Below are 144,179 nucleotides of genomic sequence, written 5' to 3'. Positions count from 1 at the left end.
GGACCACAAGCTCATCAGAAAGTGCTTTTACCCAGAGAGACATCTTGCCAGTCTTAAACATTTTTCTTAATACTGAAATCTTGCTTGTCTTTTGGGAGTCTGATATTTTGATATATGACAAGTAGACAAAATCTACTTGGAAAAGTATCAGTAAAAATCCTGGGTTCTTTTTATACCGTGATACTTTGAGCATAATATCATTGTAAAGATTTCTGAGTGTTTGATGATGATAGAATATATCCTGTGTGATCTCTCAGAGAGAGGCAGAAAGTGGGTTAAGGGGGAGGGGATGGAGAGGGAGTGGAGGGAGGGAAGGAGGGAGAGGGAGAGAGACAAAGGACATGAAGGTCTGTACACAAATTCTTCTACATTTTCCTTGTGACTTTTTCTTTTGTGGTCTACATTCAGTTTTACTCTTGTGCACTGAGTCTTGTGAGCCTTTCAGGCGACTCATTAGATGTAAGGGTGATTGTGGAGACCTTTGCCAGCGACACTTTTTGTAAGCATGTCACAACAATTCCATGAATACTATAAATGGCATTGTGTGTTTAATATGCTTCATTACAGAATTATTGAGTGACTTGCATTTGGCACATGTACTGAAGAGATAAATAAAATGCTTCTTTACAATGTGTGTTTCCATAACTCAGGAGCAAACATTTTATATGATATGAAACTCTGGAAAGAAAGCAGAAAGGCAGCAAATGCACAACGTAGAAACAATGATGCACTTTTAAATCAAATGAAGCACAACTGTCATTGTTCCATCAGCCTTGGGGCACAATTATCCTTTGTTCTGAGAACTGTGAGAACTAATCTAAGAAGCCATGCAAAGATCTGCTGTGAACATGAAAAATAACTGTGGAAGAATAAAATGGAAAGAAATAGAGATGGGTCATGATATTAATGAATGCCATCTTTCAAAACTGAAAAAAAAAAACAACCCATGACCTGTATCACAATATTGATGTGCTTTTTCAGCTTTTCTTTTAACTGCTAAGCAGCCATTGAATGTTTTGGGGGTTAAAAAGGAAGGGAAAAAACTTCACATGTGTGTTTTGAATTTTAATTGAAAGCAAAAGAAGAAAGCAGAGTATTCACAGAGACCATCACATTCGAAACATCTGCTCTTACCATGAGATCAAATTAAAAAACAAGTCCAGTAAACAATGTCCCAAAGAGATACTGTAACATAATAAAAAGTGGTAGAAAGCAATAATCCCCTGAACATCTTCTTTGTAACATCCATTTAAACAATGTGGCTTGCTTGTGAAAGCATATGCTGCAATGTTAGGACAGTTAAACACATTTCATGTTACTTCCCAGTGTTTCCAGAAAATCATTTAAGAGAGAGTAATAATTTTTGAGAGAGATGGAGAGAGAGAGAGAGAGAGAGAGAGAGAGAGAGAGAGAGTTAATCTCTTGAGACTACAGTTTCTGTTACCTTTCTCCAAGATAGTTGTGACATATATGCATCCTTGGTGTATGTTCTTCCCCTAGTTTTTAACCGTCACATCAACTTTTTTCCTTTGTAAACTAAGGAATTTCTTAACTGAATAGAATTTAGAAGACTGGAAATGAGGTTTGAATAAAAATGGTAATAATATAGGATTGGAAGAAGAAAAAATATGAATGATGAATAGTTTGAGAAATACAGGTTTTTATCCTAAGTATAAAAGTGATTGTCATCATATCCCTATGAATATGATCTGTCATGAAAATAGAAATGATTTGGAGACTGGTCACATTGACACACCCCCTTTAATCACAGCAGTAGGGAGTCAGAGGCAGGAGAATCTCTGTGACTCCAAAGTCAACCTGAATTACATTGTGAGTCTCAGGAAACCCAGGGCTACATACTGAGACCATGCTTCACAGAAAGCTAGTTTTGATATGGCTTTGATATTGTTGTTGTTGTTTTAGATTAGGAGCATTGTGTAATGGTCTCAGACTAGTCCAAATATCATGATATGGCAATATTTCAATATTCAGTTCTTTTTTATTGAGCTGTGTTAAATTTTGGTTCAGCAGTTAGCTATCAAATTGAAGAACATTTATAGAAAGAATGTGTTGAACTCTTCTTATTTTTCCTTCTTAGTGTCACCTCAATTTCAAATTCTTTTTTACTTTTCAGAACTATGTGCTGTGGGTCTTTAGAGCAGAATGGGTTTTATGTTAGAGTTCTAGCTACACGGTGTACAGCTCCCTTCAGTATACCATTAAGCTGCAAAACTAATCCTTGCGCTCTATGCTTCTTTTTGTCTTTTTTTGTTTTCATTATTTAGCTGTTTTTATTTATTCTTCTATGGCTCTAAGTCACAATTTTGGATTACTTACCCACTTTTGAATTCTTTTCTTTGTTGGAAATTAACAAGTTATACAAATTCTATACATCAACTAAATTTCCATATTACAGCTTTAAGTGAACTTTGTAAATAAATCTAAAGGATTCTATGTATTTTTTATGGGATGTTGTAATAAAACAATTTAAACAATCTAACCAATAAAGATGAACCTACCAAAGATCCTCTTTAAGTAAGTAGTGAACATAAAGCAGTTTATTTTATTTCTTTGCAAAGTTGGGTGTCAGCCTACAATGGGACAGTGAAAAATCTCAATAATCATGAACACTGTCTTTTCCACTTCTGTCCTTTCCATGTTATCAGAGTAACCATGTGGGTATGTTCTTATCTTTCTTTCTATTGATTATGAAAATCTCTGTGTGAGTATACTCTATCTATGTGTTGGCTAGTCTTATGTCAACTTCATACACAAACTAGAGATATACAAATTTCCTCCCCAACTTGCATTTTGGTCATGGTGTTTTATTGCAGCATTTGTAACCCTAACTAAGACAGAAGTTGGTACCAGTGTAGTGGGATTTTGCTGTGATAGATCTCACCATATTATTTGGAAGGATTATGGAAGGACTTTGGAACTTTTGGCTGGAGAAGCCATTGAGTGGGAGAAATCAGTGGGATGTTCTGTGGGAGGATGAGGCCGAACTTGTGAAATTTCAGAGGAAAGTTTAAAGACTCTATCAGACTGTTTGCTATTTTCATTTAAGATTTTGTCATTCTGACTGAGCAGACCTTGGGTGGCAGCTCTGCCTCCAACATCCAAGAACCCAGAGGAAGCAGGGATCCCAGGCTCTCGAACTCAGGCAGTATCTTAGGTAAGCAGACAGCAGGGCCCGCCCTAAACAGGGAGTAACTGGGAACCAAAAGGACCCAGGAAGTCACTCCCGGCATGGAACACTGGTTCCTTCCTGTCTGGGCCAGAGCACTGAGCAGATCTTGGGTAGCAGCTCTGCCCCCAACATCCAAGAACCCAGAGGAAGGAGGGATCCCAGGCACTCGAACTCAGGCAGTGTCCTAGGTAAGCGGACAGCAGGGCCCGCCCTAAACAGGGAGTAACTGGGAACCAATAGGACCCAGGAAGTTACTCCTGGCCGGGAACACTGGTTCCTTCCGATCTGGGCCAGAGCACTAAGCAGATCTTGTGTGGCAGCTCTGTCCCCAACCTCCAAGAACCCAGAGGAAGCAGGGATCCCAGGTGCTCTAACTTGGACAGTGTCTTAGAAACTAGTTCTCAGATCTGAGGCCTAGATCAGACCTCTGCCAGGTCTACTGTTGTGTGGACCCCGGATTCCACCTGAGACATACTGGAAGGTCCACTCAATCCAGATCCACAGAGGAACAAATGAACTCAGAGCTTCAGAGAACATATCCTGAGATATTCTAGAGGAGACACTGCACCCAGAACAGCAGACACCTAGCTGGACTACTACCTTGGAGGCATCATATCCTGAGGCATCCTAGAGGTACCACTATAATCAGTGCAGCTGGAAAAGATCACAGAGACATCTGGACCCCTAGGAGATCAGACACAAGCTAGATAACTGGAAAGGCAGGCTTCAGTCAGAGACAGCAAGTACAGGCAGCACTAGAGTTAACCAGATGGCAAAAGGCAAGAGCAAGAACCTAAGTAACAGAAACCAAAGTTACATGGCATCATCAGAACCCAGCTCCCCCATCAGAGCAAGCCCTGAACACCCCATCACACCAGAAAAGCAGGAATCAGAATTAAAATCACTTCTCATGATGATGATAGAGGGCTTTAAGAAAGACATAAATAACACTCTCAAAGAACTTAAGGAGAGCACTGGTAGACAGATAGAAACCCTTAAAGAGGAAACACAAAAATCCCTTAAGGAATTGCAAGAAAATGCAACCAAACGGGAAAAGGAGTTAAACAGAACCATGCAGGATCTAAAAATGGAAGTAGAAACAATAAAGAAATCACAAAGGGACAATACCCTGGAGATAGAAAACCTAAAAAAAAAGATCAGGAGTCATAGACACAAGTATCACCAACAGAATACAAGAGATGGAAGAGAGAATCTCATGTGCAGAAGATACCATGGAAAACATTGACACAACTGTCAAAGAAAATGCAAAATACAAAAAGCTACTAACCCAAAATATACAAGAAATCCAAGACACAATGAGAAGGCCAAACCTAAGGATAATAGGTATAGATGAGGGGGAAGACTCCCAACTAAAAGGACCAGTAAATATCCTCAACAAAATTATAGAGGAAAACTTCCCTAACCTAAAGAAAGAGATGTCCATAAATATACAAGAAGCTTACAGAACTCCAAATAGTTTAGACCAGAAAAGAAATACTTCCCGCCATATAATAGTCAAAACATCAAATATACAAAACAAAGAAAAAATACTAAAAGCAGTAAGGGAAAAAGGCAAAGTAACATATAAAGGCAGACCTATAAGAATTACACCAGACTTCTCACCAGAGACCATAAAAGCCAGAAGATCCTGGACCGATATCATACAGACCCTAAGAGAACACAAATGCCAGCCCAGACTACTATACCCAGCAAAACTGTCAATCATTATTGATGGAGAAACCAAAATATTCCATGACAAATCCAAATTTACACAGTATCTCAACACAAATCCAGCACTTCAAAGAATAATTGGAAAACTCCAACACAAGGAGGGAAACTACAACCTAGAAAAAGCAAGAAAGTAATCTTCCAAAAACCCCAAAAGAAGATAGTTACACAAACATATCTCCACGGATGTTAGTCCAAAAGCTTGGATTAGCGAAGACTCAACCCACAGACCACATGAAGCTCATGAAGAAGGAAGACCAAGAGGGGATGCCTCAGTTCTACTTAGAACGAGAAATAAAAATGCTCAAGGGAGCAAATAGGGAAACAAAACATGGAACAGAAACTGAAGGAGGGGCCATCAGGAGACCTTTCCACCTGGGTATTCACCCCATGTACAGCCACCTAATCTAAACACTGTTGTGGATGGCTGGAAGTGCATAATGTGAGGAACATGATATATCTGTCTCCTTAGAGGTCAGCCAAAGACTAAAACACTCAGAGGACAATGTTCACAATTAACCACTGATATGATCAGGGGTTTCCCAATGGAGAACTTAGTGAGAGGACTGAAGGAGCAGAAAGGGTTATTGACCCCAGGTGGAAAGCAACAATACCAAACAACCAGAGCCCCCCCCCAGGGTCTAAACCACCAGCCTGGGAACACATAGGGAGGGACCCAAGACTCCAGAGGTATATGTAGGGGAGGATGGCCCCCGTCGGACATAGGTGGGAGAGGAGTTTCTTGGTCCCATAAAAAAAAAATGAATGAAAAATGAATGAATGAACACACAGTGGGAGGGGGGATGTGAGGGCGGGGAGGGGATAGTGAGGGGGTAGGTGCGGTCACTGCCTCATAGAAACATGAGGAGGGGGATGGGATAGGTTTCTGGGTGGTGGGAGGAAGTAGGCTAAGGGGATAAAATCTGAAACGTAAATACTACAACCAATTTTAAGAAGCGGGGGAAAAAAAAAGTCTTCAGAACCAACATCTTTAAAAAAAATGTCAGGCCCCTGGGGGTGGGAAAATTTTTTTTCTTGATACTAAAACTTGTTCTGAGAATTGTATATTGCAGAATACACAGCCTTGGTGTATCTACTCATCAAGCATACTGAGCAGACCTGCCCAAACCTCTGATGTCCTGGAATTCCATCTGGATTCAGTGAAGACACAGCATCAGAGGCTTATCAACTTACTCTCCCACCACCCACCCATCTTCTAAAATCTCAACGCCCTTAATCAGCTTGAAGAAGTTAAAGAAGAGTCAGCACCCCTATTCCCTGAGCTTGGGGACTAATGTGGTTAATAATGGTCTGTCTTTCTAGGGACAAGTAGTGGTTTTGTTGGAACAGGGGGGATTAGCTAGGACTTAATGCATAGCCATAACCTACTGGTAGAAATCTGTATAATTATTATCAAGATGAAGTTATAAATTCTTAAATGGTACAAAATTTACTTTGATCTCAAATTTAAGGTTTTCATTGGTACGAGCTCCTTATTAATATAAAAGTGAGATGAATATTGATACGCTCATGGGCATTGTGCCTGTATAACACCTTTAGGAATACAGGGCCTAGACCCAGCCCTTTTTTAACTTTTTTAACTTATTTGGGACGGTTAACCTATGAGTTAAGGGACTATAGCAAATTCATATTTTTGAGTTTATTGTTAGGGTGCTTTCCATATTTTACTTAGAAATAGCTGAGAGGAGTTAACAGAAAACAGTCCAGGTTACCTTACATGGATAGTTGGTTTTCAAAACATCAGAAGTCCATAGAACTGATGCTACAAATATTTATATATTCATGTTCATATTGATTAGAGACCTGTCTGTTCCTGACAGCTTCCTGTCGTGGATTCTAAGAAGAAATTGAGCATCCTTGGAGTTACTCCAGTTGTGTGGTAACAGCCACTAGGCAAGAATTGCCTCTCTCCATCTACAGACAAATTACTGTCCAGAAAAGGACACACATGCAGAATAGTCGACTGATTATATCTGCCTAGACAGAGTAATCAGTCCTTAATAATCCTGCATCACCAAGGTCTGTCAGATGATTCTGGGCCAGAAGGCTGAAGATTTGATGCTCCAACGTTCGGTAGTATAGGGGCTTTTCAGGTGTTCAGAGGTCTCTATAAATTGGCTAAGTTTTAGAAGCTATGCTTTGTGCTTCCCACAATTATAGTTAACTCAGTCATTCTGGATTTCTGACGGGGTTGAAAACTTATAGCTATTTACCGTAAGAGAAAAGATTTGAGTGGATGGTAGTCAGCTGACATTCATCCTAAAGCCAGGTTCAGAACTAAATGTTTTAGTTAGGATAGATGACAGAGGTGCTGGTTAGTCAACAAAATGATGGACTGGGTATTAAGACTATCTTGTACCTCACTGGTACAAATTGGCATAATTATGCTCTAATTGTATTTTGAGAGAAAAGTTTTATTTTAACAGGAAGGGTGATGTGTAGGAGGAGCTAAGGTAGGAGGAGTACTGAGAGGAAGAAAAGGAGTAAGAAGAGGAGGAGAAGAAGGATAGGAGAAGCTAGGTGATGAAAGAGAGAAAGAGGGGGGAGACAGGGAGGCAGATATTCATGTATCTCCACCAGTCAAAGATAGTTGTTATATCTAGGTCGGTCAGTGGGTTACACCTCTGATTGAACAATTCCAAACTTATAACGCTTATGATTAACATTATTTTAAAAAAAATGTATAAATGCAAAAAGGAAAAGGGGGCATGGGATAGGGGTTTTCTAAGGGGGGGGAATGGGGAAAGGGGATGGCATCTGAAGTGTAAATAAAATATCTAATAAAAAAAAAGAAAAAAAAGATAAAAAAAAAAAAACAATTCTCAATCACATACAAAGAGGCAGGCCTCAGCTACAAACAACATTCCTATGAACAAAAATACATAATCAGCAGGCGTTGAAAAAAAAAAGATTTTGTCGTTCTGGATAGCTGAAGCTGAAGAATCAGCTGTGATTAACAAGTTAGCAGAACTACTAGAGTGAAACCTTTGTTTTGCTGGGATACTTAATGCTGGCCATCTGCAGCTGAGAAATTATTGGTGAGTATGAAGAGACCAGAATCATTGACATGAAGTCTGGGTAGTGTTTCCCGAGAATCAGTACATAGAAGCTATGTTCCTGACATGGCCAAGATGGTACTTTGTGCTGGCAGATGAACTTGGTAGGTTAAGAGTCACCTATGTGCTGCTGGTTTTAAAGATGTGAAAGGGTCATGGAGAACAGCTGAGGCTTGGGCACTATGAGAAGCAAGAGAGGCTATCAATGAAGGTTCTGCCTCAGTAGCAGTTGAAGTCCCAAGACTGAAGGGATCATGCAGAGAAGTTGAGGCTTGGCACCATAAAGAAGCCTATTGATAAAAGTGCAGCCCAGTTGTAGCACAAAACTCTAGAAGTTTGGAAATTCTAGTACTATAGAAATATCACTAAGAACAGCAGCAGCAGTGGAGTGAAGTCAGCCAGTGCCTAGAAAACAAGTTGTGTATCCTTCAGAGGACAGAGCTGGACAAGTGACTCAAGCTCCTTGGAGGAGCCCAGAAGAACATGACTGAATCCAAGATAATTGAACATTGAGTTATTTACACTGCTGTAGTTTAGTTTTGCTTGGTTCAGATTGTGACTGTGCCCTGGCTCTTCCCTCTAAAAGAAAATATTTAATTTACTTTGATTACTACAGGAGCCCACATATGGAAAACTTTGAATTCTTAAATGATTTTGTATTTTTAGAGAGATTGGATATTCTAAAAGAGTGAAATTTTAACATGCTTGAATTTGTAAAGACTATGGGACTTTTAAAACTATGTTTTTAAAGTGAGATTTAGGTGATGAATGAGGAAAGAATTTCATGGGTTAATAACCCCTTTTTAAAAAGTTTCTCTCTCTCTCTCTCTCTCTCTCTCTCTCTCTCTCTCTCTCTCTCTCTCTGTGTGTGTGTGTGTGTGTGTGTGTGTGTGTGTGTGTGTAGTGGACAAGAGGTCAGTTCTGCTGACTAGCCTTATTTCAACTTAATGCACAAACTAGAAGTGTCAGAAAGGAGGAAAACTTAATCGAGAAAATACCTCCATAAAGTCCAGTTGTAAAGCATTTTCTTAATTAATGATTAATAGAGGAGGGGTATCCCATTGTGGGTGGTATCATCCTGGGTTCTATAAGAAAGCAGGCTGAGCAAGCAATAGGAAGCAAGCCAGTATGCAGTATTCCCCTATGGGCTCTGCATCAGCTTTTGCCTCCAGATTTCTGGCCTGTTTGAGTTCCTGTCCTGACATCATGAAGTGGTGAACAGCAATATGGAAGTGTAAGCCAAATAAACTTTTTTCTTTCAAACTTGATTTTTGGTCTTGGTGTTTGGTGGCTGCAATAGTAACCCCAACTAAGACAATGTCTTACAAACAGTTTATTGGAAAACTTATCAGATTCATGACACTGTATGCAAGTGTGGCTGCTAGTAATTTTCCAGTCTAACTTTAAGATTGAGTAGAGTTACTGGGGTAAACACACATAGCCAAATTAGCAGACATTAACATGAGTTAAGCTGTTTTTATTCATTTGTAGCCTGAAAAGGCTCAAAGAACCTTTGAAAATGAGCCATTAAATATTTCTAATAATTACCTTTTAAAATAAAGTATGCTTTTCTATTTAGGAATGACAATAAAGAAAAATGTACAACTAGGCCCAATTTTATGGTTGAGTCAGAAGCTGAATAAAAAATTATTACAAAGCCTCAAGAACTTGCATAGAATTATCAATGAATTTATAGGAGAGTATGAATGAGACAAAGAAAGAAACCAAACAGGAAAGGTAAGAACAAAGCATAGCAAGAGGGAAAGTAGATGACAGAGGTGTTTTGTAAAATTTTATATAATTTTTTTAAAGAAGTGGAGCATATGTGGTACAAGGTCCAAAATTCAATTTGAACATCTATATACTGTCAAACCTATAAAGTTACCTGTTTAATTTCTCATTTGGGTGTTCTCTGTTTAAAATATCAACTTCATGGGGACTGGAGAGATGGCCCAGCAGTTTAAAAAACTTGTTGCTCTACTCTTTCAGATGTCTCACATGGTGGTTCTCAATCATCCATAACTATAGTTCCAGAAGATCCAATGAATTGTTCTGGCCTCCTTGGATACCTGGCATGCACATTGTGCACATACATAAGTGCAGACAGAACACTGTTACACGTAAAATAAATAAATCTAAAATTATTTTAAATAGCAACTTTATGGTAAAGATGCTTAGCAGATATGAATAAATTAAAGATTATGATAAAATGTAAATGTAATCTCAAGGATTATTATAGAAAGAATGTAAAATATACAAAACTCTAAAAACAAAACAGTAAATCAGCAAACAGCCCAATCAATAAATGAACTAAGGAACTGAACAGATTGAATAAGAAATGTAAATATCCAATAAATACTTATAAAAATGTTCAACATCTTTAACTGTTGTTGAAATGTAAATTAACCTATTTTGAAATTTCATTTCAGTTTTGTCAAAATGGTTATCATTAAGAAAATAAATCATAAGTTGGAAAGAGAGTGTATATGATCCTAATACATTGTACAGATTTCTGAAATTTAAAAAATAAATTAATTTAAAATGCAAGGGCCTTGGAAGATGGATCAGCTGTTGGGAGCACGGGCTGCTCTTCCAGATGACGCGTGTTCAATTCCCAGCAAATACATGGCAGCTCACAACTGTCTACAGCTCCAGTTCTAGGGAATCCGACACCCTCACATATGCAGGCAAAATACCAATTCACATATTGTTCTTTTAAAAAATGAAGTTTAAAATACATTGTATAACATTCTCAAAGAATTAATAAAATATTTTTAAAAAGAAAATAAATGACAAAAAAAAAGTGTTGGTGAGTGTGTCAGTGTTGGTGGGAGTACAAACTGAGGAAGACACTATGGAAATACATGTAGTGGTTTCTCAAAAATCCAAAAGTAGAACTCGCATATGACCCATCCATACCACTCTTAGACAAATATCCAAAGGATTATTTATCTGACCACAGCATTTTTAAATTATTACTATTCACAGCAGTGAAAGAAATACTGTTTTATCAGGTTTATTACAATTCACAGTAGTGAGGAATCAGTCTTGATGTCTGTCCATCATTAAATGAATGGGTAATGAAATTATGGTACATTTGATTTTTAAAATGTATTTCTACCGCTTTGTTTTCTTTTGACTTTTTAAAATTATCTTTAATCATTTTAACAGTCCAGTCTTTATCCCCCTCCTGGTCTGCTTTCCGACTGTTCCCCATCTCCAATAGAATGTCCCCACCCCCTCACCCCAACAGGCCTCCCCACTCCCTGGTGCCTCAAGTTTCTCAAGAGTTAGGTGCCTCTTCCCTCACTGAGGCCAGACCTGGCAGTCCTCTGCTGTATATGTGTCCAGGACTTCATATCAGCTGGTGTATGCTGCCTGGTTAGTGGCTCAGTGTCTGAGAGATGTCTGGAGTCTAGGTTAGTTGTGACTACTGGTCTTTCTATGGGGTCACCCTCCTCCTCAGCTAAATGTTTTTTTAAAAGGAAGAAAGGAAAATGATTACATTTTAAATATAAAATGAAGTCACAAACAGCAAAGGTAATTAAGACAATTTTTGTATACAATGATTTTATTATTCAGTAAGTATCCACATTAATATACTTTCTTCATATGTCTTTTAAATTATTTTTTTCAAATTTTAACTTTTGAAAAAATTAATTAATGTATTTTTTACTTATTTACTTTACACCCCACTCACAGCCACATCCTGATCCTCCTCCCACCATCCTTCCCCCCCACATTCCTCCCCTTCTCCTCTGAGCAAGTGGACCCCCAGTATCCTCCACCCTGGCATATCAAATTTCTGTGAGGCTAGGAGCATCCTCTCCCACTGAGGCCAGACAAGGCATCCCAGATAGAAGAACATATCTATGTACAGGGAACAGCTTTTGGGATATTTCTTGCTCCAGTTGTTCAGGACCCATATGAAGACCAAGCTACACACCTTCTCCATATGTGCAGGGAGGCCTAGGTACAGCCCATGTAAGTTCTTTGGTTGGTGGTTCAATCTCTGTGAGTCCCAAGGTTCCAGGCTAATAGAGCAATAGGGACAACAATCCACCAATAAAACTTTTGACCCAAAATTTATTCTGTCTACAAGAAATGCAGGAACGGGGATGGAGCAGAGACTGAAAGAATGAACAACCAATAACCAGGCCAATTTGAGACCCATCTCATGTGCAAGCACCAATTTGTGACACTATTAATGATACTCTGTTATGAAGCGGAAACTTCTAGTTTCTTTGGAAAGTAAGTTTTGTCAAATGACATTTAGCTGGGGCACACAGGTGAAAGGATGTTTTGCTATAGCAGTCATGTGAAAGGACTGTGGTGTTTAGAAAACAGACAGTAGGAGCTAGAGCATTGGTTTGCCTTGCTCTGCTTCCCTAGTCTTCACTTATGGCATACATGTAATGTTATGACTTACATTGTATTGCTTAGCTTCACTTGTGACTTCATAGAGATAGACTTGACAACGAACTTTTTCTGAGGCTCCTGAAGATTCTTGCCACTGCTCTTGCTGATTCTTGTGTGTTGTCTGCTGAATGGACTGGACAATACCTGCTGATTTGTGTTTGGTGTTTGCTAGTGGACTGGACTGAGAACAACAAAGATTGGAATTGCCTCAGAGAACTATTTCTAAGCTGGTCCACTTTCACCATATCCTAATAATCTTTCTTTTCTACTATCCCTAGTGGATGGTGGCCAAGGGGGTAAAGTTGAAACCTTATTAAAGGTAGCCATGAAAAATATATGCTACACTATTATGCTTGCAGACAGGAGCATGTTGTCCTCTGAGAGGCTCCACCCAGCAGCTGACTCAAACAGATGCAGACACCCACAGTCAAACAGTGAATGGAGCTTGGGGATGCTTGTGGAATAATAGGAGGTAGGATTGTGCAGGTGGTGGTGGCACACGCCATTAATCCCAGCACTTGGGAGGCAGAGGCAGGCGGATTTCTGAGTTCGAGGCCAGCCTGGTCTACAGAGTGAGTTCCAGGACAGCCAAGGCTAACAGAGAAACCCTGTCTCGAAAAACCAAAAAAAAAAAAAAAAAAAAAAAAAAAAAAAAAAAGGTAGGATTGCAAGGAACTATACAGGAAGAGCAAGAGAGTCAACTAACCTAAAAACTTTTATTTTTATTAAAATTTTTCATATATTATACTTTCATCATATTTTTACCTTCCCTCAGCTCCCCTCAGAGCCTCTCTACCTCTCTAATCACTCAACTTTATGTTATTTCTTTCTCTTTCTCACTTTTAGAAATATTTCTTTAGTTTGTGTGTCTGAGTGTTTTGCTTGCATGTATGTATGTGCACCATATGCATACCTGATAGCCACTGAGGTCAGAAGAGAATGTTGGATCCCCTGCAATTTGGAGTTACAGACAGTTGCGAGCTGCCACATGAGTGCTGGGAACTGAACCTGGGTCCTGCACTAAGACATCTCTCCAGCCCTTATTTCATGGATCTTTAAGAGAAATAAAACAAAGTAATAAGTCATTATAAAAGGACAACAAAAGCCTGTTTATGAAAAAAAGAGTGTTCTTTTGTTTAATTCACAAGATAACTTTGGGGAAAACTGATAGGAAAGAGAAGGAATGACAATGAGGACCGTAGGGAATGGTATTCTAGTAGGAAGGAGACAACACAATTTGATTTTTGTCTGTGTTCTGGAGCATGTTCCCAGGTGTACAATAACAACAGAAGGCAATCAATTAGTTAGCACAAATTAGTTTTTAGTATTAATTAATTTAACAATTACTGTTAAATAAACACTGATGAAAGGAATTAGTTCTTACACAGGTGTCTTAGTGTTTTTATTGTTGTGATAAATACCATGACCAAAAGCAATTTGGGGAGGGGGGAGGTATATTTCTGCTTACAGCTTACAGTCTAGCATGAAAGGACATCAGGGTAGGAACTGAAGGCAGGAACCTGGCAGTAGGAACTGAAGCAGAGGTCATGGAAGGAAAATGCTTACTGGCTTGCTCTTCATTGCTAGCTTAGATCACTTTCTTATACCATCTGAGACTACCTGCCCAGGGATGGTACCAGACTACAGTGGGCTAGGCACACCCACATCAGTCATTAAATGAGAAAATGCAGTACAGACTTGCCTAAAGTCCAATCTTATGAAAAGATTTTCTCAATTGTGGTTACCTCTTCTCAGATAACTCTAGCTTGTGTTATGTGGATAAAATACTAATCAGAAAAACTATCTTGATTCCTGCTCTGGCTTCTCTCAATGATGGAATTGAAAATGAAATAAAAACTTTCCAACTTAAATTACTTTTTGACATAGTATTTGTCACAGCAACAATAACAAAAAATGAAACCTAATACAGATTTTGACAAAATATTTGGCACTGTAGGTTGTAGAACATTTTCAGTGTTTTTCAGTGTTAAACAATATTTTGATCTTGTCATTGTTAATGCTGAGAATACTGCTTCATACAATATACAGTGCCGAATGAGAGACAAGGGGAGTTTGTTTAGGGCCATCTCAGAAATTATTAGAAATTATGTCCTAATCTCAAGCCAAAACTCATTTCATTTAAAAAAAAATAAAACTCAAGCAAGCATCTCATATACCAATTTTAAAAATCACAGATGTATTAAATACTTTTGTAGTAAGGAATCATAGTATATATGTATTAAAAGTTTATTTTTCTATAACTAAACTATTGTTCTATCACATCTTTTGTCCCTGCAGAGGAGATCAGCCATGTCTTACATCCTATTTATTATTTTTCCTGAGCTGCAAAACCTCTGACATATAACAGCTCCAAGATACGTTGGGACAGTAGGGTTGTCTTCCTGATAATAACCCTAATGTCCATAAAAGAAATTTTCTTTGTTCTATATATTGTTTTTTGATCTGATGTCTGGAATTATTAGAGGCTACTTCTGGAATCATGAATAGATTCTTATCGTATCTAATATCAGTAAACCCCTATAAAATAGATGAATTTAAATGTAACAAAACTTATCTCTTAAAGGAATTGTAGAAAAATTACTAACTTTTTCATTTGAATAGTGAAATACAGCAACTTTAAATAGTTGGGCAGTAATATTCAAGCCTACAGCTGACCTTTCCAGTTAAGTGTTTTGTTCTAAGAATGATTATCTTGGTTCCCAGGCCTATTTATTTCATTTGTACATGTGTACAGAGATTGAACATAGGTCTTTGAGTAGCTAAGCAGGCTACCATTGAGCTATCTCCAAAGTTTCTCATGCATTTCTTAGATAAAGACTGTAAAACAATAGAGCAGTTTGCATGCAACCTGCAACATTTTGTCTAATTTTGTCTCTGCTCTTCTCTATCAATGTACTATTCACATTACAGCCAAAGTCCTTTCAAATTGAGATTGCCTTCAGTAGCAGTCCTTGTACCAAACAACATTTCAATGCTAGTATCTTACCTTACAGAGTTATATTGAAATGCATGATGCTATAACTATCTCAACAGCCATTGTATTGCCCTATGTCATTCAGATAAACTTAGTACAAGAAGTGAATAGTTGCTACCTGCTGACAAAATAAACAGATTTCTTTGAGATGTCTGTTAACTGTTAACTGTTAATGGTTAAATGATACAGATTTTAGATTTAAGGAATTAATCTTTCTCAATTTTTATAAAATATTTGTTTATTTATTTATGTGGTGGTGGTAATGGTGACAGCATTGGTGGTGGCAGTAGTGGTGGTAGTGGTGGCTGTAGTGGTGGCAGCAGCATGTGAATATTGGAGGACAACTTTCAGGAGTTAGTGCTCACCTTCCACCATATTGAGATAGAGACCCTCTTGTTTCCAGTGCTACTTGCTTATTCCATGTTAGCTTGTTCCAGTGTTTCTTAGCAATTCTCCTGTCTCTACCTCCATTCTTGAAGTGGGAGTACTGGGATGATATAAAAGCACATTTTATGTGGATTTCAGAGACTGAAATCAGGTTGTTATGCTTGCATGGCTAGCATCTTTACCCACTGAACCATCTTCCTGGTCCTTTAATAGTTTGTAATAGAAATATGTAATTATTTGGGGACAAAATTTCCACATACTTTAGTTTGGGTTTTATTGTTGTGAAGAAACACTATGACCAAGGCAACTCTTGTAAAGGCAAACATTTAATTGGGATTGGCGTATAGGTTCAGAGGTTCAGTTCATTATTATCATTGTAGGATGCATGGCAGTTTCCAGGCAGACATGAAGCTAGAGAAGGATCTGAGAGTTCTACATCTCGATCCAAAAGAAGCCAAGAGGAGACCACCTGAGGCAGCTAGGAGGGGAATCTCTTCTGCACTGGATGGGGCTTGAGCACTAGGAGACCTCAAATCCTGCCTACATAGTAACTTACTTCCTCCAACAATGCTAGGGCCACATCTCTTAATAGTGCCACTTCTCATGGGCCAAGTATATTCAAACCACCACACCCCATTTTAGGAGAATCACATAGGTGTAGTCTATTTTTGACCAAAATGGAAGAGTAATTAGGAAGAAAGTAATGATCATTAAAGTATTTTATGGTTTGGGTCTGTTGAGCATCATAGATATTAATGAAATGACTTGACTGGTCTTCACCCTGTTGAAATAGATGTAAGAGAATAAACTTGGATTGTGATATAACTAACAATTCATTTGACCAGAAGACACTGAATGGGCAATAAATTATCTAGCCAAGTACAGGGAAAATAGGAAAATTTTCCTTTATTTTTTCTGTTCTGTAAACTGGATAATTGACTAAAGGAATTTGAGATTCAAACAAATGTCTGACTAAGAATCATAGCTTTTAGCATTAAAAAGTAAATCCATGGTTTAGAGGTAAGAGTTCATAGTGATGAATCTGATGACCTGAATTTTCAAGTTGGATTCAACATACTTTCAAGTAGGAAAAATGAAGAGTTTTAATCTCTTATGAATGAGTGAGCTGAGACCTTACCAGGTTCTAATCTAAAACCATGGATGTACTCTAGAACCTTGAATATTTTCCAACCTTTGATTCACTATTTACAAATCAAAGATAATTAAAGAACCAAACTACTATGAGCATAAGTTATTATTACATAGAATAATTATATAGTTTATGTTTTAAAAGAATATTTAGTAATAATATATGTTGTAATATACTAATAAATGTTTACATAGATAAAAGTTATAGGACTTAATCCAGGATAAATATGTTCAAAATGGATAAGATGAAATTCATTTTTTAACTTATAGGGGAGAAGATTAAATAGATGGGTGTGAAGAAATGTGTGTCATAATTGGCAGAAGTAGCTAATAAAATGGAATTTGCTTTTTTAAAGTTACCTTTTACATTTTCTCTACCTCTGAAGAAATGCTGGTATCTCTGCTGATATTAAGAGATATTTGAAAGTAGGTGTGTAGCAGTCAGGGAGGAGAAACTGGAGGTAGCCACTAGAAAGTCCCATATGCCAGGGACCCAAGAGGCTCCCAGGATTCAACAGGGATGAGATTAGCTGAAATTCCCAATAAAGGGGAGAGAGAACCTGTAGAGACCATATTCAGAGTTTAAGCAGGCCCCCAGTTGAGGGATGGGGCCACCCACCCAGCTCAAAAATATTAATCCAGACTTCCTCCTGTCAAAAGGAAATACAGGGACAAAATGTGGAACAGAAACTGAAGGAAAGGCCATACAGAGACTGCCCCACCTGGGGATCCATCCCATCTGCAGACACCAAACTCAGTCACTATAGCTGATGCCAAGAAGTGCTTACTGAAAGGAGCTGGGTATAGCTGTCACTTGAGAGGCTCTAACAGTGCTGGAACAATACAGATGTTTGGATGTACACAGCCAAACATTGGACTAAATGTAGGGACCCCAATGAAGAAGTTAGGGCAAGGATTGTAGGAGCTGAAGGGGTTTGCAACCCCTTCTTATGAAGAACTACAATATCAAACAACCAGAGCCCCCAAAGCTCTCAGGGACTAAACCACCAACCAAGGAGTACAAAGGGGGTATCCTTGGCTCTAGCTGGATATATAGCAGAGGATTGCCTTATCTGCCATCACTGGGAGTGGAGTCCCTTTGTCCTATGGAGGTTTGATGACCCAAGGTAGAGGAATGATAGGGCACTGAAGCAGGAGTCCATGGGTGGGTGGGGGATCACCCTCATAGAGGCAGGAGAAGGGGATAGGGGCTTGTGGAGGTGAAACTTGGAAGTGGGATAACATTTGAAATGTAAATAAATAAAATAACCAATAAAAAGACAGAACTCCAATGGCTCAGGCTCTAAGATCAAGAATTGGTAAATGGGACCTCATGAAACTGGAAAGTTTCTGTACAGCAAACAACATAGTCAATCAAACAGATTGGCAACCTACAGATTGGGGGAAAAATCTTCACTAACCCCACATCCAATAGATAGCTAATATCCAAAATATATAAATAACTCAAGAAGCTAACCACCAAAAAACCAAACAACCCAATCAAAAAATGGGGTATAGAACTAAACAGAATTCACAACAGAGGAATCTCAAATAGCTGAGAAGCAGTTAAAGAAATGCTCAACATCCTTAGTCATCAGGGAAATGCAAATCAAAACAACTCTGAGATTCCACCTCACACCAGTCAGAATGACTAAGATCAAAAACTCAAGTGATAGCAAATGCTGGAGAGGATGTGGAGAAAGAGAAACACTCCTCCATTGCTGGTAGGATTGTAAGCTGGTACAACCACTCTGAAAGTCAATCTGGAGGTTCCTTAGAAAATTGTAAATAGATCTACCTGAAGACCCAGCTATATCACTCTTGGGCATATACCCCGAAGATGTGCCACCATGCCACAGGGGCACACGTTCCATTATGTTCATAGTGGCCTTATTTGTTATAGCCAAAAGCTGGAAACAACCCAGATGTCCCACAACAGAAAAATGTTTATAAAATATGTGGTTCATTTACACAATGAAATACTATTCAGCTAATAAGTACAAGAACATCTTTGTAGGGCACTGAGCTGAGAGACAACCAGGTGTCTGGTCAAACGAGCTTCTGAATCCCGAAGACACTTTAGGGACCGTAGGCCGTTCAGCTCTGTTCCCAGCCCCCTGGCTCTCTCAGCTTCCGCTCTTCACAGCCCCTACCACAGAGAGGTTGAGAGGACTACAACCATTGGGTCACATAGGAATGGTGCCCCAGGCTCTCCTCACATGCATATGAGGCATCCCCCAAAACCTCAGACTAAGCCAATGAGGTTACCTGCTGCTAAAACCTTCACCCACCCCAAACTGTATATATTGAGCTTAATTGAGAAGTAAAGCGTACACAAGAACCATCCTGTTGTTCGAGAACTTGGACCCGCCACCGCCTTTCCCTACTACCTGGCTGGCACTTAGCAAAGAGCTGTAATGCTTCAGAGCCTGCCGGGCTCCTCCACTACCTAGCCGGCGCTTCCCGGCTTAACAAAGAGCTGTAACACCTGGCAACCCGGAGCCTGCCTGGAATGACAGGCTCCTTATCCGCCTAGCCTGAGCCTGGATCGGGTCAGCTTGGAGAAACAGGGGCAACATCCGGGAGAGACTGGTCAGCGACAGGGCGCCAGAGGCAGCAGCAGGGGCAGGCAGTCTCCCCTCCCTGCTCGCGCCCTGCCTGCCCCCAGCCGGGAGACTGTCATGGGACACCCTCCAGAACCAGGGTCCAACACATCTTGAGTGAGGACATCATGAGTTTTGCAGGCAAATGGATGGAACTAGAAAATATCATCCTGATTGAGGTAACTCATACCCAAAAGTACATGCATGGTATATACTCACTAACAAGTGTATATTAGCCAAAAAAGTACAGAATACCTAGGATACAATCCACAGAACTCAAGAAGATTAACAAGCAGAAGAGTCCAAGTGAAGATACCTCAATGCCGCTTAGGAAGGAGAAGAAAGCAATCATGGCGGGGGGGGGCAGAGGAACGGAGGGACCTGGATGGGAGAGGGGACAGGAAGGAGAAAAGACAAACATGATCAGGTATTGGGTGGGGGGACAAAAGTGAAGTCCTGGGGGCCAGCAGAAAGAATGGAAACAGACAACCTCAGGAGGTAGGAGGTAGGAGAACCCTCTAGAATGTACCAGAGAACTGGGAGGTAAGAGAAGCTCAGGACTCAAAGGGAGGAACCTTAGTTGAAATGCCCTACAGTGAGAAGAGGGAACTCATAGAGTCCATCTCCAGTAGAAAGACAGGGCATTAAGTGGAGGGATGGGGTTGCCATCCCACAGTCAAAAACACTAACCCAGAATTGTTCCTCTCTAAAAGAACTTCAGGACCAAAAAAAGGAGAAGAAACTGAGGGAAAAGAGGTCCAGTGACTGGCCCAACCTGGGATCCATCTCAAGGGGAGGCTCCAAGGCCTGACATTATTAATGATGCTATCGCGTGCTTACAGACAAGAGCCTAGCATGGCTGCTCTCTTAGAGGCCCAACAAACAGCTGAAAGAGTCAGATGCAGATACTTATACCCAACCAATGGACAGAGGCTGGTGACCCCTGTGATTGGATTAGGGAAAAGCTGGAAGAAGCTGAGGAGGAGGGTGACCCCATAGAAAGACCAGTAGTCACAACTAACCTAGACTCCAGACATCTCTCAGACACTGAGCCACTAACCAGGCAGCATACACCAGCTGATATGAAGTCCTGGACACATATACAGCAGAGAACTGCCAGGTCTGGCCTCAGTGATGGAAGAGGCACCTAACCCTTAAGAAACTTGAGGCCCCCGGGAGTGGGGAGGCCTGTTGGTGTAAGGGGGTGGGGACATCATCTTGGAGATAGTGGAGGAGGTTTGAGATTCGGAACAGCCAGAGGGCGGACCATGAGGAAGATAATGAATGGACTGAAGATAAAGATTAAAACATAATTTGAAGTAGACAGATGGCCCAGTGTTAAGAGCCCTGACTGATCTTCCAAAGGACCCAGGTTGAATTCTCAGCACCACATGACAGAGCACAACTGTCTAACTCCAGTTCCAAGGGCTGTGACATCCTCACACACAGGATACAAGTAGGCAGTATGCCAATGTGGATAAAATAAAACCAAATAAGTCATAGAAAAAATAATTTAAAAAAAAGAAATGCTGGTATCCAAGGACATATCCCTTCATAGGCCATTAAAACTCTGGCAATAAAAGTTATTTTTCTGTATAAAAGTGTAGTGTCTGTTAATACTTGTTTCATAGTATCCTTCCTGTCTAATCATAAATTAAATAGCTAGCATTGGAAAAACGATTACATGTAGAATTATAGATTATATATGTTTTAATTATTTTAGCTTTATAGTAGTACTAGTAGTACTGTATTAATCTTGTTTACTCTTATTCAGAAAATGAAAAGTATTTAATTACCAAGAAGATGATACAAATTCAATGAGATTAGGGTTTAGAGAATATGCCAGTGTGGCTGCTTCTGGAAGCAGAAACTGAGACAGTCAGGATTTAAGAGTGAGGTGAAATTGAAGACTGTGGAGCAGCAACATCTTTAAAGGTAAGTGGGGGAGAAGTATTGAGCAGAGAAAGCCAGAAGTCTGAGGTGTTGATTTGGCACTGAAAGGAAAGTTGGAAAAGAACTGGGCTTTCATGCTGGAATATGGAATTTAGATTAATCTAAATCTGTTTTCCCTGGCCATAATCACTTAAAATGACCCCAGAATAAAATCATATTCTCTCTTTAAGAGAAGATTTATCTGTTTTTAATTTTTATGTAGATACACATTTTGCCTGTGTGTATGTCTGTGTAGCATTTGCATGCCTGGTGCCCTCAATGATCAGAAGAAGGTCTTGGACCTCTGGGACTGGAGTTATAGGTGGTTGTGAGCCACTATATGGGTTCTAGGAATCAAACCGAGACCCTCTGCAAGAGCATCCAGTGTTCCCAACTGCTGAGCTATTTTCCTAGTCCCCATTTTTTCTTCATGTAAAATCTGAAGAGTATACCTGAAAGTGTGTTAGATTTCCAATCATATCTTCCATACATTTGAGAACACAATCTTCCTCTTTTTATTTTATTTTTTTATCTTCCTCTTTTTAAATGCCTATATAATTTAAAGTTTTTATACTTTATGGCTTTTATATATTTTCTTGTAGCGGCATATTTTTCCTGCACGGTGAGAGGAGCTAAGGTGGGAGGAGTAAGGAGAGGAAGAGGAGAAGGAAGAGGAGGAGCTAGGGGAGAGAGCACTAGAGAGAAAGGAACATGGAAGTGGATGTGTGCGTGTCTCTAGCAGTCAAAGGTAGTTGGTATATCTAAGTTGGGTATTGGGTTACACCTCTGATTGTGTGAGCATCTTGTTATTCAGCATTACCAAACATATAAAGCCTTTGGATAATCTAAGCATTAGAGTCTCATCTTTCTACTGGGCCAGCGTGGATGGCAGGATGGTCTGGGCACTGCCCGGCCTTATAGAGACAGCATGGAAGTTTGGTAGAGCCATCTCCCACGCTGGTGTCTCGTGGATGGCAGGGCTAGTGTCTCTGACTGCCTGAGCCAGTGGTCTGAACCTAGCCTTGGCATTGGCTGCCACTGCTCGTGGCCACAGGCCTTGCCTAGTCTGGAACATGGTGGCCCTATATAGCAAGACAGATCGGGTGCAGCTGTTTTAAAATATCTTCCAATGTCAGGCATAGGTGGGTGAGGAAGTCCTTTGTCCAGTGAAGGCTGGACACCCCAGTGTGGGGGAAATCGTGGGTGGGCAGGTGTGAGTGGGAGGGTGGGTGGGGGCATATCCTCATAGAAGCAGGATGGGGGAAGGGATGGGGGTTCCTGGGTGTGTGGGGGGGGAGGGATTACATCTAAAATGTAAATAAAATATCCAATAAAAATAAATAAATTAAAATAAAATAAAATATCTCCCACTACATATTCTTGCATGTATTTTACCAAATACTTGATTTGTTAATTTTAAAAACAAAGATTACATATATGTATATGTATATACAGGAATACACTTGTATGTAAAGTTGATGTTTATTTTACCATCAATTACGTATGAAGACACCCATACTAGGGAGACCCTTCCTCAAGCCTCCAGAAATCAAGACCACCCAAAGATCACAAGAAACCATACCTGGATGCAATCAGCAGAGGTTTATTAGGGAAAGAGCCGGAGGTCAAAATGACAAGCTCTTTAGCTCCAAGAGCAGGGTTTTGGCCCTGAGTGGTGGGTTAAAGGGTCTTTTATAGCATGGGGTGGGGGGAGGAAGGCATTTTCACGCACTTATACATGAATGGTTGCATTTTCTCTCGCTTACACACGATTGGTTGTTTTACAAATTTTGAACATAGCACTGGGAAGACCAAGGGAGGGGTAACCAAGAACAGTGGAACATTTCAGAGAATCTAGCCCAAATGATCTAGAGTCATGTGAAAATCACTGCACACTCATTCTTCTCAAAAATGTGGTTTTTACCATGCTATTGTGTCCTATCCTGACATTTACCAACTATTTCAGATGAACTATCTTCTGGCTATAGCCCCACCTAGGTGGCAGCATCTTTATCTGTAGTCAGGAATGCCTTCCTGCCTTGGGCGAGGCTTGAGGAATGTAATCCAGCAAGTGTCCTTCACCTGGAATGTGAAGGCCTGAAATCTTATTTTCAGTTCCAAGTTCTGTAAGGCGAAAAATCTACACATATTTCATAAAATGGCCTTTATAATTTTTCACTCTACAGTATCCATTTCCTGTTCTTCAAAATGTAACAATTAAGCTGGCATCTAAAAATAGAGCTACTTAAACGTAACTTTTCACTTATGTAAATTCAGTTTAGAAATTGTGACTTTGAAATCATGTTTCTGTTCATGTAAGCACATGATTAATGGAAAAGCACTCTCTATTAATGTTCAACTTTCTAGTTATTTGAGTACAGAATTTGAATCCATATTGTGAAGTATATTTGAAGAAGATCTGAACTGCCTAATTTGATGCATAGGAAATTCTTTCACATTTCTATAATGTGATGAATGGTTATTTTTAAAATATACCTTTCATATTAGTGAAATAAATCACTCAGTGAAAATGAAATATGAGATATATATCTTACTTAATCCAGAATGATAGACTATAAATTTGGATTTCTTTGTGATAAAATACATAGTGTCCTACCAAAATGTTTTTTTTTCTTAGTTTTTGATTCATTTATTTTATTTATTTGAGCATACTGTATGGTATCTTCATACACAGCTGAAGTGAGCATCTCATTACAGATTTACCAAAATGTTAGAAATGAAAAACAATGCTCTTATTGTTCATCATGAGAGCAAAACAGTGATATTCTCTCACATACAAATTTACAGAGACATATGGAATGACAGATTGAATTCTATGAATATATGCTGTAGTTTGTGATTCATTTTAAGACATTTTAAGAAATATGTATATTGAATTCCTGGACAATATGAAGATTTAAGAATTCAATCTCTATATAAATTACAGTCACAGTTATGTAACAAACCTCTGTGTTCTGAAGCCAAAAGAAAATTTTCATATTCTTCTAATTCAATAAATATGGATAGGAAATGGATGTCTGCATATTTATGTAACAAACCTCTGTATTCTGAAGCCAAGAGTTTTTATATTCTTCTAATTCAATAAATATGGATAGAAAATGGATGTCTGTGTATTTATGTGTACATTTTGCTAAGTATTTTCTTTAAAAACTTTCATACATACAGAATATTGGTGGGAATTGCATAGTGAACTATAATTCAGATTCTACCAATACCAAGCTGTAGCAGGAAGCATTAGAGAAAAAGACTCATCCAGCTAGCTCTTGGCCTGGCTACCACATTCCTGCTCTAAGTTTCTGCACTAAAGTCCACCCGGACCCACGAGATGTTGGCATGGCTGTTGCCTCTGGTCAGCTCCTTGGCCTCCAGCCCCTAAAACCCAGGGAATATCTGCCATCCCCATGAGGTAGATATAACAATTCCAGTACCTGGTAGAAATAAGACACTTAATGCTTAAAGATTAACCAAATCGATTTATAGATCAGCAAATACTCAATGCATGAGATGCCCACACAGAATTGTTATCCCAGTTACCCAACCTTGAAATGAAGACTGTTTGATATGAAGACTCCTGAGACTGCTAGAGACACAAGGGTGACTTCTGCAGCCATCTTGCCTACCCTCTTCTCCTCTTCTCTCCCTGAGTTTTTCCCTCCTCCCAATTTCTAGCTCCACCTCCCTCTTCCCTGTCCAATGACAAAGCTCTGCTGCAAATATATTAGGCAGGAAATTCCTGCCAAACCAAGCAAGGTCACTTGCTTTATCATATCTGTCCATTTCTCTTACCCATTTCTCTTTTATTTAAGTTTTGTATATGAACTATCCCCCAAAGATTTAAGTACTTGAGAATTTTTCCCATTGTGTTAGTATAACAGGTAGTGAAAGCAATCATTAGATATGACCTCAGGATGGAGGAAAACGATTCTCCTGAGACCCAGACTAGACCAATGTCCAGTGGAAATGACCTGGCAGATCGAGCCATAAATTGATTGCAATTGCCCTTTCGCCAAAATTAGATTTGGCTAAAGCCTTTCATAAAAGGTTTCATGTGACAGCTGAGACACTACGATGTTGATTTAACATTACTAGAAAGGAGGCTAGAGATATCGTGACTCAATGCCAAAACTGCTGTCCATTCCTACCTGTTCCCCATACAGGAATTAACCCTCGGGGAATTAGGCCATTACAGATCTGGCAAATGGATGTTACTCACATCCCATCCTTTGGCCAATTACAATATTTGCATGTCTCCATTGATACCTGTTCTGGAGTTATGTTCGCCTCTCCATTGACGGGAGAAAAGGCGGCCCATGTTATTCAACATTGTCTCGAGGCTTGGAGTGCCTGGGGAAAGCCTAAAATCCTTAAAACTGACAATGTACCAACCTATACTTCTCAAAAATTTCAACAATTTTGTCACCATATGGAGGTGACACACCTGACGGGTCTTCCTTACAACCCTCAGGGACAGGACATCATTGAGCATGCTCATCGTACCCTTAAAACTTATTTGATAAAACAAAAAGGAGAAGTTGAGGAAGCTCTGCCCACGGTGCCACGGGTTACTGTTTCTCTGGCGCTTTTTACCCTCAACTTTTTGAATTTGGACAGTCAGGGCAATACAGCGACTGATCACCATTGCCTGGAACCAACTAGGCCAAAAAAATGATAAAATGGAAAGATGTTTTGACTGGTCAATGGAAAGGCCTGGATCCTATTTTAATAAGATCCAGGGGAGCGGTTTGTGTTTTTCCACAAGAAGAAGACAACCCATTTTGGCTGCCAGAGCGATTGACGCGGCAACTCGCGGTTCCTGAAAATGACCCCCCGAAGGATTCATCTACAGACGCTCTCAGTTCTCATTTAGACTCTCCTAAATCGGGTTCCTAGTATATATAGTGAATTCAGATGGCTATCCTATCTGCTTTTCCAAAACCTATGCCCTTGACTTCTTAAAAGGCGCCGCTTCTGCTAACTTATACCAATGTAACTTGCTTTATGTCTCAGTGCTGGTCTGCTCTTGTCTATAAGCAGGCCCTAATAGCCAGTATACCACTATGGATCCCTATCCCCGTTCAGACGTCTGGGACCTTGACTTTATTTCGACAGAAGAGAGATTTTGATATAACTGCAGCCATTATCACTGCTATTACCATCTCTACAGCTACAGCTGTGACAGTCAACATAGCCTTGGCTAATCAAGTTACAACAGCTACTGTTGTTAATTAAATTTCAGAAAAGACCTCTGAGGCTTTGACCATTCTACAGAAAGTGGATACATACCTGACATCAGGCATCCTGTTGGTCAATCAGAGAGTTGATTTGCTCCAAGCCCATGTGGAGCAGCTCACAGATGTAGTTCAAATGAGCTGCGTGTCAACAACCCCACATCAATGTATTACACCTCTGAAATTTATGAATGATACATTTATTCAAAGCCATAATCTTTCTGCTTATTGACAAGGGAGTTGGACTGGGGAGTTGGACCAGGTGCAGCAACAATTACAGATCCGGATCTTGAGCCTTGATGGAACATGAGTGGACCCTGTTACCCCTGGCGATTTTACTTCTTGGCTTACCTCTGCCTTTTCTTTCTTTCTTAAAGGGTGGGGATAGGCCTGTTTGGTACAGCCCTATGTTGTGGATTAGTGTTCATGTTATGCTTGGTCTACAAACTCAGAGCCCAACAAAAACGTGACAAGGTTGCTATCTCCCAAACACTCGTAGCCTTGAGCAAGCATTTCCCCTTAAAATTTGGCTATCTAGGCTAAGAAAGTAGCTGATGACTGAGACCCTCAGTGGATACACCCCAAGGGTTCAGCCCATTGCACTGGGTTGATGAGAGGTCTAAGTCTAGCCAGCCCTTGCCTGAATAACTGTGGTACCTGAATATTTAGAGGTGTTTGCGAGTGGATACTCAACAGGGAATGTTCCACAAGTGTAGATAGATTTCCCGAAAGTATGCCTGATTACACAAAGGTTTGATGCCAAAAAACCTCCCCTGGTGGCGCCCCAGGGTGGAGGCTCCCTTTCCCCGTCAAAAGACATCGAGATAGATATGAGAAATATTCCTCATTGCACGACAATGAGAAAAGAAACCCATTACAATATCTCATTTTACACAGGGGATCAGGCCTCTGCTTTCCCTCACTGAGTTGGTGCTGTGCTTGATAGACAATAGGCTGTTCCATCTTAAATATATAGATAGGGGGAGATGTTAGGAGCCACAGTGAGCGTGACAACATTCACCATTACAAGATGGCGCGGGCATCCTGTGCTCCCACAAGTAAACAACTAACTGCGCAGGTGCAAAAGGCAAAAGCGCACCAAAGTCACTGCCCATCCCCGGGGCATAATATGGGGTGATGAGTGAACAGCCAATCAGAAGTGAACACGCCTCTCTAGGGTACATATAGCAGTGCCTTCCCGGGGCTTTGTGTCTTTTCTGCTTCTGCTGATTCAAGAATAAAGCCTCGCTGTAGTAACCACCCGAACACTGCCTCACTTGTCTCTTTCGAGGGTGAAGGGGACTCAAAAAGGAGTGTGGAACAAATAAGAAGTCATGAATTTAAGAAAAAGTGTGAGGGACACAGTAAGAATTAGTGGGGCAAGAGAAGTAGAGGTGAATGCACATAGTATTCATATAGAAATATAAATTTAAAAGTCAGTTATGATTATTGTTTTATTTGTTTTGTTTAAGAGGCCTATTCCCAACCCTCATGTTACAAAAATATTGTGTGTTTTCTCCAAAAACAAGAACCTTAGTTTTACTTTTATAATTTCTATGTGTCTCATCTCAAATTAAATTTTATGATACAATGTAAGAATTGAGTTTAATTTCTTTTTCCTAATGTTTATTTAACTTATTTGCATTTTGATAATCAGTTGTTGTACTATTATTTCAGGAAAAAAATTTCAGTGTACATTGAATTATATTTGTTAATCTGTTAAAAAAAACCAGAAACTGGAGAATTGGCTCAGTGGTTAAGAGCACTGGATGTTCTTGCAGAGTGACCCAGGTTCCCCAGTGCCTGTGTGGCACCTTAGACTATAACTCCAGTTCTAGCAGCCCAATGCCATCTTCTGGCCTCTACATGAACATTGTGCACAGACTATATATGCATACCAAACAGTCATGTGCATAAGAAAAGATAAATAAGTATATCACTGGGGACAGGATTTTAGAGCCAAAATACTCCTGTTACTTCCAATTCTTCTTTCTGTTTTGTGCTGGTAGTTGAAAGTTAAGTTCTAAGCTTGTTGTCATGCTGTATCTACCAGTAGGGACTTTTTGGAGCCATAAGCCCAAACAAAGTTTTTTTCTGCAAGTTGTCTTGGCCATGATATTTTAACACAGCAACAGAAAAATATCTAATCTATACCAGGTGATTAAAAGACCATATATAAATCTGCACATTATCATTAGTCCAAATATACAGACAATATATGCCATCACTGAATGAAAATTAAATAATAGTTTTTAAAAATGGACATGACTGCCTCTAGGTATGATGGAAGAGAAGCTTTATTATAGATATGTAGGAGAGCACAGTCAAAAGCAGGGATATCTGGGAAAGTCTAGAGTGTATGTACATGACCAGATTGAGCTGGGCCATGCGGGCAGAATTGGGGAGAAGAAACAGGGTAGAGCAGGGGAACCAGGTGCAGCAGTCAGAAGGCACAATGGTACACAGAACTAGTAACCAAAATGGTTGGATTATATAGGGATGAACACCCCAGCCCCCTAGGCTGGAGAATTCAGGGTAGGGGTGAGGTATACCAGCCAGGAAGGCCCTGAAATAATAGGGACTTAGGGATGCAGGGACAAACTGGTGGCCAGGTCTGCTTTGATATGTTAACTAGGCAACTCAGTCTTTTGTCCAGGCTTGGAACCTGACATCTCAGCCATATATGTTGATAATAAATATATAGGGGTGACATGTAATCTTCTGTATGACTATTTCCCATTGACATTGACATTCCTGTTGACATTGTCTTGTTGCCAGGGTTGGGGAACAACGGGGGTTGGGGATGGACAGGAGAGCTGGAATGCTGTTCTGGGAAAAGGGGGCTGGATTTTTTGTCTTTGTTTTTGTTTGTTTGTTTGTTGTTGTTTTTTTTTTTTTTTTTATGTCCAGGCTCTGTAGGACCTTCTGGGGCTAGGAAAGTTCAGGCTGCTTTGGAGCAGTTTGTGAGGCTGGATCACCTGGGTCAATGCTGTCTGGGAACACAGAATTTGAGGGAACACCTGGAGCTAGGAATTGACTCTAGGTCTGCTGAGATAGATAGACTAAAGCAAGAAGATAAAGTTAATGAACTTTAGGGAAAATGTTTATCTTAGATGTACATTTGAAACTTCAAGGCCCAAGGTCCTGACAGTTGAGGAAGGGTAATTCCAAGACCAGAGGGAGAGAAAAAAAATTAGTTAGGAAAACTTAGTCTGTTGGCTTGACAGGAGTACTTATATGAAGCCCCTTTGACCTGTGAGGGGCAGATTCATATTAACTCCCTAAAACTTACAAGAATTCTATTTTTAAAGTTTATAAAAAAAAAGAGGTAAAATTTTTAGATAAATTAGCATTACCACTGTTTGCAATGTGTACTGAAATCCACATTGTAGAAAAGGCAGTAGACTCATGTGTTTGAGTCACAGTAAAACCTTGACAGCCCCAAAATTATTCTGTGTTAAAAGCACAAACATACTTTTCTTTATCCAGATGACTGGGTATATACAGTTTGGACAGAGATTTTTTTTTTTTAATACAATGAGAAGCATTTTTAGGTCTATACTTAGAAGACAACTAAAGGAAATTTAAAGTTTTGAGCTTGTGACTATGAAAATATTAGCAGTATTTTACCAGGTTAGATTAATATCTTATCAGAATTCCACTGATTAATGTTAAAACTCTGGACATTTGCAGTATTAATTTAACAATAGCATAGTGGGGGAAAGAAATCTGAAACATTTTTAAAAAGTTACTTTGAAACCTGTTTTGTAAGTTTATCTCCTTTAAGAGTCTGGTAGCAAGGTAAACTTTGTTTTTATAGACTGGAGTCCTAAAAGCTCTAGGGAAGTAAGGCCTGAGGCCTGACTTTTACTTAAGAAGAGAATTAAGAAGGCAGCTGAAGCCTTTGGGAGAGTATCTAATATGCTTGCTGGTTTTAAAGCGACAGCCAATCAATATGATCAGAGATCTGAGAAGGATAAATTATAGCTAGAAGAATAATCCAAATGGTCTATGTATCAATTTAAATGTAAGACCCACTACCTAGACAGGCTACCTCAGGCTCCTGTCATCTCCATGGTTTCTTTGGAGGTAATAGTCTATAATACAGGATAGCATTTAATCTTTAGCTATTATACAAAGCAGCATAGGCCTTTGGTTTCCAGAAACAGGTCTGAAAATTTCCTGTTGAGGAACTTGGGGAAAGTAATCTTTATTTGACTAGGCAAAGTAGGGCAATCAACCCAAAAGTGTAGTGTCTACAGTTTGAGCAAAAGCCCTGGCAGCAGGCAAACCATGGGGCAGTTCACAATCTAAGTGGAGTCTTCATGCCCCAATGGTCTTCTTTGGAGACATTGAGAGTTCCCTCCAGGAAGGAACATGTCAATTATGAGAAGTTTAAACATTTTAAATGCCATATTTAGCAGATCTCGGAAGAGATTGAGTGTACCTGTTTTAATTTAAGTATACTGGATTTTAGGCTTAACCTTGAAAATGAATATAGAAGGCTAAATAAAGCTTGTCACTAAATAAACAGTTTACTTGATAGTATCTTAATAAATGAAACAAAGACAAAGAAGCTAAAGAATTATTACTGTGAACCTAAGTAGACCTTAGGAATTATAAACATTTGATTATAAAAGATACCTCATTTATCAAACATATGTTGTTATTTACTTAAAATTTTTAGAAGCCTGGTATTGAACAGATAGCAAAGACATATGTAGTTAAACATATATCTTAAAACAGCTTTTGTTAATCTGAGTAGACTGTTTGTTTGTTTGTTTGTTTGTTTTTCGAGGCAGGGTTTCTCTATATAGCCTGGGCTGTCCTGGAACTCTGTAGATCAGGCTGGCCTCGAACTCAGAAATCTGCCTGCCTCTGCCTCCCAAGTGCTGGGATCAAAGGTGTGCGCCACCACTGCCTGGCTGAGTAGACTTTTATATCATTAAAATTTATCAACATATACAAATTCCTATCAGTTCAAAATATTTTAGAAACCTATTATTTTCTCAATTTAAAAAGAGATACAATGATAAACTAGGGGCTCAGTAGGACTGAGAAGTTTTATAATTGTTGCTTTATATCTTTATAAGATGGTGAGGTCACATGACCTTTAATCTTAGTAAAGATGGCTGCCAGCCATGTGGTTGCTTACATCCTGATGAGATTGTCTGCCAATATGAAGATTAGATAAAAATATTAAATATTAAATAGCCACATGGTTGCTATTTAAAAACATCTTTTAAAAAACATAAGTTGAATCTAAGTTAATATATTCTAAAGAGCTGGGTCACACATGTAGGAAGCTGAAGCAAATTAAAATTACCTATGCTTTAAAGCCTATACTATAAGGTTTTTACTATAAGCTTTTTGTTGTATTAAGCCAAATTGTTATAGATTTTGTGAATTTTTAAAAACCATACCCAATTAACAATGTATAAATCCTGAGATAAGAGTTTACAGCATAATCTTAAGAGATTCTTCTTTTGGAGAACAGAGTACAAAGATATGAAGATAAATGATTTGTAAGAGGGGGAAGTAAAACCTTAGCAATAAGAGACTTTGTGATAATTTACTTGTTTGGTGTCAGAAGTTATAATCTGCATGAGTTTGGAAATTAACTGCTCTGATTTTTGGCCATTGATCTGTACTTAGACCAAACTGTAGTAATAGAATCTGAGTTCCTGAAGGTAAAAAAAAAAGAGAATGGAGTGCAAAGCAGAACACTGAACTTGTGGAGGCAGGGAGAAGGTGGGATATGTTTCTATCAGCTTCAACAAAGAGCTGATCATGGAAGTAGGCAGCAGGACTGCAGGGTGGAGCTGAGACATAGCTTAGTGGTACTGCTGGCAGGCTGTAGTTCTTAGGAGGAAGCAAGGGAATAAGGAGCCAGTAAGTGCCTTTACTACAAAGACCCATATAGGTGTAGAAGGCCAGAGCCTAGAGAGATGATGCAAGTAGTTGAGCTGGATAAAGTGACAAGAATTTCCCTTGGGTTGTCCCCAAGTGAAATGGGAAACTTATCAGAGAGAAAAATGTTGCAAATCACAGAGAAAAGGCATCCCTTGTCCTTGCCATTATGTGATTGGAGGTCAGTGAGAGGTGAGAGAAGATTCTTGGAACACCAGTAGCCTTTGTAGTACAATAAACAAAGAGGGCATCTTGGTAGAGGAGGAGAGCTGGAAGCTCAGGAGAAAAGGAAGACATAGTAGGCTGTAGGTAGTACCTGTAAAGACAGGTACCCAATGTGGAGGGCACAACAGGCCAGAGCCCCGAGAGAGGAGAATAGCAGTTAGGAAGCAGGCAGAAGGAATCAGTAGAAGAGTCAGAATCAGTAGAAGAGTCAGACTCTAGAATTTGGAAACCAATTTGTGTGTGTGTGTGTGTGTGTGTGTGTGTGTGTGGCAGAAGGCAGCAGAAGCACATGATCTGTACACACCTTAGGAGAATCAGATCAGAAGCTTGGTTCAGAACAGCTGAGTGCCTTGGGAAGCGAAAACATTTATGCCTTTCTCAGTTCTTCTCAGTTCTTGGTACCAAATGAATGAAAAAGAAATAAAAAGAAAAGGACCTGACTGCTCCTGGGCATGGTGGAGGAGGAGGTTTATTTTAGATATGTGGCAGAGCATAGCCAGAGGCCGGAACATCTGGAAGAGTCCAGCATGTACATGACCCTGACCTGGGCCCATGGGCGATGGGAAGGGAAAGAGAGAGGGAGATCAGGTGTAACAGCCAGGAGACAGAAAGGTACAAAGAAAGTAAGTAATCAAAATGTTTGGATTCTATAGGGAAGAACAGCCCAGTCCCCTGAGCTGGAATGTTCATGGTAGTTGGTGGGGTATGACATTCAGGAAGGCCCTATAACAGGTAGAGACTGAGGGATTACAAGGAGAACCCGGTGGCCAGGCCAACTTTGATATGTTAAATAGACACCTCAGCATTTTTTTCAATATAGAGCTAAGTTTTGACAAACTGATGAGGATAAGAAGGCATATATAAATGTGGTGGTTTGAATGAGGATTACTCCCCATAGACTCATATATTCAAATGCTTGCTCTCCAGTTGGTGGAACTGTTTGTTGTGGATTAGGAGGTGTGTCCTTGTTGGAGAAGATGTGTCACTGGGGGTGACTTCTGAGGTTTCAAAAGCCCACACCAGGCCCAGTCACTCCACCCCTTACCTCCCAGCTCCTGTTGCTACTGCTCTAGTGCCATGCTTAAAAAAGTAATCAAGACCCTAATTAAATTGTTTCATTTATAAGAGTTGCTTTGGTTATAGTGTCTGTTCAAAGAAAGAGAATAATAACTATGACAATAAGGCCTAGCTTATTGTGAAATTGTGTATGTAAATGAATATACCATTTTGGGCAATTAGGAATTCTAGACACATGTATGTGTTTCTTTGGAGATTTCTAAGATTCTTCATTACCTTCCTATTTTATACTTGATTTGTAACTAGCTCTGTCTACTTCTGCAAAAATAACTAAAAATTATGAATCAAATCTAGACATCTTTTGTAATTCCAAAAAAATAAATTTTTTGTTTAATAAACACTATCTTTTTTTCTGTTGTCACCAGTGCTTTAATGACTTTCTATTGCCAATGGTTTCTTATTCAAGGTTAAGTTCCAGCTCCTTCCTTCTCTTTTCTTTTTTTTTTTCTTTTTTTATTAGATATTTTATTTACACTTCAGATGCCATCCCCTTTCCCCATTCCCCCCCTTAGAAAATCCCTATCCCATGCACCCTTTTCCTTTTTGCATAATAAACACTATCTTATCTAGAGAAATGGAGTGAGAGGAATGTATTACCAATATAGCTAATAATTTAATATGTGTGTGTATGTGTTTGTGTGGTAAGAATATACATCTGTAATGATGTAAGAGAATAAGATTTGAAAATTTGTTTAGGTTAAATAAGTTTGAATTTGTTATATCAAAGTGAATAAAAAGACAAAAACTTAAAGTTTCACTATGAATTCTTGGCTGGCCATAAACTAACAGAGGTCTGCCAGTCCTTTTGTTGTACAAGTTTTGTTCAGATGGAAACATCTACTGTGTGTTTGTAGTAGTCATACCACGTCCTCGAAAGAGACTTTCAGAGCACTTCTTACCTTCTTTCACCTCTTACAGTCTTTCTGGCCCTCTTCAGTAATGATCACTGGACCTAACAGCTTCCTAGACATTTATGTTTATGTGTATAGATGATTGTTGTTGTCAGTCTGGGTCAGAGAAGTTTCTTTCAAGGGTCCAGGAATGTATTTAAGCAGACATGTGAGTTGCTTATATTTGTGTTTTGTTTTGTTTTTTAAAGGTAATTCTAAAAATTGGGCAAGGTAGGTTGGAGTTGGGAGACACTAAAGACAAGAAAATTAATTGGAAGACCATATTGCAGTTCAGGTAGCTAAAATGAATCAGAAGGAAAGAAAAAACTGTATGTGGTACATATAGGAGGTAAAAATGAATGAAACACAAAGGCTTCAGTACGGAGCATCTGTGAATGTGTGTAGTGGAGTACATGGTGGCTTCACTAACAATGAAAGAAAATTCAAAATAAAAGACAGATTTGGGGAGAAAAATTAACCTTTATTTTTTATAACTTGAACAAGACTAATTCACTACTTAGTTGTATCATAGATCTGAAAGTCAGGAAACAGTTTAGAGTCAGGTATTTGATTTAAAAGTCATTAACACTGAAATCAATTAGACTGGATCTATACATGATTTAGATGTTTGATACTGGAATATTGGAGAAGGAGGCTCCTTGGAGGCTTTTGAGTAGAAGAAAAGAGATAACTGCATTATGGGGTGAGAGTGAAACAGATATTACATCCAGAACACCAATTCTAAAATGTGCTTTTGAATCCTGCCTTATTCACTAAACAAGAGGCAAATCAGGGAAAAATAATTTAAGGAAAATTAAGCTGATAACAAATTATTTAGAACATTTTGGGTTTAAACAAGACTCTCCCAAAGAGTTGTTTAAAGGGAACTTCACTCTTATTTCTGGTCTCCAAAAATGTAAAAACTGCTTTATTGTAGTTTTAAATATGTATTTTAAAAATGTATGAGTGTGCCTATGTGAATTTATTCTGCGGGCAGGAGACCAAAGAAGTCAGAGGGTACCAGATCCCCTGTGGTTGGAATTACGGGCAGTTATGAAACTTTTGATGTAGGTTGTTTCAAACCAAACCTAGGACTTCTGCAAGAACAGTCTAAGTGCTTTAACCTCCTAATCCACCACTTCAAGTCTAATAAGTTTGTAGTATGGCTTGTTACAGTAGCCATAGACAATGAACACACACATTTCTGAGAGAGAGAAAGACAGAGAGACAGAGACAGAAACACACCCAGAGAGACAAAAACACAGAAACAGAATATGTAAATGTTCAGACTCTCTAGTCCTTAGATACAGGTATTGTATTGTGTGTATCTTCTTTTTCAAAACAGATTTATTTATTTATTTTATGTGCATGTGTGTGTGGATATATGTAGGTGCACCATGTGTGTGCCTGGTACAAGTGAAGGCCAAAATAGAGTGTCAGATGCCCTGGCACTGGAATTATAGGCAGTTGTAAGCCACTGTGCAAAATCAGAGAATTGAATCTGGGTCTTCTGTAAGAGCAGCACTCACAACTTGTGAGCTATCTCTCCAGCCCAGTGTTCATTTTATTTTATTTTTTTGTCTGTCTAGTCCTTTTCTCTTCTTCTGTAAACAACGTCTGGGAGGCTAGAGAGTAGGCTCAGTAATTAAGAACACTGGATTCTCTTCTGACCTGGGTTCCATTCCCAGAACCCACACAGAAGCTCACAACTGTTTGTCATTCCAATTCCAGGAGATCTCTTATGGCCTCTGTGAGCACTGAATGCATGGGTTGTATAGACAGCCATGCAGATGAAATACCACACACATAAAATTTAAAAATTTAAAAACAAAACAAAATACACCCAAACAAAACCCCAGTGCTCTCTTATTCATGAGACCTGAAGGTCAGAGTAAGTCTAAAAATATTTTTCCCTATCTTAAATTTTCATTTAGATTTTTTTTTACATTTTTTAATCATGTGGTTGAATGCATATGTAGGAGTCTCATTATAATCCTATCTATACATTTTCTGACCAGAAGCAGTTGTGATAATATCCCTAATCAAAACTTTAGGTGGTGCTTTAAAAAATCTGAACTAATGGAAGAGAGACATTGTCTGTCTGACCCGATTTGAGAGGCTTGACCCCATTGTTGTTCAGAGACTGTGATTCCAAGCCTGTAGTAGGTGACTTTGGAAGAATTTGAAAGAGTGACCCTGTCTGAGAGAGGAAAGATTGAGAGCCTGAGATGGAATTTCAAACATTCTACTTTCTGGTTTCATTTATTCCCAAGGCTAACAACAGACTTACCCTTTCACAGTTTGGGTTACAGAATAACTTTGTCATTTAGCTTAAGCTATTTCAATGTAGTATTTGTTACTTCTACCAAAATGACCTGATACATTAAGGGAAAAAGGAAGAAGCCAGCAATCAAATTAAAAGTGAAATCCTCCACATATCTTCCTCTATTAGAGGTGAGGTGTAAAAATCAACTTTATTGACCCACTGTATTTTTAAAGCACCTTCTTTACAGGGAATGTTTTACTAATGAAATGAATAGGATAAAGTTACATTTTCAGTCACTTAAAGATTCATTCTGCAAAACCTGTCAGCATACCTCTCAGCAAAAAGTACTTCCTACAATCTCCCTAAGCTTATTTTTCAAATGCAAAGTAGAAGTGAACTCAAGACAGTCTACTTTGTAAAATACACAGATGGAAGAACCACAAAGCCAATGGGGGAAATTTCAGTATATTTAGATCTTTAGTGACAGTGATCAGACTGCCCCATAAAATGTTCCAGTCATGTCAGGTGGTGGTGGCACAAGCCTTTAATCCTAGCACTTGGGAGGAAGAGGCAGGTTGATTTATGAGTTTGAAGGTAGCTTGGTCTACAGAGCAAGTTCCAAGACAGCCAGGGCTACACTGAGAAATCCTGTCTCAAGAAAACACACACAGACACACACACACACACACACACACACACACACACACACACAAAACAAAATAAACCCTAAATAAATAAAGTTCCAACCATAACTGAAATACTTATTGGGAAGAGCCTCCTAGTGTGGCCCTAATTCCATCATGACTAAAGTTAGAGGGAGGAAGGAAGGAAGGAAGGAAGGAAGGAAGGAAGGAAGGAAGGAAAAAAGAAAGAAAGACAAGGAGGGGTGGGTAGGGGAATTAGCTTGGAGCAAATAACTTCAAGGCCACACCCTCTTCACTTTGGGTTCACTGAGGTGTGTTTATTTTAATAGCTGATCTGAAAGCATGAGATGTCATGCCACAGCTGACCAGAGCCTAAACAGAAAAGCTCAGAACTTAAAACTAAGCATGCGTGCAGCATGGGATAATAATCACTTTAAGCTTGAATTGGTAAACACCAGAAGAAAGTGTACCCAACAACAATGGCCTCAGATTCCATATCTAAGAGGAGCCTTTAGAAGCCTTTTAGTGTTCAAATTATAAACCCCCAACAAAGACTTTAAAAACAGACCTTATTTGGCAACTTGTGTTCTCCTTTCCCAAGGCATTTAGATGGATTTTTACCAAGGTAATTATTCAGAGCAGGGTGCTGTGGCAGACACCTGAAATACCAGCACTTTGGGAGGCTGAGGCAAGATCTTTACATCTTCATGAGGTAGAGGCTAACCTGGGTTATATACAGAGTATAAAAACAGCCAGGGCCTTAAATCAAGAGCCTTTTTTTAAAAAAAAAAAATCTGTTTTGAAGAGAATTCATGTTGTTGGCCTCAAAAGTTGTTCAGAAGCAATAGTGCAAATTTGCTTCTAGGGAAAGGGCAATTCCCTGAGCTGTAACAACACTCAAAGGGAGTCACCAGTCCTGGGCTGGGTATACATACATACATACATACATACTCTCACTAACTAAGAGGACTGAGGAAAACGTAGAATGGGAATTAATAAAGGAAAAGATGTAATGGAGTGGTGAGTCCAGAGACCGGCTGCTCCAACTGTTTGGTTCTGTTCCAAGCAAGGTTTGCTCCTAGGAGGGTATGGGGACGCATAGATGGAATAAAGGCAGCTTTTCTAGCTGGACTCCATCCAGCTCAATGGCCTAGCACACATGGGTGGAAGCTCTACTCTTCCCTTCCCGCCCCGCCTGGCCACGCCTCTTGTTTCCCACCCCCTCTCCTGGCCCCTCCCCTTCTTTCTTAACCCTCCTGGAGTGAGTGCTAGACTTCCCATTGCTCTTCGCTGCTGGCTGCCGCAGCTCGCTCGCTCTCTCCGCTCCTGGCTCGGCGGTAGCGGGAGCGCGCAGGCGCGGCTTGCAGCTCTGCTAGCGGAGCTGGGTTCACGGTGAGTGCGGCAGCAGTGCCGGACTGCTTGGAGAGAACGTGGTTGCAGCCAGAAAGGGACTTGGGTGTGTATGGAAGACTTAGACCCGGTTAGGAGAAACTTCTGCAGCTGTTTCGGTGGCGGGGCTGCTCGAGGTTGCCAGGCTCCGGCCGCGTGGGGAGAGGAGTGAGCGGTGGCGGGAGACTGCAAGGTGTGTAGTGGGGGCCGAGTTGGAAGAAGGAGGAGGAAAAGCATGTAGAAGCTGGAAGTCCGCACTTGAGCTTGGACAGGCCAGGAAGGTTCGCCTGAGGGCCCTGGGAGGTGGCCCAGCTTCAAGTTCAGTCCCCCTTACTTGGTGTCCCCGAGCGATGTCCCAGCTTACTCTTTTCCCTCGTGCTGCTTTCCTGGGGTGCCGAGTTGGCAGGAAGGTTTCCTGTCGCTGGAGAGAGGATTTGGTGGAGGTGGGTTGTTGGCCAGGGCTGTTGCAATAGAGGGTGTGGCGTTCCTACGACTTTCCTTTCTCCAAGAATGTGCCCCTTTTCTGATACATCGTGCCTGGACATTTTTTAACAAAGGCTATAACTGTTTTGTAGGCTGTGGCGGGTGACAACGGGAGGGCGGGGGGCGGGGGGTGGGGATGGGGAGGCGCGTGCGGATGTGTGTGTATGTGTGTCTGTGAGTATGTGTGTGCGCTCGCGCGCGTGTGTCTGCGAGCAAGGGAGCGCGCGCATGTTGGCTCGCTTGCTTCAGAAGCCGCCCTAGGGGGTGGGGAATCTAAGAGGGCCTGGAGTTGGGGGAATTTCCGGAAAGACCTAGCAACTTTCTGTGGAGGCTTTTTTTCTTTTTCCTGGTCTGTTGATTTTGAGAGTAAGAATCTACCCCATAGGAATGTGTCTGGATACTATTGTGTGTGTTCTTGCTCTGTGTGTGTGTGTGTGTGTGTGTGAGAGAGAGAGAGAGAGAGAGAGAGAGAGAGAGAGAGAGAGAGAGATTGATTGTGTTATTCATATACGTTTTTATGAAGAGAAACAAAAACTAATCGAATTTCAAAAGAAATGAGTGTGAGTGAAAGGGAGAAGAGTTGGAATGGCCAAGTAGAGCTAGATGAATCCCTTTTGATAGTCATAGTGTATGGCCAGACTTGGGAAAATGTGGAGGTGTACAAGTCAGTAATTTTAGCTAGAATATTGTTCATTGTTTCAATGAAGAGTTCTTAGGGGTTTGGTGCTGCCATCTACTTAGGCTGATTCACTTTAGAAACTTTAAAAATGATGTTAATATAAAACATTAGGGAAAGTATTGTGACATTGGATAAAGGCCCATACACTTTCATGTTAAAAATTTATGAACTTTTCTAAAACATGATACATGTGGTCCCAAGCACAGATGTTTATATTTCTATTTAAACTCATTTGTTTTCTTAATACATCATAATAAACTGAGCTTCCTTCTCCTCTACCCCTTTTCCTTGATTGTGAATTCTGTTTTATAAACATATACTCTCAGATCTGAAATATGTTTAAGCAGAATTTCTTCATGTTTTCTTGTTATTTAATCTTTTCTCCAGTTATTCAAAGGATTTGGAGATAATATTGTCCAACTTGGGAGAGGGATGGTAGGATGCCTTTTGCCTTTTTCAAGAGCAGTGAATTATTCATACTTCCACACTCATCCTTATAAAGTTAGTGCAAAAACTTTCCAACTCCCTCGGAAGTAATTATTCTTTAACTGTTTAACTGATTGCACTAGCCGTATTTTCTCTCGTTACCCGAATACTAGGGCTGCCTTGTATATGGTAAGTGACCAATAAACTTATAGTTGCATGTTATTAAATGTCATTAGAAAGATTAAGTCATCCTACACAGAGTTTATGAAGTAATAGAAAAGTTCTGATCTTTTAATGTTTAAGGAACATTTCTTGAATATGGATAAGTGATGAGAACATAGATACATTCTCATGTGTTATCAATAGTTTATGCTCATAAACAAGGTGTAAAAATTTGTAGATAAAGGAGGAAATGGGAATCATAAAGCACACACTTTAGGAGACAGCAAAGCTAGCCAATGGTCATTGCACACACTGCAATGTATAATTTCTCATTTGCAGAAAGACATGAATAAGGAGCTGCTTGAGTTTAGGAAATATTAAAAATGAACACAGCTCATGGGGTACTATTTACTAAAGATTAACATATGTAAAGAAAACTGCAACCCACCTTATGTTATACTCCTAAGGCCGTTTGAGCCTTTGGCTAATGAGTCCTTTTCATTCTTAATCATCTTGGTCTGATGATTTCTGCTGTTTTATCTTCGACAGATCTTTTAATTCCAGCACATTACTGGCTTTCCAGGTACCTCTGCTTATATTAGAGAATTAACTTGCCTGGTTCATTCAGCACTCCATGAATGTTTTCATTTTAAATTTCTACATATTTTCTGATTCACATGCATGGTTTTTTTGAAAAAAAAATTGCAACAAAACCACTTTATTTTATACCTTTCTCCTTTAATTGTTTTCTCATCCGGACTTTTTCCTTGTGTATACTTTTTTTTCCTTTGTCACTGTAGATAAACAGCAGAGTGCTTGTCTGAGGTTGTCATATGGAAGGGTGGAAAGGATATGTACGACTAAGGGAAGCTACTTATATTCAATAACTGAGGTGCGTTCATTTGTTTTGGTTTATGTCAGATGCAGATGATTGATTTAATTTGTTGGAATATTTTTCTTAGGACTAGAAAGTTGTTACAGTTATTTGGAACAGTGTGTTTTCAATTTGCAATGTGCATTAGACTCTGCTGGTAGGAAGCTCTTTCAACTAACATGCTTATATTTAAGGCCTTTCCTTCATGTGAACACAGCAAATCAGAAATTTCAGGTGAAGAAGCTAAAAACAAAGAAAGAAAGAAAGAAAGAAAGAAAAAGAAAGAAAGAAAGAAAGAAAGAAAGAAAGAAAGAAAGAAAGAAAGAAAGAAAGAAAGACCCAACAAAATAAGAGCAAAACCCTGGGAGATTTTTGAGGTCCACTTTTTTACTGGCTGGTTTTGTGTCAGCTTGAGTCATCAGAGAAGGAGCCTCAGCTGAGGAAATGCTTCCCTGAGCTCCAGATGTAAGGCATTGTCTCATTTAGTAATCAACAGGGGAGGATCCAGCCCATAGTGGGTGTGGCTACCCTTGAGTTGGTGGTGGTCCTTGGTTACATAAGAAATCAGGGTAATCAAGCCAGGGGAAGCAATCCAGTAAGCGGCATCCTCCATGACCTCTGCATTAGCTCCTGCCTCCAGGTTCCTGCCCTGTTTAACTTCCTGTCCTGACTTCCTTTGGTTATGAACAGCAATGTGGAAGTCTAAGAGGGATAAGCCCTTTCCACCCCAATTTGCTTTTTGTTCATGGTGTTTGGTTGCAGCAATAAAAACCCTAACTAAGATAACTTTAAGAAATACTTTAAAGGATGGTAGTCAGGGTGTAGAATAAAATGAAAATAAACTACTTTTTTCTATAAACTGTAGGTGAAAGAAGTTAAGACAAACATTGCAGTTTGATGGTTATATACAATGGGAATGCATCAGAGAGAGAGAGAAACAGAGAGAGAGAGAGAGAGAGACAGAGACAGAGACAGAGACAGAGACAGAGACAGAGACAGAGAGAGTGTGTGTGTTAACAAAATCCTGTTAGGGCACAGGAGTAACTGAAGGTGTAATGTTTAAAATTATAACTAACGGAATAGAATATTAGAGCAAGGAACTAGAGAGACAGTGGAATTAAAGGCATGGGCAGAAGAGAAAAGAATGAATTAAAATATATGTTTAAAGGCAGAGACGAATGAATGAAACGGACAGTATTTTCTTTAAGTGTTTTATTAAGTGATGGATGCTGTTTCCCAAAAAAATCTGTTTGATTTGAGATTCTTATTTAATATCAAGGTAGAATTTCTAGATATTTCTGAGTAGGAAACTCTAGGAATGAATAAAATCATTATAAGTAAAGAGGTTTTTCAATTTTTTAATTGAATAAGCTTTATTTTTAGAGAATTTTTAGGTTAACAGGAAAATTAAGTAGGAAATAAAGTTCTTTTTTTTTTCTGTTTTGGTTTTTCGAGACAGGATTTCTCTGTATAGTCCTGGCTGTCCTGGAACTCACTCTGTAGACCAGGCTGGCCTTGAACTCAGAAATCTGCCTGCCTCTGCCTCCCAAGTGCTGGGATTAAAGGCGTGCGCCACCACTGCCCAGTTTGTTTGTTTCTTTCTTTCTTTCTTTCTTTCTTTCTTTTGGAAATAAAGTTCTTGTATGTCTCCTGTTCTTGAACACTGTTTCCTGCACTATGGTGTCTTGTACCATTATTTCAACTGATAAGTCCACATTGATTCATCATTATCAAAGGTGTGTTGTTTACATAGGCCCTTCTCTTTGGGTTGAACATTCTATAGGTTTGGACAAATTCACAAGGATTTGTGCTCACCATTGTCATGCAGAATAGTTTGACTGCCCTACAAATCCTCTTTGCTCAATCGGTTCATCACTTTCTCTTATCTTTAGTAACTTTTGACCCTTCCACTATTTCTACATTTTCATCTTGTATAAAACACTGTGTACTTGGGATCATATAATATGTAGTTTCGTTTTTTTCAGATTCCTTTTCTATATTTAGTGATGTGCATTTATACATCCTACACATCTTTTCAGGATTTGATATGTTATTTCTCTTAAGTGCTGGGTAATGATACCTCACATTGCTGTATCTATTTGCCTCCTAAGAAAACACCTTTGTCATCTTTTAGCAATAGTAAATAAAACTATTGTAAACATCAATATTCTATGTCCCACTCCACTCTTCCCCACACTGTAACTTTCTGATTGAGTAAATACCAAGGAGTACGGATACAGGAATCCATGTTAAGAATAAGTTTGCTTTTGCTAGAAACTGACAACATCCATAGTAGCTGTACTATATTTTGCATTGGGAACAAATGAGAAGCCTGTTCTGCATTCTTGACAGCACTTGGTAGTGTAAGTGTTCTCTATTTTGGCTATTTTAATAGATATATAGTGGTATTTCATTGTTGTCTTATATTGGTCTTTTCCCCAAAACACATGTTGAACATCTTTTCAGGTTTATTTTCCATTTATGTTTCTTCTTTAGTTAGGTATCTCTTCAGATACTTTAGCCAGTTTAAAATCAAGTACACCTATATTTAGTATAATAATCTTTTATCTAATATTTGTTTTCAAGTATTACAGTGTGTATCTTTTTATTTTTGTAGAGAATGTCTTTTGTAGAATAGAAGTTTTATGTTTTACTGAAGTCTATTTTATTAACCATTCTTTTTATAAATCATCATTATACCTGAAGTCTTCTAGATTTCCTTTTATGCCATCTTCTAAGAGTCTTAATGTTTTATATTTTACACATAATACTGGGGTCCATTTTAGGTTAACAATGCATTTAAAGTTAATTGCTTAGGGTTTGAAGTCTGTATATTGACTTTTTTGTCTATTAGTCAAGTTGAACTCAGAGATTCGTATATGTTAGGCAACTACTCTATCAACTGAAACATGTATATCAGCTCTATATTCATTTTATTTGAGTCAGGCTCTCATTATAAAGTCCTGACTGGCCTCTTAATTGGTTTGTAGACCAAACTGGCCTCTGCCTCCTGAACGTTAGAACTAAGATATGTAGCCACCTAGCTTTCTAGATTTATTTCTGCTTTTGCATGTCTATGTTCTGTCTGGCGGTGTTTCTTGGGAGATTTGTATTTTCTTTGTTAGCTTTTCTTTCTTTGCCAAGGACAAATTAGTTGTATTAATGTGTATCCATTTATGAGACCTTATTCTGTTATATTGATTAAAGTCTACTGTTTTACCAATAGCACATTGTTTTTTATAACTCGAGTTTTATAGAAAGTCTTTGTGGTTTCTACGATATATTTTGATCATGGTTTCTCCTTCCCCATCTCCTGCCATGTCATGGGGATTCAGAATCACCATAGAAATAATCTCTTGGCATGTCTTCGAGGTATTGCCCTGATTAAGTTAATTGAGATAGGAAAAAACAACCTAAACATGGGTGGTGCTGTCCATAGGCTGTGGTTCCTGACTGAGTAAATAAAAGCAAGAAAGTGGGCTGAGCACAGGCATTCACCACTCTGTTTTTCTTCACTGTGGCTACAGTGTGATCAGTGGGTTCCTAATCTTGCCATTGTGCCTTCCTTCTGTGGTGGATTAGATCCTCTGGAACTGTCAGAGGAAATACATTCTTCCTTGAGTTGCTTTTGTCACGCATTTTGTCACAGCAATGAGACAAGTAATTAATAGAGTATTGAAATTTGTAGTAAATGTTCCACTGCCTTTATTATTTTCTAATATTAAATTGGCTATTCTATATCTTTTGCTTCTCAATATAAATTTCAGAAAGTGTTTTTTATACAGTAACAACATAAAGGTTGTTAAGGTATTTTTTGGAGGGGGAAGTTGTATTAAATTTATTGATCAAGTTGGAAAGAACACCTTGAAACTATTGGGTCTTTGTATCCTTGAATTCAGAAATCATTTCTATTTGTTTGGAGTTTTTATTTATTTCATCAGAGTTTTCTAGTTTTTTTGACAGACATTTTATATAAATTTTATTAGATTGTTACCTAGTTAACATTGAAGATATTGTAACCTATTTGAAGTTTCAATTTGTGCTTTGGTTTTAGAACAAGTTTATTGGAAAAATTTGGGAAAAAATGAAGATGAGAATTAAGGAAAAGCCCCAAAATTCTATAACCAGAACTAAATGGGTGATTTGGTCAGAACCTTAGCTCAGAATACTCAGAGTGATGTGGACAACAAAGGCTGCTCATGAAGATGGCAATGAGGAGTCCACTGGTAAATGGACTAGAGGTTATTCATGTTGCATGTGGCAAATAACATTTCCAGATTTTGCCTGTGCCCTAAGACTTTATGAGATGTTAAATTTGAAGATGTCAGGCTAATTATCCAGGTAGAAGATATTTCTACACAATGCAGCATTCATATTACAATATGAGTTATGCTTGCTTCTTTTAGCCAGATTTGTAGTGAAAACTGGAAGCAAAACGTAAAGAAAACATAATTGGAAACTTTAAGTTTTCTCAGAAAGTTAAGGCAAGTCAGGTGTAGCTTTTATAAAGTTGAGGCCAAGAGAGGTTAACCTGCCAAAAGAGACTATGGTTCATAAAAACAAGCCAACTTGAGGTCAGAGAGGTAGTTCAGTGGTTAAATGTGATTATTCTGAAATCATATCCAGCTTTAAGAGGGAAGAAACTGAACACCTTCTGGTTACCACATATACAAGCACACTCAAACACACAGACACATATACGGACACACAGGCAGACAACCTCCCTCATAATACGTAGACAAAGAATCTGAAAACAAGTGAATTACAAGTTGCAGGACAACAGGAAAGTTGCTTTAAGTTTATATCAGGATCTGCTAACAGCACTTAACACAGGGTAAGGAGCATTAAGATTTAACTAATTTTATTTAAATTTATTTAAATTTTTGCTTTGAGAAGAAACTATTGGCTATTTTTCTTACTGGGGGCTGGAGTGATAGATCAGCAGTTAAGGGCATTTGTTACTCTTGAAAGTAACTTCAGTCCAGTTCATTACACAGAAGGCATGGTGTTAAGAACATCAGATAATTAGTCACTTTTTAAAATAACAAATGAGTTTATTTTGTGTATTCCTTTTATTTGGTTGCTATGATTTTTTTCTTTCTTTCACACTCACTTCCCATTCCTCTCAGGCCCACCTTTCCTTCCTTGCAACCTCTCCCCAAAAGAAAAAAGTTAAGCCAAATTCAATTTGTGTTGCATGTATACTCATTGGAACAGTGAGTTCCAAACTCCCAGGGATCAGCTCCTTAAAGATAACTGAGTCCTCCCCCAACCTCTACCCCCAACCTAAGTCATTAATGTGAGAAGCTACACTTTCAGCATCCTTTGTCAGCATCAATTTTAGTATCAATCTTTCAGCATCAATTTTAGTACTCTCTTCAATAGCTTCTTATTTGGACTGGCTCTTTGTATTGAGTGGGGAGAGGCTGTCATAGAAGCTGTCACTGTCTCTCATTCTCAGTTATGAGTCTACAGTTATCAGTACCACTGCAAAAGAAGTTGCCACAGCTAGTGGCAGCATGAATCATAGACATGTGGTTTCTGATAACAGCGCAGAACTCAACTGGTCTTCAAGGGCAGCACAGATCATGCACTACAGACATCAACATAGCCTCCTGTTGCAGTCCTAATCATGGATACCAGCATGGCCTCAGTCATCTATATAAACTGTGGACATCAATGTGGGCAGCACATACCATGTATATCCACATGGCCTCCAGTGGTAACATGAACCAAGGCATCAACACAGCCTGTGGTGGCATCATGAACTACACACCACCAGCATGGCTCCTGGCTGCAGCATGGATTTCAGACATCAATATGGTCTCTGGTAGCAGCATAAACCATTGAGATCTTTCAAGGAGACTTAATACAGAGAATAAACTATAGCCTATCTTAGATAACTTGTTGTTGCTCAGAGTTAGGGTGATTGTGGGACCAGGTAGCATGTTTGTGGACCTCTGCCTGTAAGCTCCAGGCTGTATATACCATCCTGCCAGCCCTACGTTGCAACAACATGCTCCTTTGTCTGTTGCAGCTCTGCTCTCATATCAGTCACCTGATGAGTTCTTCCTCTCTGCATGCCTTTCTTTTCTGCCATCTTTCCTACATCTATCACACATTCACACAGTATATATATACCCCAAACAGCTTTACATGCATATATTTAATGCAAGGAGTCATTGGTCTAGTTCAAGCTTTCTGGTAAATACTGGACTTATCTCTGAGACTCATTTCAGATATCATGTTCATTCTCAGAGTCAGGGTGATTTTGTGGCTGGGTAGTACATCCAGTTCTGGGGTAGGATCCTTGAGAACTCCAGGCCACTGCATGCCTCCCTGTTCTTTGTGCCTGCTGCCTGTGGGTCATGCCACCTCACTCTCTTCCTGATGCCAGGGCAAGCAGCACAAACATGCTCTGTTGTCTGCTGGAACAGTACTCCCATGTTGTGTGTGGATTCTGCTCCACCATCTTATTTCCACTTCCATAAGACCACTTTTTAAATGTATTTTTAAATGGATATTCTACTTATTTACATTTCAGATGTTATAAGACCACTTTTAAGAGCATCTTAAAAGTTAGGGGAATCCTACAGAAAAGTTGGGAGAAGGATTGAGGGACCCAAAGAGGACAGGGACTCTGCAGGAAGACCAATAGAGTCATCTAACCTGGACCCTTGGGGGCTTTCAGAGACTGAACCATCAACCAAAGAACATACATGGGCTGGATGTAGGGCCCCTGCACAGATGAGCAGCTTGGTCTTCCAGTTGTGGGTCCCCCAATAACCGGAGCAGGCACTGTCCCTGAATCTGTTGCCTGCTTGCCTGTCTGTTGGTCCCTTCTCCTAAGTGGATCTCCTTGTCTGGCCTCAGTGGGAGAGAATGTGCCAAGTCCCACAGTGACTTGATGTGCCATGGCGGTAGTGGTGGTGGTGTGTGCATATGTTAGTGAGGGGTAGTGACACCCAGAGGCAGCTTCCCCTTTTCAAAAGAGAAGAGGAAGGTAGAATGGGGGGGGGGACTTGGGTTAAGGAGTACTGGAAAGGGAAGAGGGGCTGATAGTGGATTGTAAAGTGAAGAAATAAAATTTTAAAATGATACTCATTAAGCAATATTAAAAAGAAAGTAGAAATAAGAAGTATATTTCAAATTAAAAGTAGATTCACATTTATTTCCTGTAGGACACAGAATGATATATATTCCATTTGGCGTATATGGGATTATTTTAAAATTTCACTGTTATGCAAAGAATAAACTATAGAATAGCATAGTCACATGCTTATATTTAGAAATGAAATTAAAAAATAGTGTCAGGGATTGGTTCTTGCCCATGGGATGGGTCTCAAGTTGGGCTGGTCATTAGTTGGTGGTTTCCTCTGTCTCGGCACCTTCTTTCCTCCCTGCACTTCTTGTAGGCAGGACAAACTCCCATGTCCAAGAAGGATCTACAGGGAAGTGTGCCCAGATCCTTTTAGGCTGTGACATCTGGCCTCTAAAGGGTGACCACTGTCTTAAAGTGTCAGGCTTGTGTTCTAACAGCATATGTATATTCTGAATTTAAGCTTTATCTAAGAAGTTTTCTTTTATTTTTCTTTACTTTTTCATCTGCTAGTCACTCATATAGCCTATGTTCCTTAACTGCATGACTAATGTTCTTATGATTCTGACGTGTGGCTCTTTATCTATTACCCATTTTTCTTCTCTTTCTATTTTAATATTTGGTGCCTGAGGGATTTCTTGGGTGTTATGTTCTTAGTGTGGTGAGCAGATGTGAACATGTGCAATCATTGTTGTATCCTGAATAATGTTAATGTGTTTTATCCTCTGCCATTGTACTTATTAGGAGTGGGGTGACATGGTTATTTTATTTAATTATTTTAAGTCAACCTTTTTCATGTGTGACCCTGATACTAATGTTTTGTGAGGTTTCTAATTATTTCCAATGCTAATACAACTATAGAACATTGCCATTTATTTTATAATCACTCTGTACCCATTTGTGTGGCCTTTGAAGTTGCCCATAAGTCTGTGAATATATACATTTTTGCCTATTTTATCAGTTACAGATTGTCTGGCTGTGAGAACCACAGCTAGGAGTTTTGCTTATTGTTAAGTATCTTCGTCTCCCTCCCCCCAAAATGTATCTTCCCATGAGACTTGCCCTTTTGTTTGTTTGTTTTCATTTTTTGAGACAGGGTTTCTTTGTGTAGCCTTAGCTGTCCTAGAACTTGGTGTGTAGACTAAGCAGGCCTCAAATTCTCAGAGATCCTCCTGCCTCAGCCTGCCAAATGCTGAAATTAATTATAGGCATGTGCCACCATACCCAGCTGACTTGCTTTTTCTTTTCTATTTTTTTTTAAATTTTTTTAGTTCCAGAAGTATACTCTGCAGACTCATCTTCTCCAGATGAGCCTCCCCTTGAAGCCTCCTTGGGTCTTTCAGAAGCATCTCTGAGGCCCTGTGGATGCTGGCTGCTGCCGCCATCCTGAATCCTGCTTTATCTAATCAGATTTTATCTGTAGTCAAGAAGCAGGGAAATGGCCTTTGAGAGAAGGTTCAGTGGTTAAAAGCATTTTCTGCTTTTCTAGAAGACCTGTTCCAAGCAGCTCCATGACAGGTAGAACTATCTGTATCTTTCATTCTGGGGGATCCAGTGGCCTCTTCTGGCCTCCATGGGTACCAGGTGTGTACGTGGGGCACATACATATAGACACGCAAACAAAACACTCATACCCATATAATAATAATATATCTTAAGAAGCAGAGAAATGAATGTTAGCATCTTCCTTTTTCTCTTTTTATTAAACATGAGACATTACTTCATGGGACAGTCCTTCCCATGTTCAGGATATATCTTCTACACTGTAAATTCTCTTTAGATATGTCCTAAAAGACAAGCCTAGAGATGTGCCTCCTATGGTGATAACATATCCATTTATGTTGACAATATAGATTATCCATCTAAACTGGGATGCTGTGCTTGCACAGGGTCACTTAAGGAAGTGATTCCATGTATTCAGCTGTGTAGATACTCAGAATCCTTTACAATCATTCAAGGGTGTTCAACATACTCTATGAACTGATAGCAAACTTTGCAGTCATCCACATAGTGTTGACTTTGCAAGCCTTCAAGGAGGCAAGACTTGGGAGGTCCTGAAAGCTTTTACTCACATTTCAAAATAAAAGTGTGTATATAGGGGTGCAAACAGTGTATGGGAGGATCAAGATCTCTGCAGTCAGTCCCTAAGAGGATACTATATGAAGATATGAATACAGCAGAGACTCAGAATTTAGAGATGCAAGGAAGGTGGAGTTAGTCCTGGGGAAAGTTACAGGCAGTGTACAGAGTTATTCTAAGAGATGCCATCAGGATTACTGTTTGCAAGACTGTAGGGATAGGACTTCCTAAGATCTTTGACAATTCATATCACACCATGTGCCTCAAATGCTGGACATGCAGCTACAGGATTTGATGCTTTCTTTGCATGATTTCAGTCTTCCTTTGGTCCCATCTCTTCTTTCATTGCTTCTATTCTTTCATTTCAGAATAGAAATGGTTTCTTCTGTGCCATTTTATACTGCAAATAGGAGGTCAGACTTAAGAGTTATATATATGTGCTTACATATACTGAGGGTAGGATAGGTAGAAGGATGGATGGTTAGCACTTAAGAACATTTGCTGTTCTCTATAGAGGACCTGGGTTCAGTTCCCAATGTCCACATAGTGGCTCATAAATTGTCCATAACTCCATTTCAGATGATCTGATGCCCTCTTCACACCTCTGTGCATCAGGCATGTACATGTTGTGCATACATATTAACAAACTATTTATGAAAACAAAAATATATACATCTTTTAAAAATTATATATGATAGACTCTAATTTCAGCCTTTATTAAGTACTCTTGAAGTTTATGGGGTCTTGTACAGGCTTTATCCTTTGTAATTTTTTTAAAGCATAAGTATTTCTTAGAAATGTCATCAAGCATAATGAAGTAACCAAAGAGCCATGAAATGAGTAGATAAACATAGATCTCTAAATCCTCATAGTTGCTCTGCTTTCTCTATATTGTGTGATAATACTTGGTATAGTAATTTTCAAGCTCATTCAAAGACCTGTGATGCAATTTTCTTAGTATATACTATCTTCTTGAAAGGTTTGAAAATTAAATGGGTAGAAATTGAAATAACAGTTTGAACGTTTAGACACATTTCAATCCTTCATATTTGTAACCTTGGAATTCTTTATGAAAATGTGTTATATCTAAAACACTTGACTCAAAGTAAGTTTCCTGGTTTCTAATGTTAGGCATTCCAAATCTGTAGAAAATCTATATGAGTATCTTATCACAGTAATCTGCTGTGACATGTGTGCTTCTGGGAGAAAGCAAGAAAAGTGAGAAGCATAAGCCTAGTTTTAGAATTGACATCACTGCAAAAATCAGTTAATGGAACATATGCCAAATTTTTTTTTTCTAAATTACTGTTACTTATGGAACCAATAATTATGATGCTAAGAATATTTTGACTTTTTAATTGTAATTTTATCCTAATTCAGTTTCGAACTCACCTCTCCCTTACAATTAGCAAGAGAGTATTGCTGTAGAAGTAGCAAAAACATCTTAGGTTCACAGTCTGATAATACAAGTATTTGTTGCTTCAGGTATAAGCAATATTGTAAAAAGTCTTCATTGATTTTGAAGTTTATTTTAAAAAGAAAATGGCAATATTTGTAAGAAGTATTAATTTTTTATGTTCAATTTCTAAATTCACCAATGCAATTCTGAATAGTTCATTTCATATTGTTCCGATCCTAGTTCAGAGATCCTTGTTTCTTTCCTAATATTATGTACTCATGTCCTTTTAACTGATGTTTCTAGTTCTGTATTACCTATTCTTAACACTAAATCTGTTCATTCAGAGATATTGAAGCCTTGGATTTGCTGTACCCCCACCCCTTTCACAGAGCTTCTGAGAGGTCCTACCCAGTATCCCTGCAAATCAAGTTGGTCACTTTGTCAGGTTTTATGTGCCTAACATTTCAGAGTCACTTGTGCACAAACTTTTGTTTTCTATTTTAATTCTACATTTGCACTTCAAGCCTTAAGTTTTTATTTGGGGCTAATGAGCCAGCTCCAGCTGTCCTGCACCTCAGACTGAGCTTTCCCACCCCTGAGCCCCAGGTGTCCTGGGGCTTCCCTACAGCCCAACACCTGCCCAGTGATGGCATGGGTTAAGCATGGTCAAGCCCCAAGTGGCCATGCCCTGTGGCGGAATGGATATGGGAAACACAACCCTACAATCTAGTTATTTGCTTAGCTAACATTACAAGAATTCAGAGTGTGATATACCTCAACTATCCTTGCACTGTATTGGGTAGCCCCTAGTCAACTTTTGAGGTTTTTTTTTTTCCATTCTGGTGAGAGGAAAGGATATCTGAGTCCTCAGCAGACCAGAAAAGTCTAGTACCTGGTGAAAAAAATTCCATATAGAATGCAATTTTGTACTTTTCTCTGCAACACAAACCCACTCTTTAAAAACAAAACCAAAAAAAACCAAACAAGAATAAAAACAAAAAAATGAGTTTATTATTATATGTATTATTAGTATATGAGTGTTTTGCCTTTATGTATATCAATGCCAAGTAAATACTATGTAGTTAGAAGTGCAGGCTCTCTGTGCTTATGTGTCTCCTGCTCTTTTTGAATCTCTCACTATTGTGGGAATATGGTGTATGTTCAAAATATTTATATTGATATATTCCATTTCATTGTTGAGTTAATGATACCTATTTGACTTGTTTTTTTTTTTTTTTAAACAGATACGTTAATGATGTAGGTACTTGAGTAACATGTACAGTGTTCTGGTGCAAAGTAAGATTCTTTTTTGCTTGCTTGCTTGCTTGCTTGCTTGCTGCTTGCTTGCTTGCTTGCAAACAATGCCTCTCTATCCCTGGCTGGCCTAGAATTCACTATGTATACCAGGCTGGCCTGAAGCTCAGACATCTGCCTATCTGTGCTTCCCAAGTGCTAGGATTAAAGGTGTGTGCCACTGTGCCCAACTGAGAATGATATGTTTTAATGATGTTTTCTTGTTGTTTGGTTTGTTTTTTGCTTAAATCGAAGTATACTTGATTTTACATAATGATCCCCACTTTTCTGTTTTACTTGATTTTTCATTATCTTCAAATCCTCCCTCACCTTTTGCACTTTGTTTGAATAATGCAATCAATTAATATCATGACTCAGACTGATTTTGCAGATAGAAAATTTACCACATTTATATTTAGACAGATATTTTTTCATGAAGACTCAGGAACATAGACATGATTGCCTTCCATAAACTAAAATTACATAGACCAGAATTTCTCCCCCTGCCTCCTATTCCACTTGTATATCTGTTTTCCTTCCCTTCCTTCTTTGCTTACTTAAAAAATTAATTTACTATACAAATTTCTAGCATTATACAAATGTTATAGCATTTTGAACAAAGTGTGTTCTAGTAGATTCTCCTTTTTTCTCATCTCCCCTGTACTTTCCTATTTCCTAGTCTCTCGTTCATCTTTCATGTCCATGTGTACTTCATTTCTTATATTGTTAAATTGGAAGACTATATTCAGATGTCTGGGTAAGTAACAACCTGAGTATAAGCAAGAATATAACCACACGTAGATGTCAGAAAACAACTTTGGGATCTGTTTTCTCCTTCTGAGTTTACATGGGTTCTTGGCATGGATCTCAAGCTCTCAGGGTTTCAAGACAAGCACCTTTATCTGATGACCTACCCTGCTTATCCCTCACAATTGTGTTCCTGGCTCAAAACTTAAAGGCCTTAAATTAGGGAGCTAGCATCAGTCTGTATTACCTTCCCTCAAAGAAATTTCTGTTCTTTACTGATTTTCTTGACAGTTACCTTCTACTCTTCTTTAGGTATACAAATAAGAACTGCGAAAAGGGAAGCAGTCATTTATCACTCTGTCCCCCCCCCCCTTTTTTTGATCATAATGAATGGAAATGGAGCAGTTTAACACACACTGCTCTCATTCCAAATGCAGGTATGAAGTTTGAAATTATCATCTTCCCTGATATTTAGCATTCCTTTGATTGCAATAACCATATAACCTAGTAAATAACTACTTTGAGAGTTCACACTGTATTGAATATTTGGCCTGACCCATTGTCTGCTTGTAGTCCTTATTGAAGACTACTATAGTCTCATAAACTTTCATTGAGGTTTCATACCTATAAAAACTCACAAAGATTATGTGAATTTTCTTCTTCATTGTCCATTTCTTTCCTAACTGGACAATAGCCAAGGGCTGTTTAATGAATTACTTTTCCTGTTACTTTCAGTCCTTAATGGGGGCCTGCCTAGGGAAAACACTGTATAGTTAACTCTTACTTGTTCCTCTAGGTCTAGCCAAGGCTTATCTCTCTTGGGGCATAGTTACTGAACTTTAACTGATATTAATTTTTATCCTGTTAAATTACTGCAAGGACATGTGTTTGTTCTTTTTTTAAATTCATCATATTGTGATTAAGATATTATTTTAAACTATTCTGTGACTTATTTCCCAGAAGCTTTAATTAAATTGGGTGTCTCTGTACAATATTGGCCATGAAGTCTTGAATTTTAAGGACACTACATTATTTTTATTTCAAGAACTGTTTAACATCTCTCTATATACAGTAATATTATAAGCTATGAATTATGTTAAGATGGCCAACAGTTAATGTGCTTCTGGCTTTCTTTTTGGCATAGATAAACCTTATTGTTATGTGATTGTGTATTATCTATTCGTTGATATCTGTATTTAATGAAATGCAATTCCAATTCATTTTCTTGGACTTTCTCCAGCCAGGCAGAGCTCAGGCAAAGTGCTCAGAGAGCTTTGATGGGTTAGTTTTATAATCTGACTTTTAAAAAGTATATTGGCATGGATCTTTTTGATTATTAACAGAGCTGGATGTTTTAGAACCATAATCTTTGATTTGATCACAAAATATTTAACAAGAAAAATAGCATTAATTCTAAGAAATATTCTCAGACCTTTAGAATATTCTTCCATGGAACCAAGACTAAGTGACTCAGGAACTTAGCTGATATAAGTCCCTTATTCACTGTACATAGCACATAACATCCACAGAAAAGCTGCCGGCTTCAAGGTGCCTCCATTTGAAGTAAATAATTACCTGACACCCTATGGAAGATAATTAGAGAATATTTTTTAGAACCATCAAAGCTTACTGAATTCATTTCTTTTAATCAAGCGAGAGACTAGTTGAAACACTCAGTGTCCCCTCTTGATATGTGCTTAAAATATTTGAATTAATAGTTCTGGTTTTCAGAAGACTAATGTGGTGTAGAACAGTAACAACTAACTGCACAATTTTGTACAGGCCATGGAGGCCATGCTTATTTGTAGTCTGAACCAGGTCTTTTTGTTTGTTTTGTTAGTTGGTTTTTTGGTTTTTCAAGACAGGGTTTTTCTATGTAGCCCTGGCTGTCCTGGAATTCACTCTATAGACCAGGCAGACCTCAAACTCAAAGCTTGAACTGCATCTGCCACTGAAGTGCTGGGATTAATATGTGCCACCACAGCCCAGCCTGACCTGGATTTTAAGGAAGAGCCTCCTAATTCTTGCTGGAGCAAGGAAGATAAGAAGCTCAATAAAAACTTGTTATTAGGAACTATGTCTTATCTCTATGATATAAGAAACAGCCTTAAGGTTGTTCCTCATCTGTTTTCTAGTTTCATTTGGGTGAATGGTTTTCTGCTTTGGAAAAATAATACCACATTGATTTTGGTTTTACTGTCTGTATAAGTAATAAAACAGCTATATCAGTGGTGTATGTTTGTTAAGGTAACATAGTAGATACAGTAGTAATACACATAGGCCTGTTAGCCACTGTGTTGCCACATTGGTGATGTTTGTGTGATATAGGAAAACATTCACAGGCCAAATAACTCAGATAGCATGTATATCTTGGGATATTCCTTGAGCTTTGTGCCTATTTCTGGGTAGAATGGAACCCTCAATTTGACAGGTAGACAGAGAGCAGAATTTTCTATTGGAATTAATCTCAATTTTCTTATATTGTCAGACCAAGTTAAAGAACACAATTTCCTTCATTAGAAATTTTTGTTCACAAAGTTGAAGGAAGTTTGCTTCTGAAGCTAACCTCTCTACAAACATTTATTTGAATATTAGTGGGAAAGGAATAGTAGTGACAGTGTGTGGGCCTATTCAGATTATTACCCTTTAAATATGTTCTTGCCTCTTGCTCATCAACCCAGTAGACTGCTCAATCTACAGTGCTTTAAATCTCTAAAAAATAAACAAAACAAAAACCAAACAAACAAGGTTTTACTATATAACCATCTGCAGCTATTCTTATTCTGGCATTATCTCTGGAAAATAATAGAAGACAACATGAAAAATGTTTTCTAAATTTTGTATGTTTGAAAAAAGATGTTTCTGTAATACTTGTCTGTGATGGCTTGAATGAAAATGGCTCCCATGGGTTCATATGTTTGACTCTTTGGTCCCAAGTTGATGGAATTGTTTGGGAAGGATTAGGCCTTGCCAGAGGGAGTGTGTCACTAGGGTTGAGCTTTAATGTTTCAAAACCTCCAGCCATCCCCGAGCATGCCCCTGTCTCTGCTTCCTGATTGTGGATCAGGATGTGAGCTCTTAGCTGCTTCTCCAGTGCCATGCCTACCTGCCTACTGACATACTCTCCATAACAGTGATGGACTCCTATCCCTGTAGAATTATTAAATTATTAAAAATTAAGCCTTTCCTTCTATAATTCCTTGGTCATGGTGTTTGTATCACAGTGACAGAAAACTGAATACACGCAGTCTTCCATTGTATCCTTTTTAAACATAGTCACGTGAGACTTTAAATTTCCTTCTAAGCAATGGTAATTTCATTTCACAGATTCTGATGTAGTTTCATAGTCCCAAATGTTCATTTCATTTCTCTTGAAATTTATTATCTGTGCAAAATTTACTTAGATTTGTGTGATTTACTTTCCAAATAGGAAATGTTTGCTGGGCTTTCTCTCCCTTTCCCTCTTCTCTATTTCACAAACACACACAGATGCAGGCAAGTGTGCACATGCTTACTCTCTGTCTCTGTCTCAAACACACATACTGTGTTACTGTGACTTTTGAAGTAGTTCTTATCTATTTTTTGTCTATGATTAAAGCCACCAACAGTCTGGTCTCTATAAAAGTGTTTCAGGGTTTAGTCAGAAATAGCAGTAGTTAGAGATTAAGGTTTCACCCCTTATTTCTTCTTTCTTTTAAATGATCATGATTCCTTGAATTGATTTTCTCTGTTTTTCTAAAGCCAGACTGCTAACTTCTTTTTCTTTTGCCCTCACTTATACTATACATATTTTGTTTGTAAGCATTCCTATGCTGAAAGACACACCACATCATCTCCCTCCCATAAAGTAAGTACACACTCTCCAGCCTGTGTCAATGTACTTCTCTGCACATACTGGTAACTTTATTGTGGCAGTTCTGGCCTTAGTTTACAATTATTTTGCTTCCCATCTCTTCAGAAACTTGATCTAGGGTTCAGTTAGAGATGTTGGTAGACAAAAGTTTGGAGACTCTCTCTAGCTCTCTTCCTCCAACTATTCCTGAATTTATTAGTATCTTCCAGTATGACGTTTCTTGGTCTGTAGGCCAGAAAAATGAGAGGTTTATCTCATGTCTCTCACTGCTCTCTCACTGCTTTCACCATAAGTACTGTGTATAGTCCTGACCAAAAGCGATGGTTAAGAACTCCATGTGTCTTTCATCTCTCCTAGAAATTCTGAGTTCTTTCTCAGGTTCTGTATGCCTTTATCCCATACCTTAAGTTTATTTATCTTTTTATTGTATTATTACATTTTGTAATTCTTTTCCTATTTGTATGTGGAGATCCTGTAGGTGCTAAGTTTATCATAGCCAGAAATGGAAAGGTTTCAAGCCTTTTTTTTTTTTCCCCTTAGGATGGAAAGGCAAACTAAACCAAGGAAAACACCCACCTCTGTTTTACTGAATCATCTTTTCAAAACCACTTTAGTTACTATTCTTACAGTGTTCAGAACTTTTGTTTCCATACAACAATGAGTGGGTATGGCAAGTTTTAGAGGTAAAAATAACCCTTAGGAGGCTATGAGTACCCTGTATAATTCTCACCTTTCTAAAATATATTGCATTTGAACATACTTTGCACAGAATCTGGAGTTTTTTTTAATGAAAAAAGAAAACTATTTAGAGCTGTTTTCAGCCAAATGCTTGCTTTTTAGAAATTGCATCTAATACAAGGGGTACTGAGAAATTTAATAGTTAATGCATGATAGTAGACTGCATTAAGTATTCACCCACTGTAATAAATTACTCATCATTAGTAAAATAGCTAAGTGTGAACATGAAACAAAAATAATTTTAAGTTTTCTTTTAGTAACATAGCTGCACAGATATTCTTAACACCATCTTAGTTAAAAATTAGCCTATTATGATATGCTTTATTATATAGTGCTATATAAATGAACTATTTTGGGGAGATCTCTGTAATGATGTTTTCGTACTTCTGCCTAACTCATTTATTGGATGACTATAGGGAATAGTAAGCAAGGTAATTAAATAAAGTTCATTTTGTAGTTTCTGCCTCATAGACAAAAGGCAAAGTAAATGAGATTATTTATAGGAACACCTTTAAGATGTATATAGAAATTACACTTGAAAAAATCATCACAGATTTAAAAGTATAGAATGAGAGGTTTTATTTATGATTTGGGGGAGAGTCTTCAGTACTTTGCTCTAGGTCTGTACTTTGTGATACCGGTAGACTTGGGAGCCCTGAAAATATTTGAGGGTTTCTCAGTTTCTTAAATGGTTATCTTGCTGTTGATTCTTGTGACCCACAGCTACTTATCAACTTATAAGCAGCTTCTTTATCCCTCAGATATCATGAGTTGAAATCAAATGCTCTAAGCTACTTTCAGGCTTTAGTTGAAAAAATGATTTAAGACAAGAATGGCAAGGCAAGTTAGGATAAAGAATGTTTTTATGGAAATTATGAATGTGGCCAATGGTATACTTTCCCCCTAGATGGTTAAAAAAGATTCATTTGTTATTTAATGGATTTTTCTTTGATTCTTCTGAGGATCCAGTTGCATTCCGATTGATTCTCTAAAAATACCACATTAATTACTATCGTTTGACTTACTCTCACATCTGTGGTAGATGAATGAATGCCTCAAGTAAGAAGTAAGGAGCTATGCTATCAAGAGTCTCACTGCCTATCTCCATATTTATGTTATAGACATAGAGAAAGACTGTTTTAGAATTAATAGTGTATTAGAACCCCATTATATAATGGAATTTTGCAAATGCTTGGTCAAAGAGAATTTTCTCCTCAAATTAGTAGCAATATTGGTATGTAGGGGGACCATTTCCTAAGACTGATTTTTCTTTGTAGTTAATGTTGCAGCTAGACATTTCAGATGCAGCTTCCAAGGAAATGAATAGATGGTGAGATAATTTCTTAAAGTTCTTGGATCCAGTTAGTCTCTAGAGACTTTGAAGCTGTGAGTTACACAGTAGTCTGATTTGATCTCCTGGGATCTCTGCCAGGTTCGTAATTGCATTGAGGTTTTTTAATGATCACAAATGACATCATGATGCTTCTCTCTTTATTCTGGAAGTGAGCTGATTACTACATAGGAAGGAACAAAAATAGGTTTAGTCAGAAGACTTGGAAGATCAGATATCAGGTCAGATGCAACAGCATATCTGATACATACTTATGCAGTCACTGAGTTGTGACTAGTTAGTTTGGTGAAGTAGCCTTAGTTATATCTATCAGTATATACACAGTGTGGAACAAGTTTTATATTTATTTCTGTAATCATTGAGCCCTGATAGAATACTTGGCTGTGGTAAATTCTTTTTTAACTTTTGTTGTAAAGACGAATTATCTTTCATTACAGTGTTCTAGGCTTCCAGTCTTTATTTAGCATGGGAATAGAGGTGGGAGTAAGGGGCAGAAGGCAGAATAATGTGTTCTTTCCCTTTTGTTCCTGGCAAACAAGTCTTTATTTTCATAATTTTTTCCAGGTGTAGCCAACCTTATCATTCTTTTCACAGTGTGCCCTTTTATAGAGTGTAAGATGTGTTTGTTGCATCTTTAATGTGTATCTGCCTTTCTTATGCAAGTAGAGAGCTTAATTATTAGTCATCTGTCCATCTTTGTTACACCCACTTTAAAAAAAAAAAAAAAGAAACATGAAGTGCATTCAATATAGCCTTAGGTAAATATGTAGCTACTTCAGAGAGTAAACTTGGAAATGCCTAAATCCTAGAGGATGTCTTCAAGTATATGTACCTTTCTATTTTTCTAATTTGCCAAATATATCATAAAACTCTCCCTTGTTGCTGTTATTGCTCAAATGACTATATTCCATACAAGAAGAAAGAAGGAGGATTTGGCAGAAGAATTCTCTCTTACAAAGATCTTTTTTCTTATATCACTTTGGTTAAAAAAAAAGAGAGAGCTGTAGTAATAGGCATTTTTGCACATGTTTGGTTTATACTGAGGACAAAACCCAGAGCTTTGGGCATGCTAGGCAAGTGCTTTACCAGATGAGCTGTTAGAACTCTTCAATCTCTTCCCTCTTTGCAAAAGGTGGTGATGGTGATATTATTTGTAGGGAGTTTGTTTAATAGATGCATCCAGTGATATAGGGTATTCACCAAAGAAGACTGTTCAGACCTTCGTTTAAGCCATTAAAAAGTCTTTATTAGGTGGCCAGTAACTTCAATAGGTGTTCAGGATCCCAGTGTAGCCCTCAGTCCTTCTCGGAATGAGCTTTTAGGCACAAAAAACATGTTTTGGATTGACATACTTAAGTTACCAAGAACAGTTAGCCAGAAATGGAACTACAAGAATCCCCAAAACAAAGTATAGTATATTTAGAGACTTTCCCAGAACTGTATGGACTTTGATGAATTAGGCCTTTGTTATAGTTTTATCATGTGCTTCTGTCCGTGTGTTGAGTTTTATAGCCTGATTGGTATTTCCATCATGGAGTCAGGTGCTAAAAGTCTGGGATCTACTAAGCTTCAGCTGAGACCCTGTTATCTTCTCTACTGGTCTTAGTGAATGGGTCAAATCATTGTCTCATTTTAGTTTAAGATGTAGGACCTTGCTGTTAATCCAATCAGAATGAAAGTTAAAGGCCCAACCCAGTGTTGATAACAAAGTAGTTAGCCTGGGGGACCAAGAAAACAGAGTCTGATACCAATTATTTTCTGAATTATGTTAAGAATTTTTTCTACTTACTCCTGATAAAGTAGCATAGAAACAACAGGCTTTTCCCAAAGCCATATATACTTTCTTTTATCCCATGAGAAGTCTAAGCCTCTCCAATTATGTAGGACCATTTCTGCAAGGGAATTTAACTGTTGTTTTAATTTAGAAACGGAAACTTTTAATATATTTAGATCCTGATTAACCTATCTACTTAGTTTAGAAAGTATCAGAAGAGGCACATTTAGTCAAACCATTAGTGCATGCCCACCAAGTAGTTCCAGAGGACCCTTAATATTGCTGTTACCCATATGAATTAACCCAAAAGGCAGAATAGCCAGCATGGGCATCAGAATAAGGGGGAAATGCCTAGATTAAAGGTTTTGGATAATAGACAAGTCCTAGCCCCTTATAAGTCCTTTAACATTAATTTGGGCTGCTCTCAGTCAGTCACATTGTCAGTTAGCTGATAGTCTGGTTAGTTCCTATCCATGTATAGTAGAGGGGGTGGGTATACTAAGCATAATCAGCAATCCTGGCTAATTGAGGTAGGGTGGGGAGCTGGGGCTGGGAATGATTAACTCTGTCCCCAGGGACCCTTCCTGGTTTGTTTGTTTGGTTTGGTTTGGTTTGGTTTGGTTTTTATGTTTTCCAAAGGCCAGAATCATTTAAATTTTTTTTTTGGAAGCCTCAGTTTTACAAACCCAATTTTTGTAATGGAAACCACCTTGCTGTGGCAATTAGGGTGCCCAGTCACAAGGCATGCACGAAATGGTAAACTAAGTATTCCTATCGAAAAGGATAAACCCCAGTATCTTTCCTTTCTCCAGTATAACCACATGTTTAAAGTGGACATCAGCAAATAAAAGTCAAGATGAAAAGTGGGTTGCTGGTTTGTAGTCACACTCAATAATACCTTCTCAGTATCTGTCTTCTATCAGTTCCCAGGTTCAGGCCAGAGGCCCATAGGGGTTGAACCCAAACCCTGTATTCATACTAAACACAAGGTTCAGGAGAAATCAGAGAGACATGGAGCCCAATGAAACTTAAATTTCAATGGGTCCACAGTCTGGAAATAGTTCATTTGACAGTATCCATGGCTTCCACTTTACTGACCTAAGTGAGGTGGATCCACAGTACAATTAATGCCAGCTATCTTCACAAATATAGGACTGGAGAGAATCACCGTGTAGAGTCCTTTCAAAGTTGGTTTCAGTGACCCTTTGATTACCTGCCTGACACAGACAGTATCACTGGACTGGAACAAGGGGAAACTGCTGCTGATGGACTTGGAGGTTGGCTGGGTCTCTTGGAATGTCCAGTGTAGCCTTTATGGAGGACTGGAGTACCTCTAGTGACTTGAAAAAGGAGCAGTTAGAGTTCTGCCAACTGTTGGTCTCTGAGCCTGGGAAGCAATGGGAGAGGTCTTCCGAACATATTTTTATAGGGGATAAATCCCTCCCTATATGGGGTGTAGCAGGCTGATGAAAAGGAAAGGAAGGAGGCTTATTCATCCTTTGCTGGCCTTTAATGAGAGTTTTGATAAAGTTTCTTTTAATGTCCTATTTATTTTTTTAGCCTGGTTAGAAGTTCTGTATGCACAGTGAAGTTTTCAATCTATGTCTAAAGCTTTACCTATGAATTGAGAGATTTTGGCTATGAAAGCTGGGCCTTTGTTGGACCCCATTGCTAGGGGGAGGCTAAAGCAGGGGATCAGTTCCTGGAGGAGCTTTTTAGCTATTACTTGAGCAATATCAGTTTGGGTGAGGGACACTTTTACTCACCTGGAAAAGGTATTTTTAAAAATTAGCAGATAATTTTGTCCTTCCCCAGCTGGCTGGATCTTGGTGAAGTCAGTGTTTTTTTTCAAGAGTTTGTAGGGGTGTTGCTCTTTCATTCTGACCACTTCCTGGGTAAGGCTCTTTGTTTTGGATTTAGTTGAGGACACACCTGGCATCTGGCTAAGACATCTCATGATGGGCTGTCCAGTCAAGGTGTAACATATCTTGGACCAAACAACTCAGAATGGTTTGTGGACCCCAGATAAGTAGCCTGGTGAAGGTTAGTTACCAAAAGTCCTGCCAATTGTTTCTAGGAGTATGATCTTTCCCTCTGATGTCCTACATTGCACTGGTTTGAATATCCGTGGCCCAGGGAGTAGCACTATTAGGAGTGTGGCCATGTTTGAGGAATTGTGTCACTGTGGAAGTGGACAATGAGATCCTTTGCCTAGATATCTAGATATCAGTCTTCTGCTTCCCTTCAGAACAAGATGTAGAATTCTCAGCTCCTCTTGTGCCACGACTGCCTAGATGCTGCCATGTTTCTTGCCTTGGTGATAATGGACTGAACCCCAATTGTGTCCTTTATAAGAGTTGCCTTGGTCATAGTGTCTCTTCTAACCAAGACATCCATCAACCTGTGGGTTTGAGCAGTTGTAATGGTTTGTATATGCTTGGGCCAGAGAGTGGCACCATCAGGAGGTGCGGCCTTGTTGGAGTAGGTTTGTCACTGTTGGTGTGGGCTATAATACCCTCGTCCTAGCTGACTGGAAGCCACTATTCTGCTAGCAGCCTTCAGCAAAAGATGTAGAACTGTCACCTCCTCCTGTACTTTGTCTGCTTGGATACTGCCATGTTTCTGCCTTGATGATAATGGAGTCAACCTCTGAACCTGTAAACAAGTCCCAGTTAAATGCCCTTATAAGAGTTGCCTTGGTCATGATGTCTGTTCCCAGCAGTAAAACCCTAACTAAGACAGCTGTTCATTTTTTTTCTTTACCATGGAGTCTCAGGCAGTGTGGGGTTTGTAATATGTCATCAAAATATCAATAGGCCCCACTGGTCTTAGGGCCATTTGTTGGGCAGCTAGATCAGCAGCCCGGCAGTGGGGGACAACAGTTTGTAGAGGAAGCTAAATAGCCTCTATAGGAGGGCTGAGATTTTATGTTTTTTCAGCAGTGAGCCCTCTTTCCTTACAAAACCATATCATGGACATGGCTGGTCATAAAACCATAGTGAGGAAGGTCCATGAGTATGGTGGTAGACTTTTGTTTTCCCTCTCTGAGAGCGTGGGTCATATCAATCAGTTCTGTTCTTTGTGCTGAGGTAACTGGCATGGGCCCAAATTTTCTTGGTAAAAGTAACTACTGCATCCAAATGACTCTCTTCAAGCTAGGCAATAGAGACAGCAACTTCCCCATTTGTTCCCAGGGTCACTGGATATTGTTTAATCTGAATGCAGGTAGCTGAACTGGTTAGTTGAACAAATTATAAGACCTTGGTGTTGAGCCAGTCCTGGGCTGTTGGTTTCATCTGACAGAGGGTGAGACATTAACATTTTGTTCAATATCTGTAAGTCTAACTGCCTCTCATCATCACAGAAGGTGATGGTGTTTTCCAGTTTATGAAAGAGGTCTTGTCCTAATCTATTCTCTGTTGTTAAACACCCTTTGTGTTACCTCCAGCAATTGGGACCTGCTAATACTTTTATTTTTGTTTTAACTTTTATAAATGTTTTTCTAATATCTGTGGCTGACTGGGTGACAAAGGCAATCTTTTTAGCAGCGGTCTCTAATATTCCTTTAAAATACCTAGTAAAAATTGCTTAAAGTCTCCTTGGTCGTATTGACCAAAATGGAAAATCCATTTTTCCTGGCTGTGTTGTCATGCTGCAATTCCTCTGCTCAGCCCAGGGGTGGTATTTTTTGACTCTTTTTTAGATAACGGTGGATTTTACAGATCATTGATTTAAAAGACGGCATAAATCAAAAATGAGAAAGGAATGGAACTTATGTTCTTCCTTCAGGTTCAACCCAGGAGAATGTTTCCTCTTCCCCAGGACTGCTTAGAGCAGTCATGGAGAGGGAATATTGACCTTGGAGAACTATTTTTCTCTCCCTGTTCACATTCTTATTAAAGGACAGTGGGACCTGGATGAGAGGCCTGGCTTTTCCCCACCTCCATACAGGGAGCAACCCTGACCATGAGCAGACAAGTATGCTTGCTCTAGGTAGACATTTTTTGTTTGTTGGTTTTTGGTTTCCCTCCCTCCCTCCCTCCCTCCCTCCCTCCCTCCCTCCCTCCCTCCCTCCCTCCTTCCCTCCCTCCCTCCTCCTTTCCTTCTCTCTCTCTTTCTCTCTCTCTCTCTCTCTCTCTCTCTCTCTTTCTTTCTTTCTTTCTTTCTTTCTGACTTGGCAGTATCAAAAGGATTCAGGTCCCCAATGGAATGGAGCACAGATCTTAAACCAGGGAGTTTTTACAACAGAGGCTTTGAGACACATCCCTCCCCCCCCCCCCCCCCCCCCCCCCGCCGCAGTATCTTGAGGTCTGTCTCTCTGGCATCTCAGTGGGACCTCCAGAAACATTGTGGGGTATTCACCAAAGAAGACTATTTGGACATGGGTTTAAACTAATAGAAAGACTTTATTAGCTGTCTAGTAACTACATTCAGTGGTCAAGATGTTGAACATTTCTCAAGGTAAGCTTTTAAGGACAAAAACCAAGTTCTGAGTTGACATACTTCCGTTAACAAGAACAGTTAGCCAGAAGCCGAACTTCAGAAGCTAAAAAGCAAGGTTAGTACATTTAAAGACTTTCCTAAGTTTTTCCCAAAACTATATTGACTTTAATGAATTAGGCCTTTTTTTTAAAAAGATTTGTTAGGTGGTTCTAAATGCTGAGTTTTATAGCCTGAATGGTACTTCCATCATGGAATCAGTTGTGCTAAGGTTTGGGGGTCTACTAAGTTCTGGGGCCTTGTTACAACAGAATCTTTGGTTATTGGTGAAATATTTTTAATCTGGGTGGAATGAGGCTTGGGCCAGCTGGAAACCCTTAGGATTCTTGTTTTTTGTTCTATTCATTTGATTTGTTTTTGTTTTTTTTTTTTTAAATTCTACCTCTCCTTTTATTTTCTATTGTCTTCTTAAGGACCTCCTTTCTGTTATTTCTGAGTTTACATGTGTTTTTTATTCATTCTCCAAATAGTTGTCAATTAATTTTTATGTATCTTTGTTCTTTCCTCATATGCAAAATACTTGTTTGCACATGAATTCCTATTTCTTTGCTATATTAACAGGAACTCCATGTTGATATTGATATGTTAGTTATCTTTTCCCCCAGAGACTGTGGTTCCCTCTACATGTTTTGGAAAAAAGAGCTTTTAGGAATGTTTCTGTATTTTCCTTTTTCAGAGAATTTGTGTTCAATTTGATAATAGAGCATTTTCTTCCTTTTGGAACACTTTGAGGGAAAAAAAGATGGAAAAAGACCCTTTATGTTAGGTTATTTCAGACAAGATTTGGTGCATTCAGGGTGGTGGGGCCTTAGATATTATGTCATTTCAAGGAAGACTTATTTGGCTGTGAAGCTAAGAGCTCTTAACTCTGTGGCCAAAGATTTCATTTCTCTATAGGATAATATAGTCCCTCGATGTGTTATCAAACTTGGTGATTAAGCCTATGCCTCAAGCCAGGTTTGGACACTTGTCTTCAATGAAAAGAGACAATAGTGGAAAGCAGAAAATGAACATTTATTTAGTTGGGCAACATTTCAAAGAGGGCAAAAGAAAGCCAGTGAAATGTTTCTGAAGCACAGATCCTAAAATAAGATTAAAATGTATATAGAGGGCTAAGGACATTCATATCTAAGCAATACCCTCCAAAATGTTGTTTTACCCACCTTTGACTCATCATTGTCTTGGCTTCAATTTCATGTATACAGTGGTGTGAGAAGTTGTTAGAACTGTTTGAAGTCACTTTCCTGGAGAAAAGTGCCTCTTCTGGTACTTTTTCCTTCTGCCAGCACTTGATTTGATTTTTTTGTGGGGCTCATTGCTTTCTAGCCTGATAGTTAGATTGAGCAATGTAAAATATCATCATTTCACCCAGACGTATTATAAACATGGCTTTGTTTTCTGTGGAGATATAAAGTAGGTGATGTAGGGAAATACATATATTTCATAGATTGATTTATCTGTTTGTATGAATTATAGCTTCATATGTTTATCTGATGTATTTAGTCCTTTCTCTCTTTCTACTCTTTGTTCCTGCAGCCCTTCTTAAGAAATTTTCCTTTAACTTCTTTTTGTATGTGATCCACTGAATTTAATGGCCCTTACTTGCTCTGCATGGGGGGAGGTTATTAAGTAGAGCAAGGACAACTTATCAGAGACTATACCACCAAAGTATAAAAAAGACCACATATGTAAAAGATTTTAACTAAGTAGTTCATCTGTGTAGAAGGTTTAAGTTTTTGAGAAGAAAATACTCTTGGATACTTTAAAAAATTCTTACCAGTGAGTTAACATACCCATGACAAAAAGAAACCTTATGGTTTTATGGAGAAATGATAAAAGAGATAATTGCATCTAGCCTATATGTTCATGTTACATGGTCTATGAATGGAATTGTAAACTAATGAAGTACCATTTTTTAACACATTGAATCAAAGTTGAAAAACAAAATGCTAATACTCACAAATGTGTTAATCAGGCAGTGTTTTAAGAAAGAATTCTGTTGTTGTTTATTTCTTTGAGACATGGTCTAGCTTTATAGCCCCCATTGGGCTGGTACTCACTATGTAGCCTACACTCATCCTGAACTTGCAGCAGTCTTCCTGCATCATGTTGCAAATGCTAGGATGAGAGGTATCTTCTATCATGCCTGAAAAAAACCTCTTTCTTTTCAATATAAAGGATGGGAGTGGGCCTGCATGCTATGTGGCCTTTTCAAGTTCCTAAGCCTACCCACAGGACTCCTTGCAGCAGCTGCCCAGTGTAGAATCTGGAGCTGCTATGGTGCAAGTCATGGCTGGACAAGCTTTTAGAAAGTTTCTTCTACTCTTTGTCAGAGTAGTGGTTGAAAGGAATGCAGCTGAAACTCTAACCAAAGGTGGCATTGTGTTTCCAAATAGTCTCAAGGAAAAGTATTGAAAGCAACTGTAGTAGCTGTGGAGCCAGGCACAAAAGGAAAGGGTGGAGGATTCAGCCAATTAGTATGAAAATTGGAGACAAGTTCTTCTCCCAGAATATGAAGGTACCAGAATAGTTCTAGATGACAAAGATTATTTCTTATTTAGAGATTATTAGGACTGAAATTACTGTTGAAATGGTGTCACATGAATCTGCCCATTCTGCTGATGTTCTGAACTATTTGATCATGTAAATTTCTATACCTCCCTTTTGTAATAAACTGACAGACATTGTCTCTGAATTTTAGTTTTGCTGTACTATTAGAAATATTTCTAAATAAAATGATGTAAATGAGTGGACAGTTTTTGGTAAAAATAAAATAAAATAAAATAAAGATCAAGGTAAGTAAAAAGGCCAGTGTACTAGAAAATACAACATTTACCATTTTTTCTAAATATGTTCTCTAAAATCTTATCTTCCCTAATTGGATTTGCTTTCTTCTGCTGCTACTAGTCTCCTTACAGTCTAATATTCTTGTTACACTAGTGGTAAAATGAAATCCATCACATCCTTCTAGACGGTAAGTTACCGAATAATTACCCAAGGAATTTATTATTAGAAAACAATAAGTGTGTATAAAAATAGGAGTGTGCTTTTCTCTTGTTTCTAATGAAATGAAACTATCCTAAATAACCATTAACAGAGGACTACTTATAAATTACTGCATGTAATGGGTTATAAAGCAGCTAGTAAAATACATGCATTTTATAGGTTGTTGGCCTAAAGGCTGCAAATCAGTTTAGTGAACAGAAAATATTTATCAGACTTACTACAAAAGAATCTATATTCAGGGGCGTTGGTGGCACATACATTTAATCTCAACACTTGGATGGCAGAGGCAGGCAGTTCTCTGAACTCTTGAGTTCAAGGCCAGGCTGGTCTACAGAGTGAGTTCCAGTACAGCCAGGGCTATACAAAGAAACCCTATCTCAAAAAAAAATCTATGTTCAATATAGTGCTAATGCATATGGCTTTGTGTAGGTATAAAGTAGAAAAATAAAAGTAAAGGAAAATGGGAAATCAAAGTAAAATGATATACATGTATGAAATGTTTTAAGGAAACAAATTATAGGAAAGTAGAAGTAAAATAAAAAGCAAAACAAAAGAGAACAAAACCAATTATGTGATTATTGCCCACATTTCACTGTTTCTTGTTGATAATGAAAGCAATAGTTTATCAAGGAATAAAAGAGATTGGTGGAATTTATAATTACAGACAACTGGTTTATTTAGACTGCTGAGGAGTTTTGGTGTCTTAGCTGGCAGCTACTAAGCATTTTCTGTGCCAGCTGGTTGCTGAATGATAGTACTGCGGAAGCCAAGTCATGTCCTCATCTCTTAAGTAGTTTGCCATCTGAGGGAAGTACTGTGCACAGTTAGAAAGTCAGTTCATAAGAATGAGTCCATTTTATTTGAGTCTTCTCAGAAATTCAGACAGAGATGTTCTGGCTAATCAACATGCTTGCCTAAGGAGGAAGGGAATTGTTCTGCTTGTAATAATTACTTTCACAATCAATTAAGTTTTGAAAATGGACTAGCATTTAAATAAAGGCACATAGTATGAGCAAAGTCTTTGAACTGGGAAGTTATTCAACATTTATAGAAGTCTCAGATGATTCAATTATAATGTTCTCACTAAAAAAACTCTTGGAAGAACTGATCTCTGAGTTCCATCTCTGTAAGTCTTGGTTTAAGACCTGTGTTTTAGCTTTGCAAAAATGGCCTTTTAAATATCAACATCTACAGTAGAAGAGAATCTATTTTCAGATAAAAAAAAAACTTGTTGTTTTTCATTGTTAGCTTAATGCTACAATAAGGACATCATTTGAGTATAAATCTGACCTGGGGCATAAAAGTTCTAATTGGCTTTATGATCAAGCCAAGATGTGGTTTTCTTATTTCTGGAACAGAAATATTATTAGTCATCCTGAACTCACAGAACTCTGATGGCATGCAGAAGGACTGTCAGGACAGGAGATATTCTAAAGAAAGACAATTGCTCCCCCTTTTTAACCTATTAGGTACTCATGTTTACTTGGCAAACTGGTATGTAAGATGGGATTTCAGAAGTTTACAGCTTGAAGCTAGTCTCCAAAGAAAAGAAAAAAAAATGGTTGCTATTTCCTCACCTACCAAAGTAATGGACTCGTGGACTGAATGCATAAAAGGTCTCCACAAAGGACTGAGTGGGTAGGACTGCCCTATTTCATAAAACACTGTATCTTTTGAAGTGGAGAATCCTCTAATTCCCATTTTCTTCATCCTGGGAACCACGTCTCCCAAAACCCTTCCAAAAGCACAATTTCTTCCTTACTTTTCTATTGCCATGAAGCAACCCTATGATCAAGGCAACATGTAAGAGAAAACATTCAATTGGGAGCTTTCTTACAGATTCCAAAGCTTTCTTAGATAACCACCACAGAGAGGAGCCTGGCAGCAGGCAGGCAAGTATGGTGCTAGAGCAGTAGTTGAATGCTTTCATCTGATCCACAAGCAGGAGGCAGAGAGAGAATAAAATAGAGCCTGGTGTGGGCTTTTGAAACCTGAAAGCCCACTCCCAGAGACACACTTCTAATAAGGCCACACCTTCTGATCATTCTCAAACAGTTCCACCAACTGGGGACCAGTCAACTGTGAGTCTTTAGGAGCCATTCTCATTGAAACTACCACAGGCAGTTTAACCTGTGCTGCAGTTAAATTTCTAGATGTCACAGTAGGTATGACATCTCTTGCCTATAATTCAGCATTCAGGGAGTGGAAACAAGAGATTCGCAAGTTTGAGGCTAGACTAGGCTTCATGACAGGACCATGTTTCGAATCAACAAGACAGTGTTGCTTATGCCAGCCCTTCTGAAAGTAACTAAAAATAAAGAGGTTATGAAAAATGGTTCTTAATATGTGGTGGCATAGGACTGTGTCTAATCTTGGTCCCTACTTGTATTCTGTTTATTATATTTACCTCAGATATATAACATATTCCACCTCAAAATTCAAGTGTTAAAACAGAAAGTGTGAAATTTTAATGGGCCTAGAAAAAATAAAGATAGTCTAGAGATGCCAAAGAAATGGTAATTTCCTCAGGAATCTCATGTTGGGAGAAGGAAAGGGCTTTAGCCACAGTGGGAACTTGTCTTCCTGGAGAGATTTCAGTTTTAAGAACTTGTCAGACCACTTTAGAGGATTAGACTAAAAGCCATTCAATGAAAAGTCAATTCAGTGGTGAATGGACCACACCTGGACTGGGACTTCTATTTGTGTATTTTTTACCTTCTGTTTAAACTTTAATCTTACTTCAGAACCTCTAATACGGATTTGGTCATGGTGGTGGTGGTAGTGGGGTGGTGGTGGTGGTGACAGTGGCAGCAGCAGCCGCAGCAGCAAGGGCTGTTTGTTGGGTCCCTAGTTTCCTCTTCCCAGTGTGAACACATTGAATAAATTTCCTTTTTCTACTTTCCACTGAAAATGTAGGTGTTCTAGCCCTTGTCCCATATACGGATTTCTATAAATTGTAAAATGGTCATAGGCACAGTGGGGAGAAAACAAACCAGAACTCTCCTTTGACCAGATTGTAATTCAATCCATTTTTCCTTCATCCAATTTTATTTCTTAGTTCTCTTGGAATTATATAGAGAAATTAAGTCTAGTATATTTATGAATTCAAGTACCTAGAAAATATAGTTATGCACTCTTTGAAAGCTAGAAGTATAAGCATGTTCTGCCCTTTTGGCTTTACAGAATTTTTGATATTTGTTTTGTTTGTTTTTGAGATAGGATCTGACTAGATAGCTCTGACAGCCCTTGAACTCAGAAATTTGTGTGCTTCTGCTTCTAGAGAACTGGGACTAAAGGCATATGCCACCATGTCTGGCTTTATAGGGATCTTAATACACAGATTAAGTGAAATAGTATAATGGCCTTAATGTAGAACTGAGACAGCAAAAGGAGAATTTTCAAATCTGCTCAGTACCTGTTTCTCACTTCCAATGAAAAGAAAAGTGTGTATCTAAGAAATAAAAGATTAACAGAAATATTTTCACTCTTCTGCAAGTGGAGTAACGAAGTGATAAAAGTCCAGGAAAAAAAAAGTAACACAACTGTAGTACATTTCCAGATGGAACAAGTTGTAGAGGTTTCTTTTTATCTGTGACTTTGTCATAGCAGATATCCTGATTCAGTTTGATTTTTGGCTTCCAGGACAATACAGATTTTGGGGAATCAACATAGTAAGCTTTCCACAGTCTGTTGCTGATGTCAATTAGTAATTCTTAGGGACTGAAGGCTTCCCCCAAATGAACTATAAACTTTGCCCTTAATAATTTAGAATGGAATGGAGTTCTAAATTCTTTTGGCCCATGTGCTTGCTTACCAGCATTTCTTCCAGGGCTGCTTGCTTCCCTCTTTGGAGAAGGACCAATGAGTCAGATCTGTCAGTTTTTGTTCATAAAATGGCCATAGGTCTAGATCAGGTAGATTCAGGGTGTTGTCTTTGTCATGATAACTTCATTGGCTATACATACTTTCATGTATCTAGGCAATTTTAGGAAGCAATTTGTGTGAGCTAATTTATAAACATATAAATATAGTGTATACTATGCTTCTGGCTGTATTTCTGTTGGTCTACTTAAAAGGAATAAGAAACTTATAAAATCTGCTTATGTGAATATTGAAGACATTTTGTTGCTTTTTCTTTTGAGAATAACAGAGTAAGCTTTTTGTCTCTAGTCTTAATCATAAGTGATGAAGTTTCTGGTCAATGATTTTGTTTTTATTTTAGTGAATACCATGGTTCATTTAACTCATGTTTCTTGGCACTGGCTACTAGGGAATATATCTCTTTCTTATCAGTGTTACAGAATCTTTCAGCTAGTTGTTTATATAAACTTCAATCTTTTGTATTTTATATTCATGATTTTTCTGTGTCACTGTTTTCTCAAATGCTTTATTTTTATAAACTTCATATTATCTTCTTTTATGATATCATTTCACTTATCTTATTTAATTCATCTGAAAACCAAGTGGATAAATCACATTTGATACTGAAATAATGTGTTGAGTTGATGTACAATATTTTTTTTAATTTGGTGATAGTCTATGGCACCAAATTAGGTAAGATCAAAAATATAATTGGGCCTATAGATAAATATAGCAACAACTAATCATGTGCTTACAATAACCCGTGTAGGGAACACTTGAAGTGTATATAAATTATATCTTGAGTATTCCTTTTTAAGCTTCCCCGAATCTTAGTCCATTTCACCAGGAAACCTTTTAGTGAGAGAGGAAACAGTGTCCTACACATATTTCACAACTGAGTAAGAAATAGAACACACTGACCTGGTTGAAATTGCCTTACTGGTGTCAGTTACCTTGCACTTACAATCTGTGGTCTAACTCTGCCACTACCATGCTATGCCCATTTCCCATAAGATAGCTCCAATGTTGTTTGAGGTATGCATCAGTCTCTAAACTGGTCAAATCAGTTTACTTGTATATAAAAATATAGTAGTCATCTGTTTAATTTTTCCCAGGAAAAAATATGCTTGCTGCAAAGGATAAGATAGCTGACTACAGAGTTCTACATCTGATAGTCTCATTTGTTTGTCCCCAGGAAGTAATGAGAAGTGAGAATGAAAAGTGCTATTTAAAAATGCTGAAACATTGTTGTTGTTTTTGCTGCTGCTGCTGCTTCTACTACTACTACCTATCTGTATGTAATTTCAAATAGATCTCATTCCTGGCTGGCTTGGAATGATATAGAATAGACAGACTAGCAGGAACTCATAGAGATCTACCTGCCTCTGTTTCACAAGTGCTAGGATTAGAGGCGTGCACCACCATGCCTGGTGTGCTATATTGTATTTTTTGTTTGTTTATTGTAGATGAGGTTTTTAAGAAACATTTTGTTATTTTATGTATATAAAGTGTTTAGCCTGTACATATGTCTGTGTACCACATGTGTACCTGGTACCCAAGGAAGCTAGAAAAGTATGTCAGATTCCTGGAATTAAAGTTACAGATAGTTTTGAGCCATTATATAGGTGCTTGAAATTAAATCCAGATCCTCTGTAAGAGTTGCCAGTGCTGTTAACTGCTGAGCCATCTCTCTAGCCCCTTGCTACATTATTGTTAACAGCAAATAATAGATCCAATTTTTAAGAGCTGCCAGCTTTAAATGATTAGATATGCCACACATTATTTTTAAGAAGTAAAATATTTAGAACATGGTTTAATTATTGTATATGAATATAATAGAGCTATTAACAGTAAAACTTGTGAAATTTTAATCTTATAGAAAAGTTCTTAGAATGAATTGTTGTAAAAAGTAGATCACAAAATAGAATATCATATAAGTCCAACTTGTTAAAATACATTAGTATGTTTCAAATATAATGGTAAGTATGAGTCCATAACATCAAACACTGTATATGTGATTTCTGTAGGTATTAAACAAAATAAGACTTTATGAGATTACATTTCCTTTTAGGGATTGGTGATATTTTTAAATTAAATATGATTAAGCTAAATTTTTAAATGATAGAATTTTTTTGACCTTCAATTCATAGTTCTTTTGCTTTTTCTCTGAGGATTCATAGCTTTCCAGTTCAATTAGATTGAAAAGAGTTTAAAACCAAAACAGAAAATTCAGGCCTAGCATTGAATTAAGTTTTAGGTTTTCTTTGTCTTTGGTTATTGTCACAATAATCCATCATGAATTTCTGTGGGCTGTTTTTGCAGGGCAAGTTATTAATTTGCAAAAGGAAATATCACTTCTTCAGGGTTTTTAAATTTTGGTTTTATAAACAAACATACTATCATGCTTTTATGGGTTGCAAATCTTACTGTTTGTGGAGTATTAGTTTAATTATTTGAAACAAATTTCTCTTAAAATACCCTTAAAAGATACTTATAGGAGAAAGATGTTTGATAAGAAAAATCATTTCATTGTTAAATATTTTTGAGGTCCTAGGGTTTGAACTTAGAGACTTGTGTATGTTAGGCAAACACTGAAAAATGAGCTATAACTCCAGCCCTCGAATAATTTTTTTCTGGGAGATGGGTGGATTTCGAACCCAACAGAACTAATTATTGAAGGAACTATCTATAAGTATTGTTTATTTAAGGATCTCATCATTCACAATAATCATTCTCTGAAGATACATTGATTTTGATTTTATGTGTTTGTGTAAGTAACTGCACATATGTATGTATGTGCATCATGTGCATGCCTGGTAGCTAAAGCAACCAGAAAAAGAAGAAGCATCAGATCCCATGGAATTTGAATTACAAGTAGTTTTGAACCACCTGATATGGTTGTTGGGAACCTGAACCTAGGTCCTCTGCAGTAGCAATAATCATTCTTAACTACAGAACCATCTTGGCAGCTCCATATTCAATCTTTGGAATTGAGGTTAATGTTTTAATTGTGTATGCAGGCAATTGAATTTTGGTTCTCCCAATGACTTTAATGTAATATCCTTGAGTATTTTCATTACAGTGGCATGATTTGTTAGATAGTGATGTACTAGCAATACATGGCTTAGAAAAGATTCTTTCCTTTTAAGGCCTCTAAGACATACCAAATTCCTTTCATATGCTGTTTGTAGTGATTATTCAATATCTGGTTTATATCTGGTTTGCTGACATACAGTATGATAATGCCAGAATTTTAATTGTGACAATCTATTTGTCTTTTCTAGCTTTTGTTGTGTTGAGCTCTTTACATATGATCTAATTTATTTTAAACCTCTTATAAGACCACATTTTAAAAATACCTCTATTTTTTTTGCATTTCAGGCTGAAATTCTGTGCCATGATGTGCTTAATAGTTTGAAACCCAAAGACACATTATTTCTTCTTTTTCACTTACATATGGTGTCCATTAGGCATTGATCTTGTCCAGTAATATTAACTTTCTTTAACTGATTGTTCTGCTATCTGAAGAGTCTTATTAAAATTTAATAAGTAAAGTAAAAATAAGCAGCTAATGCTATAGTACATTCTGGTAACTCATAAAAGAAAGAAAAAAGAAGGAAAGTAAAGTCTAATGTTGGCTTCAGAGGCTGAAGAAAGGTTAATATATCCTTGCTGGCTAATTCAATAGTATCTGAAAAGGATGAATTTTTGACCCTTGAAGTGCGTATACCACTTACAGGTAGGATACATGTCTGTTTATATAATATTTAGTGTTTTATCCTAAGAGGACTGAACTGCCCTAAATTACACAGCACTATAAAACAGGCTAAAGACCATTTATACCCTGTTTTATTGCTAAAAGCCTTTCTGGACTGTGACAATGGGAAACATGTTTCTTGACCTTTTTAGTGTGTGTGTGTGCTTCCCATCTACTAAAATATATTCCCTGTCGTCTCTTCCCTTGTTGTTGCTTTAGAACTTCTCCCTTGTTGCTTTTAGAGCTTCCTTTTCATTATGCCTTTACTAGTTTTCATTCTCAATATTTATAAACTGGAAGAGATAACTATCGATATTCCCACTTGCAGTTCTTTTAAAAATTATTACAGTTTGTGTGCACATGATATCTGTGTGTGAGCACGTGTACATGTGGAGGACAGAGGACAACTTTTTGAAGTCAGTTCTCTCCATGCACCTTAACATGGGTTCTAAGCCATAGACAGTGTTTATAAAATTATGACTGTTTGCTTATTTTAAAAGTATATGCTGTGCCTGAGCTGCCTGTCTCATATATTTGGGAGTTTAAATCAACCAAATAAACTAAATAAACTAAAACATGTAAAACACAGACAAAAGTATATTCTTCAGTGGGTATGATTCAGTGGGTAAATAATGTATAAAAGATCTTCAGAAGACCAGTTAACACATAAAAGTATGTTCAAATTTCTTACTCACTAAAAAAAAAAAAAGTACAGCATACTACGACTTCTTTCTATCAGAGTACTGAATTTTTTTAAAAAAGGTCTTTAAGAAAGTATAGCATCTGGAAGCCTGTTGTTAATTGCACAGAAAAATTGTTTCATACAAATAAAGCAGAATGTAGGCATGTAGTAATTCCAATGATAGGTATATATTCAAAAGAAAACGGTAGTCATAGTCAGTAAGATACAAGAATGTATATAGTACCATTTATAGCAAACTTATATGTGAAATAACTCAATGTTCATCAATAGTAGAAAATGTAACATCCACCTGATATAGAATCAGTAGTGAAAATGAATGTACTCTAGGTCTATACAGCAATGTGTATGAGCCTCATGAGCATGGTAGTAAGCAAAAAAGAAAAAAAAAGCTTGAACCAAAGGATTATACATTGTGATGCCATTTTTGTAACATTCAGAAACACGCAAAACTAAGCCAGGCACACTTGTAATCCCAGCACTGAGCAGAAGGAGGCAGTGTTGAGGCAGAATGATTATGAGTTTAGGGCCAGCCGGCAAAATTAGGCTGTATGGCAAAAACCTGTCTTAACTACCCCCTCTAAAAATCATGCAAAACTCATCTACTATGTAAAAATGAGCCTAATAAGCTTAATCGCTACCCTTGTTAGAATGTTTAGAATTGGATATATGGAGGGCTTCTAGGGCTCCTCCATGAAGTTTTGTTCTTTGTCTTAATCTGCACGTTTTGGTTACATGGGTGTCTTTGTGATTATTCAGCAAGTTATATTCTACTGTGTCTTATCTGCATATTTTGGTTACAGGGGAATGTTTATTTTGTGAGAATTTAGCAAGGGGTATGTTCCTGACTTCATGCTTTTCTTTTTGTGTTACCAGTCTGCTGGCTGGGATTCTATTATGCTCTACCCAGATAAACATTTTAGTAGATGATGAGATGTGTATCTGTTGTTTGCAGTTGTGAACCTTTAAGTCTTAGTCCTGTCGCTGGGCTAGCAGACCCAAAAGCTTACATTCACAGTCCCAAGAGCCAGAGATTTGTTGTTTCATGTTTTAAACTAAGAAACATACAGTTAAGTACCAATGGCCCTGGCACTCGGCAGCTGTTCTAATCCTTGCCTTCCACCAACAGTGAGTTCCAGCATAATTTAGTATCTGCTAGTGTTAAGCTCCTTAATGGGTATTAGGACCACCGGCTCCTACAATGGTTAATATTACAGCTCTAGAGCCTAAGGTTTTACAAGCCTTATCTCTTACAGTGAGTAGTGTTACAGCTGATAGGCCTAGTCTGTTGTGACTCTTGAGCCTTGGTGATGGCTAATGTTAATACTCAGGCCTAAGGTGTTAGGGTGCCTGGCAGTTCCTTAAAATGCTTCCAATGGCCAAGAACTTTCTTGCACCCCTTCACCAACTTCAGCCTTGTTCTCTTATTTCTCTGGAAGTCTACATCTGTCCCCTTGGCACTGTAGCTGCTGCTTCCTTCATCACTGCAGCCTTTGTATGCTCTTCATGTTACCAATGCAGCCTGTTCTTCTAGTGACATCGTTTAAAAGTAAACAGGAAGAAAACACTGTAGAAAAGCCTTTTAATGGGCTCAATGTTGCAACTCCCAGGGGATGTAGTCCCTTCATCCCACTTCCTCTCTACTCCAGATTCACTTCCTCTGTTTTTCTTCAGAAAAGAGTAGTCCTTCCAGAGATATCCACCAAACACAGCATAACAAGTTGTTCTGCACATTAAATTATACCAAAACTTAGCAATTTTAATTAGCAGTTATGTTTTTCTGAGAATCAGTAGTTCAGGAGCAGTATAACTGGGTGGTTTTAGTATGGCATATTCCTTTCATATGGCCCTCAAGTTGTTGGCCAGGGCTACATTTATTTGAAGGCTCAAAAGGGTTTGAAAATCTGCTTCCAAGATAGTTGACTCATATAACTACTGAGGCAAGCCTCAGTAAAAGCTGTTTGTATTAACCAAAGCTAAAGTACACATACAAAAACACACACACACACACACACACACACACAAATATACAGACACAGATATCCATTCTTAAAACGGGATTACACAAAGTTTAAACCCATCGTAACTTGAAAATATTTTAAGTTGAAAATGCAGTTAATACAGTCAACCTATCAATCATAGTTCAGCAACATAGTATACCATATTTTGCTTGGCTGACTTGTGTCTGTGGCTCACTGCTGCTGCCTAGCAAAAACAAGAGAGGATCAGATTATATATTACTAGCATGGAATGAGATCCAGATGGAAAATTCATGTGTATTTTTTTGAACATACATATTTTTCATATAGTTATGAAATTGAAAACTAGTAAATTGATCCATTGAATGTCAAGAATCGTGTATGTTTTACATGTATATGTATATTTATATAATATTTTATATATAATATATATTTTATATTTTACATATAAAATTTTATATATTTTATATTTTACATATAAAATATATATATATATATATAAAATGAAAGGTTATCACGATTATACTATGTGGAAATACTTTTGAAGATTTTTGTGATTTGGGTTACTTACCGATTTAGTTCAGCATTTTTCTATCCAAACTTATTGAGATTAATTGATGAAAATTGTTAACATGCTTATGTTTGAAGATAAATTTGGAGACATTTTGAATAATAGCTACTCATGAAATTAGTGTCATAGTCAAGGTAATAAATAAGATGTCACACTCCCCTGCCTGCCTTAAAAAAGCTCTCTTCTGTTCCTTTGTAACCTCTTGTTTCATTATTTATTTTTTGAGACAGAAACTCCTAATGTAGCCCAAGACTAGCCTAGAAATGGTGGTTTTTTTCAGTTTCATTGGTGTTCAGATAAAAGGCATGTACCTACTGCCTTACCTAACCTCATTATCAGTGAGGAAATGTACTCCCTCTTCATATACATACATACATACATACATACATACATACTACATGATTTTGTATATATTCTATATTTCTAATAGAATTTTGTTGGGATTACATTGAATCTGTAGATTGCTTTCGGTAAGGTGGACACTTCCACTATGTTAAGCCTACTGATCTATGTGCATGGGGGATCTTTTCATCTTTTGAGGTCTTCTTCAATGTCTTTCTTTGGAGACTTGAAGGTCTTGTCCTACAGATCTTTCACTTGCTTAAATCCAGATATTTTATATTATTTTTAGCTATTGTAAGGGACATTGTTTCCCTAATATCTTTCTCCACCAGCTTTTTCATTTGTATAAAGGAGGGCTACTGATTTCTTTGAGTTAATTTTGTATCCAGCTACTTTGTTAAAGGTGTTTATTAGCTGGAGGTGTTCTCTGGTAGAATTTCGGGGTTTGCTATGTATACAATAATACCATCTGCAAATAGTGATGCCTTGACTTCTTCCTTTCCAATTTGTATTCCCTTGATCTCCCTTTGGTCTCTAATTGCTCTAGCTAATGGTTCTCTTTTTAAAGCCTGGGTCCTGGGGATTGAACTTGAGTTGTCAGGCTTCGTGACAACTGTCATAACCCACTAACCCCTCTCACTGGCCCTGTTAAATCATAGTCACATTCACTTCTTTGCCTGATTTAATACTGTAACAGGAGAATGTCATACCAAGAATCTCTTTTTTTTACTGGATATTTTATTTATTTACATTTCAAATGTTATCCCCTTTCTCGGTTTCCCCTCTGCAAATTCCCTGTCACATTCCCCATCCCCTGATTTGTGATGGTGCTCCCCCACCCACCCGCCCACTCCCACCTCACTGCCCTAGCATTTCTCTATGCTGGGGCATCAAGCCTTCACAGGATCAAAGGCCTCTCCTCCCATTGATGCCCCACAAGGCCATCCTCTGCTACTTATACAGCTGGAGCCATGCGTCCCTCCATGTGTACTCTTTGGTTGGTGATTTAGTCCTTGGGAGCCCTGGGGGGTCTGGTTGGTTAATATTGTTGTTCTTCCTATGGAGTTGAAAACCTCTTCAGCTGCAGGAATCTTTGAAATGTATTTTCTTTTGTATATGCTATAGAAAAAGTCTAATGACCACTGACTTATGGTACATACCAATTATTGTGTCGTAAGGTAATTAGTAAAAAGCAAGTACCAGAAGATCAGAAGTGGGTCTTCGATGATGGTGTACTTTTATAAATCAACTTGGAAGGTTGAGGCAAGAGGATCTCAAATTCTAGATCAAACTTGGCTTTATAGTAAGACCTTGCCTCAAACAAATATACAAACAAACATAAAAACAGCAGCAATAAAAGTAGTAGAAATACTTATCTTACACTATTATTATTTTAATAGTTTGGGTTCTTTTCTGCCTAATTGTCTTTTTTGGTATCTACCACTATTGCTCATTATTTAAGATATTATATATTTTACTTATTTACATAAAGTAGCACACAAATAATTTTGTGTTTTTCTTTGTAGGTTGTAACTTTCATGAAATCAGAGAGATATTTTTGCCTGTATTGTATATTGCTCCATTCAGAGGAACCTAGGCATGTTAACAGATTTGCAATATATATCTGAGTAGACAGATGTTTGTTGAACTGGAAAGATGACTGTGCTGATTTTGATGTCTATTACTGTACCCTAAGCTTAGGAAAACTAGGAAACAAGATAAAAAGTGCTTTTTTAAATCCTATAATGTAGCTAGTATTGTGCCACAGATTCTACAAGGTATCTCAAAATTCAGCAATATTTGATGTGTTTTTTGGTACTTCTACCTAGACCAACTACACGCATGCACCCATAGATATGTGATTTAGTACATGATAAATTTAGATTATCTATAGTGTTATGGTATTTTAATGTAATCATTTATGAATTTTAAAAGGTAAGTATTAATACATAGTATTCACATATATCAGCCATTTCAATCTTTTATGTGACTTAGTGCAATCTTTTATTGCACTATAGACAATGGAACTGGTGAAATAAACATTGCACAGGAAGTAGCTAAAGGTTAGTGGGATTTAGAAGAATTCAGCCAAGCTCTTAGGGAGCCAGTTGTTTTATGACCACAAGGGCATTGCTTAATGGTTTTTACCGCAGTTACAACACATATCTAAATGTTGTGCCAACTCATAATGCTTTGTACCATTGATTTTCATCTTTCTTCTTCTCTCATTTGCTGTGCTAAAGTTGTATTGGACTTTTGGTTTTCTATTAATTAAGTTCCTTTATATATACCTTAAAAATATAATGAACACACACACACACCTTCACAAATTCTACCCTTTACTGTGGCAGTGTTCATCTGTGTTATTTGCCATTAACCCTCTAATGTTCAAGAACATTACTGAAACATGGTATTAGGTCAATATTTGGCTTTGGCTTTTGAGACAGGATCTCATGTATTCCAGGCTGGCCTTCAACTTGCTATGTAGCCAAGGATGACACTGATCCTGCTGCCTGCACAGCCTACTGCTGGAATTAGAAGTACACATCACTATGCTGGGCTTTCCATGAGCCTGGGAATCAAACACAGAGCCTTGTGCATGCTAGGCAAACAGTCTACCAAGTTAACTACATCTCTCACCTTAAAGTAAATAACTAGTTAATGATTAAAGGTTTGTCAGAAAGAATACCAGATTTGGTATAAGAAAATCCATGTCAAGGTCTTGAAATGTAGTATTCTAAATCTTGATCTATGTGTTAGGAACACTGGTGTTGTATTAGTCAGCTTTCCTTCTCTGTGATGAAATACCTAAGAAAATCAGCTTAAAGGGGGAAGAACTTATTTTGGTTTCAGAAGCTTCAGTCCACAGTCACTTGACTGTTGTTTCTCTCCCTGTGGTAAGCCAGTGGATGTGCTGGAAGAATGCTGCACTCTTATGGCTGCCAGGAAGCAGACAACAACAAAGGGAACAGGGACAGAATGTGTTCTTTTAGGATATCCCTATTTCATGTTCTTTTGGGACCTATTTCATGCCACTGGTTTCAAGTTCTAAAGTTTTTGTTACCTATGGATAGTATCATTAACTGGTGACCAAGCCTTTAACACATGGCTTTTGTGGTTCATTTTTACATCCAGAGCATCACAACTGTCTCCTTGAAGATTAGCAAATCATAGTATTAGCATTTTCAGTATAAATGTGTTGAGACATTAACCCAATCCTGAAATGCTCTTACCTGTTAGCTATCTGAACATGAGGAATTCGATTTCTTCAAAATTTATCAATAAATATTTTTGTTTCTACTTTATAGGGTTGTTTTGGCCCTGATAGGATGGCCCAAGTGAAATTGCCTTAAAACAGTGCACATGTATGTAACATATACCAGCTAAACCTTTGTTATTTGAAAAGTAAAAAGAAAAATAAGAAGAGAGAGAGAGAAAGAAACTTCCAGAGTCCTAATAGAGTAAACCTTTCCAGGTGTGGTAATGCAGGCCTTTAGTTATACCAACCAGGGGGACAGGAGAATCTCTCTGAGTTCCAGACTAACCAGGGTTACATTGTTTAATCATGTCTCAAGACAAAGCAAGACAGGACAGGACAAGACCCAACCTTTCTCTTACAGAATAGCCCTCTGAAAATTGAAGATATGCATATAGCTTTAGGAGACGTCATAACAATTGAAAGATTCCAGGGACTATCTTATTTCTAACATGTGCTAAAAGGCCCCTTTGGCCTTCTAAACCTTAAATTAGAAGAGCTGTGAGATGTGGTAAAGAAATTAAACATTAGGACTATAAGCAGGGTGGACAGAGGTAAAGTGAATCAACATTCAGGGGAGGGCTGAGAAGTGAGCAGTCTGCCCAACCAGCAATAACATCCTTGTAGCTGAAAACTAATGAGAGTGTGGATATGAATGTCCACAAATTAAAATGTAGCCCGAAATGTCTTGAAACAAATAGCTAACTGTATTCGAATCTCAGAGGATTATTAAAAGAATAACTGCAAGGAATAAGAGACTGGGGGAAAGAGGGCAAGTATTTGCAGAAATGACAAAGGACACAGTTAAAGAATTGCCATCCCTAAGTTTAATAGTTATTGTAGTTGAAGAAAATCTTAAAAATCAAATTTTAATTTTCAAAATTCCACTTGTAAAATAAACATTATACTACCATCTGTCTTCAATTGTTATTATTAATTCTGAATGCATTGAACCATACTGACCATATGAAAAGAAAGCCAGAAAAACCAGATGGAACCAAAGCATTTGGGTAGTAGGTGCTTAAACCTAACACCTTCATGATCCTATTTACTGATTCCAAGAACTGTTATAGCTTTTTCATTTAAACTTTCCTCAAGGCGTATAATGCTGGAGATGCTTTGATAATCCCAATATGGTGGAATAAAGGTTTAAAAGGTTCAATGAGTTGCCTAAGATCAGATAGTAGTTGGCAAGCCAGGCATACATTCTAAAGACTGAACTGTGATTTCACCTTTTGTTAGAAGTCTTTATTAAATTGTATATTACCCATCATTTATTTATTCACTTACTTATTTTCTTTTTCATAACTTAGATCTTATTGGTTGACAATCAGTAGTACATAGACATTTCAGTTCTCATAGAATTCCTAAGATACATACAAAGATTCCAAAGATCCGTGCTCCTATTTAATTTATATATATATATATATAATAATATATATATATATATATAATTATTATTATTATTATTATTTTATGCATGTATTTTGCAATATGTATATCTGGTGCCTGTGAAAGTCAGAAGAGGGAATCAGATTCCCTGGGACTGGTATCCCTATTTGAAGAACAATTGCTCTTAACTGCCGAACCAACTCTCAAGCTCTTGTGTTTATTTTAAACAATTGCTACACTGATGTTCAAGTTTTAAATTTGTCCACAAATTTTCCTTAAGAGGATCTCACATGACTATCAAATGTTTATAATATTTTACTTTCACTAGTTGACTATTTTATGTCACACATCTCATATCCTCAAAGTTTCTTTCTTCCAGAGCATTATCAAACATGTTAGGAAAAGCGACCACCACAACCAGAATAACTTTTGTTGTTTGTTTGGAAATAATTTTACTAAAAATAGGTAATATAGACATAAATACATGACTGTGACTCCAAATTGTTATTTAGCATGCTTTTCCCTGAGGAATATAAAACTAGCCCCCCATCTATGGACTGGTTTGCTTGCTTAACAGCAAGACAATTACAACAGTCTCTCTGATTCAGTATCCTGCTATCTTCTGGTTATACCCAAAACTAAGCAATCAGTGAATGGCTTCACCTCTTAAATATTATTTACACTTTAAAAAATGGGATGAAATGGGATTTTCCTCCTTTTAAAAAATGCTGCTAGAGCTCCCAAGAAACTCACATTTACAAAATAGTTAATAAGACTATTCCTCTGGCTTGCTGAACCAGGAAGTCAGGGTGTACTGAGAGACATGACACATGATCAGTTGGACTTGGCTTCATTCTCTTCAGTTCTAGAGGCTAGACTCTGGCTTTCAGTGTCTCCCTTTTCTACAGGTAAATCTTTAGTTTCTTGGTTAGCCACTCCAGCCTGTTTGCTTTTTGCTACCCTTTCCTCTTTTGTTTGTACTTTTTATCTGATGTCTTACTCTTACTATGCCATAAGATCATGTTAACTATCCTGGTACAGTGAATTCTTTGCTTAATATCATACAATGAGTAGCTAAAATGATCAGTTTTGAGCTTATCATTTTCATTTAGGTATTTGTAGAATATTTTCCAATGCTGCCCTTGGCAAGAGTGCCTTGGCTTGACATCCTTGAAGTGTATATGTATGTGTGGGGGGTGGCACTTAGGCTCCTTCTTGTCTCTCCCAAGGTGAACTTTCCTATGGTCATTATGGGGTTAGTGAGGCCACCTAGATGACTGAAGAGCTACATAGAACAGGATTAGAGTTGTAACTGTTCTTCAGTTTTCTACCCCCTAATACTACACTGGCTTGTTACCCCGGTCTTGGCAAAAGTGGCCCTGTCATTATTTATAAGGCAGTGCTTTCCTGTAATCATTACTTTATGCAAACATCTATCTATCGATCAACAAATACACACACACAAACATACACATATCATAATGTTGCTATCTTACTCTATTTTAAACATTATATTACTATAGTTTTAAAAACTACAATAAAACATTATACTATTATGTTTATTATTATAATATAACATTATATTATTATAGTTTTAAAAACTACAATAAAAATTCAGATATTTAAAAGTAAGCAGAAAATATAGTATAGTTCTCACTGTCTGTCTAAAATTAGAGAAAATATGAGATAAGATATATAATTGTTTTACCAAATTGAGGATATTTTAACTCACTAGACTATAAAAAAGTCTAACAATTTGACTGATATTATTATGACCTGATTATTTAATTGGTATTCAAACTATTATTTACTGTAATAAAATGTTATTTGGTATTTAGTTAATTAAAGAGCACATCCCAGATACTGATGTAATGTTGATCTGACTACACACACACACACACACACACACACACACACACACACATACACACATACATTAGCTTACCTAAAGTACTATGTGGGACATGACATTTCTGTCAAGTTATCATTTTTAAATTATAGTAATCTACCAAAGCAATGAAATTTAATCATTTACAACACAAGTGTAAAGGGAGTAAAAGCTGAGGTAAAAACGTAATCTAGTTAAAAGACTATTGACTGCATGCAGATAGATGAATTTTGAAAAACTTAACATTGGGCACTGGGTAGATGGCTCAGCAGTTAAAGGCAATTTCTGTTCTTGCAGAGGATCCAAGTTCAGTTCCAAACCATCTGAAATGCCAGCTTTAGGGGATTCAATGCCCACTTTTGGTCTTCTTGGGCACCAGATGTACATGTGATACACAGACACATATAGGGAAATCATCCATACACATATAAAAAAATCTAAAAAATAGTCAATAAAATCTTAACAACCCTTAAACATGATTAATATGGCATATAGATTTGCTAGTGTTAGGGGAAACTAAGGCAAATGTTATGTGTCCTGAACATAATTGTCAAGCAAGCATACTCTAAATCTGTTTGCATAAGGCATTAGATCTGTCATTGGGAATAATATTTTATACTGTAGGGAACCCCATTCATGAATAGTAGAAACATTACTTTGTGAGAATTAGTCTGATATGCACGATAAAGTAAGTATATGTATGTATCTAATAGGGACAAAACTTCATACAATGAGTTCAAAGAAATGATTACATCTTGATTAAATAATGACAGAAGGTGTCACTACCTATATTCAAGAATGATTGGATTTTTATAGAGTAGACAATTCATATAAAATAGAGTTAAAACTGTTCAAAGCGTATTTAATGGATGACTGGAGGCTGTTTTGACAGGATTATATTATTATAGAGAGAGTTTCACATGTATCTCTGGTATGTAAGCCATACTGGCCCCAAACTCACAGAGATCCACGTGCCTCTGCTTCCAGAGTGCTGGGATTAAAGGCATATACCACCACTTCTGGTTGATACATTACCTTTCAGGAAGGCAGTGGGTCTCAATTTTCTTAATGTTGCAGTCTTTTAATACAGTTCCTCATGTTGTGATGACGCCCAGCCATAAAATTATTTCATTGCTTCTTTATAACTATGACTTTGCTACTGTTAGGAATTATAATGTATATAATTATAATTATAATGTATAATCTGATGTGCAAGATATCTGATATGCGACCCCCAAGGAGTCATTAACCACAGTGTTATAGAGGTTATTTAGTGCTAGGTTAGATAAATACATGGAAGACTGATTATTTTTACTTTATTTTGTTTTGTTTTATTTTATTTTATTTCATTTGAGACAGGGTCTCACTATGTAACTCTTAACTGCCTTGAAACTCACTGTGTAACCCAGGCTGGCCTTAAAGTCAGAGATCTTACTTCCTTTTCTGGGATTAAAAGTATGCCATCACACCCAGCCCTATTTATATTTATTTCTTAGTATTTGGCCAAAAGGAAATTTATCAGTTGTTTTTGAGTATATTATATTATGTAGGAAATACTATTAAGTTTTTCCAGAGAGAATTTTTTATTATAAAAAGATATTAATGTATTTTGTATGGTTAACAAAAAGTATAATGAATTGACACAGTATCATATATAATTATATATTATTATTTTTATGTTTACATGACACATTTTAATGATTGCTTAAATAATTAAAAATTAAATGAAATAAAATTAATAGTTAAATAATTCACAATTATCCGGTGCTTTAAACAAGACATAATTTTTAAAATTTATTTATTTATTTTCATCCTAAGTGCTGTCCCCCCTGGTCCTCATTGAGACCCTCCCGTAACCTACTTCACCTTCTCCTCTGAGAGGGTGGCCCCCACTCGGATGTCTCCTCACCTTGGTGTATTACAACTCTGCCAGATTAGCACATCCTCTCCCACTGAGGCCAGACAAGGCAGCCCTGTTGGGGTACAGATACCACAGTCAGGCTAAAGCTTTAGGGAGAGCCTCTGCTCTACTTGTTCGGGGAGACTGGGCTGTATGTCTGCTATTTAATTTTAAGATAGAGACCTGTCTGAGAAACAAGATTGAGTAGTCCTCATGTTTAGAGAAGAATAAACGTTTAGGTTCCCCCCAAGACCCCCCTTCTCAAATGAAAGGAGACAAGAGTTGAAGGAACATGTTACATCTCGGCAACAGAAGCAGCAGCAAGAGATAACCTGAAGTAGAGACCTTGTCTTGTGATGTGCATAGTAGGCTATGAAGCCTGTATGTTTAAAGAAATCATTTTGTTTAAAACAAGAGTCTGAGTTTTTGTGGTTTGCCTCTAGAGGAGGTAGCTGAAGGGCAGGTATTGACTTTTGCTTCCTTGGTTTCATCTTCTCTAGATGACTCTTCTTACCATGCTGACCTCTGGAAAATCCTAGCCATGTCCCATAGTCCTTTCTTTCCTTTGTGGTTCCCACTAACAACAGAAATAGGCTTGTTTATTTCTAAAGAGATTGATTATATAATAAAGAAAAAAGCAAGGAATAAAAAAAAAAAAATAAAATCAAGAAGTCCTGCCAGATTTCTTTAGCATCTTTGAAATATCATTGTCACCAGTCAAACTATCCCTACCCCTTAACTTTCCTTTCCCCATAGTTGCCAATGGTTGCCTCTTAAAATCCAACTTGAGCTACTCCACCACCACCCTGCTTAACTCTTTTAAGTCATCATTTGTACAACAATGGATTACCCTTCACTGTACTGGCTTTTTCTTAAAGCCTTCCCAGAATAATTTCACTTGAAAGGTCAAGAGGCAACTGGGGCTTCAAACTCCGTTTCTGATGACAACATATACAGATGACTTCATGGAGAAATTCCAATGAGTGTGGCAATAGTTCTTACCATAATTTAACTTAAAGAGTTAACCTTTTATTAACTAGTGTTTTTCATAAAGTTTGTTATGCTTTTGATGGGCATATATTATAGTGGATCTTATTATGACAATTTGATAGATATGTATAATGCATTTTGATTATATCACCCTTCATTACCCTCTCATTCATCTCCCACTTTCTTAGTCCCCTTCTTCTGAACTATTAATCATTCATTCATTCATTTTTTTCTGTTTTATATTTGCTTGTTCTTGTAACAAGCTTACAAGTCTTGACCCTTCCCTTTATAAGATTATTTTGAAGGACCTCAACTTATTTCAAAAGAAAATGAAATGATAAGAAATGCTTTAAAGAATTAAACTCTGAAAAATGTTGCTCATAATAAATTTCCACATAAGTTGTACTTTTGCTACATTTCTCATTATTCAATTTTAAAATTTTATATTTATTTTGTGTGCATTTGTGTATGTGTTCCATGTGCCTGTGGAAGTCAGAAGAGGGAGTCTGATCTGGAGCTAGAATTAAGGATGGTTGTGACCGACTATGTGGGTTCTGAGTATCGAATCTAGGTCCTCTGTAAGAGCAATAATTGCTCTTAACCATTGAGCCATCTGTCCAGCCCATCATTATCATTTTTAAGTATCTGTAAAGTTTGTCGATAAGGAAACTTGTATAGGTTTATGTCACTATTTCAGATATTTATTTTATCAAAGAGCCTTCCTTGCTTTGGAATGACATAGTTTTTAATACCCTACAGGATATCCAGAGTATACTTAAATGCATGTGTGTGTGTGACTATATATAATTTGAGAAACCCATGTGTAGGACATTCCCCCCTTTTGGGAAGAATTTGAAATTTTAAAAAAATGGTTTATTTGGTGCCATATAACTAGTTATGAAGTTTCAGTCTGGCATTTATTTATTGATTTCCCCTACTGAACTTCAAGTAATGTTTCTAATGGACTGATAGATCATATTTTTTAACACACACACACACACACACACACACACACACACACACACACACACCTATGTCCAGCTGCTAAGCTACACATTGAGAGCTTGACAAGTGACTGGTAAATAATACCTTACAGTTTGAGTGTTGAATAAACTAAAGCATTAATCATATGCATTGGCTTCTGCATTTGTTATATGTTTATGCTTTTTTTTTTCACCTATAAAACAGAATTTCTGTTCTGTTGTGTATATCTTTCTTCCATTACCACTGAAATTTGTGTGCTTTCTGTAATTCTCTTATGTTATTGCCAGGAATCCATGGTCTTTGATTCATGATGTTTATTTGAAATAACTATGTGCTGCTTTTCCTTAAGGATAATTTGATTAGGGGAACTGCTGTTTGACACCATTCAGAAAAATGTTACACTGTAAAGGGTATTGTACTTGTCACGATGATAATGTAGGGGAGGCAGTGACAGGAAAGCTAATAACATGACAGCCTGATTATTAATGTTGAGTCTTTGGTGTTTTTGCCTGTCATCTTTCGTCAATATGACTATCCTCCTAAAAGTTAAGCATGTGACCAAATTGATGAGCTTTATTTATTTGGCAGGAGCAAAAACTATTACCAGATAAAGAAGATCAGAGTAAGTTGATATAGACAGCCTGTGCTTTCCAGAATACTGTTTCTGCCCTTTGAGGTTAGCTATCTGTGGTTGAGAACACAGTTTTGTTAGGGAGCAAGATTAGAATGCATTGAAATGAAATGCTCACACTGACTACATCAGCTGTAATGGGGCTTATCTGATGTTGTGACTCAGCTTCTGTGAATCTGATTGTGTATGTGCTCTGTTTTGTACAGAGAATCATCATTCAAGACCTGTCAGAAGCTACAAGAAAAGAATGGGGAGGGGTAAGTCTTTCTTCCCGTTTAAAATTATTTAGATTCTCTTAATAATAATCTAATGTAACAGAGAAATTGAGTCTAGAACTATGCTTGTAGGAGCTTAAATTGTGTTTTTACTTGGTGAGAGAAAAATTTGTCTGCTTCAACACTGTAGAAAAAGACCAATGCACTATGTGTTACTCACTGGTTCTTTTTTTAAAATTCTTTTATTAATCATTTTATTCATTTACATTTTAAATAGTATCCTCCTTCCCAGATACCCATCCACAGCCCCCATATCCCCGTCCCCTCTCTCCTTTGCCTCTATAAGGGTGTTCTTCCACCCATTCACCCACTCCTGCCTCACTCCTCTAGCATCCTCCTATGCTGAGGCATCAAACATCTCTCCCCTCCCACTGATATCAGATAAGGCAATCCTCTGCTACATATGTATCTGGCATGCTGGCTCCCTCCATGTATACTCTTTGGTTAGTGGTTTAGTTCCTGGGAGCTCTGGGGGGTCCAGTTGGTTGATAGTGTTCTTCATATGGGGTTGCAATCCCCTTCAGCTCCTTTGGTCCTTCCCGTAGCTCTTCGCTTGGGGTTCTCGGGCTCAGTCTGATGGTTCTTTTATTTATTTTGGTTTTGTTGTTGGTGGTGGTGGTGGTAGAGGTGGCATAGGCATTGGAAGTGATGGTGGAGGTGATGCTAGTGGTATTGGAGGTGGTAGTGGTGGTGGTTTGTGTGTATGTATGTGTGTATGTGCTCACGCATGTATGTGTGTGTGTGTAATCAAATTTGATATTATATAAATCTGCCCAAATTCCAACTTCCTTATAACTCTTGCCAAAATTACCCATATGCCTTGATCATATATAAGTTTTGTTAATAGTAATACAAATGAGATGGCTCAGTCATTAAGAACACTTACTCTTCTTCTAGAGCACCTGGTTTTGGTTCTCTGTATCTACATCAACTACCTTACAACTGACTTAACTGGAGTTTTAGGTGTTCCAACACCCTGTGGCCTCTGTAGGCATGTATGTATACATTGTACACACAAACTCATTCAGGTACACATGTATTGACATACATAAAAAAATAACTTACAAAAACCTTTTTAAAAAATTAAAAAAAAACAAGTATAGTAATACAAATCAAAAGGTCCTATTTTGTAGCCAGTTTTTAAATAATGTTTAAATGTGTTCTTTATGCTTATTTTTGGTTTTTAATACAGGTATTGAACAATAGAGATACTTAAGTTCATTTTTTTTACTAATTTGGGCCATCTGTCACAATGACTATAAATAATTCTAATTCATATAAATCATAAAAGCAATGTGCTTTAAAGGGTATTAAGAAAAAATGCTGTGTGGAGTACTTTAAGAGTCATATGAATTCAAAGTTTAAAGGCCTGAATTCAAATTCCATGGCCACTACTGCAGCTAAATCTCAAAGCTTTCCTAAATGGAATTTTTTTCATCGTTGAGGTAGAATTAATGCATCCTGTACTTCCAGCTTCAGGAGGATGTGGTTAGCATAATGTGATTAATATATGTGAGTGTTTAGTGCTATAATGTCTAATACCATAGAGTAATGGAATCAGCTTATTGTTACCTTTATTGAATAAGTATATCTTTGTAATTTTAATGGTCAAAATAATGTTATTTGTTCAGATTCTTTTGAAAGCAACAGAGCTTGAGGTGGGGTCTGAAACTCACTAAGAGCTCTGCCTTAGTTTGCTTGTCTCACCATCATATGTATTTTTACAGGCAGCCTCTGCATCACAGCTCACTCCTAGGAATTCTTTCTTCACTCTGTTGCTCGTGTGTGCTCCAGAGCTTCCTTTGGAAGCTTATGTGTTTTAGAAATTCAGGTTCTTTCCAAACAGTCTCCAACTATTTCCAATTTTTTTAAATGAGTAATAATTTTAAATACAATAAGACACATTTTAGGATTAATTCATACTTACTGTGTCCTAAAATCAGCTGCAAATCGAAGCTTACAGAGTATCTCATTGCTTGGTCCTCATTCAATCCACAAAGCTATAGGGAGAGTTGGAGAATTCCCTGGCTGTTGGCATCTATTATCACCATGTGGAAAATTGCTGCACGAAGTCAAGGGACCTATTCTTTTCTTGTTTTTTCCTTTATTTTCAGACTGATCATCAGTCACCAACAAAGGGGCTTCCTTTAAAAGATGCTAGAACAAATAGTGATTCAAGCTCAGGCAAATAGTAGAACAGAACATAGTGATGTAATGTATTCTGTAAAGATGGGCGTATTTCCAACCTGGATATTGAAAAAGGAAGTGCGTCACATAATGCTGTTTTTATAAACACAGGAAGCTTTCGATAGCTGTTTTTTGACTGCTGGTGGTAACCATCATGAAAATATTCTTGTAGATGTCAAAGAGACACCATCGTCATTCGTCAAGCTTTGTTTAGGTTTGCTTGGTTATATTGGTTAATTGCTGCTACTTTTAGTGGAGAAAACAAAATGTTACTATGTATGTTCATGACTTTCTTTTTTGGTGCTGTATAATGAATTGTGCTGCATTTGGTAAACATTCTTACAAATAACTCAATATGTTATACAACAAGACATGACTGAAAAGATGACACCAGGCTTGTATAAAAAAAGTTAAATTAATTTTTTTTTACTATTCTTTAATAAGAACAAATTGATGCTTCATAAATATATATGGAACTTTTCCTTTTTTCATGAGACATGAAAGATCATGTTTAAATCATTGAAAAAAAGGAACAAGAACTATGTAGTTTAGTTGCTAGAGTTTTATCTAGCATGTACAAAGCCCTGGATTTAGTCCCTAGCATTGCCTAAACAGTTAGTTTTCCTAGCTCTTGGGAGATGAAGGTTATGAGACCAGGAATTCAGATCAACCTTGAATATATATCATGTCTGAAGCCACCTTGTAATTCATGAGACCACATCACAATGAAATGAGAGGGCAGGTAAAGACATGTATATTTTGTTTTTTATTTGACTATAATCAGTGTTTACTGTGTTTCGTTGTTTGTTTATTTTGGTTTTGGTTTTTCGAGACAGGGTTTCTCTGAGTAACCCTGGCTGTCCTGGAACTCACTCTGTAGACCAGGCTGGCCTCAAACTCAGAAATCCGCCTGCCTCTGCCTCCCAAGTGCTGGGATTAAAGGCATGCACCACCACTGTCTGGCTCAGTGTTTACTGTGTAGTATTGAAATCACTTTTATTATTTATGAAGTAGTTGATCATGGCTTACTATTTGGACTCAAGAATTTGTAGTTACTTTTATATTAATAAGTACTTGCAGTACTTTGTAATTCACAGATGTTTCCTCTAACATTGATCTTATCTTAGTCATAAGAAATTCTTTACTATAAAATAAGGATAATCATTTCTATTTATATATTTATATATACACTGAAATTGATTTAGAAAAAAAATCATTTGTAATGAATAGCCTATAAATAGTCTTTAAATTAGAAGGCCAAAATGCAAAACTAGGTCTTATATCATTGTAAGTTTTCATTTCTTCTAGTAAACTCTGAATATCATAATAATTAATAACGTGAAGTTGATCACATCATAGGAGCCCTCTGTTGCTGAGAAAAGTATGGGGTGATTATTTATTTTTGAGATTTATAGTGGCATTCTAATATTATGGTGGAATAGACAGGTATTCAAAGTGAAATAGTTTAGTATCCACTAACATTTCTGGTGACAGCTAAAACACACATGTATTTCAAGTAGCAAAGTACCACATATATAAAAATCCTTTAATCAGCAATGATCTGGGCCTGCAGGAATTAAAAAGCCAGCAGCACAGTTTGGCAAAGAACACAGTTTACTTCACAAGGTTTGCTCTGAACATTCTATAAGGGAAGGTGCCTTAAAGAAGAGGCTGGGCATTATTTACTTGTCCTATGTGAAAGCTTCCCTTTTATACTAAAGACCTTTTATCTTTGTGCTTTTCTTGAAACAAAGACTACAATGAGTCGTGCAACCCAGAATTTTATAACATGCAATAATGAAATGCTGGTTTGAAAAAGAACAGTGTATGATTATATGTAAACATCTAATAAAAGTTAGCATTTTCATAAAGAAGTGAATAGGAAGACTACATTTTTAGGTGCAATTTAACATTTATTTTTAATTTTTCCCCAAATAATTAGTACATTTCAAAAATAAAATATTTTTTTATAAAACACATTACTGTTAATAATGTCTTCATCCACAAAACAAATAGATTTTTACTGTGATTTTTTTATAATCTACATTCTGATTTTTAAAAATATATCTATCCATATGATTTTTTTCTGTGCCAAAACTCATTGCATTTTAAGTGCTTTTGTGTTATCAACATTACTCGTGGCTAATTTCCATTTTCACCTTAAGACCAGAGATGCTGAGGAAGCTCACTATGATGTTTAAATATAGTAAACTATCCTTTACAAGATAGGAACTATGGCCATGTATCTTTAAACACATTGCTCTTTGGCTTTTCTGTACAGAAAGTAACATACTTGGAATATTCAGCAGGTATTATTTGGGAATAGTAAAACAAAAACAAGTGTGAAGGTAATTTAACTTTTTCCTTTTCCAGTATTGAGATTTTGGAACTCATTCAACTGCTCAGGCAAGAAACAGAGTTCAAAGTTTAGAAGAGTGTCTTAGATCTATAAAATCTGAGTGTGAAAAGTCATTTTCTATTTTTATGTTCCATACATAATGGTACCTTGCTGTTCTTCTGTGAATGAATATAGAATAGCCATGTCGACTGAGATATTCCTTGGGCTGGGCATGATGGCACAGTCCTGTAAACCAGGTACTCCAAAGGTGGAGGAGAAAAGATTAGTAGCTCAAGGTCATCTTCACAGTTGAAGGCCAGCTATTCCTCTATGTGAAAAAAATATTCAAAAAACAAAACAAACAAAAAGCAAATAAAAACCCCCAATGATGGCAATAATGGTAATTAAGAACTCCTGAAAAAGGTTTTTAAAAAATTAAAAGAACCACTGTGCAAATGTCTCAAAAAAAGGTTTTAATTAAAAGAAGAAAAACTGATTTAGAAAATGGGCCTCAGGATTCAGTAAATGTTTGTAGCTCATAGATTCTTTGTAGTCTCTATTGTTGCTATTTAAAGGTTATTTTCCCCAACTATACAAGAAAAATTTTATAACGGTAATACAAATGTGCTTGGGGCTGACAGCTACCATTATATCTTCCTGATAAGTGTTTTCCAAGAGGAAAATAGGGGAGGCTGTTTAATGGATATGCTACTTCTTAAAACCCATTAAAGAGAGCTCTGGTCATTGATGTGGCCTTTTTTGCCTTTTGTGTAGATTTGAGAATATAACACTTGGTGTGTAAGTTGTATTTCTAAATTATGTTTTTATTACATAAATTTATCTTTAGTTAATTTTTGCACATGCACACAATGCATACTGACCACTCTAACCTCCCATCTCCTCACTGCCTCCATTAATTCACATCCTGCCTATGAATCTCAGTCTAATGTTTGTATCAATTCATTTTGTTTTGTTACCCACTGAGATTAACCAGGGTATCTGTGTGATCATGGGTTTGGAGCTAATGGCTGGAGTTTGGTGGGCTCAGCAATAGGCACACAGCTAAAAACAGTGGTTCTCCTTTCCTAGAATCTATCAGTAGCCAATAGATCAGAGGGAAGTTAGGCCCCATGATTCTCACTCCCCTTTCCTTCACTGATTGTTTATAACAGTGATTTTGAGGGCCTGGGTCAGGTACCTATAGTTGTTGTGAGTTACTGATTGCATTAGCTGTGTCGAGTCCAGAGACTGATATTCACAGCTTTGCACCATATATTCTGCCTAATTCCTTGCACAATATTTTATTAGCTGTAGAGGGGGTTGTTTAGGGCTAGACCCACAACCCTTACTTATTTTTCTACATTTTGTGCTGCCATGAGGCTCTGCATTTACCAGCATTCACTGTCAGGAAAGGCTGCTTTAATTAAGATTAGGAGTAGCTTTTGTATGATTATAGCTATTTAACAATATATGAGTTTTAAATCACTTCTTAATTTCAAAATAATTGACCTTTTTAAATCGAGTCAAAAGTGACACAATATAGATGTGGCCATTTTAAAGTATGTAGGTCAGTTGTGTTTATTACATCTATAGTACTGTGCAGCCATCTATTTCCAAATCATCTTCATCAGTCACAAAGTAGACCCTCACCCAGTAATCTGTACCTTTGTGTTTCCTCCACCTTGACGGCCCTGGGCGATTATATTCTGGGCTCTGTCTCTACAGAGTCAGCTAGTCTAGATATTTCATATAAATGGAATCAGGTAGTGTATGGCTTGAAGTTCCCTAATGATATATATTATAGAGCAGCAGTTCTCAATGTGTGAGTTGTGACCCCTTTGGGGTTACACAACCCTTCCACAGGGTTTGCCTAAGACAATCAGAAAATGTTATTTACATTATGATTCATAACAGTGGCAAATTACAGTTATGAAGTAGCAATAAAAATAATTTTATGGTTAAGGGTAACCACACATGAAACACTCTGAACAGTCATAGCATTAAGAAGGTTGAGAACCACTTGATTGTTTCATAGATTTATTTGACATCTATATACTTATCTTTGCTGAGGTATTGCTAAGGTCTTTGGCACATTTGTTAATCCATCTGTTTTTTATTCTTGATTTTTAAGATTTGTTTATCCGTTTAATGAAAACATTTTTTTTCTTTTGAATATTTGACTCACAGTATGTAGCCAGGACTAACCTTGAACTTAACAGTCCCCCTGCTTTTGTTTTATGGATCTGTCTTTTATCACATGTAATTTGTAAAACTTTTACTCATCCTGTGGTTTGTCTTTCATTCTTATGATATGATTGTGTTTCTTATGAGTTAAAGAGAGAGTAGTAGATGGTTCTATAATCCAGACATGTTCTAACCCTATAATCAAACGTCTGAGTTTTTGGTTTAGTCACTTATCCTGTACATTTCCATTTCCTAGTCAGTTAGATGAAAGGATTGAGATGGATCAGTGGTTTCTATTATATTCAGTGAAGCATTCCGTTTTCTAAAGGTGCCCCTAAGGGAAGGGAAAAAAGGAAGGGCTTCAGACAAAAGAACTCTAGTTTTTTTCTGTCTTTATTTCGCCCTATAGTTTTGATTTGAAGAGGATTCTTGACTAGTTAACTTAACATGAATCTCAAAACATACTTTTCATATTTCAGATTGTGTGATTCATGAACACTAGATTGAATCTACTAAAGTCATTTCAGTGTACAGAGGGAAAAAAACGTATCCACAATTCTGTTGATCAATTTGGCTTTAACAATCAATAGGTAATTTCTTAATAGAAATTTTTAGTATCCATTTTTAAAGGTTTATGAGATATGGGCCTCTCCAGTAGCTACTAACCAGGTCCTAACTTAAGGTCTTAGACCATATTTTTCTACATTTAGACTTTTAACAGTAAGTAGACACATATACAGACTGGAGAGATGGCTCAGCAGTTAAAAGCACTGACTGGTCTTCCAGAGGACCAGGATTCGATTCCCAGCACCTATGTGGTGGCTCAAAACCAGTAACTCTAGTTTCATGGAATCTGAATCCTCTTCTATCATCTTTGGGCACTAGGTGTACATGTGGTGCAGGACATATATGCAGGCAAGAATACATGTATGTAGAAAATAAAAAATAAATCTTTTATTTCTTAAAACAGAAGGCATATACCTGTTATATGTTCTATTCTGTAAATTCCATGAAACCTCATTTTTTTTACCCTTTTGGATAGCATCACAGTCTTAAATTAATAAAACCTTTTATCTGAAACCCGTGACAGAATTCTAGCTCTGATATTCATCTAAACCCTCTAGTTTCTTGAAAATGACCAGCTGTACTCAAGTCACCAGCTGCACACAGGGCCTTGTAAACTCAATACTGATCAACTTCCCTAAGGGTACAAACTAAAAATACTGTGTTCAAGCCAAACTTTAAATACATCATTTTTAGAGCAAATTAACATTTAAGAGCTAATTTTACCACTGAAGGCATCCCTGAAATCCATGTTCTAACAAAATAAGAACATACTCATTATTGAAACTCCATTTTCCTGATCTGTTAGACTCCATTTATAGGCTAGAGAAAACAGTAGCTGAAAGTTTTTGTGGTAGGTATGAAATGTGACATTTTCATTAAATGTATTAGGTGTCTTACTAGGACAGTTATCCATTCTGAGAATCTAGACTGTAGCTGTCCCATAGAATATATATTATACTGTCTATGTTGATTGAAAATAGAACAATCACTATAGCATAAATTACATGTTCAGAACTGTCGCTCAGATTTAATGAGTTATATATGACTGCCTTTTGTCCCATTATAAGTAGTTCTTCCATTTGAGACAGAAAAATAATCAATGTATACAAGACTCATAAATCCCAAAAGAAGTTCTGGTGGTTTGAATATGCTTGGCCTATGGAAAGTGCTATTATTAGGAGGTGTGTCCTTGTCTGCCTAGGTGTGGCCTTGTTGAAGGAAGTGTATCATTGTGGGAATGGGCTTTGAAGCTCCTCCCAGTGCAGAAGAGACCTTCCTCCTAGTTCTGTGAGACAGCCTGTTTCTGGCTTCCTTTGGATGAAGACTCTCAGCTCCTCCAGTCCTATGCCTGCCTGGATGTTACCATGCCTCCTGCCATGATGATAATGGACTGGACCTCAGAACCATTAAGTCAGGCCCAATTAAATATTGTTCTTTATAAGAGTTGCCTTGGTCATGGTTTCTCTTTACAGTAGAGGAAACCCTAATTGTGGTAGTCTGTGTAAGCACTAACACTACTTATATAATGATACAGTTGAGACATTAGTGAGACATTAGTTACAGGAGAAATAGCCATCATGGGATATAGTCCTATTTTGATGACTCCATTTCACTCTGTATTTTTTATGCCCAGTTAGAACACTGCACCGTTAAATTTGATTTCTTTAGGCAAATCATTGTCCCTAGTATAGAAATATAATATGCTAACATACCATACTTTAAATGAATTGATGTAATTGCTAAAACTTTAACAGAATTGTTAGTGGTAGTACCATCTGCCATTTGATGAGGAATTGCTTTGGTAAAAGGTTACATATTTTAACACTCCTTCAAAGAAAAATCAACTATTTACTTTCCTTTGGGGGAGACTATTAGATAATTTCTTTGTATCTCATTTTTCTTTTTGCAGCGTAAAACCTTTAGACTAGAGATCTCTGGATTTAAGACCTAAAATTTAGCTTTTATGAAAACCGTATCAAAGGAGTTAGTGTAACTGCAGAGAACCATGTTTACTTTACTTTTAAAGCATATCAACTTTATAGATATCCATTAACTCTTTTGTCTTCTCTGTTCTACAAATCCATTCCTGGAATATTCTCCAGACTTATCCCAGGAAATTTGCCTGTCATCTGGAATTTTATTGTATGCCTCCTGTATTACAATGCCAATTTTGAAGTCTCATAGTTCGAGCCCTGTTGATATAAGAAAAGTTTTAAAAAACTAATGTTTCTAAAAAAAAAAAAAAAAAAAAAAAAAAGTATTTTTTTAAGATTTTTTTATTGGATATTTTATTTACATTTCAGATGCCATCCCCTTTCCCCATTACCCCTCCCTAGAAAACCCCTATCCTATGCCCCCTTTCCCTTTTTGCTTTTATACAATTTTTTAAAATGTTAATCAAAGGCTTTATAAATTTGGTAATGCTTAATCAGAAGTGTAACCCAATACCCAACCTAGATATATAAACCATCTTTGACTGGTGGAGACACGTGAACATCTGCCTCTATGCCCCCCTCTCTTTCTCTCTCTTTCTCTTTCTCATCACCTTGCTTCTCCTCTCCTTCATCTTCTCCTCTCCTTACTCCATCTCTTCCTCTTGGTACTCCTTCCCCCTTAGCTCCTCCTACATATCACCCTTCCTGTTAAAATAAAACTTTTCTCTCAAAATACAATTAGAGTATAATTATGCCTATTTGTACCAGTGAGGTACAAGATAGTCCTAATACCCAGTCCATCATTTTGTTGACTAACCAGAACCTCTGTCATCTCTCCTAACTAAAACACTTAGTTTTGTACCTGGCTTTTTTCATGGCTTTAGAATGAATGTCAGATGAAAACCATCCACTCAGATCTATTCTTTCAAAGTAAATAGCCAGGATTGGCTATGAGTCTTCAACCCCATCAGAAATCCAGAATGACTGAGTTAACTGAAATTATGGGAAGCACTAAGCATAGCTTCTAAAACTTAGCCATTTTATAGAGAGCACTGAACACCTGGACAGTCCCTATACTACCGAACGTTGGAGCATCAAATCTTCAGCCTTCTGGCCCAGAATCATCTGACAGACCTTAGTGATGCAGAATTATTAAGGGCTGATTACTATGTCTAGGCAGATATAATCAGTCGACTATTCTGCAAGTGTGTCCTTTCCTGGACAGTAATTTGTCTGTAGATGGAAAGAGGCGATTCTTGCCTAGTGGCTGTCTCCCCACAACTGGAGTAACTCCAAGGATGTTCAATTTCTTCTTAGAATTCAATACAGGAAGCTGTCAGGAGCAGACAGGTCTCTAATCAAAGTGAACATTAATACAGAAATGTTTGTAGCATCAATTCTGTGGATTTCTGATGTTTTGAAAACCAACTATCCATGTAAGGTAACCTGGACTGTTGTCTGTTAACTCCTCTCAGCTAATCCTAAATAAAATATGGAAAACACCCTAACGATAAACTCAAAGCCATGAATTTGCTATAGTCCCTTAACTCATAGGCTAACCGTCCCAAATCAGTTAAAAAAAAGTTAAAGGACTAGGTCTAAGCCTTGTATTCCTAAATGTGTTATACAGGCACAATGCCCATGAGACTGTCAATATTCATCTCACTTTTATATCAATAAGAAGCTCATACCAATGAAAACCTTAAATTTGAAATCAAAGTAAATTTTGTGCCATTTAAGAAATTATATCTTCATCTTGATATTAATTATACAGATTTCTACCAATAGGTTATGGTTATGCAATAAATCCTAGCTAATCCTCCCTGTTCCAGCAAAACCACTACTTTTCCCTAGAAAGACAGCCCAATATTAACCATCTTAGTTCCCAAGCCCAGGGAATAGGGGCGCTGACTCTTCTTTAACTTCTTCAAGCTGATTATGGGTATTGAGATATTAGAAGAGGGGTGGAGGGAAGAGTAAATTGATAAGACTCTGACGCTGTGTCTTCACTGCATCCAGCTAGAATTCCAGGACATCGGAGGTTTGGGCAGGTCTGCTCAGTATGCTTGATGAGTAGATACACCAAGGCTGTGTATTCTGCAATATACAGTTCTCAGAACAAGTTTTAGTATCAAGATAATTTTTTTCCTAGAAGGCTGACATTTTTTAGAGATGTTGGTTCTAACAACTTTTCATTTTTCCCCCTTTTTAAAATTGGTTGTAATATTTACATTTCAAATTTTATCCCCTTATCCCATTCCCCCCACCACCCAGGTACTCCTTATCCCATCCCTCCTCCTTGTGCTTCTATGAGGGTGTGATTTTCCAAATTCTATTATGCTGTTTCCATTAACATAAACTGCCTCCTAAATTTCTAAATCCTTCCATTTGTGTTAGTAAATCTCCTATTTTTCTTTTTTTCCTTTTTTCTTCTCTTTTTTTCCTTTTTCTCTTCTTTTTTTTTTTTTACATTGGGTATTATATATACATTTCAGATTTTATCCCCTTACCCCACTTCCTCCCACCACCCAGAAACCTCCTATCCCATCCCCCTGCCTCATGCTTCTATGAGGAGGTGACCACACCTACCCTCTGCCCCCACTACTCCCTCTCCACCCTCACACCCCCCCTACTCTGTGTTCGTTTTTCATTGGACCAAGAATCTCCTCTGCCACCTATGCCTGACAAGGCCATCCTCCCCTACATATACCGCTGGAGTCCTGGATCCCTCCCTGTGTGCTCCCAGGCTGATGGTTTAGACCTTAGGAGGTCTGGTTGGTAGGTATTGTTGCTTTCCTCCTGGGGTCACAAACCCTTTCTGCTCCTACAGTCCTCTCACTAAGTTCTCCATTGGGAAACCCTTGATCATATCAGTGGTTAGCTGTGAGCATCGTCCTCTGAATGTGTTAGTCTTTGGCAGACCTCTAAGGAGACAGCTATATCATGTTCTTGACAGCATGCACTTCCAACCATCCACATCAGTGTCTAGGTTAGGTGACTGTACATGGGATGGATACCCAGGTGGAATGGTCTCCTGATGGCCCCTCCTTCAGATTCTGTCCCATGTTTTGGAAAAAAAAAAAAACGTATTTTTAAGTTGTGTCTATAGCTTAGAAGCAGGGAACTGGCCTAGAAGGTACAAAATTCTGCACTTTTGTTTTTCTGCAAACAGTTCTAAGTTAGATCCATATATATATACTGTCTTTATGAACAGTATCCTGAACACCATATGATCCTTTATTGGTGACTTATATTCACCATGATAAGAATAGTGATGGCTACTACTTTGAGAATTGTCAGTGTGATTGGAATTAGGTCTTCCTCTAAGTAACTCCTAAAGGGCTTTGTTTTCCTTTGTAGTCAGATTAACTAGCTTTCACTTCTTGTTCCTGTCAGCATATTGATGTAGTTCAGTTTAAGTCTCTCTGCTGTACTTTTTAGTGTTAATGTTCAATGTGACATTCAAATCTCATAGTCTGGCTCAAGTATATGGATAGCATAAATGGACTCTTGATTTCCATAACGGAATGGGGCTTCACTATAAAGTGAGCATAAAATGTATTATAGCACATTTGGTTATAACCTCTCATATTTTAGTTCATGAGATTGGATTTATTTAAAATACTTCTAAATAAAGAAAACATTATTATTAATGTCTAAAATTAGAACATAAAATATTTGAATAGCCACCTGTATTATCCACCTAAATTCAATAAAATATAATTAATCGAAGTTTACTTTTCTTTTTACTATGCATGACTCCCAAATCTTACATACTTATTGCACATGTGATTTCTTTCACAGCAGCTTCTTTTGTGTGGCCTGTTGTTAGAATTCCAATGATGAGTCTATGAACATGCCACTAAAAAATAAAAATAAGCATACAAATTATAGTAAAGGATATTTCATTACTTTGTTACAGACACTTGCCTTTTATAAATCGAGTCCTCATTTACATTCAAAAGAATTTCTGAAACTTGAAAACTTGATTATATCCCCCAAATATTCATGATTGATCACAGCATACTTTAGCAAGTATACATCAATGTACAATTGAAAGGAGATAAGGCAGTCTCAGTGTAAGCCATCTCTGTCTGTGTTTATTCCATATTTTCACACTCCATTTTATTATCAGTTGAATTAATCTGTTGTTTTATGTACATGGAATAACTGCCATAAGTCATATTATTATTTACTGGCCATCCAGTTTTGCTGAGCTTTGAGCATAACAAAACTTAGTCTATGTATAATATCTCATTATGAGATTGATACTATCCTTCCAAGTTTACTGAAGAACAAATGCTTAGGATTTTACTTCTTTACAGAGTCGTTTGCTGTGTCACTATCTTATTTTCTACCTTATTCATTATTTAACAACTTTGCAATATTAGTTAGGTTGTATTTGATACCCAAGCAATTATAAGCTTCCTATAGTACAAAAATGAGTTCTTTTCTCTTTCCATTTTAACAATAGTTTCATAGGAAATACATGAGGTCTAGAGTTGCACATTAAGTCTATATGGATAGGCCTTCCACTTTTCAACAGTTCATTTGCAGAAAGCTTTCTTTCTCTGTTAATGTGGATTTTCTTGTCAATGGTGCTGGTAAGGAGTCTTATAGTAAAAAGGATTATAGAATACAGGTACGGAGGCACATGCCTGTACTTCCAGCAAATAGAAGTTTGAGGCAAGAGGAGCCCAGCTTTGGGCCCATCCTGAGCTACAAATAAAAGAGGATAGCAAAAAGAAAAATTTTTTAAAAAGCATGCAAACCAATCCTTCTGGTACTCAGAATAGTCCAATGTCACTAAACCAGCAGTACAGTGAATGTGGCCTGGTAGCAATTTATAACAATGCTATGATGACACCTTTTTATCTAGGATTTCATTTTCCCATACTTACCCATAGCACAATAGTAAGGAATAATCATGATGTTCCAATTTTCATGCCCTTGATTAGTGCCTGTTGTGTGTCACATTATGATTCATAAAAGTAGCAAATAAGTAGCAATGAAAATAATTTTATGGTTAGAGTCAACATAACATGAGGGTATTAAAGGGTCACAGTCTTAGGAAAGTTGACAACCACTGTACTAAAGGAAATCAGGTAGTTCTTATAAAACAGGTGAATGTATTCTCTCAGGGACAAATAAAGAGAAATGCTTCATAAAGTTTGAAAGGTAGTTTTCTTTACCTGAAAAGCAGAAAGATATATGCAGTAAATGTGGGTGCAAGAATGTTTTACATAGCATATAGGTATTAAAATTGAGGAACATCACAATTAAAAGCCAACCCTCATCTTTTCCTTGAGTCTTTAAGTTTTTCTTGTTCTTCAAGTTTCTCTTATTCTTCCTTTAATTTTCTCTATACTTACTGAATCATGTTCTACACTGAGTTCTTTGCTAAGTGGTACAAAACATGAAAATAGAACCAAGACATAGTACATGGTTCTCCCAATCGTGTTTATACCCTTGAACGGGAACCAATGTCATGTCAAAACTTATGACTATGATTGATTTTTCAAGCTCTTGTTCCCTTCTCTGTTGTCCCAGTACATCTGTTACCACTATTTCCACATGTCCTCATCCTGCCACTCCTTACAAAACCAACTCAGATAATTTTCATGGATCCATCTCCCACCTCCAAAAAATACACACTCCATAGAAACATATGCCTATGTTCTGACCATCAACAGAACCCATTGTGTTAAGTATTTCTGTGGAGTTCTTTGTATATTTATTTAATCTTTGTTCTTGAGAGCAGAAGTCAGTCTGCTCCTCATATTAAATTGTCACATTCTCATTGTATGTAATTTTGTTCAGTAATTATACCCCAAGACAAAGAATGTTGTTCAGTTTAAAATGTAAATGTTTAATACTATCTCCTTCAGTGAAATCAGACCCAAGGTGACAAAACCAATGAGATAACTGTAGTAGAGAGCTTTCCAGTTTCAGGCTGTCTTCTCTGCTGTTTTTGGTCACTCTGCAGATAGGATTTTACATGGCTGAAAGTTATTTGCTGTTTAAATGCTTAAAAGATCAATTTTTATTAACATGTGCATTAAATTCAACACATTTGTGCTAGTATTTATTTTATATTTTGTATTAACTCAGTAATTTAGACAATCATTTGAAAGGCTCTCTTATTTCATTTATTTTTATTATTTCTTTTGAAGAGAGAGTATATGCTTATTTTGAAATAATGAAAAGTTATATTTTTTCTCAATAAATTTTTTTGAGTATTTGGTTGTTGGTTTTGGATATGAAATATTTTTTAAGTTGGAATTTTTCTTGCTGAATCTGAAAAAAAAACACTTGTGTTTGTTTCCTTTAGAGAGAAAACTGCTTATCTTTCAATAGCATCTTAAGGAATTCTTAAAGCTCATTTGTATTCTATATACTGGTACTATCAGATGATCCATGACTAAGTTATGTATATAACTAAGAACTAAGTTAAAGTTCTGTCAGCTTTGACTTAACTATCTCTCATAGCTTTAAGATAAAGGCAGAAAAACATAATCAGTTCAAGTTTTGAATATCACTGCTTTAGTTTGATTTATTTTTTTAAACTAAAGATTGAGCACACAGCCTTACATATGGAAAGCATTAACATTCTGCTATACCCCTAACCACTAGGTTTGAATTTTAAATTCCTAATGCAAGTCCATGTAGTTAAGAAAGGTCCCAAGGCAAGCCTTGCAGCCTGAATACTGTCCAGTGTTTGGCATGCACTGGTTCAAGCCAAATAGAGTCCCAGCACTGAGTGGGGGAAGTAGACATTCCTAACCAAAAAGTTAACTACAATTGACATCACTTGCAAAGGAAAAATTCTCAAATGAGGCCTCACAGGGATATTAACCACTCCTAAGAGTAGGCCCCATGCCCAGTAGCAAATGGCCAACAGAAATGAATTTGATGGAATTTTTGTAGACTTTTTTTCCTCATTGCTTTGCTTGAGAATTTTTCTTACTGGTATTTTGCTTGTATATTATGGTTTCCAATATTGTGTTTTCATGGGCTTTGTGGTATGTGTGTTTTTTGTGCTTTCCTTGTTGTTTTAAGTTTGCTTGTTTGCCTATTGTTTGAGAGAGAAAGTGAGGAGGGAGGGAGAAATTGGATGAATGGAGGAATCGTGAAGACATTGAGGGAGGAAAACCCATGACAAGAATATATTATATCAAAAATAATTTCAATAAAGAAAAGTACTATGAAAAAGAGATAATGTATCTTTATAGATCGTATCTGTCATATTCTACTCTTGAAGAAAATTAAAATCCTGTGTGTGTGTACACAAGGGCATACATGTATAGACATATCATATGATCAATGGAGTGTGGATGTAAAGGTTCTTCCATTCCACTGTGGATTACAGGGATCAAAATCAGGTTAATAGGCTTGGTGGCAAGCACACAAGCTCACAAGCCTCTAATTCTTTTATGCTTATGTAGAGTCGATTAGATCTCCAAACCATTTTTTTTAATTTTGTTTTTTTTCCTTTCTTCTTTAAGATTCATTTATTTAGTAATTTATTTAATGTATATGCATACGCTGTTTATCTCTTCATACACACCAGAAGAGGGCATTGGGTCCTATTGCATATGATTGTGAGCCACCATGTGGTTGCTGGGAATTGAACTCAGAACCTCTGGAAGAGCAGTCAGTGCTCTTAACCACTGAGCCATCTCTAATCCTCCAATCCACTTCTTAAAAGACTGTCAAATTCTTTGTTCTCATTACTTGTTTCCTGATATATGGCAGATAAATTTTACCTATCATACTATTTGTTATTGTTGCTCAAATTTTTACTTCATGTAAATATTCAGGAAATCAATTATTTTGAAAATGATGCACCCATTTTGTCAATATGACTACACCTGTTGAAGATGATTTTATGACTTGGTTCAGTTTAAGAAAACTTCAGTCTTGCTAAGTATTACTTTGAAGATTACATTTTATGAAATTCAAATACAAATCAAATATTCTCAATTCAAATTTAGCATCTGGATTGAAATTAATCATATATGTAAACTATAAAACAGATCTTAAAAATCTAGTGCAAAAAGAAGAAAATAAAAATCCAATTAGGATTTGAAAAATATGTATTTGTGTGTGTGTGTGTATGTGTGTGTGAGTGATTGTGCACATGCATACAGATATCCTGGAGACTAAAAGGGGTTATCAGATTTCCTGGCACAGAATTGGAGTGTTCTCCAAAAGTAGCAAGCACTCTTAACCACTGAGCCACTAATGCAACTTAAGACAATGTTTAAGATTTTTTAAGAGTGTTTTGGTACCACTTGGATGGCTGGTGCTTGTGCAGGGCCCAGAGGACATCTCATCACCTGGAACTGGAGTTAAAGATAATTGTAAACTACCATGTGGTTTCTTGAAATATAACCTTGGTCATCTGCAAAAGCAACAGGAACACATAAACACTGAACCATTTCTTCAGCCCATTCTTTTTTTAAATTATATAATTTTATTTTATTTTTTCATTTTTAATTGGTTATTTTATTTATTTACATTTCAAATGTTATCACCCTTCCTGGTTTCACCTCTGCAAATCTTCTATCCCATCCCCACTACTTCTGTGTGGGAGCTCCCCACCCACCCACCCACTCCTATCTCACCACCATAGCATTCCTGTACACTGGGGCATCAAGTCTCCAGAGGACCAAGGGCCTCTCCTCCCATTGATGCCAGATAAGGCCATCTTCTGCTACATAAGCACCTGGAGCCATGGGTCCCTCCAAGTGTTGTCATTGGTTGGTGGTTCAATCCCTGGGAGCTGGGGGGGGGTGTCTAGTTGGTTGATACTGTTGTTCTTTCTATGGGGTTGCAAACCCCTTCAGCTTCTTTGGAACTGGCTTCTCCTAACTCTTCCCTTGGGGTCCCCGTGCTCAGTCAGATGGTTGGCTGGGAGCATCCACATCTATATTGGTCATGTCCTGGCAGAGCCTCTCAGGGGACAGCCATATCAGGCTCCTGTCATGTCATCAAGGGCTTCTTGACATCAGCAATAGTGTTTGGTGTTTGGGTTTGGTGTCTGCAGATTAGATAAATCCCTAGGTAGGGCAGTCTCTGGATGGCCTTTCCTTCAGTCTCTGCTCTACTCTTTGTCCCTGCATTTCCATAAGACAGGAATAATTCTGTGTTAATATCTTTGAGATGGGTGGATGAGCCCATCCTTCAACTGGGGATCATGCCTAACCTCTGAATATCGTCTCCACAGGTTCTCTCTCCCTTTTGTTGGGCATTTCAACTTATCCATGTTGGGTTCTGGGAGCCCCTTGCTTTCCTGTCATCTGGGACTTCCTGGTGGCTATCCCCAGTTCCCTATCCCTCACTGCTACACACCTCTGTTCAATTTCTTGACCCTCTGTACTTTCCCCTTGTCTCCTCCTACACCTGATCCTGCCTCCCCTTTCCCCCTCTCCCCTCCTCTCTCTCTCCCAAGTCCCTCCCTCCCTCTTTCTCCCTTGATTATTTTGTTCCGCCCTTCTAAGTAGGACTGAAGCATCCATACTTTAGTCTTCCTTCTTCTTGAGCTTCATATGGTCTGTTAGTTGTAGTGTGGTTATTCCACACTTTTTGCCTAATATCTACTTATCAGTAAGTGCATACCATGTGTGTTTTTCCCATGGTAGAAGTCTGTAAAATGGAAATTTTCTAATTTTTTTATATTACCAGATTAAATTATGGTGGCATGGTATTTACACACCAAGCAAATGAGACATTTTCAGAAAAAAACAAATTAGAACTTAAACATTCTTGTATATAAAAGTAAATGAATCTCTCCCTCATAAAGGGTAACTATAACTGTAGTCTAAGCAGTATCTGCTTTTTAAAATTTATTTATTTATTTATTTATTTATTTATTTATTTATTTTATTGAAGTGCTGGGGATTGAACCCAGGGATGTAGACAGACTAGGCAAGTGTACTAACATTGAACTATATTACCAACCAACTATTTGTTTATCTTCCAAGATCTGGCCTCACTGTGTAGCCCAAGATGGTACTGAACTTACTGTGACTTGTTTATTCCACTAGATTTTACAAGTGCACATTGAATGTTTCTCATGTTTCTCGGATATAATTCATGGGAAGTTTTGTTTTCTTTTCCTTAAGGACAATGAAATGAGATTGAGTGCCTTGAAGTACAACTACACTATGTTTAACTTGTTTATTTAGAAATACTGTTTTCTTAGACTGAGATGTAGATAAATTTATATTTCATTGGTTTCAGAAAGTTCTTTGGAATATGCTCCTTATTTTGCTAGCTAGAACAATATGTAATGAGACTTTCACTATGTTAAGTCTTTAAAATAATGGTTCTCTAGGTTTATATTATTAGGTCAATTAGATTTATATTTATTTTTAGGTAACTAGAGACATCGTCTAAGACTGGCTTTTGGTTTGGTTGCAGAATGTGTTTGGGTATCCATTTACAGTAATGAATATAAGTAGTGATATCATTTTCGCTATTTTTAAACATCCATTGGTCATCTGGAATGTGCTAAAGTCTGAATATAACATGGTTAATTATATTACTGCCCATGTTGACTAAAGGGAGTTATTCCCATTATGAGGAAGCTATCAAATGCTTTGGTTTGAAGTTAAACATTAATTCACTCCTAAGTTACTGAAAGATGTTTAGAAGGTTGCCTATGTTTTCTGAGAAGCATCTGGCTGTTTTCTTCTTGTATATCAACTCCCCACATTAGTTTCTTATTGGTTTTTTATGCTTATTATTATATCTTTTTTTTTAGTTTTCCTCACGGGAGAAAAAGCCAATGCAGTATTAAAACGCTACCCAAGAGCTAATGGGCTTTTTGAAGAAATAAGACAGGGCAACATTGAGCGTGAGTGCAGAGAAGAAGTCTGCACATTTGAAGAAGCCAGAGAGGCTTTTGAAAATCATGAAAAAACTGTAAGTATATGGCAACTTAAAACATGTTCACAAGATTACTTACTGTTTGATATATTCTGAAACCTACATTACCAAATAACATGAATTGTTTTTAGCTAAAAGTGAATTTACTAAAAAAGTCTTCATGTAACAGCTAATAAATAATGTTCTGTATAGGAGAAAACTAGACTTAGTTCCCTCTGTATTGGTATGTCTTGGAGGGCCATGTTTCCACAGTGCTTTGCTTAGCAAGACATCCAGTTCATACAAGGCTTTGATCTATAAAGTAGGTGGCGTCTTTACCTCTCAATGCTTAGTCAGAGAGAAAGGATGGAGGAAGGAAAGGGGAACAGTGTTTTGATGTTGTATTTCCCCTGGGTTGGGGATATAGCTCAGTGGTAGGATGCTTCCCGTGTATGCTTTTAAGACCTCAGGTTCCAACTATAGAACCAGAAAAACATTTGTTTTAGTTCTCTATACTTTTGGTCTCCTCTTCCACATTTCACGAAACTGAATTACTTCACTTTACTCTGACTGCAGGCTATTCAAAGATAACAGGGTGTCAAAGCAGAAGCAAGGATGTAAATTTTTTAGGTCTTCTCTACACTTGTAAATTAAAACATCAGAGGTAGCTGTTGTGTAAAGATCCATGCCTGTGCACCAAGAAAATAATGCTATATGCTAAATAAGTGGGATATCATGTACTATAGGGGCATTCATTATGCCACAGCAATAGTGAGGACATACACATTTTAAAGAAGGAGGGTTTGATTTTTATTTGGTAAAGAAGGTTCTCAAAATGAGAGAAAGGACCTCAAAGAAATTGCTAGATTCTCAGGCTCAAAGTAAAAGCAAAATCTGTTTATAAGTTAACAAGCCATGATCTTCATATTCATAAGCTTTACTAGTTTTATAAGTAGTTTATTATCATATATATACTGAATTATGGGCATAGTTTTCTTTGTATCGCTATGTAGTTGTTCAAACACCATTTAACAAACAGCCTCTCTTCACAGTCACTTAGTAGATACATGGTTTCCATATGTACTTCACCTATTTCTAGATTTTTTTGTTCTAGTTTATCCTTCTGTTTTCAGAAGATTTGTTTTATGTTCTAATATAAATTAGAAGTACTTCTACATTGTTATATTATTCTACAGTAGTTTGTGAAATTTCTTACCTATCAAAGAGACAATGGGCTGCCTTTGTCATGTGAATTTTAGTATTAAATTGTCTAGCATAAGAAAAGTATTTTATCAGTATTTTTATTGGGATTTTTTTTTCAGTTTGCACTCCTTCCCAAATAATCTGCTCTTGCCATGGTAAGTAGTAACTTCACCCATGTACTTGTTGCCTCTTTACATCAAAACCATTTATTATGGTTTGATTATATGTGATGCTACAGGCTCATGTATTGAAAGTTTAGTTTCCACCTACTGGGAACTTTAGAAGGTAGGGCCTCTGGAAACAAAGTAGGTCACTGGGGGTGTATCTTTGAAAGATATCTTCCTCCTGCCTCCTCCTGTCTGTCTCTGCTGTCTGACTACCATGAGGTGAGTAGAGTGCCACATTTTCTGGTACCATACTATTCTGCTTTGCCTCAGACTCAAAGCAATATATCCTACGAGCCATACTTTGATACCTCTTAAGCCATAAGCAAAATTTAATCCCCTTCTTTTAAACTGTTTCTTTTAGGTTATTACCTCAGCAACAGAATGTATGTTTAATGCATTACTACTACCATCCTCAGTCTAATTTTTTATCCTTACCATATAATATAAAATTTAAATTTATTTATTCATTAGTTTTTTTTTTTAGAATTTTATACAATGTTGTCATATTCTCTCTCTTCCCAAACTTTTCCAAGATCCACCTCCACTTCTCTGAATACTCAAGTTTTTTCCTATTTATTTTGTAGGAACAGGGAGGGGCACATGCCAGTAGGTCAGAGGACATTTGCACATGTTAGTTCTCTATTTCCATCTTGTAAGGGGCTTGAATGCAGGTCACCAGGCTTCGTGACAGGTATTTTTTATCTAACTGATATCTGCATAGTTTTTTGAAATGGCAGGCTAGAATGACATTTTAACTTTTCTTCACTGTGCATCGTGATTCATACCTGTTGAAGCAATACTCAGGAAGTGAGTAAGAGTGTGAATAAAGCCTAGGCTATGTAGTGAGTTCTAGGCTAGTCTGGCCATACTAGTAAGAATAAGTCTCAAAAACAAAACAAAGCAAGACATATCTCTTCTCTGCGAAGGCTTCATATCTCCTCCAGTAAAAGCCAATAATTCAGAATCACCTATAAGTACAGTTGTTTTCACTCTGCACTAGCACTTCCCTATGGAAGAAATCTCACATCTTTCATGCCTGGATCCCCTTAGTGATTATGTAGTAGCTTTTTCTGCTTCCTTACAGTTAATACAAAGCCTGTGCCCTGTCTTGGGACTTTGACACTTCTTCTTTTCACTTGCAAACAGATATGCCTGAGGTCATTGTGGAGCTTCCCTTTCTCAGTAAGGAAGTATTTTATGTCCTGTGATTTCTCCCCCAGCACTTATCACCATGTGACAGTGATTTTTTTATTCATTAACTGTGAATGAATGTACAGCACTATTGTTCATTGTTTGGTTCATAGCTATGAAGTTCTGACACATACTAGGGATGAAATAAATACTTGATTGAGGACAAAACTAATCAATTGTGATATAAAATATCTTTAAAACATCAGGAGAAGTCATTAAAATTTGTTCATGAGTTAGATGAGAGATATGGACTTTAAAATTATTTTTTGTTAATATTTGTTTGCTGCCTTCTTTATGGTTTCAAAGCCTGTCATATAAAATTATTTATATAGTTAAAATAGTAACATTTATAATAGGGTGTTATTGGAAGGCATTAGGTCAAAATAGTAATAATGTCTAACCTGCTTCAAGGCAACTATTTCAGAATCATGTTTGTTACATTCTAAGAACCTACTGGAGTAACAGAAAAAATTTAGCTTTTCATATTTGTTTTCTCCTACAGTTTTTATCTGTTTGCATACTAAAATTTCTTACTTAAAACAGGTTTTGTGACATATTCCTCATCCTCAAATATAGATTATGTGAATAGCATTCATGAAATATTTACGTGCAACTCTTTACCTAATTGAGTGCACACGTTTAATTTTAGATTGGGAGAAAAGACATGCTTAGTGTTCCTCTCTTTCAGCGTGTAAGGGGTTCAGATTTATGCAGATGTTAACATGCTAAATAACTACTATGTAACAGACATAGGATATATAAAAAGTTGAGGTCTGATAGAAGTGACTGACTAGACATGAAAATTTATGTAAACATTTAGTACATCTTGTTTGGGGGGAGGGGAATTGCGGGTCTAACCCAGAGACATGCTAGGTCAACATTTTACCTGAAATTCACAGCATTATGTTTGTGCATTGTGCTAAGTGTTAAATTTAGTGGTTTCACAATAGGCAAGTGTTCTACTAAGCCATATTCTATTTCATCTTAAATATGTAGATTTTTGTCCTTTATATTTCGATAAAATAGAAGTAGAACAAGTTTTCAGAATGTCATTCTGAAACCTCAGAGAATGATCTGATTTGGTGTCTCAACTCTGCCACCTACTGACTGTAGTATTTTCAATTAAACATTACGTCTTTATGGATGTTAATTATATAAACATTTTTAGGTGTGAGATTATGTGCTGTGTACTTCCTATAACAAACAAATCCTACAATGAATATATTTCATTCAAATTTTAGCTGCCAAGTTATAGCTATTTTATTTAGGACTTATATTTCTGCTTAACTTTTGCCCTTTTCCTTTTTTTCTGAAAGTGTGTGTGTGTGTGTGTGTGTGTGTGTGTGTGTAGATAAGATAAAATTTGGAGGAGTGAGTTCTCATCTTTATTCACTTTATTTCTGTCACTATACTGCCACCCCCTTCCATCTTCCATATTACAGTAGAAATGCTAGGATTACAGATGTCTGCCATCACATACAGCTTTTTTGTGGGTAGGATCTAGGGTCAAGCTTGGTTTTCAGGCTCTGCTAATGCTTTTACCCATTGAGCCATTTCTCCAGCCTCTACCTGGGTTTTTAGGACATAAAGAATCTCTGTGTGCTAGAACTTTTAATCTTGAGCTATTGTGAAGAAAATTCTCTTGATTGTTTCAAAACATTTTTTTTCCACAAATAATGTAAGGCTTACTTTCCTTGACTCTAGAATAGTTGACCTCAAACTATAAAGGATCTGGAAATGGTTTATGTGCTTATCAAACATATAATTCTACCTGATGCTTAGTTCTATATTCTTTTCTTATCTCTCTGTGGAACTGAGAATTGAATAAATGGTGGGCAAGTGTTCTGTACTGAGCTACTTCATATCTGCAGCCTGGAAAAGAAACTAGAATTCTTTGAAGAAATGATTGATTATAGGCCTGGCACTTATTATAGTATTGGAAAGTAAGAACATGCCAAAAGAGAAAAAAATGAAATTAAAACAAAGGATAGAAACATGATAAATGGACTTGACAGTTAGCTTTAAGGAACCCCAGTGGCTAAAGCTGAGTACTTGGAACAAGAGGATAAATAATATAGTATTGGATTATAACCTAAACTATAAAATAAATAGACTCTCAAAGTCTGTTTCAGGGACATGCCTCCTCCAACAAGGCTATACCATCTTCCAAAACATGTGCTACCAAATGGGGACAAGTATTCAAATACATGAGCCTATGGGAGACATTCTTCATTCAAACCACTACAGTGACCAGTAACAACTTATTTTATTATCATCATCATCATCATTTTTACTTTCATTTCTATATAATGCTTTTTGAATAGCCCTTCAGATAGACAAAGTTAATATTTTTCCATCTTTAAACCAGTATTGTGAATGAATGCTAATAATAATAATAACACTAGTGCTTGTTTGTTTTTTTTTAATGGAATTGAAGAAACTTGTGACTTTTGATTCCTAGTTCACTCCTCAAAAAGCAACATACTATGTTAGATGGCACACTCAAAAACAAGGTAGGATGTCTGGAAAAGAAAGAAACCTAATAAAACTAACACAAAAGAAATACAGAGGTTGAGATTCCCTGCTATCTGAGAAGTGACAACTAGACGTATTCCTTAGTCACTTAATAGGTGTGATGGTGAAATTGTGTTTTAAAAAAGCTGTCTTTAAATTATGTAAATTAAGGTGGTTTCATTATAAATCTATGTAAAGGAACAGAAAAATGATAAACACTTTTATATAGCTATTGAACTTCCTTAAAGCTACAGAAATTCCCCCCCCCTTTTTTTTTACTCTGAAAAATAGATGGTATCATAAAGATCCAAGCTGGAAACAATGGTGCACACCTTTAATCCCAGTGCAGAGGCAGGCAGATCTCAGTTTGAGGCCATCCTGGTCTAGATACTGAGTCACAGAACTGCCAGGGCTATACAATGAGACCTTGTCTCAAAAAAAAAAAAAATCTATACTGATAAGCAAAATGAAATTAACAAATAAAAGTTACAATTCCCCCCCCCCAATAGATTATTAGTAGTATGTACCTAGCATGTGAACACAAATTACCAGTATCAGGAATGAGTGAGAAGGCATCACTATCGATAGAAAAGAATAATATTTATTATCATAAAATAGGCTTGACTTTTTCTATTTTTAATATCAAAATCTTGGAATTTTATTTTGTTTATATTTCACTGAATGCTGCCCCTTTAAAAAGCTATTGTCTTTCTTTTGCTTGATTTACATGTGCATTGCCTTGTTCAGTTTTGGTACATAGAGTAGAATTTTTCTATTTTGAGATGTTATTTTCCCCTTCCAAGTGTTATACAATTTGAATCTTTTTGGGTTTATTTATTCAATCATTTGGAGACTCAGTTATTACTTATAAAAGGACTTTAGGTAAACATTCCATTTGTACTTGAGAATATACTATTATAAAATGTAGGCTAAAGTTTTTCCTATACTTAAATATTATTACTTTCTTTTCATGTTTATTCTCTTTATGATCATACAAGCAATTGGCCTGTGATTGATAAGAGGAGGCTCCTGTGGCTTTTTAAGCATCTCTCATGTATTTAAGAAATAACGTGCACTTCCATAAATGTTTAAAATTATAATGGAATTGTGGCTCAATTCATGAAGATATCTATACACAGAGAGAATCACACACTAATATGAAAGGATATAATTATCAGACCACAATTGTGTATGAAGAAATTGTACATTTTGTTCTGACTAGTTATACTCACTAACCTTGAAAATGAAACAGATACCATGATGAACAAATAGAATTAATACTAAAGGAAAAACAGACAAAACACAGAAAACAGAAGAGAACCTTCAAGAACTTCATTTTCATGATCTTTAAATTGTTAAGACAATAGAGTTAATATGAAAACTGACCATGAACAATAAAGGAGAAGAGAGAGTACTTAGATGATAGAAATATTAAAATAATAATGGCAAGGCTGTGAAGTCTTGTAGAAAGCTGAGGGAACTCAGGGCTTTCCTGCCTCCACCTGCCCCTGCTTCTTCATCTCTCTTTTAGAGGCATTCCATAGTGGCAAACTCCAGTTCCACACCATCTGACAACACCCTCTTATTGGCACCAAACATGTACATAGTACACATTCATATATATTATATAAATACTCATATATATTGAATAAATCTAAATTTAAGAAAAGTTTTGAAGTTGGTCTTTGGGACTGAAGCGGTAGCTCAGCAGTTAATAGCGCTTACTGCTTTTGGCAAGGACCTGGATTGATTCCCAGCACGCAACAGAGTGACTCACATTCCATCCGTAAGTGGGTATTGTATGCATGTGATGCACAGATATTCATATAGGAAATATGCATATACATGAAATTAATAAAAAGAAAGTAGGGAGGTATCCAGATGATTTACTAAAACACCATTGTACTTATATAAATAACTTTTAAAAATTAACACTTTTGTGTGCATTGGCTCATTTATGCTAGGTTATATGTGTGCTATGGCCCGCTGCTCTGTTGGAAGTCAGAAAACATTTTCTTCCTTTCATGTGTCCTGGCGATTGAACTCAGATTGTCTTAGTTGATGTCCGTCACCCTCATCGCCTGCATCATCTCTCTGGCTCCAAATTTTTTTATAATACTGTGTCCATATTGCTACAAAAAGAATTACTCACACCCTGACCTCTGATCCTTCTGCGTCAACATAGGAAAGTTGACCCCTTTCGCAGCCAGTAGACCTCTGACCCTTACCCTTTAATGATCCGCCCCCTCTACCATTACTTCCTTCCGGTGTTGCCTCGCACTCTCGCTGCCTCTCCCTCTTGCCGCTGCCGCCATTACTGCTGTCTCCGTGCTACCTCAGACTTGCCTCAGACAAGCCGGGAGCCCACATTCTGAGGTTATCCCAACACCCAAAATGGGATTTCCACGCGGGCCACGTCGACGCCAACGCCGCCGCTGCCCTCTCCGCAGTTCCAGTGCGAGCATCGCCTACCCGCTGCTCATCATGCCAGCCATCCTGACTGCTGGTTTGTCTTCTCAAGTGCGACAGAACTACCATCCCGACTGCGAGGCCTCCGTCAACAGTCAGATCCAGTTCCAGCTCTATGTCTCCTACATCTATCTGTCCATGGCTGCCTTCTCTGATCGTGGAGGTTTAAACAACAAGCACTTCACCCGCTTCTTCCTGAGTAAGTCTCATAAGTGGTCGGCACTTACTGAGATGTTCCTGACGCTTCAGAATGAGCGAGGAGGCCGCGTGTCCTTCCGTGACATTGAAAAGCCAGACATCGATGAATGGGTTGATAACCTCGCGTCCATGGAATGTGCCTTCCACCTGGAGATGACTGTCAATGAAAGCTTCCAGGACTTGTATCTGCTGGCTTTCAGCAAAGGAGATGCTCATCTTTGCAGCTTCCTGAAGCACCAATGTCTGCAGCCTCATTTGAAGGACATCCGGGAGATGTTTGTCCTTCTGTTCAACATGCGCCAGCTAGAGGCTGGGAAATATGATGTTGCTGAATATCTTTTCAGTAAGCTTCACCTGGATGACAGCCGCTCAGAGAATTGACTGGTGATTGTCGTTGGGTCACCAGACCGAGACCCATATTGCCCTTAGAGCAAGTTCACTAGTTTTTCAGTTTCAACTGTTTTCTATAAAGTTCTTTTGTTCTCAGCAAAATTTAGTGTCCACTTGATTTATTTATGCAAAATTCTCACCTTTAATGAATGGGGTCGGATTCCCTTAGTATCTAAGAGTTCCAAATATTCGCAGCTTCATCCTCTTATGGCCTAGATCTTTAAAGGATTGGGAGGGAAGGAGGCATTCTGTGGCCCTTATGATGTAGGGAAGGTACCTGGAAAGGCTGAGAGTTCCTCCAGGCTGGAAGTTAGGTGCAGTGGCTGCAGCTACAGCAGCTCATTAAAGGCCTTCTCCATAGTTCCTCACAGCGAGGCCCCAATGATACGAGAAAGTCCTTGGGCTTCCAAAAGGGCTTTATGGGCATGACAGATGGTGGGTGAATCTGTATGTGCACTCCTGTGAAACTCAGGGCAGACCTGAGTTAAATAGGGAGGGAGAAAGGGGGAGGGGCTGGGGAAGAATACTTAATTGGCTTCATTCTCTGGCCTTCAGGCATCTCATTAGTATGTAAATGACTCTAGGGCCTGAGGCCTATAGTCATGCCCTCTACCTGTGCTCTTTGGGTGAGGCTGCATTGCCCTGAACGTGACTGAACAGTGTAGGTCAATGGAGTTCCATGCCTGGATTCTGGGAGCATGGCAGAATAGATGCCTGTCCCTTACTGGCAATGGACACCTGTTGGGTCTCCGGGCTTTCCAGCCAGTGCTTCAACCAAAACCAGCCATCCTATCACGGTCATACACTATGATACCAGGTTAACCTTTTTATAAACCTTTTGCACATGGGATAGGGTAGCATAGTGGGGTAGAATGTGATTGGTTAGGTAAACTAGGGTCTTGTTGTCCAGGCCTAGTACATGTATAACAGAGATTGTCTATGGACTTTAAATAGAGGAAATGAAATGGAGCAAAGATTTTTAAAAAAGAAACTTAGGCTTCAAATGTTCACCTGCCATGTGAGTTCCTTAGTTCAATCTCTGGTACCCTCCAAAACTAAAGGAATTTTTCAACTTTCCCTAAATACTTTTAGTTTAATAAAATTAATGTTTCTCAATTCTAGGTAGCAAGAAAAAAGAAGCCATGAAATTGTATGTAGCCAAAACATGAATATGATCGGGTCACACTGGGCCATGGTAATAATGGATTTGAGACTTAGACTGATTTTAGGGTGAATTTATTATGATCACCAATAGGGCATACATATTGCCTTCATAATGCTTCTGTTCCTGCTTCTTATAAAATAAAAGACTTAACACCACTAAAATGATCACACTGGCCTCTGCCCCAGAAACATAAAAGTCTTACCTCCTCAGAAGGGCCAAAAAATCTTGAGGTCAGACATAAGTCGTATTTAAGCCTTTAAATATAAAAGCATAAATTCCAAGTAAATGTTGTGTCAGTAAACTGGCTGCTTTAAGCAATGTAGAGGATGGGGAGAATTAAAGTAGAGATCAGTTACAGTTATATAATTATAAGAGGGAATTTATTAAAATAATGGAATGAAAGCTGGATTTTGCTAAATGGCTGTGTACAGGCTGATTGGCCTTTGTAACTCAGTCCAAGGACCCAGAAACCTATAAAGGAGTATCAGTTAAAGTTCTGTAACTATCCTGCACATATAAGTAGGAATGCAGGGGGAAACAATCTGGTGTCTGCTGCATGTAGGCCATCACTGCAGCAAGACAATTAGCATTTTAAGAAAGTTTGTACAGACATGTTAGCTTTCTCTTTTATCTTTTTAATTAAAATTTATTGTATATATATGGGCATTTGCATGTATGGCCATGCTAATAGATAGTACTTCTCATATTCAAATGCCCTTGTTCTCACCTTACTTGCTTACTTTCTTGCCAATCACCTTTGGAGTCATTCTCACAGATACATCCAGAAGTATACTTTACCAAATTTGTAGCCTTTTCTTTATCCAGTCATGTTTATAGCCATCAGTCATTGGGTCCAGTCCAGGTGAAAGAGTAGTGTTGCCTGAACTACTATGCTAATTGAGAGTTTAAAAAAATAGGCATATTACAGATGGAACAAGTAAGCATGATTTATCCACTAATTCATGGTAATGAACGGGAGATGGCACATTTATAGACTCTGCAGTTTAACCATTGGTGATGATGCTATTGTTAATTTGAAGATGCTTGCAGTGGGTACACCTGGGCTAAAGAAGTGAAGAAAGTATGTTATATAAAATTTTGTATTCCTATTACACATAAAAGTAGGAATGTCATGGTAGAGTTTGAGACAATGAGCATGCTCTCTCTTCCTACAGGAACCCAGGTGGATTCTCAGGTTTTTAAATAGACATTTGAGAAACACTGTCATATAGAGAATGCTCACCAGAAAGAAAATAGAACATGGCAAGTACAGCCAAGCAACTTCTCATTTAGAGGAGGAGGCACCCCAAGAGATATTCTTCTTAGCTTAACCATTACCTTATTCTAGAACTTGCACTGGTATTCATTCTCAATGTGTCTGCCAGGTTTAGATTTTAGTATAATCATTGGGTTTGTAGAGAAGAATTTATATATTATTTGTCTCAACATGGGAACAGCAGCTCTTCTGGATATGCAGCTACCCAGCCAGCGCTTGCCATATTCTGTTTTTGTTTTTGTTTTTTTTTTTTTTTCTGGTGAGCTTATCTAGGTACATGACATCAGTACCATCCATAGTGTTTCTCAGATGTCTATTTTTAAAACTCTGCATTCCACCTTGACTCCTATGAGGCCAGGAAAATGGCTTCCATGGTCTAATATATTTTGAATGCTTGGTTTCACAGTTGGTAGAACTGTTTGGGAAGAACTAGGAGGTATGGCCTTGTTGGAGGAGGGGTGTCACTGGATGTATGCTTTGAAGTTTCAAGAGCATATACCATTCCCAGTTAGTGACCTCTACCCCCCTCCACTGCCCCCCTACACCTGCCTCGTGCTTGTGGATGAGAATGTAAGCTCTAAGCTCCTGTACCAGAGCTCTGCCCGGTTGCCTGCTGCCATGCTGTTACAGTCGTGGACTCACCCTCAGAAACTGTAAACCACCAATAAACTTTCTTCTATAAGTTGCCTTGGTTATGGTATCTTAGCACACCAATAGATGTTGGTGTACAGGCAAAAGGAGAGAGATCCCAATCCCACCAGGTCTCTCCAGGGTTGAGTGGGATGGTGAGTATCAACAGCCCAAAAGAAACACACCTGGAGAAACACATCCAGCCAGGAGTCTTGTCAAAGCAGGAACTCAACCTTAATGTAACAACATCTTGTTTATATAAACTCGGAGCATAGGGAGGGGTTTTGCTGGGGTGAGATGACCTAGGGGCGGGGAAAGGTGACAGAGGTGACTGACAGGGCCAATGGCAAAGCTTTACATCAGCAACGGTGGTGGAGCAGAGGCAGGGCCAAACAGGTCTTGCTTGAGTCACCCAAGTACAGAAGTGACAGAGACAAGTCTCAAAACTCAAGACAGGCTTAGAGTCTTCCACAAGGCCACAGAAACTCGAGCCAGGCTCGGATTTGCCCACAAGCCCCAAATCAGGGTCAAAATGGGGCACAACAAATAGAGAAGTGTCTAAGACAATAAATGTGATGACTCTTTTAAAAGTACTTTATTAAACTTGTTATTTGACAATTTTAGGCATATATAAATTAATACTCTTATTATCATCACCCTTGCTCACTTATGTGCCTGTCATTGTTACTTTCTTATATCCCCCCATTCCTTTTACATATTCCCTCCCTGTAAGTCCTTTTCCCAGATTGTTGACCCTTTTTTCATATTAGTATACAAAGTGTTAAATATCATTATGACAGTATTGAACAAATGACAGTTTTGAACAATGTATGTTTAATTGATTTGCATCCCCACACTTCCTCTGATACCCCTACCTTGCTTGTAGCCCTCACCTCAGCCTCTTTTCTTCTTTCATGTTCTGTGTATCCTTTTGCCCACCTCTTTCATCATTACTAACTATTATTCTCTCTTGGTCTTCTGTGTGTGTGTGTGTGTGTGTGTGTGTGTGTGTGTGTGTGTGTGTGTGTGTGTGTGTGTTGTGTTTTGTTTGTTGCTTTACCCACCCTTAGACTTATTCATATGTATACATTATAAGATACCCTCTGCACATGAGATAAAATATGTTCATTTTTTCTTTTTCTGTTTTTTTGACTATGCTTCGTCTTGCTTAATATTGTACATTCCAGGTCCATCTATTTTCCTGCAAATTTCATTATTTCATTTTTCTTTATATCTGAATACTCTTTTACATATACCATATTTTCACTATTCATTCACCTATTGATAAACATCTTGATGGTTCAACAGTTTTTGTTATCAGTTTTTACTTTATGTGTATGGGTATTTTGGCTTCATATATCTTTGTAACATGTACATGTAGTACCCAAGAAAGCAGGAAGAAGGTGTAGGATACTCTGACACTGGAATTGTGGGTGTTTGTAAACTGCTGTAGTGTTGGGTACTTGGGATTAAACTTCAGTCCATTAAAAGAGCAATTAACTGCTAAGCCATCCCTCCAGTCATATTAATCAAGTTTCCATAAAATATTCATTCTCCTTTGCCACCCCCAGTCTAACTTCTTCTCCTTAGTGTCTTTCTTTAGCTGATTGAGAACCTCTCTGTAGACTTTTCAATTTTGTGACCAAATACTGAACAAAACAATTTCAAGGACAAAGAATTTGTTTTGGCTTTTATTTTTAGCTGGCTTCACACCTCTGGGCCTAGGGTGAGGCAGAATGTCACAGTGGAAGAACATGACAGCTATCTGCTTACATTATGGCTGCCTGGAAGACAGAAAGAGAAGGACCTAGTAGGAACAAGCTAAATCTTTCCAGGACATATTATTAGTAACATATTTCCCACAACTGGGCTTCACCACCTACCTTTTATCAATTCCCAATAATATCATTATATCTTGAATCAGTGACAAAGGATTAGGGCAGAGCCCTCAGGATCCAATCACTTTCTAGAAGCTGTCAACCAGGTCTTTACTATATGAACCTGAGCATATTTCATATTCATATTTATGTTCTGTCTCTCCATATGCATATGTTAATACACTGCTCTTTCCTACCCATGATAAGAAACAATCATTTTGTGTATTATAAAACTCAGTTCATTGTGTATGTTTCTTATTTCTATGTTTTAGAGGAGCATTTTGCTATTGTAGTTTTTTATCCATAGATTGCTTGGGGAAAGTCTCACTTTAGATACTTGTCTTCAATAATCTTCTATAATTTCTTTATGTCTCTGCCTCTGTTTTCCTCTTATGTAAAATAAGGATTGCCAAACAAATTATGAAGATTATATATGTAAATCATCTAGTACATAACACTGTACTTCATATATTATACGTCAATCACCATGGCAGCCAGTGCCATTTTATATCTAGTTCTAGATTTTTTTTCTGGTACTTAGGCTTTAGGAAATAGAGTACACATCACATATTTTGCCACTGGAGGTCTCTCTTATATTAGAACTAATGAGATCACTGTACATTTAAAAGGGAAAATTCTTAGCTGTTGCTTTGTCAGGAAGATAGATGGCATCCTTGCACTTCTTGAATAGAAGAAGAGCAAAAATTTGTAGTGTTAACCCTGGTGGTCTCCAGGGTATTGGGACTTAAAACAGACAAGAGTAAATGGTTAAGATTATGAAGTAAATGAGCAAAAGGGGCCACATTAATGCTACTAATATCAGCCAGGTAGTGTTATCGCACACCTTTGATTCCAGCACTCAGGAGGGAGAGGCAGGCCAATGTCCTGAGTTCCAGGATAGCCAGGGCTACACAGAGAAAACCTGTCTCAAAAACAAGGGGAATAATATCATCATAAGTAAAGTTAATCGTTTACATTTTGGCATAGAGGTTTTCATGCTATTCTGTAGTATGAGTCACCATAGAGCTTTGGAAATATCACCTAGGTCTCTATCAGACTAAATGTCTTAGCCTCTGGGATAAAGCATTGGTTGGCAGGCATTGAAAACTGGTACATCATATGATTCAGAGTGATCTGTGGCCTGACATTAGCCATCTGGCCTCACAGCGTGTTTATAATACAAATTCTAAAGCCCCATCTTCCTGAATTAGAATCTACGCCTTAACAAGTTACTTTGTAATGTGTATGTACCTTGTGTTTGTGAAGTATTCTTCATCATTCTGGTTGTCACCATAGATACATCTTAAGATAGCTTAGGATGATGAAAAAAATAACAGTGCTCAAATGATTTATGCAGTCATGGCCTCATGCACATACTGGACCAATCACTGAAAATATACTGTAATTCAATAACAACTGAAGTAGCAAGTGTCCTAGAAAACCAGAAAATATCTGCTTTACATTTATGTTTTATACATACATATGCAAACACCAAATACATACACTTTTAATCATTGTTTTATAAACATTTTGGCAACTTGTTTGTTTTATAGTGAACATGAGCCAGAAAAATATAGCCTAGAAGCCAAATCCAGCCAATCTGTTCTTGTAAATAAATTTCAAAAGAACAGATGTATGGCCATTTGTTAATATCACTGTGTTTCTACAGCTACAGTAAAGTCAATAGGTAAGACAGAGACATTATGTCCTACAAAGTATAAAGCATTAGCTATATTAATGGGAAATGTTTGCTGCTACAGACTTTTTTAAGATTATTTTTATGTGTAATGAATGAGTATTAGCCTGCATGTATATCTGTTCATTGCATGCATGCCACTGTCCTCAAAGGTCTGAAGAGGATGCCAGGTCCTCTGGAACTGCAATTATAAATAGTTGTTAACTGTCATGAGGGTGCTGGGAACCTAATGCCAAGTCCTGTATAAGATCAGCAAGTACTGTTAACTGGTCTGGTGAGCCAGTTTTTTTTACCCCTTTATAATACTATTTTATAGTAATATGTAATAATATATAAATTTATCTGGTACTGCCAAATAATTCTCAATTTCTCAACTATTTTTATGACTCTAATGTGCTCACATTTATTTGCTCAGTGATTTCTGTAGCATAAGTATTATTTGGCAGAAAAACAATGTACTGAACACATTTAGCCTAGAATGGTACCACTGAATGTGTTATCTCCAGCCATTTAGAAATATGGTAGACACTTGGCTACTTACCTGTATGGGTTACTTTTCCATGAAAATGACCATAAATACTAGATAGAAATAATTTAAAAGAGGAAAATTTATTTTAGCTTATGGTTTCAGATTTCAGCTTATCATGGCATGAAATATCTTGTTAGAAGAGCTCAGTGTGAGCACTATAGTGGAGGCTTTTCACAGCACAGCACACCAGGAAAAAGAGATTGAAGTCAGAAAAAGGGACCTGGTGTAAGTTTCAAAGGCCCATATCTAATGACTAATGAATCCCAGTTAGGCCTCGCTTTCTGAAATGTTCTACAATATTTCAAACGCAACATTGTCTGGTGTATTAGTTACTTTCTTTTTGCTGCAACAAAACAAGCTGTGCCTAGTGGCACACACCTTTAATCCTGTCACTCAGAAGCTAAATGCAGGCATCTGAGGTCAGCCTTGTCTACAGAGTGAAATCCAGGACAACTGAACAACATAGTGAAACCCTGTCTCAAAAACAACAATAACTTCAAAATAAATAAATACCTTACAAGAAAAAAGTTAAGGGTGGTTTATTTTGGTGGAAGCATGAGGTATCTTAACACATTGCCTCCATAGTCATAAAGCAGAGAGATGAATGCTTAGCCTGATTTTATCCTTTCTTCTTTTTATTCAGTCCTAGATCCCAACCCATGAAATATTGTCCATGTTCAGGGTGGTTCTTTCCACCCCAGTAAAATATCCCTGGAAAGGGACTTTACAGGCATACTGAAAGGTTGTATCCCCTGTATAATTATACAAATTCAGTCAAGTTGACAACTGAAATAGAATACCACAAGGTCTAGAGAGTTGACTTAGTGGTTAAGAACTCTTGTTTCTCTTGCAGAGGGCTTGGATTTGGTTCTCAGTCCTCACGTGGTAGTTAATAACATTCATAGATGCAGTTCCTGTGGTTCTAACACCCTCTTTAACCTTTGTGGGCAACAGGCATATGTGGTATACTATATGCCTGTATGCAAAGCAGTGTAATATAATCATTTTTAGCTAACTACTACATTTCTACCCTTGTGCCAAACACGTCACTTTAAATCATAACATCCCATACTCTCAAAGTCTTATAGCCAACTTGTAATACAAAATTCCAATTTCAGAAGTTCCTATAGCATTAACAGTTTAAACATTGCTCAAAAGTCCCACTTAGAAGTTGGATCAAAGTTCAAAACAATTTGTGTACCTGGGAAAATACTTCCCTAGGTGGCCAGTTTGGAGCAGAGAACCTCTGTAGTAGTATTCTCAGTTTCTGGCTGGCTCTTTCCAAGTAAATTTTCATTTTTCAGATGGGTCTCTCTATGTATCCTTGGCTTGCCTAGAACTCAGTATGTAGACCAGGCTGGCCTGCATTCCAAATGTTAGGATCAAAGAGTACAAATACACCTGGCTCATTTGCATTTTATAAATTTTCAAATTTCTATTGTTCCAATTGTACACCCTATGTATACCCTATGTCTGCAACCCGTTTTAAAATTCATATAACTTGCTTATACTCTGATTTGTTCCTTTCTTTACCAAAGTGAATATTTCTCTGCTCTCTGTTTTACTAGAAATCTGAATAAGAACAGTGAGCAATAACTATGTCTGTCACAGCTTGGATGTTATTTTCTCTTGAAATTTCCTTCACTAAATAAATTAGTCCATTACTTTTGCATTCAGCCTCACACAGATTTTCAGATTTCTCAAGTGGCCTGACTTGGCCAGAGTGTAGTATAAGTAGCCAGAATCCATCTTCCCAGTAACACCCTTGTTCCCCTCTGGAACGTATGTGTTGAGCCTCCTCTGTCCTTATTTAATATCTTATTTTTGTGTATAATTTTATAGACTTCAGATCCATGGCCCATTAATCTCTGCTTATAACATGGTAAGGTTTATCTATATAGCCTACAACGGCAAACTCTTCCACATTCTTGCCATAAATTTTTCCATATAAATTTATCACATGAACGGATTTATGACTGGAATCGGCCTACTTCTTGGTACCAGTTCTCTGTATTAGTTACTGTCTTATTGCTGCTATCAAACACCTGACAAAAAGCAACTAAAGGAAGAAATGGTTTATTTTACCTTACAATGTGTATGGGGAAGGCATGACAGTCACAGTGATTTTATCTGTAGTGACATGAAAATAGGAAGCTGGTCTTATTGCATCTATAGCCAGGAAACAGGGGAAAATATTCATTCAATGATGGTACCCAGATGACTTTCTCCTTTAAAAAAAATTCACAGTCTAGTACTCTCACCAGTGCTTTCAAAAATCAGAGTAGGCCTTTTATTCATAATTAAATCTCCCTGAAAATACCCTCAGACATACCCAAAAGCATGTCTACTAGGTAATTCTAAATCTAGCCAGCTTGACTAATCTAAAAGTCTAAACCATAAAAGTTAAGCAACAAATATTCAAAGTTTTAGCTATTAGGAAATTGTTCTGATTTTAACTGTAACATTATAAGGTAGCCATTTCATTCCTTCCTTGATAAGTCAACAGTGATCTTGAAGAAGTGGCAATATGTCAAGTTCTAAGAAATAAATCACAATAAGTCTACATTAAGCATGAGAACCATGTCTCTTCAAAATACTTGCTTTATTAATTTTTCCTGCTTCTATGATTACTGTGCATGAAGAAAATGTTCTTAACACCCGAGCCAGCAGTTCAAACTGACTGGGAAATCACCCACTTCTCTGCTTTTCCAAATGGGTTCTGAGATAATCAAATAAAGTAAATTGTGAATAGTTATGGGGCTGAGAGATAGCTCAGTCGTTCACGGTCCTTCATGCTCTTCCAAAGGACCTGAGTTTGGTTCCCAGTACCTATATCAGACAGTTGAACTGCCTATAACTCCATCTCCATGGATTCCAACACAATTTATGGCCTCCACGCATGGGAAACATTCACACGCATATATATTTTTAACTCTTAAAATACAGTTCTATGTGGGGCAGGTAGAACTGTGTCATCAGACAAAAACTGGCAAGGTTGAGCGGATTCAGAAACCTCGGTAAATTCTCCTATCTGAAAACAGCAGGCATTTATTTCATCTACTCTGAAACAGGTTCCTGTCCTAGAGCATGTGACCATAACACCCTATATGAGGATCCTGACCACTAGTCACATAGCACAGAGCACAGAGTTCTCTGTGCTAATGAGGTATCCACATGGGCCAGCCGGAGCGTTTAGCCAATATGCTTCCCTTCCTGGACATTCCTTCCTGCAAAAGGTATTTAATCTCTGGTCCACCCAATGTCAGTGTTTTGCTCCATTTTTATTACCATTAAACAGTTTGGAAAAATAAAGAGTGTCTCTCTCATCAAGAACCACCGTGAGCCTAATCATTCTTCATAAAAAGTCATGCCACCAAAGTCTCCCACAGAAAACCCCTCTGCCTTCTGGACATGGACACTTCTGGGTATCTAGGTAGGGAACCCTAGGTTCACCCCAAGCCTGCATCAGTTCTCACCCAGGCTTGGGCACCCATCTTAGGCTGTATTCCACCACCTCCATACCACAATGGCAGTGAGGATGGCCTCACACCTCTGTGTTTAGTCTGCCCCAGCTACATTCACGCACCTCAGTACTGAAGTGAAATGAGGATCCACAGTTCTACTCTTTCTAGAAGGTCTTGCTTGAATCACTCAGATCCTATTCATCAGTGGCAGTAAGGAAATTCAAATAGAAAATCACACATTTATAGAAAGTCAAATATTCTTTCAGAGAATCATTAACTTACTGAACTCTGTTCTATAATTTTCCTTCCACTAGAAAATGTTTACCCCATGGTCCTCTTCTCTCTGGCATAGTTTACCTTTCTGATAGATGTAGAATATATTTCTCATTTGGATAATTTTAGTTTGTTCTAAAATTATGAATTTCCCTTGCTTGGGTTGTGGTTCAATGGTGTAGTGCTTGCCTACTATGTACAAGGCCCTGAGTTCAGTCTCCAGCAATGCAAAACAAAACAGAAAAATATAAATTCCCTTTAGTAACTCTTACTCTGAACTCCTGGTCTCAAGGTCAAAATAATTCCATGTCTCAAAGAAATAATTTGGAGTACCTTTCTATTTAGATCATTTTTGCATTAATTGAAAATACTTTATGTGTAAAATATACAGGCTTGCTTTTAATTATACATTAAACATAAAGGAACCATATTCAATTTTCAGGAGATGGCCAGATTGGTTTAGACTACTTTACATGTTATTGCAGATTGCCTTTTAATTTGCTCTGGTCCAGGCCTGATGGTAGAAATTCCAGCTGAAATTTACAAGTTAAAAGTTTCTTATTATGTATTTACTCTGGGCCTTCATTTTCCTCACTTGAAATACTGGTTTGATAATAATACCTACATTATTGGTTATATGGAAGAATTTTACAATGTGTAAAGTAAAAAAAAAAAATTGGTTTAACAAATCTGCTTTTACCTAAAAGGTCCTTTCTTTTTACCCTCAAAATAAAAGTTTGATTGTTCTTCTCTAACTTTTCTAAACCAAACAAGAGTATTAGCCACTAGATTTTTAAGCTCCTATCATATCAAAGAAACAAAAAATGAATTATGCAAGCTGTGTATGTAAAAATGACTCATTTTCTTTTTCCTTTCTTTCTTTCTTTCTTTCTTTCTTTCTTTCTTTCTTTCTTTCTAGTCATGTGTATTTTATTTTAAATGCATATCTATACCCCACTTGTGGGCCTTGAACTCATGGAGGCTGGAAAAGGGAATTGAATTCCCGTGGAACTGGAGTTACAAATGGTTATAAGCCACCATGTGGTTGCTGGGAACTGAACCCAGACCTCTTGCAAGAGTAAGAAGTGCTTTTAACCATGAAGCTGTCTCTACAATTCCTTTTCATGCACATTGATAATGCTTAACTAACTATTCTAAATTACTCTAGATCATGTTTTAAAAAACACACATTTTATTGTATTTATCAAAGGTGGCATCTAATTTCTTGAAAGTATATTTGAATATTTGTGTTCATTGATAGATAAAATGAAAACAGGATGTTATGAACTAAGGGACTAAGGTGGTAAAATTTCATGTGAAGATAAAGGAAAACTTAGTCTGAATAGACTCAAAATGTTTCTAAAGGATATATACCCCAAATATTAATAATGCTGATTTATGTCTTTGTGATGAGATTGCAACTGATTTGTTTCTTTCCTAGCTTTCTGATTAAATATATAAAATGTATACAATATTTAAAATGCAAGATGTTTGTTTGTTTGTTTGTTTTAAAAACTATGTGAGAACATAGCTTTCCTAGCATGTGTAAGGTTCTTGAGGGCCCATCCTAGCACTAAAACACCAGACTATATATACACGTTTCATGAGTTTTCATTTGTGATTTATAATGTTAACAAAATAAATAAATAAATAAATAAATGCTATTTCTGGATTTTTTGTTCCTCTTCTTCTTCTTCCTCTCCTTCCTCCTCCTCTTCCTCCTCTTCTTTCCCCTCTTCCTCCTCTTCTTCTTTTTACTAAGAGAAGGTGTCTCTATATAGTCCTGGCTGTCCTGGAATTCAATTTGATTTAGGAAAACTTCTGTGTCATTCAAGATATAGATTTAAGTTAGTCATTTGGAAGAAAGGGCTTAAATAGACATAACATTCATTGTAATCATTACTATTGAGAGTTTATATACAAAGAACTTAATTAGATGTGTTATATGTGCTATCTTATTTACTGTTTAAACAATTTCTATTGCCCTACTTGACAGGTAAAAAAGTTAAGGCTCAAGAAAAAATGTGATACTTTATAATTACATCATGTTTCCTTTGCATCTCCTAAATAGTTCCCAACAATCATGAAAAGTTTTAAATACCCGATATTTTTTCATTTGAAATTTAAAGCCTATGTTCCAGAGTACAGTAACAGAATTTCTACACCATCCTAATGCTTCTTGTGGGAATATTATGTATTTTATTCATAGGCAATATCTGTATATAAAGCATTGCCATTGATAAAATGTTGAGGAGGGAATGTATGTTGGGTCCCCGAAACAAAACTATTCGGAATCAAGGTATATATCTGCTGAATATTTGGTACTAAAAACATATAATAGCCTTACCAGCAGATGTTATTAATTATGATGTGGCTGACATAATAAGAATCTCAGATTTGGATATGAGTGACAGTTCATAACCATATGTCTATATGTGCTTACATTTACTTGCATATCTATATTGCAAATACTCTAAAACATGTCCAGCCCTGTGACTTATATTTGTAAAGGTAAATAATTTGATACTATCTTTAAAAGAAGAAAACTCAGCTCTTAATTGTTTTTTTATTTTGTATATACATATGTGTGTGTACATATTCTTTGTCTATGTGTGATAGGGATTCAGCTCAGGTTCTCATGCTTGCATAGCAAGTACTTTATCTACTAAACATTTTCCTGCCCCTTTAATTTTCACTCTAAAACACCACAGCTAGACAATGGTTCTCATAGTGCAAAACTCTTTTATACTCTTAAAATGTCACAGCTGAAAGTGTAAATAACTCTAAGTAAATCTTAAAGAGCTTTGAGTTATGACTATTGTAGGCAGCATCTAGAATGAACACGATGATTTGTAGATAATTCCTGATAATAATGGTTTCACTTACAATTTTTCACCTTTACAGGGGTATAGAAATGATATACATATAGTAGATACTGTATTTCAGCTTTTGTATTTTGAGCTTTTCCTTATCTAGCACTGTTCAGTCAATCACTCTTTGTGGATACAGGTGGGCACCAACAAATGAACTGCAGCCCTTTGCTATCAGTCAGGCATGGAACCACAAGAGACTTGAAACTTCAGTGTACTGAGCCATAAACTATGATGGTTGATAGTTAGACTCATTAAATATAGCAAATTAATGATGTTTTTATCTGATAACCAGTTTCTCTGTGAACAACTCCATTCTAATAACAGGCTTCTCTATTTGTTATTTACTGGTGTAAAAAATAAGGCTATGTCACTTGACCTAACACACCTGATTCTGTTTTTTTTTGTCAATATCTGAACACAAGTATTTGTTCATACTTAACCATGTTTGGATCATATTGAAAATTTTTACCTATTTATTTTGTTTTGTATTTTTAGAAAGAGTTTTGGAGCACGTACACAAACGCACAACAAGGAGAAACCAACAGAGGAAGCGACTGGTTTCAATTCTATCTTACTTTTCCATTAATCTTTGGCCTCTTCATTATTCTCCTTGTCATCTTCTTAATCTGGAGATGCTTTCTAAGAAACAAAACTCGGAGACAGACTGTGACTGAAAGCCACATTCCTTTCCCTCAGCATCTTAACATCATTACTCCACCTCCTCCACCAGATGAAGTCTTTGATAGCAGTGGATTGTCTCCAGGATTTTTGGAATATGTTGTTGGGCGCTCAGATTCGGTTTCCACTCGCCTTTCCAACTGTGATCCTCCACCAACCTATGAGGAAGCCACTGGCCAGGTGAACCTGAGAAGGAGTGAAACAGAACCTCATTTGGACCCACCACCAGAATATGAGGACATAGTTAACTCCAGTTCAGCTAGTGCCATTGCTATGGTGCCTGTGGTCACCACCATCAAATGAAGCTGCAAAACTTTTTAAAACTTTAATCATTTCTAAAATACTAATGGAAATACTTTCTAGCACTTTACTACTACATAAATGTGCATTGACATATTTTATTAGACTCTTAGAGCATACCACTTCACATTTACTGGTTTGATTTATCTTTAGTTTTGTTACTTATTATAAAATCATTATCTGTATTTGTTTTTTTACAAAGGGAAACATGTCAGTGGCAGTCTTTATGTGCTGTAAAGAATACACATGTATGCATACAGCCACATGTGTACCATCCAATTTGTGTACAAGTAACTTCTACCACACCACCCATAAAGACAGCATTACTCACCAAAATTGAAAAGGCAGGGGTCACAGACAGTATATGTGATAGACAACAACATGCATGGTTTCTAATTAAAGACATTGGTTAACTTCCTATTTCTTCTTTCATGAATGGAAAAAATATGCATGGATTCATCCTCAATTTTAGAAACATCTCAACAGAGAGAGACAAGAGACAGAGCATGTAGCATTTATTATATGTGGTTGATTGTAGTATATAACAAAGAAATCATTGATCATTAGTGGCATTTAGCTCATTTTGTACTAGGGTTTTTCTTCTTGGCTGATTACCAAATACTGTCCCATTAGAATTTTCTTATCATCTTTGAATGTTTCATCCCACTTGCTTGCAAGTATTTCTAGGTAATGAAATAATGTTTGTGTTAATAACAGGGAGTAGGTACTGACTACTCCATTGCTTATTGTGTGATTGGCAATAATTTTTTACACTAATTTTCATTCTCATTGCTACTATAGACTCTCCATATACTCAAGAATTTGGCCAAAATCAATTTTGAATCATTTTTTAATGTTCTGCACAGGTTAAAATCTTATTCTCAAAATTATTAGTACACAATTTTTCATTTAGTTATAAGCTGTGACTTTTGTCTTAATGTTCTGTTGATGGAAGATTATACAGTATCTGCTATAGTAGATGCACACTAAATATAGTTTAGTTCCACATAGGTCTCACTATGTTGCTGTTTTATATTCTTTTTTTTTTTTTTTTTTTTAGCTGCAATAGTTTTGCTTCTTTTCCTTGGAGGAGAGGGAATAGGTTATGAATGAATTGCCAAAATAAACTATTTCAGAAAAAATAGAAAAATGGTCAAATGAGATTGCATGTATCCAAGTGATTTTTCAGTATGAAGAACTATTTAATTGTAAGATCCTAATGTTATTATTGTGCTTCAGGGTGACTTTTCTCCTGTTTCCCTAGAATTCTATCAGAGCTTTTTACATAAGGAGAAATAGAACAGGCTGCTTCATAAATAGTTAATATTTTCCTAAACATAATCTGGACTGTACAAAAGGTGTGCCAATTTAAGTACATTTGCCAGTGCTGTATTGGATAATAAAATGCTGGAACATGCACTAAAGGACATGAATTAGTTAATCGGCCTAATAGGTGAAAAGGTATTTTTATCTTGATAATGGTCTCAGCATGACAATATTGCTTTAAATATTTTTCCTTGCTGTATGATAATTGTCTGTTTCTAATTAAATCTGAAGTTGGAGATGTTTGACCCAGTATACAAGAGAAGTTATGGGTTGTTTATAACAGAAAATTAAGGGTGTGTGTGTGTGTGTGTGTGTGTGTGTGTGTGTGTTACACTAATATTAGGCTTTAGATGAGACCAGCAATTTTCAAATTGTGGCCCATAAACCCTAAGAGTTTCCTGACAGTCTTCCATGGAATCTGTGAAATCAAAATATTTTCATCCTATCTGAAGACATTATTTGTCTCTTTATTCTAGTTCTCTCAAAACAAGAGTCAAACAATGGAAAACAATACAGTCGCCACACACATCTTTTAAAAAAGACAATATAGCTATTTTCATAAAAATGTAATTTGTATTGGCATATTTTTTTAATTTTTAGCTGAATTAGTGCTTTAATTTTTTCAGTTCATTTCTAACATGTTAAATATTGATATAAATCTCAAAAACAAACGTTCTTTGGAATCTAGATTCCCCCAAGAGTTTAAGGAGGAATCCAGAAACCAAAATTTTAAGAACTACAGAATTGGACAAAAGAACAAGACATCCTCTCACTAAGTTAGGTTTTTGTTCTTGTAAAGTTATTTTATATTTTAAAATCTCAATATTGTATTTAGCACTTTCTGAACTGAAGTAGAACAATGAATGGTGGTTGTTGCAACAAAAGCTAAAGAAATTGATCAGTAATGAGAGCTGTTTAGATTATTGGTCAGAGAAAACACTATTTCATAGTAATTAATAGCTGTACTAACCATAAATTTCCTGGCAGCTTTTCTGTGATAAGAAGAGCATAATCAAAATACTACTTTATGAAATTTTATTTTATACATTTTTGCTGTGTTTGAGTACAGTTTATGTTTCATACTTTTAAAATTCCCTTTGCTACTCCTTCTGGTTTTATAAACTGAGTTTCCTAACATTTATTATAATTAAGGGGCTTATCTGGAATAATATATATTTTTATGCTTTGCATTTCCTACCTGATTGATACTGTATTTGCCTTTTATCATTTTTAATGAAGATTTATTTTTACAGAATATACTTAATACCTTTCTAAGCAGTAAATAAATGGAATTAAACAATTTATATTTAAATAAAAAGATCTGTTCCTCCAATAGAATGATTTTCAAACCTGCACCTACATTGCTTGTGTCTGAAATCCTTGAACTGACACTTTTTGCTTTCCTGCTCTAAATGTCACAATAAATTATATATGTTTTAAATAAATAAGATGATTGCTTCTTTTCCTATTGATTAATAAAAAAGGAGATGTTATGTTTGTTGATTGCTAATGATAACTTCTTCAAGATTGATAATCTGATCCAGTAACTACAGAGGTAGCTTTAACTTAGTTCTGTGTAAATAGCATGTATTTTATTACAATAGTTCACATTTTTCAAATGCTTGGTTTACATTAAATTATGGTATTTAACTTTTTATGTTTATACTAGATACAATTTTCTTATGTTCCTGTGGTTTTGGTATGCTAAATAAAGATATTTTAAGCCTAACTGTTTATTTTTTATATATTAATATGATTAGATGTTAAAAATACTGCATAATCACCGGGCAGTGGTGGTGCACGCCTTTAATTCCAGCACTTGGGAGGCAGAGGCAGGCGGAATTCTGAGTTCAAGGCCAGCCTGGTCTACAAAGTGAGTTCCAGGATAGCCAGGGCTACACAGAGAAACCCTGTCTCAAAACGAAAAACAACAACAACAAAAAATATTGCATAAGCTCTTAGTAATCACATTCTTTTAATTAGGTAAAATCACTGTATTTTTCTTATGAATTTATAGGATATCATTATACAGAAATCAGAAATAATCTCGTGAAAACCTCAGTTTTCTCAGTATTAAAAACTTTTTATTCTGCTTTTTACTTACCTAAAGAAATGGAAACATCTGCTTCATGTGAAATCCTTGCTGTTGTGTATTTTGTTAACTCATGGTAATAGTGATTTCTACAGATATTTTCTTTAAAAGCTGCCTTTTTTTTCTACTTAAGATAACTTGCTTTTGACATTTGGCATAAAGATACCATATGATTAAAATGTTGTGACCACATGATATTTCCCCAAATGTAGCTAACTTAAAATAGCAAAGACTGATTTCAGCAACATTAAGGAAGCATCATTTAAAAAAAGTGATTCAGTCTTTCTGCTATAAATTTTTAAGTTATTTATATATTTGGAGAAATTTTAAATATAAATTTTAAGTATATAATTTTAATTTGGGGGAAAATATTTTTGCTTAATTATGGCAACCATGAATCTCATGGCATGACATCAAACATGCACAGCACCCCAAAAGACTTTGTCATATCCATAGCACTGTGATCTCTCTGCAATCACACACTTATTAGTCACTTGAGGACATCAAAGATTCCCTCTTAAGGTTTGCTCCCAAATATTTTATTTAAATATTAAAAAAATACATCAAATAATCATTTGGCATATGTCTCTCACATTAACATGAGAAATGAAACAATTCCATCACAGTCAAAACAAAACTTAAAACCAAAACATAATATACATTTGAGATCACATAGAATCTTTAAATAGGTGATTCCATTACAGTCCACATAGAATCTTTAAATAGGTGATTCCATTACAGTCCAGTCCAGGGCCATGACAATCTACAAAAACACAGCAGACACATGAAAGAAAGAAAAAGAAGGAAAGAAAGAAAAGGAAGGAAAAGAGAGAAAGAAAAAGCCAAGAACTAAAAACCATGACATTACTGTCCCTCAGAGGGTTGAGAGCGACTAGAAGACCCAATACTGCCAGAAAGTAAAGTACTTGTTGCTTCTGACACACAGCAGTGCCCAGGCCTTTGATCTGTGGTATCAGACAAGAACTGTGGAAGATGAGGGCTGGATTCCCAGAATACTGGGTGCTTCCCTGATCCACACATCAGGTAAGTCAGCAGGAAAAACACTTTTGGTTTGGTCTATGGAGGGCACCAGTTCTGACCCAGAAGATTTAATCATCTTTGACTTTTGAAAGTGTCTTCTTTTCTGTCTCTTAATGACCAAAGTTACTCTAGACACTGTGGTCACCTGAGACACTTTCAAAAGCCAAAAATTGACTGAATTACCTGAGGCCAGGTAGAAGCAGCACTCAAAACCTGATGTTATATATAAACGTGGTTCTCCCTGTGGGCTCAGTGGCCCATCTTATACTGCTTACTCTCAACCCAAACAAAGGACCATTTCTTTCTTTTAAAAAATATTTTAAAAAAAGACTAGAAAGCTAGTTTGAGCAGTAGATTTAGCAGACAAAAATACAGACCTTGCTTCCCTTAGTCCTGCTCTTACTGAATAGTGCAAAACCACATCAAGGATCCAGAGATGGGGTTGGACAAAGTCCCAGTGTTGCCTTTTAGTGAATGAACTTATAGAGAGTTAAATTAAGTGATGTCTTTCTAACATAACATTCCACCCAATATTGCTGGGTTTTGAGATGTTTCTTCTTAGCCAATGTGATATCTAATCTTGGCTTTCAACTTGACCACATCTAGTAATCAACTAAAACTCAAGCAGCTAGGTACAGCTCCAAAGAATTTTTCTTGAAAGATTATTTGAGTTCAGAAGGCCAACACTAATTCTGGCCACACCTTCTGGTGACAGCCTACATAAAAGGACAAAGGAAGCTTTTGTCTCTTGACTGCTTACTCTTTCTCTAGCAAGTCCATCCTGCTGATGAGTCATTACTTCAGTGGCATTAGTGCCTACTTATTCAGAATTCCAACACAAACTAGAAAATTGTTTTCATCTTCTGCATTTGCTGCTTTCAGCAAATAATACCAATGCATTGTTCTGGTTGAGCAGCATGAAAAGGTACATAATTTAAGATGACAGCTATGCATTAGCTTAGGTTGTAAAAGTTGATCACATGGGAAATCCAAGACAAGTAAGGTTGGCTGTTATATTGTTCTCTTAAAGTTAACAGTGAATACATAGTAGGGTGGCATTCTTAAGTGGCCTCAAGGTAGGTGTATTATTAATTCTGCCTGTAAGGTTCAGAAAAATTCTCTCAGAATGTATGAGCTACTTTTATGACATTACATAGCCACAAATTTTTTCTTAAAAGTTGTGAACAGTTTGCTTTCTTAGCTCTAGATTCAATTCATTCATTTTCTATATCAATGTAAATACATGTATGAGAGAAAAACTATCAGAATATTAAAATCTTATGGAATGTTCTAAAATGAATTGTTAAAAGTAGGAGAAAGTTAACCAATGCTTTCTTTAATATACTATGCATTTAAAGTTTGGATCCTGGGATTAGAAAGATGGCTTTCTTCTAGTACCTGCATGTATGTGTGCATACTCACTGCCCACATATACATAAATAATAAAACTACAGCAAAAATTTGATCCTGATAAATTTTTTTCAGTCAAGATTGCCTTAAGTGCTATTGCTAAATTAATATAAATTAATATAAAATATTTATTTAATATATAGCAGTAAAGAACATATTTACAAGAAACTGTGGTAGTAATAAAGTGTTAAGAATGCTGAAGACTAACACAAATATTGCTCCTCCCCTTTATGATATTACTATCCTCTGGGCAGAGTATACACATTACATGTAAAGTAAGAATAGTAAAATGGAGCAATACATTCTTGGTTAAAGATACAGACTCTAGGTAGACTGCTAGAGTTGGATTCTGATTTTACTATTTAAAGGTGGAACAATAGAACATAAAATTTTAGCTACCTTTCTCAGTTTCTTCACCAATAAATGGGGACATTAACAGAACAGGCTTCAAAGTAGTAATGTAAAAATGATTATTAAGAAGAATTAGCAATGAAAGCATTCATGTCATATGATGTTCAACCTGTAAGGACATGCAAGATTAGAGAAGTTAGAAGGGAGACAAAGCTAGAGTGCGTTTGAATATTAGAGTCAAGTGCACTTAAGGGAGGAAACATTTCCTTTGAGGAAATGTGTTTCTATCCTGAATAAAGGAATAGAGTTCCACATGCTTTCTTAGTTCTAGCTTCATTCTACCATCCATTTCTACACAAAAATATTATCCTCAAGACAAGGATGTATTTTGGTCCCTCACTATGTTGGGAATTTTTGTCACTTTGGTTAGCTATGTCCCACTAAGAAACTTTCATGTGGTAAGTGTCAGAGGCTAGCCAGTGTAATTTGAAAAGCTTGCGTTGGGAGGAATGTGTAACAGCATGCACTTAGAAAGCTAGCAATTAATGTTGGGTAGCTGACAGGGAATGTAAATGGATCTATTTACAAGAGCATCTTTAAGGTATCCATGTGGCCTGAGCTCACAACTTGCCAACTGGATCTTGATAGGAGACTTTTCAAAAGTGAGAGTTCCAAGATTATCAAATCAAATTCAAGGTTTATTAAGACATACACTGGGATCTTGAGTTCTAAAACATGCCACTTCCACCACATCTTATTGGGACAGGACAAGATAGTGAAAAGGTTACTTACTCCATCTTGTATTCTTTTTGACACCATTTCAGGTTTAATTAGAATTTGTTCTTTTTGATAGAGAATACCATGGAATAAAACCCAACTTTATTCTAGAAAGCCTAGGTCCAGTATGTCCTTGCTAACTTACTTTATTTTCTGTTAAACTGCCTCTTTATGAGGAAAGCCCTGTCACCACCAGGTAACTACTTATATTAGTTTCTGTTGAAGTGCTTGTGTCTATGAAACCTCCCCCCTCCTCCTGCCTCCCACCTCCCCCCTCCCCCAGCAGCTGCCCAGTGAGATGTCAGGACATGGTTTTTGTTTGTATGTTTGCCTTCAAAAACCTAGTGTGCTGGACACTGAGCAATTCAATCCTGGGCTACATCTGAGTGTAGTCGCAGATGGCTAAAATAAAGACTTTCAATTGGTTGTACACTGTGCCTGAGGCATCATCTCTTGTGAGATCCTGGTAACACTGTTGGCTACATGGTGTCAACTCATTATTCAATACAGGATGTAACTTCAGAAAAATAGGAACACCAGGAGGTGATGATCACCAGGAAATGTCTTGGAATCAACCACTAAATTTAATTCATGTTTTGGGCTTGGATTTAAAGTCACAATGGAATCAATCTGCTTAGAACTTGACTGTTTCAATTTTAACTTGAGGAGCAGGGATTAATGTCTCTTCTAACTCTCTTCCTATGCCAAGAAACATCTTTGTAACTTCATGCCTTTTAGATTTCTGTTCATTTAACAGCATTTACCACAGAACTACCTTTATATTTATTAAATATACCTTTATACCTTTATATTTATTAAATGCTGTCCATAAAGTTATGCTACATTTTGTAGAAACAATTAACCAGTAGAACTCAATGTATTCATTTGGAGAACACTTCATATCATCCATCTGACTGAAAGAAAATTAATGTCAGAAAAATGGCAGGTACGTAAAAAAAACATTATTCATGAATCATCAGAATTTCTTTAAAATTCAGTAGACATGCCTAAATTTTTTTTTCAGAATTTTGAATGAATTTCAACTTAAAGTTGGCTTTAACTTCATAAAAATCTAATCTCATAAGGTAAACATTTATCAACAAAATAAGAAGGAAATTACATATTATATACATATATATTTTTAAAAGTATTTTCTACAACATAAAACATATCTATATCCATAATCAACTGTGTAGGAACATGGACCACATTTAGAGAAATCTTTATTGTATTTAATAATGAATTCATTATATGGAAGATGGAAGATTGTTGAATTTTCACATGCTGGTCATTATTCTGCTAGGTCAGATTTCTACCTTTTCACACCAAGGTTTGATTACATCTTTTTTTTTTTTTTCAAATCATGAGATACCTACAGATTTTCTGTACCAAGAAGACATCATTTTGTGAGTCCTGTCATTTTATAGGCAGAAAACTACAGGTGTTGCTTCTGGAGCTGGCTGTAATCATCACAGAAATATTTTTCTCTTTACTCCTTAAATGAAAACAATGAACAGTGGAATTACTTTCTTTTTTTTCATTTTTTTTATTTTTTATTTTTTTTATTAGATATTTTATTTACACTTCAGATGGCATCCCCTTTCCCCATTCCCCCCCACCCCCCTTAGGAAACCCCTATCCCATGCCCCCTTTTCCTTTTTGCATTTATACATTTTTTAAAAATAATGTTAATCATAGGCTTTATAAGTTTGGAATTGTTCAATCAGAGGTGTAACCCATTGAGCAAACTAGATATAACAACTATCTTTGACTGGTGGAGATACTTGAACCTCTGCCTCCCTGTCTCCCCCCTCTTTCTCTCTTTCTTCACCTAGCTTCTCCTCTCTTCTCCTCTTCTTACTCCTTTTCTTCCTCTCAGTAGTCCTCCTACCTTAGCTCCTCCTACACATCACCCTTCCTGTTAAAATGAAACTTTTCTCTCAAAATACAATTAGAACATGATTATGCCAATTTGTACCAGTGAGGTACAGGATAGTCCTAATACCCAGTCCATCCTTTTGTTGACCAACCAGCTCCTCTGTCATCTATTCTAACTAAAACATGTAGTTCTGAACCTGGCTTTAGGAT

At 37.1% G+C, this 144,179-nt stretch overlaps 1 protein-coding gene across 2 annotated transcripts; it reads left to right on the top strand.

Moving 5' to 3' along the window:
• Nucleotides 1–38,996: 38,996 nt before the first annotated feature.
• Nucleotides 38,997–138,149, top strand: Prrg1 (proline rich and Gla domain 1). Of its 2 annotated transcripts, none has more exons than XM_034484713.2 (4): nt 38,997–39,133; nt 92,051–92,101; nt 112,098–112,258; nt 134,612–138,149. In XM_034484713.2, the coding sequence occupies exons 2-4, from the start codon at nt 92,092–92,094 to the stop codon at nt 135,095–135,097; spliced, it is 657 nt and encodes a 218-aa protein (XP_034340604.1). In that variant the 5' UTR covers nt 38,997–39,133; nt 92,051–92,091; the 3' UTR covers nt 135,098–138,149. The 2 variants fall into 2 exon arrangements, with proteins under 2 accessions (XP_034340604.1, XP_076775222.1); XM_076919107.1 differs by lacking the exon at nt 38,997–39,133 and adding an exon at nt 39,141–39,323.
• The last annotated feature ends 6,030 nt before the right edge of the window (nt 138,150–144,179 follow it).

The sequence above is a fragment of the Arvicanthis niloticus genome, chromosome X, assembly GCF_011762505.2.
Source record: "Arvicanthis niloticus isolate mArvNil1 chromosome X, mArvNil1.pat.X, whole genome shotgun sequence".
NCBI lineage: Eukaryota > Metazoa > Chordata > Mammalia > Rodentia > Muridae > Arvicanthis > Arvicanthis niloticus.
This window is presented reverse-complemented; position numbering and strand designations above follow the sequence as displayed.

What these genes read in the sequence shown, in the direction of transcription:
- Prrg1 (XM_034484713.2), top strand. An exon ending in TTGAAAATCATGAAAAAACT is followed by an intron (nt 112,259 to 134,611) that starts GTAAGTATATGG and finishes TTGTATTTTTAG; the next exon opens with AAAGAGTTTTGGAGCACGTA.